Source organism: Geotrypetes seraphini, chromosome 2, assembly GCF_902459505.1.
Source record: "Geotrypetes seraphini chromosome 2, aGeoSer1.1, whole genome shotgun sequence".
NCBI classification, from domain to species: domain Eukaryota; kingdom Metazoa; phylum Chordata; class Amphibia; order Gymnophiona; family Dermophiidae; genus Geotrypetes; species Geotrypetes seraphini.
The window spans coordinates 504,853,185-504,997,363 of NC_047085.1; the positions used below are offsets into that span (position 1 = coordinate 504,853,185).

Genomic DNA, 144,179 nt, shown 5'->3' on the forward strand with positions numbered 1-144,179 from the left:
GGCTCCTTAGAATTAGAAAGACACCAGGAGGCAAATCTAGTCCATTTTTGGGAGTAGCATTGACGAGTAGCAGGCTTCCTGGAAGCCTCCAAGACATCCCTCACCGCTTGGGAAAACTGGTGAGGAGTTACGTCGAGAGGAACCAAGCTGTCAGGTGGAGAGACTGCAGGTTGGGATGAAGTAGAGATCCCTGATGCTGAATAAGCAGTGAAGGAAATACTTGAAGAAGGAACGGCTCCCTGCTGCTGAGTTGAAGTAGAAGGGAGAACCAAAGTTGCCTGGGCCACCGAGGAGCTATCAGAATCATGGTGGCATGGTCGGACTTCAGCTTGACCAGTCTTTTGAGAGGAAAGGGAGGAAACGCATACAGAAAGCGATTCCCCCAATCCAGCAGAAAAGCATCTGCCTCGAGACGATGAGGAGTGTAGATCCTGGAGCAGAATTGAGGCAGCTTGAAGTTGTGGGGGGCCGCAAAGAGGTCGATCTGAGGCGTCCCCCACTGTGCAAATATCTGATGAAGGGGCTTGGAATGGAGTGTCCATTCGTGAGGCTGGAGAAGACGACTTAGGTTGACTGTCCTTCCCCTGAATGTAGACAGCTGTGAGGAAGGCATTGTGTCGAACCGCCCAATCCCAGACTCTGAGAGCTTCCTGGCAGAGGGAGGCTGAGCCCGTGCCCCCCTGCTTGTTGACATAATACATGGCGACCTGATTGTGCGAATGAGGACCACCATGTCGTGAAGCAGATGTTGAAAAGCTTGAAGAGCATTGAAGATGGCTCTGAGCTCCAGAAGATTGATTTGATTGAGTCGGTCCGCACTGGTCCAGATTCCCCGAGTGCGAAGACCATCCAGATGACCATCCAGATGAGCAGGTCGAAGAATCGGTGGTGAGGACCTTCTGGTGGGGAGGAGTGTGAAACAGCAAACCTCTGGATAGATTCGAAGAGGTCATCCACCAAAACAGAGACTGCCGAAGAGCAGGAGTGACTGTGATGTGTCGAGTCAACGGGTCCGACACCTGAGACCATTGAGAAGCCAGGGTCCACTGAGGAATCCTGAGATGAAGTCTGGCAAAAGGCGTCACATTAACTGTCGAGGCCATGTGGCCCAGAAGAACCATCATGTGTCTCGCTGAGATGGACTGGCGAGAAGACACCGACTGGCAGAGGTGAAGAAGAGCATCCAGGCGCTGAGGAGGCAGGAATGCTCTGAGCTGAATGGTGTCCAGAACTGCCCCGATGAAGGGGAGAGACTGGGTAGGCTGTAGATGAGATTTGGGGAAGTTGATCTCGAAGCCCAAACTCTGCAGGAACCGAATCGTGGACAGGGTCGCCGAGATGACCCCCGGAGCCGAGGGGGCCTTGATGAGCCAGTCGTCGAGGTAGGGGAATACCTGAAGACCTTGGTTCCGGAGTGCAGTGGCCACTACCACCAGACACTTCGTGAAGACTCTGGGAGACGAGGACAGGCCGAATGGAAGCACCCGATTCTGCAGATGTAGATGTCCCACCCGAAATCTGAGGAACTTGCTAGAGGCCGGATGAATGGGAATGTGAGTGTAGGCCTCCTTGAGATCTAGAGAGCATAACCAGTCGTTCTGCTCGAGGAGGGGATAGAGAGAAGCTAGGGTCAGCATGCAAAATCTCTCTTTGACTAAGAACTTGTTGAGGACCCTGAGGTCCAGAATGGGTCGCAGGTCGCCCGTCTTCTTCGGGACAAGGAAGTACCGGGAGTAAAACCCCCGGTTGTGCTGGTCCATAGGGACCGGCTCGACGGCACGAAGCCGGAGCAAAGCTTGAGCTTCCTGAAGAAGAAGGGCGGTCTGAGTCAAGTTTGAAGGATACTCTCTTGGAGGGTGGTCCGGGGGGACCCGATGAAATTGCAGAGAGTACCCTTCCTTGATGATGGTAAGGACCCAGAGGTCGGTGGTAATAGCCGTCCATCGATGGAAAAAATGATGGAGACGACCCCCAATGGGAAAAACAGGGGATGGCAGAACAAGGTCGGTTATGCTCCCTAAGAGAGAGTCAAAAAGGCTGAGTAGCCTTAGGGACATTAGACGGTTGAGGCTTCTGCGGAGCCTTTTGCGGAGGCTGTCGTTTTGCAGGCTGCCTGGCAGCTGGAACTTGCCTCGGAGTGTAACGCCTCTGATAGATCAAGGGCGTTCTGGCAGGTCGAGACTGTTGAGGCTTAGGCTTAGGCCAAAGAATAGACTAAAAGGACTTCTCATGGTCAGAGAGCTTCTTCGTCACAGTCTCGATAGACTCGTCAAATAAATCCGCTCCCGCACAAGGAAAATTGGCCAGCCTGTCCTGGAGGTTAGGATCCATGTCAATGGTGCGAAGCCAGGCCAGACGACTCATGGCCATGGAGCAGGCAGCAGCTCGAGCCGAGAGCTCGAAGGCGTCATAAGACGACTGCATCAGTTGAAGGCGTAGCTGGGACAGTGAAGCAACAACTTCTTCAAATTCGAAGCGAGCCTGAGATTCAATGTAAGGAGTGAACTTCCGAAGCACAGGCAGGAAGAACTCCAAATAAGAAGCAAAATGGAACGTATAATTAAGAACTCTGGAAGCCATCATCGAGTTCTGGTATATCCACCTGCCAAACTTGTCCATGGTCCTGCCCTCGCGCCCCGGAGGCACCGAGGCATACACCTGGACGGATGAGACCGCTTGAGGGACGATTCGACCAGCAAGGATTGGTGAGAAAGTTGAGGGCCCTCGAACCCCTTGTGATGGACCGTGCGGTATCGGGCATCTAACTTGCCCGGGACCGCAGGAATGGAGTATGGGGTCTCAAAACATCTCATAAACGTTTGGTCGAGAAGTTTGTGGAGAGGTAGGCGAAGAGACTCCGCAGGAGGATGCGGCAAATGCATAGTGTCGAGGTATTCCTTGGAGTACCGCAAACCGGTGTCCAAAATAATGTCTAGGTCATCCGCCATTTGTCGGAGGAAGGAGGAAAAAGACAATTGGTCCGCCAGCACCGGCCTCTGAGAAGGACTGGACGAAGTCGAGGCCTCGGGATCCAACGAGACCTGGGAGCGACAAGGAGAATAAGAGGTGGATGGTTCCTCATACTCCGGTCCCTGTGGAGGAGACATGTCCGAAAAGAGTACCCCAAACGTGGCTGCTTCTTCTGCGGGGAAACCTCTGAGTACCTTGAGGAGTGCTTATCTCAGAAAGACTATGGGCTAGATTTACTAAGGGCATGGATCCGATCCGATCTGTGTCCAGGGGGCCAATTCACGAATCGTCCTCATGCAAATGAGGGCGATCGGAATCACGCCTCCAACCACCTGCCAGGATTGCTCTATAGCGATCCCAAGGACAGTAGGGGCTGCAGGAGATCAGGACAGGCGGGAGATCAGGGCTGAAAGCAGGAATTTGGGACAGAGAGCAGGGCAGCAGAAGACAGGGCAGTTGGAAAGGACCTGAGTGATTGTTCCTCAGCAGTCGCTTGTTTGTGATCGGTCAGCCCAGTTGGTGTTGCAGGGTTTTTGTTTGTGAATCATTTGAATGCCATCATTTGAATGCCGTTCTCCCTCATTTGCATGTGCAGATCAGAGGGTGATAGGGGGTTAGTGAATCAACTCAAGAAGTAGTCAGGTGACCACTGTAAGCATATCATTGAAAAAAAAATTTGAGATGCCTGTTGGCACCAGTTTAAAGTTACATGGTTTAAAAAACAAGTTAAGTTCAAAACAACAATCTTCTCATTCCTTGTCCTAAAAAAAAAAAAAAAGAAGAGGGATGAGCATAGTAAGGGCTCCAGCAGCCTCATCCTGCCACAGCAGCAGGCCAGCACATGGAAGGGGCCTGAGATCAGATCAGGCAGAAAGCCACTTGCCCTTCCACCCCCTCAGCTAGGGAGGCACCAAGGGTGGCTGACTCATCTTGCTTCTCCATGGAGAAAGTGAAGTTACTTATCTATAACGGAGGTTCTTCAGGACAGCAGAATCAGTCATCCACACTATCCCGCTCTCCTCCCCATACGGATGCTGCTGCTAAGCACCGCAGAGGGAGGCTACAACTATCTTCCTCTGAGCTCTGGGAGAGCGAATCCGCTTTCAGGGCACATCGGACGACATCACCAAGGGTGGCTGACTGATCCTGTTGTACCGGAGAACCTCTGTTACAGGTAAGTAACTTCACTTGCCTACGAGAGTTCTCCAGAGAAGGGATTGATTCACTACCCCAAGGTTCAGGATTAGAATGGTGTTGTACAAGAAATTGAAAATACTTGTTAAGTCATAGGTATACAATACAGCAGGGACAATGTATCAAAAGAGTCAGAAAAGAAACTGGGCTGTAATAAAGAGACTGACTCAAGTAAATTAAACCACCAAACGAGAGGGAACCGCTATACAGTAACTCAGCTCAGAGACATAAAACTCTGAAGAGGGGGATGTTACCCCCTCTTGGGGCAAGTTTATCATCCAATCATAGCATAATTATTGATAAAAGCGGATCCTACTCAAAGGTGTGAGGTCAATTGGTAACTGTATATATAACGCTTGATAGTAATGCTTTCAAAAAAGATTCAAAAAAAATCTTTTTTGAAAGCATTACTATCAAGCGTTATATATACAGTTACCAATTGACCTCACACCTTTGAGTAGGATCCGCTTTTATCAATAATTATGCTATGATTGGATGATATACTCTTGCCCCAAGAGGGGGTAACATCCCCCTCTTCAGAGTTTTATGTCTCTGAGCTGAGTTACTGTATAGCGGTTCCCTCTCGTTTGGTGGTTAAGTCATAGGTATAAGCACATATACGTAATTTGTGTGCACTTTCAATTTTTAGGTGCCCAAACTGAATGCATGTCCTGCCTAATACACTTGAACTGGCCATGCCTACCATCCTACCCACCAAATAAACATAATAATGTAACTCATACCCCGATATTGTCTTCTCTCCAGCTGATCTCCCTCCAATCAGAAACACATGTAAGTTCAAAGTTGTTTTTCTATAACAGCAAAGATTATTCCAAAATACTGTTAGTATTGATACTAGGAGTTATGTACATTAAAAATGCTAATTAAAAGAAGAACCTGCCTTCTGCTGAAGTTGTCTCACATCACCCTTCTCGGCCAGTCTGGCTTTCTGAACCCCCCTTCAATTGATTCCCCTTCTGAAACTTCCCTCCAGTGAAAAAAGAGGATTTACACAGGAGAAATGTTTTCTTTCAACCCTGGCAAGCAATGATGATAAGAGTGGGGGGGGGGGGGGGGCTCTTAACGGCCACAAAAAGAAAAGACAGAATTAGAAAGTGAATTTGCAGCAAAAACACGCAGGTCGACCGACTCTTTAAATCTGTCTCTGCATCTCGGGGGAGACAGGAGGAAGAGCCTCAGGGGTTACAGAGTCGAACTTTCTGCCCCAGAGCTCAATGAAATCGAGGCTGATTCCTTCTGCTTCTGCCCCCAACACAACGAACGTTACCGGGCACGACTTATAACCAACTGCCAGGAGGAACGCGCGCGAGCTTCTCTTCTTCCCCCAGTAACATTCTGACCAATAAAAAAACCCAGAAAGCTGAAACTCCTCCTCCTCTCCGCCCCATCAGCGCGTGCGGGTGGAGCCTCACAACTCCTCTTCCCGCCCAGGGAATATTCCGAGCTACGAAGAGCCAGAAAGAGACGAAACTCCTCCTCCAATCCGCCCCATCAGCGCGTGCAGGTGGAGCCTCACGACTCCTCTTCCCGCCCCAGGGAATATTCCGAGCAACGAAGAGCCAGAAAGAGACGAAACTCCTCCTCTCCGCCCCATCAGCGCGCGCGGGTGGAGCCTCACAACTCTTCTTCCCGCCCAGGGAATATTCCGAGCAACGAAGAGCCGAAACTCCTCCTCCATCGATTCTAGTGGGTGGGATCTCCGCTTTCCCGCCCCACGGCCATTCCGACCAATCAGCGGTACAAGAGACAAAGACGCCGAGAAAGGCCCGTTGTGTCCTTCAGCAGGCTCAGCCCTCCGCCCCCCTTTGTGATGTCATCATAAAGCTGAATGCGATTGTCTTTCTGCCTTTAATTTTTTTGTAGATTCATTACAAACCTCCGGCCCAAATCTCAGCTTTTCACATCCAGAGACAGAGAGAGCCCTTCAGTCCTTCACACAGCCTTAAAAAAACCCCCAGAGGAAAATGCCCGCGGGAGCTTCTACTCAGGTAGGAAATCCTCCCCTCCCCCCACCTTCCTGCTCCTCTCTGCCAAGTTCTGACCCAGAACACTGCAGAGTCAGGAGCCCAATTTGGGGACCTTCTTGAGTGGAGAGAGAGAGAGAAATTACGATTCCAGAAAGAGAGATTTTGGGGCTCGTTTTCAAAGCATTTAGGTGTCTATGTGCTTTGAAAACGAGTCCCTCTGTGGCCTAGTTTCAACGGAGGGGGGGGGGGGGAGGGTGCTGGTGCTGGAAAATTCTCTGCCTAACCACGAAGAGAATGAAGTGGATATAATTCAATCAGTGATCTGAAACAGTGTCGAAACATAGAATTTTGTTTCTACAAATTGGTACTTAAAGAAATGTGATAACACTAGTTTTTTTAGCCCCTTACATTAACGGGTACTAGAATAGATGTGTAGGCTTAGGCTCTTCTTTTCTTTCTTTCTCTTCCCCTCCCCCCGTCCAGCAGCAGCCCTTCTTCCTTCCTTTTACCTCTCCTCTGTCCAGCAGCACCCCTTCCATGCTCCCCCTGTCCAGCAGTAGCCCTTTTACCTCCCCCCCTGTCCAGCAGCACCCCTTCCATGCTCCCCCTGTCCAGCAGTAGCCCTTTTACCTCCCCCCCTGTCCAGCAGCACCCCTTCCATGCTCCCCCTGTCCAGCAGTAGCCCTTCTCCCTTCATTTTACCTCCCCTCTGTCCAGCAGCACCCCTTCCATGCTCCCCCTGTCCAGCAGTAGCCCTTCTCCCTTCCTTTTACCTCCCCTCTGTCCAGCAGCACCCCTTCCATGCTCCCCCTGTCCAGCAGTAGCCCTTCTCCCTTCATTTTACTTTTCCTCTGTCCAGCAGTAGCCCTTCCCTGCTCCCCCTGTCCAGCAGTAGCCCTTCTCCCTTCCTTTTATTTACCCATATTCAAGCTCCCATGTCCCCTTTTACCTTCCCTATTTCTGTCTGGTGCTGGGGATTCGGGCTCTGAGGGAGTTGACTTGTGCATCAGGTGCCAATGCACTCTGGTGCGGGGCCTCTGCCGGCCCGCAGGGAGCTGGTTTGCCCACACTGCGCCTGTGGAGCTCTGTATCCTGGGTTGTCGGGTAGGTGTTCGGGCCACGGGAGGAGTGGGTTGTGTGTGGGAGCTGACAGGATGGCGCCATGGCCTTTGACCACCTCCAGATACTCCCCCGCATGCGCAAGTGCTTTGGTGGGCCTTTGGGGGGTGGGGCAGGGACTCATGCAGTCGGCAGCATGATGCAGTATCACTGAGGGAGGGCGATGGGGAAACCGCCGCAGGCAGAGTTCAACTCTACTGCGGCGACATGGATCACAACGCACGGCCGCATGGAGTTTCAACTGCTCCTGCGCACTAAGGGTTTTATTATAGCAGATTCTTTTCAGCTACAGTGGCAAAATAAGGCTCAAAAACTTTCAACTCTTAACTCCCACTCACTGCTGCCAGATACTTATACCCACTGTATTATTTCGTCTACCATAATTTCTCCAACCCTATTACATAAGAACATACGCAATGCCTCTGCTGGGTCAGACTTGAGGTCCATCGTGCCCAGCAGCCCGCTCACGCAGCGGCCCCAACAGGTCCAGGACCTGTGCAGTGATCCTCTATTTATACCCTTCTATCCCCCTCTCCAGCAGGAAATTGTCCAATCCTTTCTTAAACCCCAATACCGTACTCTGACCTATTACGTCCTCTGGAAGCGCATTCCAGGTGTCTACCACACGCTGGGCAAAGAAGAACTTCCTAGCATTTGTTTTGAATCTGTCCCCTTTCAGTTTTTCCGAATGCCCTGTTACACTTATGTAAACAAGGAAAAAGTGTTATTTACTTATTACAATAACCCTGACATGTCATGTCTGTCAACTCTTCTGAGTAGTTGGTTGGTTGGGCTGAGAACTTTTCAGCACCCCCTCATAATTGCTATATTGTAATCTTGGCTGGGTACTGAGAGTTATATATATCCTGAAAACTGTTCCCTGCCCCACTGACCTGCAGCACTGGGAAGGTCTCCTGAAATATAACCCTGCTTTGGGACTGTATATTATGTGTTTGTGAATTATATTTACCCTTGATGAGCCCCTTCACTGGGAAGCCTCCTATTGGTGATGCAGAAGGTACTGAGAGGAAGATTCTCTAATATCGCCAGTAAAATCTGACGGGCCGCTCCCTATCTTGGCCGTAAAAGTAACAATTTCATAAAGACAAGTGATTCTTGAAAAACCACGCATGCCAATGAGGTTCGCAGAGGGTCGCTGAAGTTACATGAGATGAGTCGCTGGTGATAGCGATCAGCACATGTGCAGAATAGATTACGGAAAGAGGCATAAATGTGTGCATGTGCTGGGAAAAAGCTATGCCGTAGGAACACATGTGTGTGCCTTAATTGAACACAATATATGCACACGTCATAGGCACGTGTCACATGTGGCTGTAGCCATTAGACGCATAAGACATGCTTTTAATGCACGTGCTCAAGAAGCGTGCTTTTGAGATCTTTTTTTTCCCCCTAAAACTACTGAGGGGAGTGTGGCACAGTGATGAGAGCTACAGCCTCTGCACCCTGAGGTTGTGGGTTCAAATCCCATACTGCTCCTTGTGACCCTGGGCAAGACACTTAATCCCTCATTGCCCCAGGTACATTAGATTGTGAGCAGTGGCGTAATAAGGGAGGGGGGCAGTCCGCCCTGGACGCCCTCATGGTGAGGGCACAGAAATCCATCCTCCTCTCCACCCCTACTGCCACACATGCGTGTCGCTTGCCTTCTCCCGTACCTCCGTAAAGTTCCTGGCACTAGCAGCAACCTCCCTGCTGCTGTCATGCCAGCATCAGCTTTTCCTCTGATGTCACTTCCTGGACCCACACCTAGGAAATTACATCAGAGGAAGAGCCAACGTTGGCACCACAGCAGCTTGAGGGTTGCTGATCACGCCAGGAGTGTTACAGAGGTTCAGGGGAAGGAGCGTGTGGAGGTGGGGGGCAGAGAAGAGGGTGGTGGAGGGGCGACCCCCGCCAAGGGCACTTCTCACCCTCAGCTACTCCACTGATTGTGAGCCCACCGGGACAGATAGGGAAAAATGCTTGACTACCTGGATGTAAACCTCTTAGGCTATAAGTGATATAAAAGGCATATCCCATTCAGGAAAATTAGGGACATCCATCATCTTCAGGATCACCGAATTGTGGAACAGCTTTACTGCCCCGCTTCGGAGTCTAACCTCCCTCCAACTCTTCCGAAAACATTTGAGAACTTGGCTTTACTCTAAAATATAATTGACCTCTCCCTATTCGATATACTAAGTCCCTCTAAACTTTCTCTTTACTAAGTCTTTCTACTTTCATTGGAGTTCCTTCTATATCAATTCTTGTAAACCGTGTCGAGCTCTACTTCTGTGGAGATGATGTGGTATACAAACTTAAGGTTTAGTTTAGTTTAGTTTAAATACTATATGTGGATGGTGTACTTTTAAAAAAAAAATTATGATGAGCCACAGCCAGAAATACTTTATCCAGTATCAGCACCCCTGGACTAGCCGGTAATTTTTTGTTGGCAAAAGCCAGCGCCGCACTTGGAGAATCATCCAGAGTGCTTGTTTAAATATTGATGAACTCATTTTACTACCATTTTAATATTCATGACCTTATTATAATACACTTGCATGGCAGAGTCAGTGTTGCACCCTGGATCATTCTCCCTCTTTTTCCCCTCCCCACTCCTGCACAGCATTTCTTCCTCTTTCCATGTGCAACATGTCTCCCTCTCTCTCACTGTTCATCATCTCCCTTTCTCTGATTCCCTCCCTTGCTGCAAAGGGAGCGGGGAAAGAAAAAGAGAGAGGGATCCAGGGTGCATCTCTTCCATCCCCTCTATTGCCACATCCAACATTTCTTCCTCTCTCATCCCCTGGACCATGTACAGCATCTTTTGCCCCTGCCTACCAGCCCCATGCCCAACATTTCTCTTTCTATCACCCCTTCACCAGCACCATGCCATATCTCTCCCTCCATTCCCAACATTCCTCCCTTTTGCATCCCTTTCAGTTTGTTCACTGTTCTCTCTCCACCAACATTTCTCCCTCATCTTTCTCTTCCCCATGCATCTGTATTCAATCCTCTCCCTGCTTATGCCCAACAATTCTCGTCTTTCTTCTATTCCCTGTGTGCACCATCTCTCTCTCTCACTCACACACCCATGCCCAACAATTCTCCCTTTCTATTCCCACCCCCATCTCAGCATCTTTCCCTCCATCCTATGTCCCAGGTTTGTGTCCCCTCCCTCTCTCCCTTCTCTGTCCCAAGTTTTTGTTTATTAAGATTTGATATACCGCTTCTGCATATTACTGACCTAAGCAGTTTACAATGCAACAATTGATTAAAGAAAGGAATTCCATTGAAGATAGGAAAGATAGGGATAAGATAGTATATCCTAACAAGCATTCAATGAGGATGAAAACAAAGATTAAAATAAAAATACTAGTTAATTATGCCCCCTCCCTTCCTTCTGTGTCCCAAAATGTACCCTCTCCCTTCCTTTTGTGTCCTCCTCTCTCCCATTTGTGTCCCAAGTTTGTGCCCCCTCCTCTCCTTCCAGCCTTTGTCCCATGTTTGTGCCCCCCCCCCGTGTCCCAACCTGCTGCCTCCTTTATCCCAAGTTCATTCCTCCTCTCTCTCCCTTCCTTCCTTGGCCCAACATGCATGCGTGCTTGCTCCCTCCCTTCCTTCCTCTATCCTGTGGCCCAATTACTTCCGTGTCTCCTTCCAATGAAACTACTGGAGCTGTCCAGGTCAGCCGCCTCCTTCCTGCCTTCCAGCCAAATTTCTTGGCAGGGCCGCGGGCTGCAGTTCCTGCACATGGCTAACCCAGAAGCCTTCCCTCTGAGGTCAGCTCTGACGTTGGAGGGAAGGCTTCCAGGGCGATGTGCTGGGAGCGCTGCACGCTGATTTGTGGAGGGGTCAAGTGTGGCTAGATGACAGGAAAAGGAGTTTCACTATTGAGGTAACATTCAAGCCCCTTGAGGTGTCTCCATCCCCATGGGATCCCTGTGACCCTGGGAAGGAGACCCAGCCAGTTCCATGGGATTCCTGTCTCAGTTCCCATGCAGCTCTTTAGTTGGAGTCTGCCAGGAAGCTCAGAAAAGACCACGGTGAGCCGTTTTGAAAATTGGCCTGTTAAAAATAGCCATTAAACTATTGTTAAAGACATGGTAAGTGTGAGAATCTGCTCCTGAGTGTGTTTCTGGTTTGTTTCAGATGCGGGTGACATTTGAGGACATCACTGTCTCTTTCTCTCAGGAGGAGTGGGAGTATTTGGATCAAGGGCAGAAAGAGCTTTACAGGGAGGTGATGAAGGAGAATTATGAGATCCTGATCTCACTGGGTAAGGGAGATTTTTAAGTTTTTATTAGGAGTATTGGAATTTTATTATAGAGATTATTGTATATGGTGCAGTTTGGTGAGAAAGTGAATGAGTGCTGCAGGGATTGCTTTATATCCTCTCAGCAGTGCATGCACTGGAGTTGATGAGAATGGGGTTCAGTTGAATTGGAGGTAATGAGCACCAGGGGCTGAGAAGACTCGGTGCATAAGGGTCAATTCAAGAAAGTTCGCCTGAGGTTATGTGCCAAAATTTCATGTGCTAAGTGCAGAATGGTGTGGTAGCCGTGTTAGCCACTTTTAAAGGTAATATATAGAAATAATTACTGCTACTATTTATCATATCTATAGTGCTGAAAGATGCACACAGTGCTGTACATTCAACATGTAAAAAGGGGAAAGCCGATAGTCGACCAAGAGTCGGTGGTTCGGGAAATGGCCCAGAGGATACCATGCAGGAAGATTGCGGGGAAGACTTGCCGGATCATAGGCAAGATAGAAATCCTGACGGATTGAAAGGGACACAAGAAGGGAAGGAAATACAAGAAAGTAACAAGCCGTAAACTCAAGTGTATGTACATGAACACAAGGAGCCTAAGGAGTAAGTTGGGGGAATTGGAAGCTATGGCACAAAAAGATAACCTTGACATCATTGGCATCATGGAAACATGGTGGAACGAGGAAAACATCTGGGACACTGTGCTTACCGGGATACAAGCTATACCGCAGAGAGAGAGTAGGACAAAAAAGTGGGGGTATTGCCCTATACGTCAAAGAGGGAATCGAGTCTACCAGAGAGAACACGCCGGAAATGAAAAATAAGATACAGTCTCTATGGGCCAAAATTCCAAGAACAAATGGAACGGAAACGAAGATCAGTATCTACTACCCCCAGGGCAGTCCAAAGAAACTGATGGAGAAATGACGGACGAAATTAAACACAACTGCAAGGGAGGCAACGCAGTTATGGGCGACTTCAATTATCCGGGGATAGACTAGAACCTAGGTACCTCTGGCTGCAGTAGGGAGATCAAGTTCCTGGATGCTGTAGGTGATTGCTTCCTGGAACAACTTGTCAAGGAAAATACGAGAGGAAATGCAATTCTGGATTTAGTTCTAAATGGACTACAAGGACCGGCACAAGGTGTAGAAGTAGAAGAGATGCTGGGAAGCAGTGATCACAATATGATCCTCTTTGACCTGGACACAGGGGCAAAACGATCCAGAACGAAGGCCATGGCACTGAACTTCCAAAAAGGGAATTACGAAGGGATGAGACCCATGGTGGGGAAGATTAAGAAGAAGATAAGCACTGTGAAAATGCTAGAGCAAGCATGGTCCCTTTTTGAGGACACAGTCACCGAGGTGCAAAATTTATATATACCGCATATCAACAAGGGATCCAAGAGGAAAAAGAACAAGGAACTGGCATGGCTCACTGTAGCAGTGAAGGAAGCGATCAGAGACAAGAAGATTTAGTTTAAGAAATGGAAAAGGTCAAAAAAGGACAAAAACTGGAAAAAACACAAACGACATCAAAGCAGGTGCCATAAGGCGGTAAGAGGGGCCAAAAGAAACTACAAGGAAAAAATAGACAAGGAGGCAAAAAACCAAGCCGTTCTTTCTATATATCAAGGGGAAACGACCCGCGAAGGATGAAGTGGGGCCATTGATGACCATGGAATAAAGGGAGTACTAAAGGAGAACAAAGCCATTGCCGACAAACTGAACACATTTTTTGCGTCTGTGTTTACCGAAGAGGATATATACAACATACCAGAAGCCAACAGGCTATATGCAGAAAATGAAGACTGGTAACTGACAGGGTTGACAGTCAGTCTAGAAGAGGTATGCAGGCAGATTGATAGGCTTAAAAACGATAAATCCCAGGACAGCATCCATCCAAGGGTAATCAAGGAACTGAAAGGGGTTATAGCTGAACTGCTCCAACTAATAGCCAATCTGTCGATCAAATCAGGAAGGATTCTGGAAGACTGGAAAGTCTATCTTCAAGAAAGGTTCGAGGGGAGATCCAGGAAACTACAGACCAGTGAGTCTGACCTCGGTACCGGGAAAGATGGTAGAGGTGCTGATAAAGGACCGCATCATTGATCACCTTGACGATCACAGTCTGATGAGGACCAGCCAGCATGGCTTCAGCAAAGGAAGATCTTGCTTGACGAACTTACTACACTCCGAGGGAGTAAACAGGCAGATAGACAAGGGTGACCCAGTCTCTCCAGTACACAGCTTCAACCAAACAGTAATTGGCCTTAGCCAACTCCTTAAGAACATAAGAATAGCCTTACTGGGTTAGACCAGTGGTCCATCAAGCCCAGTAGCCTATTCTTACAGTAGCCAATCCAGGTCACTAGTACCTGGTCAAAACCCAAAGAGTAGCAACATTCCATGCTACTGATCCAGGGCAAGCAGAGGCTTCCCCCATGTCTTAATAACAGGCTAAGGACTTTTCCTCAAGGAATTTGTCCAAACCTTTTCTTAAAACCAGCTACACTATCTGCTTTTAATGCCCGAACCTCCAATATGTACAGCAGGCTTCTCACCCAGCCACTCTCTCTCTCTTTCTGGAGGTTTCTTCTCTGAGACCTTTCTTTCTCTGGAGCCTCTTTCCCATGGGGACCTCTCTGAATGAATTCCAAACTGGGTATATGAATCTCTTCCTGCCTGGGTTCCACCCCATGACTCAGCAAGGTAGCCTGTTCATGTAGTTTAGCGCCACCTGCTGGATGAAGGTTAAGCTCTGAGCTATAGAACTCGGTGCATCCTGGACCCTGTAGTTTACCCACTAATGGGCCTGCTGCCCATTGACAATAATATCACTTGTGAGGGAGAATCCCTGTCTCCCTCACAGCAGATATTCTTGTAAATGCGCTTAATCGTAGGTACTATTCAATAAGATAGTGCCTAAGAGGTAAAGGCAGAAGTTTGAGGGAGTGCACACATAGGCAGTCATACGTATATGTTTGAACATTTAGGCATAAGCATTAACACCTGCTACTGATATCGATTAAGTGGTCCCACCTAAATGTAGACTTACGCTAGTTTTCTAGAATGTATTTGACGCACAAAGTTGTCATTATAGAATACCAGCTTAGCACTCACATTTTTGACACCCTTTATACAAGAGGAGTATCAGAAGCACAATAGCACTTATGCACTATATGCACTTTTGCAAGATTTGCACGATTTGCACATATTTATTGAAGCAATGAAGAAAATATAATCATGGAGCCATAGCTGTCATTCCTCAGCATCCAATTTGATTGAGATAAGTAGGATTTTTTTCTTTTTTCTTTTCTTTTTTAGTTTGTTAAACATTTATATATATATATGAGAAAATATATGTATATATATATGTAGAAATGGATGAGAGGATTTTGTTATGATCAATATACAGGACTTATAAGCGCGATGATGGTCCTGGAACATTCTTGCCATGGTCTCCATGCAGGAAATACAAGACTTATGAATTTTAATATTAAAATATTAAAATATTTATTGGGGAATAAAATAAAATATATTTATATAAAAAACATATTTATTAACAAACAAGTGATAAGAAAGCTGGTAATTTGATTTTTTGAAACCCTTTATACAAGGTCATACTTTTGGGCTGCATAAACTCAAGAGAATGGTACAGTTTAGGAGGTGAAGAACTTGTGCACAACAAAAGAGCGAGACTTGGCTATGATTGTATGTGATGATCTTAAGGTGGCCAAACAGGTTGAAAAGGGATAGTGAAAGCTAGAAGGATGCTAGGAAGAGGTATGGCCAGTAGGAAAAAGGAAGTATTGATGCCCCTATATAAAACTCTGGTGAGACCTCATTTAGAATATTGTGTATGATTCTGGAGACCTTACCATCAAAAAGATATAAACAGGATAGAGTTGGTCTAGAGGAAGATTTTTAAAATGGTGCATGGTCTTCGTCATAAGGCGTATGGGGATAGGCTTAAAGATCTCAATCTGTATACTTTCTTGGAAAGGGGAGATATGATAGATGTTTAAATACCTATGTGATGTAAATGTGCACGAGTCTCTCTCATTTGAAAGGAAACTGGAATGAGAGGGCATAGGATGAAGTTAAGAGGTGATAGGCTCCTGAGTAATCTAAGGAAATACTTTTTTACAGAAAGGGTGGTAGATGCGTGGAACAGTCTCCCAGTAGAGGTAGTGGAGACAGAGATTGTCTGAATTCAAGAAGATGTAGGATCTCTTAGAGAGAGGAAGAGACAATGGTTACTGCGGATGGGCCATTTGGCCTTTATCTGCCATCATGTTTCTATGTTTCCTTTAACTCTACCTATTACCATTTTCAAGGAATATCTCATCATCTCACAAACTTGCACTGGGTGGAAATAAATGCTTCAAAAATGCTTTGCAAAGAGGAGACTGACCACTTCTGAAGCTACTTATGGAAAATCCTGGCAATAGCTATGAAAGCAAATGTGTTATTTTAATTATTCCGCCTTTACTTAATCAATTCAAGGTTGGATTACATTACCAGAGGTTGGGTCAGTTACCGAGAAAGTTAGTGCACAGTTTGACATGGACATTCAATAGAGTTGCTAGTACAGATGGCTCAGTATAGTCTTAGTTAGAAGTTCAAGTAGGTTATCATTGGTGCATTGTTATGTCGCAGGATTTGCATTAGACCACTGTTCTTCAACCGCCGGTCCGCAGGAATTTCTGCCAGTCCGCACAGGGCCGGCAAGATTAAAGTGACCATAGGTCCGTTTCAGATCTCCTGTCCCGTTGTCCCCACACACAGCTTTGGGACAGCGGGACAGGTGATCATTTCCTGTCCCTCCCTCCTTCCTTTCCCCGGGTCCCCTTCTCTTACCGCCCTGCCACTGCTGCTAAAGCCGACAGGAAGTTTTCTTTCCGACGTCTTGGGCCAGCCAATCGCTGCCTGGCAGGCCCAGAATGTCCTCTCCAATGTCAGAATTGAAGTCGGAAAGAAGACCTCCTGTCGGCTTTAGCAACAGCAGCAGCAGGGCGGTAAGAGCAGGGTAAAGGAAGGAGGGAGGGTTTTTGTTGTTTTTTTTTGCGGGGCAGGGAGGGAAGGAGATAGGCAGGCAAGCAGGCTGGCTTTGGCCAGGGAGGGAGGGAGAGAGGTAGACAGGCTGGCTTGGGGGGGGGTAGGACAAAGTGTGGAAGGCAGTGAGAGGGACATAGGAAGGAGGCACTGGGGGCACTAAAGACATGGGAAGGAGGCGATGGGGGCATTAAGGCTGGGAAACCACATAAATAAAGCCAGGCAAACCTACAACACATTCTGAAAATCAATTAAAACTGTTCTATTTGACAAATTCCTTGCTTAATGAGATCACCTCTCTCAGGTTTTTGTTTTTTTTGGTGGTTTTTTTCTTCACCTTATAACCCCATTGTATTATGTAACATCTTTCTTCTCTCATGTATTCTTTCACCATGTTTCTCCAATTCATGATGTAACTTCCTTCTTCTTGCATTTTGTAATTTGCTGATTGTCCAGCCTTCTTTCTATGTGAACCGCCTAGAAGTCAGTTTGACTATTGGCGGTATAGAAAAATAAAGTTGTTATTATTATAAGGACATGGGAAGGAGGCACTGGGGGCACTAAAGACATGGGAAGGAAAGAGGGAGGGAATAGAAAGGGACAATTCTTGGGCCTGAGTGCAGAAAGAAAGAAACAAAAGAAAGGATACACAGACAGAAGGAAACGCAACCAGAGACTCATGAAATCACCAGACAGCAAAGATAGGAAAAATGATTTTATTTTCAATTTAGTGATCAAAATGTGTCAGTTTTGAGAATTTATATCTGCTGTCTATATTTTGCACTATATTTGTCTATTTTTCTATAGTTACTGAGGTGACCGAGCTCACGGAGATGGGGCGGAAACGGGGTTTTTTAATTTTAGTCCTAGTAGTTTGCCGGTCCACAAAATAATTCTTTTATTTCTGCCGGTCCACGGATGTAAAAGGGTTGAAAAACACTGCATTAGACAGTCTAGAAATGCGTTTTACAGTTACTATTTCAGTTACTGCAGGGTTGGCTCACTGTCTTGGTACAGAAATGCTGTTAAAATTTTTCTGAACCTGATATATAGTGGTCATAAGATCATAGTATAAGTGGTAGTTAATTCCAGCATTTTGCTAATTGATATTGGATGGGTAAGGTAATTTGCCTGGTAGACTTTATATTTTTGCATGCTGAGAATTTTAAGTGGGAAATGATTTCTGGTGGAATATCTGTTGGAGGTGCCCTGGAGTTGAATGGCATTGCCTGTCAGGATCTTAAAGTCAGTGATACCTAATTTCTTATAGCAGGACTGTGTAGGTGTTTCAATTTCCATAGGCCGAGCCTTACCGGGTCAGACCAATGGTCCATCAAGCCCAGCAGCCCGTTCTCACGGTGGCCAATCCAGGTCCCTAGTACCTGGACAAAACCCAAGGAGTAGCAACATTCCATGCTACCGATCCAGGGCAAGCAGTGGTTTCCTCCATGTCTTTCTCAGTGACAGTCTATGAACTTTTCCTCCAGGAAATTGTCCAAACCTTTTTTAAAACCAGCTAAGCTATCCATTCTTACCATAACCTCTGGCAATGCGTTCCAGAGCTTAACTATTCTCCGAGTGAAAAATATTTCCTCCTATTGGAAAGTATTTCCCTGTAACTTCGAGTGTCCCCTAGTCTTTTTGTAATTTTTGACGGAGGGAAAAATCGATCCACTTGTACCCATTTTACTCCACTCAGGATTTTGTAAACTTCAATTATATCTCCCCTCGGCCGTCTCTTTTCCAAGCTGAAGAGCCCTAACCTTTTTAGTCTTTCCTTATACGAGAGAAGTTCTATCCCCTTGGTTGCTCTTTGAACCTTTTCTAGTGCTGCTATATCTTTCTTGAGATAAGGAGACCAGAATTGAATGCAATAATCCAGATGAGGTCACACCAAGGAGAGATACAGGGGCATTATAATATTAGTCTTGTTAACCATCCCTTTTTTAATAATTTCTAGCATCATATTTGCTTTTTTGGCTGCCGCCACACATTAGGCAGAAGGTTTCATCATATTGTCTATGATGACACCCAGATCCTTTTCTTGGGCGCTAATCCCTAAGGTGGACCCTAGCATCCAGTAACTGTGATTTGAGTTATTCTTCCCAATGTGCATCACTTTGCATTTGTCCACATTAAATGTCATCTGCCAGTTGGATGCCCAGTCTACCAATTTCCTAAGGTCTGCCTGCAATTTTTCACAACCTGCATGCGTTTTAACAACTTTGAACAGTTTAGTGTCATCTGCAAATTTAATCATCTCATTCGTCATTCCAATTTCCAGATCATTTATTTATTTTTTTTTGTATACTCATTTTTATTGAGCAAAAAGTTTACAGCACATCAAACATTACAGAAACATTATCAAGCACAAAAATAAGAAGAGGTACAAATAGTACAGGCAGTACAAGTATAACAGAAAGATCAAATGCCGTAGTCTGATAAAAGCATAACCTGAAGTTCAGAGCATAGCATTCCAGACTCTAGAAATCCAGCACAATACGAATGGGAATGCAAAAAGGTCAACAGTAGCACAAAGTGCAAACATGAGAAAAGGCGATGGTACTATAAACCAAAATGCTCAAGGGTTATATGATATGATAGGAGGGAGGTTCAAAGATCCCCATGTTTAACCCCAACATCCCCTCATTCACACATACACTCACACAACATACATACACACACGAGCATTCAGAGAGCAGAATAAAGACAATGTACGAGGCAATGAAAAAGAGTATCAGAATAGGAGAATACGAAGAAGAAGAGGAAGAAGAGTAATAATATGAGAAAGTAGTACGAAGAAGAAGAATAAGGATGATAATAATAAGTGGAACAGAGGTGTGAGAGTAGGCGGAAAAAAAAGGAAAATAAAAAGAGGTAAGGCAGTAAAGAAACAGTAGCCAATCAGACATGTATCAGCATAGTACAAGTGGAGCAGAAGCAGAGCCAGGCATGCGAAGATGAAGGAAAAGATACAAGACGGTCGTCACCATCAATCCTGACAAGACGACAGAAATCGGTCCCACAGAGCACTATATTCTTTCCAGTGATCCTGAGCACGAGAAGAATAAGTTTGAAGCTCATAATGACCCAGGACCTTCATGCGAGCCAGCCAGATCGGGTAAGTAGGGGCCTCAAGAGACGCCCAATGTTGTAGAATAAGCTGCTTTCCCAGCATGATCGCATGAAGGACGAATTTCTGAGAAGAGGTGGTGAGCTGCTGTTGAGACAAGTCCTGTACATCACCCAACAGCAAGGCAGACGGGTTCCAAATCAAGGTACAACAAAGAGTAGTGTCAAGACTAGCTCAGACGGAGTCCCAGAAGGAGAGAGTAGAACAGAGAAAGAAAGAATGTAGATAGGTTCCCGGAGAGAGATGGCATTTAACACAAAGATCATCCGGCCAAAGCTTCATGACAAAACCTTTGTGTCTAGATAGATAGGCACGATGTAATATCTTAAATTGGATCTCCCGCAGCAAAACATTTTTGAGAAAAAGGTATATATTTTGAAAGAAAGTCTGCAAATCCTGAAGAGAAACCATCAAGCCCAAATCCCGGGACCAATCATCCACTACAGATTGAAGGCAGCGCTCCCCCTGAAAATCCCGACCCTCCTTATACCAGGTAGCAATCCTGTTCTTGTGAGGAGGTGTAAGTAAAGCCTTCTCATCGATGGCACCACAAGACCAGGAGTTCGAAGGGACAGCAGAGAGGGAGAAAAAATAATGCTTGATTTGAATATAAAGGTAAGCCTGTGTGGTGGGGAGCCTCCAATGGGTGCACATGAGGGAAAAAGAAGGAAATCTACCGCCCCCCATATGCAACAAATCAAGTATGGTGGAATCTCGTTCAAGGCGATCTCTCAAGCCCGGCAGACCCCGAATTCCGGGTACAAACCCCGGGTTACCCAATAAAGACAAAAAAGGGGACGGATGAGGCACCTTATGTTGTAGACGTCGCCACCACGTCCACGCTTTGCGAAAGGCGAGGAGGAAATCCAAGGTGGGGTAGCGTAAAGAGACCGACGAACCTGGACTCCCATGGATAAACGACACAAAAGATATAGGGGAGCAGCAAGAAGCCAAAAGACCCGGCGGGGAATATTTACGGTGTGACGTCAAATGTTCATGAATCCACCGGAATAGGGATGCCACATTATAGAGACGGATGTCTGGTAGGCCAAGTCCCCCCTGCTCCTTGCTCCGGGTTAGTTTAGGGAAACCTATACGAGCCCGCCTATCCTGCCAGATAAACCTACGAATAATGAAGTTATAGTGACGTTCATCCTCCCGGCTAACCCAAAAGGGTACAGTTTGAAGAGCGTATAGAAGTTTAGGAAAGAGAACCATCTTAACCAGGGCTACCCGGCCCATCAGGGATAAGGGAAGGGAGCGCCACCGATGACAAAGAGACTTGATCTGTCCAATAGTTGCCGAGATATTAGATTCATAGAGAGTACTCGGGTTTTTATATAAAAGAATCCCCAAATATTTCAACTTCCCGGGCGCAATGCCAACCCCCAGGTGTTCGAACCACTTATCACCCATCGGGTCATGGAGAAGGAGAGCTTCAATTTTATCATAGTTAATTTTCAATCCAGTAAAGGAACCAAAAGAATTAATAATACGCATCAGATGGGGAAGGTGAACGTCTGCATGGTTTATGTAAAGTAACATGTCATCTGCGAACATACTGATACGGAACTCAGATCCCCCCACACTCAGGCCCTGCAGAGTCATGTCCTGACGGATGCGGATAGCAAGGGGTTCAAGAGAAAGAAGGAAAAGCAGAGGTGACAGGGGGCAACCCTGCCAGGTGCCACGACCAAGAGAGAAAGGATCAGAAATCCCTCCATTAATCAAGAGCTGTGATTTAGGTGAAGAGTAGAGAGCAGATACCCAATGCACAAAGTCCCCAGAGATGCCATACTTTGCAAGCACCCAGAAAAGATGACGCCAGGAGACCATATCAAATGCCTTTTCTACGTCAAGGCTGGTGATCAAGGCCCTGTCCGAAGCTCGGGAGGGCATCTGTAGTACTGCGAGGACCTTTAGCAGGTTCATAGAAGCGTGCCTTCCAGGAACGAAACCTACCTGATCCTCATGGATCAGCTCCGGGAGCAGCACGTTTAGGCGCGACGCCAGGATTCCCGCCAGGAGCTTGACGTTCTGATTTAGAAGCGAAATCGGCCGATAAGAGCCCAACTGGTCCATAGGTCTCCCCGGCTTCGGCAAAATAATCACATGAGCGGTGTTATGCGTGTTTCCCGGAGGGGTGTCCGAGCGAAGGCCCATAAAATAGTCCTGGAGGGCGCATAAAGCGGAGGGTGGTAAAAGCTTATAGAACTCCGGTCCAAAACCATCCGGGCCCGGAGTTTTGGCTAATTTAAGACGTCGAATAGCAGTTTGCAATTCCTCCCCACTGATCGGCCGATTAAGAAGAAGATTTTGAGATTCCGAAATGCTAGGTATGCTCAAGTCAGAAAAGAAGGCATCCCGGGCCTGATCATCAGGAGGCTGCTCAGCGTAAAGCTGTTGGTAAAACTGCAGAAATTGTTTCGTGATCTCCTGCTGCTGAATATGCAATTTTCCGCCCGATCCTTTATTTGTGTGATAACATGACGAGTACGAGGGGGCCGGATCAGGTTTGCGAGTAACTTACCAGTTTTGTTGCCCCAAGCATGCAGTTTATATTTGTAAAAGTAAATATTGCGAGAAGCCCTTTGAGATAGAATGTCATTTATTTGATGTTTAACAACTTGAAGTCGGTCCTTCAGCTCCCGTGAGACTCGAGATATGAGAGCGCCGCAGATCTTGCAACTCAGCAGTCAATTTCAATAAGTCCCCATCTCTCTTTTTCTTAACAGCCGCGGAGTAAGCAAGCACGTGGCCTCTCATAACGGCTTTAGCGGCCTCCCAATACACAACCGAGCTGACATCTCCTGCACCATTAGTGGCGAGGAAGTCCTCCCATTTACGCTCTAAATAGGATTTGAAATTGGGGTCAGAATACAAATGAGGAGACATCCGCCAAATCCTGCCAGGAGAGGCAGAAGAAAACTGAAAAGTGGTTCCTAGAAGTGCATGACCAGTGGAGCGGCCATAACAGCCTTAGACAGCTTTGGAAATAGTCCAGCTGAAACGAGAATATAATCAATTCTGGTATATACATTGTGAGGGTGGGAGAAAAAGGAAAAATCACTATCATCCGGATTCAGGGTCCGCCAAGCATCCAACAATCCCAGTTCCTGAAGTAGGAAGGGAATACCCCTATCATAGTGGCCCTTAGTAGCAGATTTAGCAGGTTTGCGATCCACAAGGGGCTCCGCCACCATATTAAAATTGCCCCCTAGAATCATTTGATGAGAGGAATAAGGCGCTAAGAGTCCCACCAAAGTAGAGAAAAATTCATGAGAGTAAATGTTCGGGGCATAGATAGTACCCAACACTAAGGGACATCCCCACAGTTCTCCAATCAAAAATAAATATCTGCCCTCGGGGTCCTTAATCTCCTTATGAACAGTAAAGGGAAGTTTTTTATGGATCAAGATCGCCACCCCTCTCTTCCGGGAAGAATAGGCAGAGAAACCCACCTGTCCCACCCAGTCCCTTCGAAGTTTAAGATGCTCAGTGGGGGACATGTGAGTTTCTTGAAGGAGTGCTATGTCATAGCGTTTTTTTTTCAGATAGGTCAATATTTTTGTACGTTTCACCGGAGAATGGAACCCATCCACATTCAGAGAGTTAACAGAAAGACTAGCCATAGGAAAGGAAAGCAAGATCAGACAGCAGAAAAGAAACCCAATAATCGTCAAGTACCGGGTAGGGGGCGTCCCAGCCAATTCCCCCCAACTCAGTCCCTGCGAAATGTAGGCATCCGCCCAATAGCCACAGCAACCATACCAGAATCATTTCCTCGCACCTCTTCCGCCCATGAAAAACACAACCATCCAAACCACACTCATACAGGCCCATACTCACATCCCACCCCAATCCCCTAATTTCTCCCCTCCCTCCACCCCAGACTATGTAGTCTACCCCTATACAACATGACAGCATAGAAAAACATCAGCCCCAGGCCGCCTCAAAACAGCCAATGATCAACAAAAAATAATAAAACCCTGAATAAAAGCAGAGAAACACTGCAAACATTGCAACCAGGAACTTGTACAATGACATGCCTCAGCAAACGTTGTAAAAAAGGGAGGAGCAAACAGGGGTATGTCAGTATCCAGTAGAAACACATGGTGCATTGAATATCTATGAGTAGCATCAGGAACCAGAATAGAAAAGTAAATAACATATGAGTAACAATAGCAAGATAAATGGGTAATAATCAATAAGAGTGCCCCCCAAAGAGAGCACCCACTAAGCAGTAGACTCCAGGAACAACCAGAGTACGATATCGCTGCAGTCGCAGAAGAACAGCAAGGTGAAACAAGCAGAGATGAAGGAATATCCACTGGTATGTAGAATAGTAGTCATATCACCAGCAACCTTCAGACCATGGCCCCAATCCACAAGAAACCCCCTGTCGAGGCATGGAGCAGGTCCAGGCCACACATAGGCCTCTCGGATTCGTGAGCAGCAAGGAAATCAAGTTCAGTAGTTCTGTGCATACAGTCAATCAGCTACCCCGGGAGGCTCCCAGTCTGAAGGGAGCTTTTGAATGAAATGCTCCATGGCCTGTGGAATTTCCAGGAATATAACCCTGTTATTATGGAAGACCCTTGCACGTGCAGGATACTGAAGAGTGACTGATATTTCTTTTGTAAAGCTCATTACAAAAGGGAGCCATAGCTCTGCGCTGGTAGGAGACTTGAGGCGAGAAGTCTTGAAACAGAAGAACTTTCTGCCCTTCAAATTGCACAGCGGTCCCTCTGCGATACAGGGACAGAATTTTCTCCTTAACCGCAAAATTGAGAAAACCCGCGATGACTGGGCGCGGGCGTTGTTCGTCTTCCCTGCAGGTGCCCACCCAATGAGCTCTTTCTATCACTACCGGGGTCAGAGGCGGCTGGATGTCAAAAACTGTGGGCAACCACGCTTCCAGTCGGGAGCGGAGATCCACATCACGCACCAAGGCAGGGATCCCTATAAATCGCAGATTATTTCTGCGGCTGCGATTTTCTTGATCCTCCGCCCGATCTTTCAAAGTGGAGGCGGAAGTTTCCAGTGATCGCAGCCTTTCCTCAAAATTATCAGTGCGAGCCTCCTGCTGGGCTATACGGTCCTCCGCACGCTGCATTCTGTTGGATTGGGACTCCAGGCGCTCCCGCATTTCTTCCATAAACGATTGAATCTTGGTGAGTTTATCTTCCATCACAAGAGTGAGAGAACGGGTAAGCTCCTGCACCGCGGCTTCCTGGAGCGTGAACATGGGCACCTCGTGTTTCTCCGCCATTTTGGGCGCCGGCAAGGTGAGTTTGGCCTTCACTCTTCGCTGAGGTTTGATCGGCATGCCCCACAGAAACACTGCTGAGAAAGTGACCGTCGTTTACACCTAAGTGTAGGGGGGGATCCGATGTAAAGCTTCAAGTCGTATGTGCGAAAAAATCGGGTTTTTAGCAAGGATTTAGGACGAGGCAGCCCGGAGCTTAGGAGAGGCACGTCCGATCAGGTCTCCAGCATCACGTGACCCCCAGATCATTTATAAGTAAGTTAAATAGCACCAGTCCCAGTCCAGATCCTTGCGGCACTCCACTGTTTACTCTCCTCCATTGAGAAAAATGACCATTTAACCCTACCCTCTGTTTTTTTATTCGATAACCAATCCACAACTAAACTTTGCCACCTACCCCATGACACTTTAATTTTCTCAGGAGCCTCTCATGAGGACTTTATGAAAATCTAGGATAATAGCAAATTTAAAAAAGTACAGAGAAAGGATTCAAAAATTATAAAGGGGATGGGATGAGTTCCCTATTAGGAAAGACTAAAGCAGCTAGGACTCTTCAGCCTGGAGCAGAAACAGCTAAGGGAAGATATATAGCAGTAGAGGAAAGGCCCTGCCGGGGCTGGCCACAAGCTGTCTCTTTACCAGCACTTCCTCTGCTCACTGGCTGCTGCTACAGCATCGGGTGAGAGAGGAAGGTTGTCAGGACTGGCTCTGCTGCTCCAGGAATGGAGGGAGGGAGGGGTTTTGTCAGGACCAGCTCTACTGCTTTGGGAACAGAGGGAGATTGGTAGCTGCTGTGATGCTTCAGGAGCTGGAGGGAGGGAGATTGGTGGCTGCTGCTGATGCCTCTGGGGCTGGAGGGAGGGGAGGTTATTGAGTCAGGAGCACTACTTTGGATGTTGTTTGAGAAGCACGGGAGACAATATTTTTTTGCAAAACAGTTTTTTGATGGTTGGTTGAGTGTGCCGGTTATGTGAATACCAGTTAACTGAGATTCTACTGTATATAATATCATCTGTTTATATCCAGCAGATCATCAGATTTCACAAGAATGGAAGAAAGAAAAGAATCAAGGAGAAGATCCTGTAAAAATGGAACAAATGCAAACACAAGAAAATGTTGGTCAGAATATTTCCCAGGGAACCGAGAGGATTAACACAAAAAATTATAAGCAGGAATCGGAGGAACAGAGAGACCCTGCAGGAGGCTCAATAGATGGAGTCACTGAGTGTGAGAGAAATGACAGGGAGCTCAGTAACATCACTGAGAGCCAAAGACACCTAGGAGAGAGATCCTTCCAAATTAATAATAGTGACATAATGACTTCTAAATTCCACCCTGGCAAGATGAAAAGAAAAAACCACCAGAAAGAATTCACATGTATTGCATATAATAGCAGCAGCGACTTTATTTGTCCTAAATCTAATAAGAGCTTCCCCTTGTTTTCAGAACTCCAAATGCACAAAAGGAATCATAAAAATGAAAAACAATCTACATCTGCTGATTGTAAAAAAAGCTTCACTCAGCTGTCCATTTTAAGAATTAACCAACAGACCTACACAGCCGTCAAACCATTTAAATGTACAGAGTGTAATAAACGTTTCAGTCAGGTTTCAGGTCTAAAATTTCACCAAAATATTCACACAGGAGCCAAACCATATACATGTACTGAATGTAATAAAAGCTATGCTCGTGTTTCAAGTCTAAAATTGCATCAACGGACTCATACAGTAATCAAACCATTTACATGTACTGAGTGTAATAAAAGCTTCACTTTTCTTTCATATCTTAAAGTTCACCAGAGGAGCCACACAGGAGAGAAACCATATACATGCTCTGAGTGTAATAAAAGCTATGCTCGAGTTTCAGGTCTAAAATTGCATCAACAGAGCCACACCGTAATCAAACCATTTCCATGTACTGAGTGTAATAAAAGCTTCACTCGGCTTCAATATCTAAAATTTCATCAAAGAATTCACACAGGAGACAAATTATATAAATGTAGCGAGTGTACTAAAAGCTTCATTTGGATTTCAGATCTAAAATCTCACCAACAGACTCACACCACAGAGAAACCATTTACATGTACTGAATGTAATAAAAGCTTCACTCGGGTATCAGGTCTAAAAATTCACCAAAGTATTCACACAGGAGACAAACCATATACATGCACTGAGTGTAATAAAAGTTTCACTTTTCTTTCATATCTAAAAATTCACCAGAGGAGCCACACAGGAGAGAAACCATATACATGCACTGAGTGTAATAAAAGCTTCACTGTTCTTTCAAATCTAAAAATTCACCAGAGGAGCCACACAGGAGAGAAACCATTTACATGTATTGAGTGTAATAAAAGCTACAGTTGGGCTTCAAGTCTAAAATTGCATCAACAGACCCATGTAGTAGTCAAAACATTTACATGTACTGAATGTAATAAAAGCTTCACTCGACCTTCCCATCTAAAAAGACACAAAATGATCCACATAGGGTACAAACCATTTACATGTACTGAGTGTGATAAAAGCTTCACTCAGCTTTCAGATCTAAAAAGGCACAAAATGAACCACACAGGGAGCAAACCATTTACATGCACTGAATGTAATAAAAACTTCACTCGGCTTTCACATCTAAAAGGACACAAAATGATCCACATGGGGTACAAACCATTTACATGTACTGAGTGTAATAAAAGCTTCATTGAGTTTTCACGTCTAAAAAGACACAAAATGATCCACACAGGAGACAACAAAAAGGATACCTCAAAACTCCACTAAAAAGAAAGAGGGACCACAACAAGAGTCAAAAAGTGGAATTGATGAGTTGAAACGGCCAAGTTTATTACAAAGCATAAACCAGTCAATAATAAGTCAATAGAAGCGGTCAATAAAGGTAAAGCCAGGTAACAAAATACACGTCTATTTTGGTGTATGAAATAAGTTCAAAGGATGTACAACCAGGTTTACAGATAAGCTGACCACCTCTTTTGTAAAAAAAAGTTTCCAAATTTTTATTAAAATTTGATATACCACCTATAAAAAGACTATGGGGCTCATAATAATAAAAAAAAAGTCTAAAAAGTGGCCTAAATGGCTACTTGGACGACCAAAAAGCCTGATCGTCCAAGTATCCATAATCAAAGCTGGTTTTAGACATATCTAAAACCAGCTTAGGCCTTTCCCCTGCCTCTAAACACATAGAGTGAAAAGAGGCAGGGAAAGGGCGGGGGGTGGGCAGGAGGTGGGCTGACCTACACCTAGGCGCACAACAGGTATATCCAAATGTTTTGACAGGTTGCCTAGTCGGCATTTATACGTTTTGACTTAGACCAAGTCAAAACAGGTAGAAACATAGAGTATGATGGCAGATAAGGGCCGGCGGCCCAACAAGTCTGCCCACTCAAGAATCCTCAACAAATCTGCCCACTCTAGAATCCCCGCTCCCAGGAGAATCCATCTTTTAAGCATAACTCTGTAGAAATCCCATGTGTTTGTCCCATCGTCTCTTGATGTCGAGCACATTGCTGGCCTCAACCACTTGGCGTGGAAGACCATTCCATCGATCAATCACCCTTTCAGTGAAGAAGTATTTCCTGGTGTCACCATGAAATCTCCCCCCTTTAAGTTTTAGCGGATGCCCTCTTGTCGCCGTGGGACCTTTGAGAAAAAAAATTTCTTCTTCCACTTCAATGCGGCCCGTGATGTATTTGAATGTTTCTATCATGACCCCCTTTCTCTGCGCTCTTCGAGAGAATATAAGCGCAGCCTGTTCAGACGTTCCTCATAAGGGAGATCTTTAAGTCCTGAGACCATCTTAGTGGCCATTCTCTGGATTGATTCCATTCTCTTCACATCCTTATGATGATGTGGCTTCCAGAACTGGACACAGTACTCCAGGTGAGGTCTCACCATGGATCTGTACAATGGTAGTATGACTTCAGGCTTTTGGCTGATGAAGCTCCTTCTGATGCAACCCAGCATTTTTCTAGCTTTTGCTGAAGCTTTCTCCACTTGATTTGCAGCTTTCATATCGTCCCGGATGAGTACTCCCAAGTCCCTTTCCGCAGTAGTTTTTCACCATTCAAGGTGTATGTCCTGCATGGATTACTGTTTCCAAGATGCATTAATTTACATTTTTTGGCATTAAAGTTTAGTTGCCAAGTACTGGATCATTTTTCCAGCAGAAGCAGGTCCTGCTCCATAGTGTTGGGCCTGGTTGCGCTATCAGGTTCCTCTGCCCTGCCCACAACGTTGCACAGTTTAGCGTCGGCAGCAAATAATGTAATTTTGCCATGAAGTCCCTGAGTCAGATACCTTACAAAGATATTAAACAGTATTGGGCCCAAGACCGAGCCCTATGGCACTCCACTGGTCATTCTTGATGTTTTTGAGGGTATACCGTTTACCTTTACCCTATGAAGTCTGCCGCTAAGACAGTCTTTTACCCATGCTGTCAGTTTCTCCTAGTCCTAGCGTGTTCATCTTGTTCAATAACTTGCGGTGTGGGACACTGTCAAAAACCTTGCTGAAGTCTAAATATTCGATGTCCAGGGACTCGCCCTCATCCAGTTTTTTTTGTTACCCAGTCAAAGAAGCTTATCAGATTGGATTGACAAGACCTTCCCTTCGTAAAGCCATGCTGGTGGGGGTCCCTTAACCTCTCATTATCCAGAATCGCGTCCAATCTGTTTTTAATCAATGTTTCCATGAGTTTACTCACTATTGATGCGAGACTCACCGGCCTATAATTTTCAGCATCTGACCTGCATCCCTTTTTGTGGAGTGGGATAACGTTGGCAGTTTTCCAGTCCAGGGGCACTTTTCCCTTGCTTAGGGAAAGATTGAAGAGCTCGACTAACGGTTCTGCCAGGACCGTTAGCCGAGGGGCCTAAGGCTCCTGGGCCTATTCTGGTTGGCCCAGACACCTCAGGTCCCACCTGTGGGCAAGGTTTGAGCTGCCTGGGCCAATCCGGCCCCATTTCTGAGATGGCTGGCCTGCCAGACGGGCGGGCTTGGCGTCCGTCCGGCCAACGATTTCAAGGTGTGGGGATGGGGGGGGGTCAATCAGGGGTTTGTGGGGGGGTTGTGTCGAGGACAGAAGGACCTGGGATCCCGCCTGCCTGTATTTTAGTGGGGGGTGGGGGTTATAGGGTGTCCCCGGGCCAGGAGGGCTTGGGCTCCCTCCTGGCCCCATCGGACTCGGCGGGAGGGTTGGGGATCGCGGGGCAAGAGGGCTTGGGCTCCCTCTTCCTCGATGTCAGGGGGGGTTGGGGATCGAGGGACAAGAGGGCTTGGGCTCCCTCTTGCCCCAATGTTGTCAGGGGGGTTGCGGTTCGACAGGGCAGGAGGGCTTGGGCTCCCTCCTGCCTGGATCGTTGTAGAGGGGGGTGGATTCTGTAACTGGTGTTGTTTTTGACAGACACCGGTTACAGAATCCAGCTTTTAGGCGAAGGACTGGCTCCTCCTTTGCCTAAAAGCCCTTATTTTAGACATTTAGGGCTTAGGCTTTTTTTAGGTTGATTACATGGTATAAGTTTAGACATAGTGGTGGTCAGGGCGTTTAAACAGCTGAACGTATGATTTTTTTGATAATGGACATTTTCCCTGCTTCTACTTTCAACGTTTAAGGCCTTAGGCCAAAAGGGGACTTAGATGTTTTTTTGATTATGCCCCTCCACGCATTGTGTATTGTTAAAAACATTTTTAAAATATTTAAAAAAATAGATGATCACATTGACAAGGACATACACACATGGTCAGGAGATGCAGGAGAAGAAATACAGCATTCGATAGGAAAGCGAGACCTAAAAGGGAAACAGTGTTGGGTAGATGGTGATAAATGATGAGCAGGCACAGAGAAACCAATGTACCAAGCCAACTAGCAAATTGAAGAGAACAATAAACAGAAATGGGAAACCCGTTATTCCTAATGGTATGACAGTCGAGCTGACCACTTGGACAGTGATAGTTATGTTCATGTTAATAGCAGGCATGGTAAATCCAATGTCTGTCTCTTCTACTCATGCGCTGCAAGCGAGCAGCGGGATCTTGTTGAGTCCCGAGAACAGAACAGCATCCCTGCAGCCCGGAAGGAGTTGATTGGAAGGAGAGCAGCAGTGAAAAAGTTTGGGAGAAATTCAGATTTCTTTCTCACTGTCCGGGAATCTCTCCCCGAAAGAATTTTCTCCCCCTACCCCCCCCCAACAAAGTTTGTCAGCGATATGTGTCTATTCCAAAGAACTGGTATCCAGCTGACACTGGGAGTGGGGCATGTGGAGGGAAAGATCCTTCTGATAGTTCTACAGGAGCGAAAATTAAGAAACCTGCCGTTGTAACTTTAGAAGTACTTGGGAGGCCATACAAGATCTAAATTCCTCTTTTTAGAAAAAAAGTGGATAGAATGGAAGGTGAATTGAAAAGTGTTTCTGAAAAAATTGCGTCTCGGTCCCGAAACTCAGTTCAACAGTTGGAGAAAGTAACATCGTTGGAACTAAAGGCTGAGGAGGTACCAAACCTGGGAGTGGCATTTGTTCTTATGTAATTTTAACCTGATTAAGCGGTTTAAAACATTTTTTATGAAACTTGGTCAAAGATAAGATCTTAACGGAAGATCGAGTATCTGGAAAACCAGTTAAGGAGGAATAACTTGTGTTTAAAAAAAAAATTTTCCAGTCCTCATTGATATCGTCAGTGGATTTGGTAAGACGTTATTTTAAAGAGGTCCTTAAAATACTGGATGAAGTCCTTCCTCCAATTAAAAAAGCTTAATATGTTTCCAGGAAAGAAATGGGAGAGGCTGGGGCCTCTGAAAAATCAGATCCAATAGTGAACTTAACTGACTTTCTTGACTCATCTCTTGAAATAGTGACCCAAAGACTGACTGTAATTGTAACATTTGCTTTGGAACTGGATCGCAATAATGTTTTGCGCCTATATTTCTGTAATATTAATCAGCAGTTTTTGGGATCATGTATTTGGATTTTTCCTGAGGCGCCAGTCATTCCTGGCCTGTAGACCAAGAGTGAACACTTTGGGAGTCAATTTTGTATTGAAATTTCCTTGTATTTGTGTTGTTCTTTTTGAGGGTACTTATAGTTTCGTTATCAACTGTTTTATGCTTTGTAATAAACTTGGTTGTTCTACCTCATCATCTCCACTTTTTGGCTCTTTTGTTGTGGCTCCACACAGGATACAAACCATTTAAATTGCACCGAGTGTTTATAAAAGCTTCACTCAGTTTTCAACTCTACAAAGACACCAAAGGATTCATATAGGTCATAAACCGTTTACACGTACCGAGTGTAATAAAAGCTTCAATCTAAAAATTCACCAAAAGATTCACATTATAAAATAAGACACTGGCTATGAATCAACTCCTCCTTCCTGCACTGTCCTGTAGTTTTAATATTGTAGACTGGCTCCTGCCTAGGCTGCCTCAAATCCCAAAATTGCTGCCGTGAGACTGACGCTAAAAGTTGCAGCAGCCATTTTGACTGGAAACAGAGGCTGGGCAGCAGCGAGTGCGGACTGATCCTGCCTCAACTTGCCACTAGACCACCAGCAAGGTAAGGTAAACACAGGAGCAGCAGTAGGCTATAGATGGGCTTGCGGGAACTTCTGGTGTAAGTGGAGGCCCAGAAAAAAAGTTTCCGTTTCAGTTGAAAATATTCTGGTTTCAACTAAAAGCGACAGTGCAAGGCCAAATGTAGATTTTGGCATCAAAATTCAGTTGGTCTGTATTATAGGACCTCAGCATCAAATTTAGCTATGACGATCCTGAAGGTGACAGTCATTTATAGCCTAAGTCAGGATTTCACCAATGAATATGCAGGAGATTTATGCGCATGCACTGCTTTCAATGCATATTCATTGGGGAAATCCTGAAAACCCGACTGGATTGCGGCCCTCAAGGAGGGACTTTGACACCCCTACGGCGTTGGGGGTTTGGTGGGTTGTAACCCCCCCCCTCCATTTTACTGAAAACTTAACTTTTTCCCTAAAAACAGGGAAAAAGTGAAGTTTTAAGTAAAATGTGGGGTTACAACCCCCCAAACCCCCCACAACGCAGCACAATCTGTATTAAGTAAAGTGGGGGGGTTCCCCCCAAGCCCCCCCCTGTCGGATCCCTAAAAACAGTAATTTTCTTCAGCGTGCGCCTCCGCGCTGCGCTCAATTGTCTGCTCGCACCTTTGTCCCGGTGCGCTTTTGACCTGACACCCAAAAATCAATTGGTCAGGCAGTCACTATGCAAATCTCTGCACACTTTAAACTCTCTTTCTGATTGGAAGAGTTGGAACCAAACAGACATTCACTATCACAAGGCAGTTAGATGAAACACGTTCTCAGCGACGAGAGACAAAAGACAGATGGAATATGTGGCACAGTGGTTAGAGCTACAGCCTCAGCACCCCCCAAACCCCCCGTCGGAGCCCCTAAAAACAGTAATTTTCTTTGGCGCGCGCCTCCGTCTTGCGCTCAATTGTCGGCGTGCGCCTTTGTCTTCCGCGTTGTTGTCTATGAACCTATCTGCATTCGGTCAGGGCTTGGTTGAGTGATAACTGATACAAAAAAAATGATCGCTCTGAATTAATGCTCTTTCAGTTTAAGACTCTTTTTAACCTGTTTTCAACCTCTGCTTTTTTTGTTTGTTTGTTTCTTTATTGGGATTTATGAAGAGATTCATCCAAGGCAATATACAGCAGGTACAATTTAACATAAAACTTATACAATAAATGAGGTAAACTTGAAAACAGCAAATTTAAGTCTAATAATAGGACTACCATGAAACAGTATTTAAAAAATATATTTAATTTAATGCAGAGTTTATATACCAATAAATCATCACACTGGCTTCGAAGTGGTTTACAAGAAAACAAGTGAAAACTAAACTTTATACAATAGCTAAAAATCTAATCAAGTACTTTAAGTAATTTCTCTCTCTGTCCCAGTGGGCTTACAATCTAACTGCAGAGGGAAGAGGGGATATGATTCAAACGTTCAAATACTTAAAGGGTATTAACGTAGAACAAAATCTTTTCCAGAGAAAGGAAAATGGTAAAACCAGAGGACATAATTTAAGGTTGAGGGGTGGTAGATTCAAGAGCAATGCAAGGAAATTCTTCTTTTCGGAGAGGGTAGTGGATGCCTGGAATGCGCTCCTGAGAGAGGTGGTGGAGAGGAAAACAGTGATGGAGTTCAAAGAAGCGTGGGATGAACACAGAGGATCTAGAATCAGAAAATAATAGTAAATATTGAACTAAGGCCAGTACTGGGCAGACTTGCACGGTCTGTATCTGTATATGGCCATTTGGTGGAGGATGGGCTGGGGAGGGCTTCAATGGCTGGGAGGGTGTAGATGGGCTGGAGTAGGTTTTGATGGAGATTTCGGCAGTGGGAACCCAAGCACAGTACCAGGTAGACCTTTGGATTCTTGCCCAGAAATAGCTAAGAAGAAAAAAAATTTAAATTGAATCAGGTTGGGCAGACTGGATGGACCATTCGGGTCTTTAGCTGCCGTCATCTACTATGTTACTATGAAAAGGAATGAACAAACAATTATCATCATATGTAATGGACATAGATGAAGGAAGGAAGAGGGAAAATAATTTAATATAAACATAACAGGAGAGAAAAACTCCCAAGAAGCAAAGTTACTGAACAGATAGGTATTTAACAAATAGATATGTTTTAAGTAGCTTTCTAAAGGTGAGGTAATTAAGTTGTGTTTTTAATGGTGCTGAAAGGTCATTCCAGGTTCTGGTAGCTGCAGAAGTGAAGAAGGTATTGAATATTCATTTGTATTTCACTCCCTTAGATGAAGGGACAATCAGTTGTAGAGTGGGGGTAATCCTCGATGAGGTGAAGTGGAAAGTGGAGAACATATTGACTTATCCTAGGACAAGTAGGCAGTATATTCTCACGTGTGGGATCTCCCTAGCTGAGATGAAAATGGGTTGGAGGGAAGTTGGTTGTCATGTAGAGCAGTGTTTTTCAACCTTTTTTACAGCTATGGACCGGCAGAAATAAAAGAATTATTCTGTGGTCCGGCATCGGCCCATGGACCGGCGGTTGAAGAACATGGGGCTAAGTCGTGGGCCAGACTCCGCCCATTTCTACCCAATCTCCACCCCAGACCCCGCCCCCTTAATAGTACTAATTGCACCTTGCACGTCCCGTGCCTCATCTGGAAGCCTTCCCTCTGACGTTGCAATGTCAATGAAGGCTTCCGGTTCAGGCGCAGGACGCGCGTAGGAGCCACTGCCCGTGGCTTTGTGCACTGAATCGGTTAGGAAGAGGGAGCTGGCTCGAAGATAACGCCGCATCGATCGCACCGTGTTCCGGTGGTTGAAGAACACTGTCTTGGGTCTGATGTACGTGCTGGCCCTGTGGACCGGCAGGAAATTTCTGTGGACCGATGGTTGAAGAACACTGATGTAGAGAATAAATTCTGTAGGACTGTTTGTCTGAACCGACTCTCCCTTCTGGAATGATTCTCCAAACAGTAGTGGGATATGAAGGTATGAATTGGGGACCATGTGGCTGCTTTACAGATGTCAATAGGAGTGTATCATAGGTGAGCTACTTAAGTTGCCATTGCTCTAACACAGGGGTCTCAAAGTCCCTCCTTGAGGGCCACAATCCAGTCGGGTTTTCAGGATTTCCCCAATGAATATGCATGAGATCTGTGTGCATGCACTGCTTTCATTGCATATTCATTGGGGAAATCCTGAAAACCTGACTGGATTGCGGCCCTCAAGGAGGGACTTTGAGACCCCTGCTCTAACATTATGTGCCGTGATATGACCTTGCAGCAGCCCAGCCCGAGCACAGGAGAAAGAGATACAGACCGCCAGCCATGTGGAAATGCTGCTCTTAGTAACGGGAGTTCCTAGTTTGTTAGGATCAAATGACAAAAACAATTGAGTGGAATTTCTATGAGCTTCTGTCGAATAAGCAATAGAACGTTTAAAGTCCAGTGCGTGGCGTGCTGCTTCCCCAGGATGAGCGTGTGATCCTGGAAAGAAGACAGTTAAAACTATAGACTGTGAGATGGTGCTCTGGCTAACATGGCAGAGGATAGTGTCCCAGGGAAGCCAGGTGTTGGTATACTAAAGGCCTAGGCTAATGTGGATCTTTTTGCATACAGTTACATGCATTTCCACTACTTTCCAGGTATACTAGATCAGTGATATTCAACCCAGTCCTCGGGGACCACCTGGCCAGTCGGGTTTTCAGGATATCCACAAGGAATATGGATGAAAGAGATTTTGAAAACCCGACTGGCCAGGTGGTCCCCAAGGACTGGGTTGAATATCACTGTACTAGATAGAAAAATGCCCATCGGGACAGTTAGGGAAAACACCTGAATGAAGTAAGTGGCTTATGCAACAACTGCCCTGAGACAATAAGAAGGATATTGTTAAAAGGACCAGGGAGACAATTTTTTATTCATTTAATTTTCTATACTGTTCTCCCAGGGGAGTTCAGAATGGTTTACATGAATTTATTCAGGTACTCGAGAGCATTTTTCCCTATCTGTCCCGGAAGGCTCACAATCTATCTGGGGCAACGAGGGGGGGGGGATTAAGTGACGGGTCACAAGGAGCAGTGTGGGTTTGAACCCACAACCTCAGGCTGGTTAAGCAGGATTTAGGAAAGGCTGAACGCATTCAAAATTTGCTCTTTAGATGTAAAGAATTAAAAAGACTTTTTTCTTTGTTCTCTGGCTATGTGGGTTCCTCTTCCTCCCCCCCTTTTTTTTCTTGTAGTATTGAATATTTTCCTGTCTTTAACTTTCTCTAAAGTCTTTTATGTTCAAATATGTTTTATTAAATTTCCAACAAAGTACTTGAAAAATATACAGAAATATACATCAAAATCTCCCACATGTGCCCAAACCATTCCCTCCCCCCAACCCCCCTCCCCCCCACCTGTAGTGAAATAAAGTCCAGTAACATTTCAGGAAGCATGTGATCATCTTCACATGTTCAATAATCTACTTCGAGCATGGGGAGTAAGGTCCATCCAGAAACGTTCCCAAGTCTGACGGAAGCGGCAGCCCGGACCACGGTCCAGATCCCCAACCTGTCGCCTCTCCGTGTATGATCATCAAGGATCTCCATTGAGTATAAGAGGGCGGGTCCCGGGACAACCGGTTAGTCAATATAGCTTTTTTCCCCATCAGCAACACTCTGGTCACAAAGGCTGTCAACCCTTTAGGTTTTGGCGACGCTATGGGCTGGAGTAGGTTTTGATAGAGACTTCGGCAGTTGGAACCCAAGCATAGTACCGGGTAGAGCTTTGGATTCTTGCCCAGAAATAGCTAAGAAGAAAAAATTTAAAAAATTGAATCAGGTTGGGCAGACTGGATGGACCATTCGGGTCTTTATCTGCCGTCATCTACTATGTTTCTCTAAAGTCTTTTAATAATAATTATTGAATCTATGAAATATAAAGTGAATGTTGATTGGAGCTCCAATAATGAATGGTGTATGAAAATATGTGTGTGTATGAGTGATATTCAAATACAATTATGTTATAGAGAATATATGGGTTGCTGTTTTAACCTGGTGTAATGGAAAAAATCACTTAGGAAGGGCCTCCACCTTTGTTGATCTTTTCGGTTGCCCCTTGGACTGTAGCCATGGAAGTTATCTATTTCAGTATCTTTCTTTCTGTTCCTGAGGGCTGGTTACTGGCACCTCTTTTTGTTTTAACTTTACATAAAAATGCATTAAGAAAACTTTGAAACCCGTGTAGCTTGGCTAGGTGACCTCTTAACCCTGGCTTCTTGAGACCTGAATCTTTTCTATTACATTTTGGAGAAAATAGTGAAAGAAGGGAAAAGGTATTTTAAAAGCTAGATATTAAAATATAAATCTTTCCTAATTTAAGAATATTTTTTTCTGTTCTCAAACTTTTTTTCTCTCTCTCTTTAGAAAAGATTGCCCTGAGGCAGAAGTGTAAGTTGCTGGAAAAACCTGTTAGCTTAGTTATCTTATCTTTAGTAAACCATGGAAAGAATGTTCAATTCACCACTACTTTAAGGGCATATATTATCATATGATTTTATATAGTTTCCAATACATTTTTGTTCTTTATAAGGTGTTTAAGAGTTTGTTATTTTCTTTACAGAAATGCACCTTCTATAAATTCTTAATTTTCTTTATAATGTATTATGTTTCAAAAGTCAAGAATGTCTTTGTCTAGATCAGTGGTCTCAAACACACGGCCCGGGGGCCACATGCGGCCCGCCAGGTACTATTTTGAGGCCCTCAGTATGTCTATCATAATCACAAAAGTAAAATAAAAGAGTTTCTTGATCATATGTCTCTTTAGCTATAAATGACAATATTAATTTTAAGACTTAGCCAAAAGGAAAGATTTATAAACTATAAAGAGTTTTACCTCATGCAAACTTGTCAATTCTTTAATAACACATGAACTATTTTTTCAGAGGCCCTCCAAGTACCTACAAATCCAAAACGTGGCCCTGCAAAGGGTTTGAGTTGGAGACCACTGGTCTAGATCATGTGTAAGAAGAAGTTCTGCCTTCTGTATGTTTTATATGGAAATGTTCTGACTAAGCATTGGAGAGATAACGTACCCCAACAGAGGGTGTCCAACTTTTGGCACTTTGAGAAATCCTCCACAAAGATAAGGATTAAAGCAGGGGTGTCCAACCTGCGGCCCAGTGAAGTATTTTGTGCAGCCCCGGTCAAGGACGATGCAGTGTTTTCCTCTGCTGCCCCCTGGTGTTTACCGTCTTGCCGGCTCCCTCCTCTGTCTTGCTGCAGAGTTTGCACGTTTGCACAGCCCCAGAAACATTTTTTTCGACCAATGTGGCCCAGGGAAGCCAAATGGTTGGACACCCCTGGATTAAAGTCTTGTTGTGAGAATTTTTTCCTTCTACAAATATAAAATATTATTTGTGGAGTTTAATTATGGAAATAACTGCAGTTATTATTAATTGGCTTTTTTCATAGAGATTGAATTAAAAAAATAATTTTAATTGAAAATGTACAAATTTGTGCAAGTTATTAATTTGGCGCAGCCATGTTGGGTGGGGACGCTATATCACATGGTCAACTGGTTCAGGTGAAATTCTGATACAACCTTCAGCAGGAACGTAGGATGAGTCCAGAGAACAAGAGACAAAGGAAACCAATATGGTTTTCCAAACTACAGTAGTGGCGGAAAAAATAAAGGCAAAAGAGTTGGCGTTTCTGAAATATTAAAAAACCCCAAGAAGAGGAGTATCGAAAGAAGCCAAGAGAGAGATACGTCTGGCAAAAGCGCAGGCAGAAGAGCAAATGGCTAAAAATGTAAAAAAGGGAGACAAAAATTTTTGCAGATATATTAGTGAAAGGAGGAAGATGAAAAATGGAATTGTTAAACTAAAAGATGCTAGGAACTGACAGGTGGAGAGTGACGAGGAAAAAGTAAATGTGCTAAACAAATACTTCTGTTCTGTGTTCATGGAAGAAAATCCCGGAGAAGGACTGTGATTGTCTGGCAAAGTTATATAAGAAAATGGAGTAGATGCTGCGATGTTCACAAAGGAAAGTGTTTATGAACAACCTTTTTTTTTTTTTTAATCTTTATTGATTTTACAATCTTCAATAGTGCAATACATAAATATATCATATACAATAAATCAATACAAGCACATTTAACTTTCAAATATACATAACCAACCAATTTCTCCCACCCACCTAATGAAATTTAATAAAACACAGAAACATAGATTTCCCCAATAACCTTACCCTATTAGCCATATCCTTCCATCCTCCCAGAGAAAGGAAAATGGTAAAACCAGAGGACATAATTTGAGGCTGAGGGGTAGTAAACTCAAGAGCAATGTAAGGAAATGCTTCTTCATGGAGGATGGTGGATGCCTGGAATGTGCTCCTGAGAGAGGTGGTGGAGAGGAAAACGGTGACGGAGTTCAAAAAAGCGTGGGATGAACACAGAGGATCTAGAATCAGAAAATAGTAAATATTGAAGAATTAAGGCCAGTACTGGGCAGACTTGCACGGTCTGTGTCTGAATATGGCTGTTTGGTTGAAGATGGGCTTCAATGGCTGGGATGGTGCAGATGGGCTGGAGTGGGCTTTGACAGAGACTTCAGTAGTTGGAACCTAAGCACGGTACCGGGCAGAGCTTTGGATTCTTGCCCAGAAATAGCTAAGAAGAATATAAAATTTAAATTGAATCAGGTTGGGCAGACTGGATGGGCCATTCAGGTCTTTATCTGCCATTATCTACTGTTACTCTGTCGTGGTAGAAGGTTGTATATGGTGGATCCGATACTAGTGCCTGGCGTTCACTGACACAACGTGCAGAAGAGATGCAGATTAGGAATACCACTTTCCAAGTGAGATATTTAAGAGATGAAAATGCCAGTGGTTCAAAAGGGGCTTTCATAAGGGTTGAAAGTATAAGATTAAGATCCCAAGCAACTGGTGAAGGTTTGATTGGTGGTTTAGTATGAAAGAGGTCCTTCATGAAGCTAGAGAGCAAAGGATGGACAGATAATGGTTTTTTATCCAGAGGAATATAAAAAGCACTTATAGCACTGAGATGTACTCTGACTGAAGTAGTTTTAACACCAGTGTTGGAAAGGTGTAGGTCTGTAGGAGATAGTCCAGGACATGTGTCTGGATGCAATGAGCGCTGATCACACCAGAGTATAAAATGAATCAATTTGAAGCGGTAACAACACTGCATGGAAGGTTTTCTAGAACAGTGCTATGTTGGGTTTTTTTAAAGCAGGGGGGAGGGGGTGACAAATGAGAAAGTCATACCTGGATATTGCTAATAAATATATTAAATTATCCCTTACCCAGTGTGATCAGAATCTGATAATTCTCCTTCATCACCTCCCTGTAGAGCTCCTTCTGCTCTTCATCTAAATACTCCCACTCTTCCTGGGAGAAAGAGACAGCGATGTTCTCAAATTTCACCTGCCTTTGAAATGCAAACCAGAATTACACTCAGCATCTCTGCATCACATCCATCAGGAGCTCTGGCATCTCTGGTGCTCAATGTGGCAGGGGGAAGTCTGCTGAGGTATATATTTCATAATTACATAACACCAGTGGTGGAGCCGTGAGGGATCTTCAGGGTCCTAGCCCCCATCACTTTGTGAGCCCTTTCCAAAATTGTGACATCTGTGAAATAGCTAATGAGGATGCCTGAGCAGCAAAAATGTGAGTGACATGTTTTAAGTTGGCAACACCGGCACTCCCACGCTTTTTGTAGTTATAACAACCACACTCAAAGCAGTGTGCAAGCAGGTACTTCAAGCATTTTCTCTATCTGTACTGGTGGGCTCACAATTTATCTAATGTACCTGGGGCAGTGGAGGATTAAATGACTTGCCCATGGTCAGGGTTTGAACCCACAACTTCAAGAGTGCTGAGGTTGTAGCTTTAACCATTATACCACACTCTCCTCCGTGGGAACATGGAGGCAGCTCAGTCAACAGCGTATTTTAGCTGGCAGGGGTAAAAATCCCACCAACAAAGTGGAGGAGTGGCCTAGTGGTTAGAGCTGCTTCTGCACCCTGAGGTTGTGGGTTTGATCTCAGCGCCATTCCTTGTGACCCTGAGCAGTCACTTAACCCTCCTTTAGCCCAGGCACCATAGTTAGATTGTGAGCCTGCTGGGACAAAAGAGGGAAAGTACCTAATAACTCTTCAACGTAAACCGCTCTTAGGATATAAGAGATTATTAATAAATAAAGGTAGGATTTAACACCAACGAAATCCAAAAAAACTCTGTGGAGTGACGATGTTCCTAAATGGACTTTATTTGAAAGTATCAAAGTTCCAAAGGTACACTAAAATCATCCACATAAAAGTAAATCATCCACATAAAAGCCTTAAAGGACCTAGTCCGCTAGGTGGATGATTTTAGTGTACCTTTGGAACTTTGATACTTTCAAATAAAGTCCATTTAGGAACATCATCACTCCACAGAGTTTTTTGGGGGGTTTTCTCTGGATTTTCTTCTTTGTGGATATTTTGGGGTCAATTCCTTTTGTTTTAGGATTTAACACCAACACCTGGAGGTGCGGGGGAGAGAGATGAGAAGAAATATATGGACCCTTGGGACCTCTCCAAAAATGGACTTTTGCCTACACTCTTGCATAACACCTAGTCCTAGAGTAGGGTTGTATTTCAGGAGACCATCCAGTGCTGGGGTTCCACATGGTAGTGAGAGAGAGGTATGTGTGTATATAATTCACAGAACCTAGGACACCAAAATCTTCCTTTGTGGGAATCCAGATCTCCCTGCCTCCCCTCAATAGAGTCCATCAAGTGCTTTTCCTCAGGTTCCTGACTCTGCAAAGCGACTGCACCGTTTGCATAACATACAAGAGTCAGGGGGAATCTCCCACCTAAGCAGCAGCTGCCCCGGGCATTTCACTCCGTGCTTCTGTTTGCAGGATTAAGAAATTACTTGGGGGGGTGGTTTTTTTTTGGGCTATGGGGCGGAGCCGAGAATTTGTCCCTTACAACGTCAGTAGGAAGAGGAAATGAACGAAAGCTCCGCCTCTTTCTACGCGCAGACTGATGATGTCATAACAGGAATGGGCGTACCTTCATGCTGAGTGACGCGCCCTTTTTTAGTGCCGATTGGTCAGAACGGCCCCTCGGCAGGACAAGAAGCTGAAGGTTCCGCCCCCTTAGCCCTGTGAAGCTCCGCTTTCCCCCTTTGTGATGTCATCGGTTTATACCCAATTAGGAGGCGGAGTCTTTTCCTCTTTGTTCCTTTGTTTTGCAAAGTACTGTCAACAGAGAAGCCTTCAGTCTGAAATTTCATGTTGAATCCTGCAAACAGCCCAAGCAGAGAGGAAAATGCCTGTAGGAGCTTCTGCTAAGGTAGGAAACTCCCCCCAACTCTACTATTACTATTAATTCTATAGCGGCGCCATCAGACGTACGCAGCGCTGTACAGAGCCACAAAGAAGAAGAAAACAGTCCCTGCTCTAAAGAGCTTACAGACTAAACAGCCAAGACAGATAGGATGTCATGGATACAGGAGTAAGGTTATGGATTGAAGGCTATATCAAAAAGGTGGGTTTTCAGTCTGCTTTTCAACAAGGGAAGGGGCTTGGTGGGTTCATAGACATAATCGCGGAAGACAAAGGCGCGCGCCGACAACTGAGCGCAAGACGGAGGCGCGCGCTGAAGAAAATTACTGTTATTAGGGGCTCCGACGGGGGGTTTTGTTGGGGGGCCCCCCCCCCACTTTACTTAATACAGATCGCGGCGGCGTTGGGGGGGGTTTGGGGGGTTGTAACCCCCCACATTTTACTGGAAACTTAACTTTTTCCCGAAAAACAGGGAAAAAGTGAAGTTTTCAGTAAAATGTGGGGGGTTACAACCCCCCAAACCTCCCCCCAACGCCCCCATAACGCGGCACGATCTGTATTAAGTAAAGGGGGGTTCCCCCCCACCCATGCCCACCCCCCCGTCGGAGCCCCTAAAACAGTAATTTTCTTCAGCGCGCGCCTCCGCACTGCACTCAATTGTCTGCGCACGCCTTTGTCCCGGCGCACTTTTGACCTGACACCGGCTTGGCGGACAAACTCCCTGTGCTCTCTGCAAACACGGCTGTAGCTTCTTACCTGGCTCTTATTGGTGGAATGAGGCATTATGACATCACAAGCTCAGCTCTGCTTCCCAAAGACAAACAGGATGTCACGGATACAGTTAAGAGGAATGGTTAATCAGCTGGCTGGGTTGGAGGGCAGAGGGGAGTACAGGACAATCGAGCCATTGTGACATCACTGATGAGGTTGGTTCTTATTGGTGGAATGAGGCATTGTGACATCACAATCTCAGTTCTGCTTCCCAAAGACAAACAGGATGTCACGGATACAGTTAAGGGGAACGGTTAATCAGCTGGCTGGATTGGAGGGCAGAGAGGGGTACAGGACAATCGAGCCATTGTGACATCACTGATGAGGTTGGCTCTTATTGGTGGAATGAGGCATTATGACATCACAAGCTCAACTCTGCTTCCCAAAGACAAACAGGATGTCACGGATACAGTTAAGAGGAACGGTTAATCAGCTGGCTGGGTTAGAGGGCAGAGGAGTAGGGTTAAGGATTGAAAGCTATATCAAAAAGGTGGGTTTTCAGTCTGCTTTTAAACAAGGGAAGAAGCTTGACGGACAAACTTGAGTAATTTATTCCAGGCATAGGGGGCAGCTAGATGAAAGGTCCAAAGTCTGGAATTGGCAGTGGAGGAGAAGGAACCTTCTTTCCTGTAAAGAAGCACAAGAATCCTGACGCTCTCAGGCGTGTGAGCGTCTACAGAGACTTGTCTGCAAACAGCCCAAAGGTATGTAGAGGCAATGACACAGACACTAAAGGTACTGGTGCCACAAGGTCAAACATTTGTCAGAAGGGGTTGCAGATGCATAAGTGTTAATGCCGGTTGCACTCAGGTAGGTGGATTTTCTGCTCCACCTCGTTTATGCTATGTTGTATTTATTAATTACTATATATACCCAAATATAAACTCTGAGCCTGAATATAAACTGAGGTGACCCTATTTTCCCCCCAAAAAGGAGGGGGGAAAAAGGTTGACACAACTATAAACCGAGATTAGAAATTTGGGTATAGTCTCAGAAAAACCTTGTCTCTTTTTTTATGCTTAAGTTTCAAGTTTATTTAAGTTTGATATACCATTTTAATTAAATATAGATAAAAAGGGGAAAAGACAACATAAATTACAACATATAACCCAGCTTTAAATCTCATAGACATCTTTAAAAAGAAAGGTTTTAAGGCTGGATTTGTGTAAGCCATTAAATAAATGCCCCCCCCAGACAATCCTACTGGTGCTTTCCATAGTCTTCAGAGGCTCCCCACAGACATCTCATTCATGAGGGCAGGATAACAGAGGTTTTCACTAGAGAATTACACGGGGGACAGATTTTTCGCCGTCCCCGCCAGAACTCATTTTCGCGGGGACGGGGAAATTGAGTACCTGTGGGAACGGGAACAAATTTGTCCCCCGTGTCTTTCTCTAGTTTGCACCTGGGTAGGGATGAAGGCTGTTCTCCAAAGGGTAACTCATCCGTTGGCAAACCTTGCCTTTGGCAGGAACCTTTGCTGACAGTGCATTGTTTGATGGAAAGTTGGCACCTGCCTCCAACAGTTTCATAGTCCAGAATGCCAACGTCAGACCTACTGTACTTTTCTTCCCCTGCAGGTGCCTTAGCAGAACCAATCTGTTTGCAGTACGGTAACAGCAGCCGGTGAAACTGAGCAGTGTAATAATAATAATAATTTATTCTTGTATACCGCCAAAGCCATAATAGTTTGAGGTGGTTTACATAAGAATTGCTGCTGCTAGGTCAGACCTGTGGTCCATCGTGCCCAGCAGTCTGCTCCCGCGGCGGCCCTTAGGTCAAAGACCAGTGCCCTAACTGAGACCAGTCCTACTGCGTATGTTCCGGTTCAGCAGGAACTTGTCTTGAATCCCTGAAGGGTGTTTTCCCCTATAACAGCCTCCGGAAGAGCGTTCCAGTTTTCCACCACTCTCTGGGTGAAGAAGAACTTCCTTACGTTTGTACGGAATCTATCCCCTTTTAACTTTAGAGAGTGCCCTTTCGTTCTCTCTACCTTGGAGAGGGTGAACAACCTGTCTTTATCTACTTTATTCCCCTCTCAATTCTCATGGCTTTGGAGGGGGACCCCTGCTTCCCAGAAAGGTGCCACGGGGGCCCTCAGTGTGAATTTACCTATTGCATAGCTTGAAAATACTGAACAAAATATAAATTAGTACAAAGACTCCCTGTATACTGGACAATCAATGAAAAAATACAATGCAATACAAATCATCAGAAATACGTACAAGATAAAAAGATTTAAAACAGTGAATCAGGTTACAAATTGATCAAACAACTGTGTTTTTACTAATTTTCTAAAAGTAAAATGAGATGGAGCACCCATAATAATATTACCCAACCAGTCATTCAGTTTACCTGCGCGAAATGCAAGAGTTCTATCCAGAAATCTTTTAAAGTATCAAAGAAGAGAGACTTATTTTTTTAAACAAATCCTTCTGTCACCCCCTTCTCCAGCGTTTCTTTCCCTGGGATTGCACAGGCAAACAGCAGCTTACAGGTTTGTGCTCAAGAAAGCTTCTGCCACTATGCTGAATAAGGATGTGACAGCCGGCTGGTGGACGCTGATCTAGTACAGGGATGCCTTGAGCGTCTGTGCATGTTCGAGGCCTGCCGGCTTTGGCTTTCTCCAAGATTCTCAGAGGGAATGGGAGCCGGCAAGCAATGAGTATCCATTGTCAGCGTTCGCAGCTTTATTGAGCACAAAATGGTAAGCTGCTGACTGGGAAGGGGTGGGGTGGGAGCTGTGTATGCAGGATAGTGGGTTGAGTGCAAGAGAAAGACGAGGACAGCTGCACCAATGGACAGGTGGTGGCTTGAATATAAACCGAGATCCTGTTTTTTGGGCCATTTTGGTGGGGCCCAAAAATCTCAGTTTATATTCGAGTATATACGGTATCTTTTTTTGCTTGCAGAGCAGATCAGTTTATATGTTTAGGGAGATCCTTGCACCCCTCCTTGTTGTTTCTCCTCAGGTAGAGGTTATCGCCTGCTTTGGTACATAACTGATGAGAGGGGGCAGTGCTCGGTGAATCAGGGAGGTGGAGCCAAAAAAGGTAGATGATGCCTTCTGCATTCCTTGAAGATGCATCAACCCACTGGTGAGGCCTCATGTGCTTCTTTACAGGAAAGAAGATTTATCGGGTAAGAACCTAATCTTCCCTTCTTCCTCTTGTAGCCCATAATTCCAGCCAATACCAACAGAGGGAGGCGGGAGCAGTAACTGGGATACAGAAACCCTTCTTTCTGTCTTCCTTTGCTTCCCTGCAGCATGGAGATTTCAGCTTCAAATTTAATAAAGAATATTATAAAAATATTGGGTGTACTCTAGCACCCACAGCACCGGCGCCTATGATTAGCACTGGGGTGAGGGAGGGAACAGGAAAAAGTCTGGGAGTTCCTGGGGGAGAGGGATCCTGGTGATTTTTTTTCCCATGATGCAGTGTCAGGAGAAGAAATCCAGCTGAATCCTAATACATTCTGAGCAATGTGTTTCTGGTTTGTATTTCAGATGCAGGTGACTTTTGAGGACATCGCTGTCTCTTTCTCTCAGGAGGAGTGGAGGTATTTAGACGAAGGACAGAAGGAGCTTTACAGGGAGGTGATGATGGAGAATTATGAGACCCTGATCTTTCTAGGTAAGGATTGCGTTATCTGCATTTTTAGCAGACAGTCAAAATATCAATGGGGAAAAAATTAATCACTATTTGTGATTGAGGGTGTACCAAACTTGTTGAATATCGAGAATAATGGTCACTCCTCTAAAAAGATTAACAACCTTGTGCACATAAGTATTAGACTTCTCATATATATAATTCAAAGGCTGAATATGCTCAGAGACATAGAGGCAAAAACAAGGGGTATTTACCCCAAGAATATCGCCTCACCACCCAATCATCGCATGTGCTTAAAGTGCCTTCAAACACCTTTGAGTGCTGTATATCACAGTCTAATCGTATTCAAAAAATGTTCAATTAGAATGACAAGACACATAGCTTTGTCAGAGGTTCCGACAGGCTAAACCTGTTTCGCTCCTGCGACAGGGAACCAAAAAGAGATTTTAATCATAGAAACATAGAAATAGACGGCAGATAAGGGCCACGGCCCATCTAGTCTGCCCACCCTAATGACCCTCCCCTACCTTTGCTTAGTGAATAGAACCCACGTGTCGATCCCATTTGGCCTTAAAATCAGGCACGCTGCTGGCCTCAATCACCTGCAGTGGAAGACTATTCCAACGATCAACCACCCTTTCAGTGAAAAAGAATTTCCTGGTGTCACCTCGTAGTTTCCCGCCTCTGATTTTCCACGGATGCCCTCTTGTTGCCGTGGGTCCCTTGAAAAAGAAGATATCTTCTTCCGCTTCGATGCGGCCCGTGAGATACTTGAACGTCTCGATCATGTCCCCCCTCTCTCTGCGCTCCTCGAGCGAGTATAGCTGCAGTTTGTCCAACCGTTCTTCGTACGGGAGATCTTTGAGTCCCGAGACCATCCGGGTGGCCATTCTCTGAACCGACTCCAATCTCAGCACATCTTTGCGATAATGTGGCCTCCAGAATTGCACCCAGTATTCCAGGTGGGGCCTCACCATGGATCTATACAAAGGCATAATGACTTCCGGCTGGCGAAACCCCTGCGTATGCAACCTAGGATCTGTCTTGCCTTGGATGAGGCCTGCTCCACCTGACTGGCAGCCTTCATGTCCTCACTGACGATCACCCCCAAGTCTCGTTCTGCTACCGTTCTTGTTAGGATCTCGCCATTAAGGGTATAAGTCTTGTATGGATTATGGTTGCCTAGGTGCATGACTTTGCATTTTTTGGCATTGAAGCTAAGTTGCCAGGTCCTAGACCAGCGCTCCAGTAGGATTATAAAGATGGTATAGTCTCTGCTAGAATTCAAAACAGCTTCATAAGCATACATTTTCTTCAAACTAAGTGTTTTGTCATTCTAATTGAACATGTGCACAAGATTGGTAATCTTTTTAAGAGGAGTGACCTTTATTCTTGATTTTCATCAAACACGGCATCTACTTTTTTTAAAAAGTAATACGAGACCTTTTTTCTATACCACCTCCACTCCAGATATTTTCAACTTTTCTCTCTGTCTTAAGAAGTTTCCAAGTTTATTTAAAACTTGATAAAATCACTTTTTCACAAATGTAAAACGATGTACAATAGTAAAAAACATTAAAAGAAAAAGGGGAGACAGACAATTTTGGGACATTACTGACTTACTGAAATGGAGAGGGAGTTTCCGAGGAAGAATTACAATCGGTATAGGAAAGAGAAAGGAAAAAACATAGGTGGTAGTACGCCTTGGTAAGAGTTGGTGTCCTACTAGTGCAGAGGTGAATTATTCAAAGGCGTCCCTAAATAGGTCACTTTTTAATTTCGCTTGAAACTTGTCGAGGGTTTTTTCCTCCCTTACCTGGGCCAGGAATGGGTTCCAAATTTGAGGGGTTGTAACAGAAAAAGGCGTTTTGGGCCTGGTGTCGATTGTTCTCAAGGATGGACTAGTTTTGAAGGTTTTTGTCCTCGGATCGTAGAGTACGAAACGGAATGTAAGGGATCATTACTCTATCTAGGAATGGTGGGACGTTGAATTGTTGGACGTGAAATGTGATTAGCGGCAGTTGATATGTAATTCTGTGATTGATAGGGAGCCAATGTGTGTTCCTTAGTAATGGTGTGATATGATCAAAACATAAGAACATAAGCCGTGCCTCTGCTGGGTCAGACCTGAGGTCCATCATGCCCAGCAGTCCTCTCACGCGGTGGCCCATCAGGTCCAGGACCTGTATACTAGCCCTCTATCTATACCCTTCTATCCCCTTTTCCTTCAGAAAATTGTCCAATCCCTTCTTGAAATCCAATACCGTCCGCTCATGTATAAGGGCAACAGTTCTAACATAGAAGTAGTGAAAATCAGCATTTCATAAGAACATAAGAAGAGCCATACTGGGTCAGACCAATGGTCCAACAAGCCAATAGTCCGTTCTTACGGTGGCCAATCCAGGTCCCTAGTACCTGGCCAAAACCCAAGGAAAAGCAACATTGCAGCATCTCAAAGAATAGTAAGATTCCAGAGCCCCGTAAATGCGTGATATTGCATCAAATGCAAAAATATGTATTCTTTGAACCTAGTCAACTTATAGCCGTCTTGTCAATGGCTCCCCTGAAAAAAGGAGGAGAGATACGAGTACTCTTTGATTATATGACCTACTAGATCAGCCTATACAATCCTTAATCTTATAGATTGCTATTTTGTAATTTCTTATTATATTTTTCGCCGATTCTACATCTTGGATTGATGAGGACTTGAGTTAAAGTTAAGCTACATATGTATGCTTATGGATATGTTTATGGATATTTGTGTTATGATAATCTGCTTTGTTTTGTATTAGATTGTAATCCGCATTATATTTTATTTTCTGCCTAACTTTACCTTTCTGTACAAGTTTATACTTGTTCTATTAATTGAAAAATGATAAATAAATAAAAAAAGATTCCGGAGCCCCAATGAGAGCAACGTTCCAGAGCGTCCTCTTTTACCGTAAGCTTAAGTGTTTTGCACTAAAATTTTCTAAGTCCTCGGTATGAGATTATAGAAAAACTGCTCTCCTGTTCTTATTACAGGAACAGACTCTTCAGCCATCGCCCCTGAGATTATATCCCGCATTGAACGAGGAGAAGAGTTGTACATTAAGGATGAGCCGGGATTTGAGGAAAGAGAAACTGGGGAAGGCAGCTGCTCAGGTGAGGGACTAGGGTAAAACTGCAGAGATGGATTGAGCAGCTGCTCTGGACATCTCTTTACTCACTCACATAGTTTCTTGTACTGGTAACCGGAGAATGACACGGGAACATATTTTTCCCCGTCTCTGCGGGAACTTGGTTTCCCATCCCCACGAGTTTTGTCACTGTCACTGTCCCTGCCCCATTCCTATAAGCCCTGCCTTAACCGCACAAGCCTCGAACGATTATGATTTTAAAGCGTTTGAGGCTTGTGCAGACGAGGACGGAGCTTAGGCATTGGTGGAATGAGGCATTATGACATCACAATCTGAGCTCTAGAATGTTGCTACTTATGATTTTAAAGGGTTTGAGGCTTGTGCAGATGAGGACAGAGCTTGCAGGAATGGGGTAGGGACAGGAAAAGAACTTGCCGGGACGGGAAAATGAGTTTCCTCAGGGGCAGGGAAAAATTTGCCCCCATGTCATTCTCTACTGGTAACAGATACCACAGGACAGTGCTTCTCACTGGTGCGTCACTGGAAATCTCCAAAATGCTGCAGCCCTCACTCCATACTCTTCCGTTTCTCCCTTCCCGCGGCAGGAGGAGAGCAGCACTTCACTTCCTCAAATGTAAACTGGGATTTGTGGGCCACAAAATTGGCCCAAAAATGGGGGACCCGGTTTATATTCGGGCCAGCGCCCCTGTCCCAGAATTATTGCAGGCCGCCACCAGGCTCTGCGCCCCGTCCTCCCTCTCTGCCCTGTTCTCCTACCTCCTCTGCCGATCCCTGGTGGTCCAGAGGTGCAGCGGGCAGGAGCGAGCTTTCCGAGCTCCTGCCCCGTTGCTAACCCGGTCAGTGGTGGCTGCCGCGAGATCCAGTTTCTTCTGCCGCTGAGCATCTATGAGCAAGAGCGGCTTACGAGAATTCACAGGAGCCAGTCAATAAGCCACTCAGCGCTGAGCAGTACCAAAGCGCGCTCCTGCTCGTTGCCGCTCAGTGGCAGAAGAAACCAGATCTTGCGGCAGCCGCCACCAACTGGGTTAGCAGCGGGGCAGGAGCACAGAAAGCTCGCTTCTGCTCGCTGCACCTCTGGACCACCAGGGATCGGCTGAGGTAGGAGAATAGGGGGGACAGGGTGAAGAGCCTGACAGGGGTTCAGAGGGAAAGGGGCTGGCTGCAGCGCCAGGGAGGGACGGAGGGAGATGGCTAGCTGCAGTGCCTGACAGGGGAGAGAGGGAAGTGGGCTGGCTGCAGTGCTGGTAAACGCACCGAAGCCCATTTGGTGCATTTACCACGGCTTTGTAAAAGGGGCCCAAAGCTTTTCATAAGAGAGAGGGCTTGGGAGCCTGGCCAGAAAATGGTTTATTCGGTCTCTCCAACCAAAAGGGACTTCCGCTGCCCTTGTGTCTTGGTGCGGGTATAATTGCCAAAATTTAGATTTTTAAAAAGTATGGGGCTCATAATCGAAACTGAACTATGTCTGAAAACCTGTCCAAGTCGGTACTTGGACGATCTAAAAGACAGGCCCCTGAATCCCCAGAACTGAACGGGGCGTTTTTGGAAGAGTGGTTAGGGCGGTATGTGGGCCGACCTAGACTTAGTCATCCTGCAGGGATAATCGAAGGTTTGACAAGACTGCCTAAGCGAAACTTATACGTTGTGAGTTAGAAGATGTAAAGACACGTATAAGTGTTCAAAAGGTATCCAAAGTGACCAGATAACAACTGCAGGGACAAAGTACCCCCCCCCCCTGTGTTCACTGACCCTGTACCCGCCCCCAAAGTTCAGAATAAAAACGTACATGCACCTGGCATAGGAAAGCCTATTAGAGCTGCACAGAGGTGGCTTAAGTAGTCTGGGGGAGGACCCAAAACCATAAGCCACTCTAACCACTACATCAATGGTGAAAATGTGAGTCCAAACCCCTCCCCCAAACCCTACTCTACTGCCATATAGGTGTCACCTGCAGCCATAAGGGCTGCTGGGGTTGTTGACAGGTGGGTATAGTGTGTTTTGGGGGGGCTCACCATAACCTATAAGGGAGTTCCAGTGAGATGTTTATGTGGCACCCTTTTTGTGAAGTTCACAGCAGTGCCCTGTAAGGTGCCCCACTACTCTTTTGCCATGTTTGGGTGGCCAGTCCATCACAATGTTGGTCCCTCCCACATCCAAATAGTGTTGTTCTGGGAGCATTTGGACAAATTTTTGGGTTGAAAATGTGGTATAAAGATAGACGTAGTGGCAGTCTGGGTGATCAAATGCCTGGACGTATAAATAGACAATTTTCGTTAAAAAAAAAAAATTATTTTGGACGCACTTTTTAAGAATGGACATTTTGCCGCTGCCGACTTTAGGCGACTAGCGCCCTACATCCAAATGAGACTTAGACGTTTCTTTTGATTATGCCCCTCTATTTGTATATTTCAGTACGACCCAAATCACACCCACATGATGTTCTAAATACATTTACAAAGAGCAGAGCACAATTTACCAGGGTTGAAAACATTTTTGCACTGCGTCCTCTTCATGGACATAGCAGAAAAGCAACAAGAAGAAATAGAAACGGAGAAACCTGATGGCAGGTAAAGGACAAATGGCCCATCCAGTCTGCCCATCCGCAGCATCCACTATCTCCTCCTCTCCCTATTGGCTAAGGCTCTTAACATTTGCATCTCCTCTTCCTATAGGCTAAGCCTCTTTTCACCTGCATTGTGAGGTCATAGAGCTTTATGGCTATAGAAACATCGAAACATGATGGCAGATAAAGGCCAAATGGCCCATCCAGCCTGCCCATCCGCAGCATCCACTATCTCCTCCTCTCCCACGCTTTCTTGAATTCAGACACAGTCTTTGTCTCTACCACATCTATTCCACACATCTACCACCCTTTCTGGGGGCGAAAAAAGTATTTCTTTAGATTACACATGAGCCTATCACCTCTTAAACTTCATCCTATGCCCTCTCAATGTGAAGCTTCCTTTTAAATGAAAGAGACTCCACTCATGTGTATTTATGCCACATAGATATTTAAACGTCTATCATATCTTCCCTCTCTCCCACCCCTCCTCCAAAATATACATATTGAGATCTTTAAGTCTGTCCCTATACGCCTTATGATGAAGACCACGCACCATTTTAGTAGCCTTCCTCTGGACTGACTCCATCCTGTTTCTATCTTTTTGGAGGTGCGGTCTCTAAATGAGATCTCGCCAGTCTTAAACAGAGGGCTTCAGCCCCTGGTGCAACCTCATTTAGAATATTGTGTACAATTCTGGAGACCGCACCTTCAAAAAGATATTAAAAGGATGGAGTCGGTCCAGAGGAAGGCTACTGAAATATATGGTGACTCGTATTACAGAATTTGCTATAACTGTCATAAAATAATGCACAATGTTTATTTTGTTATTAGAAAACAATCCCAGAAGCAAAAATCAAGAAATACATCACTGTGAGGTCACTGAAAATGCCAAGAGGAACAAGATGTCGGAAGGAGATGAGGAGCATACTTCTTTCGGTTCGAATGAGGGGAGAAAGCGCAAGAAGCAATGGGTGTCAGAAAAGAAGCAAAGAAATGTAACAGGAGCCTCCGCTCTGTATGGGCAAAGAGCCAGTATATCTATAGGGGTAGAACGGAGGAACCAAACTGAAGAAAGATGTTTATGCAATGTGTGTGAGATATTTGTTAAATATCCTGTGATACTGAAATCACAACAGAGGTCCGACCCTGAGAAGAAACTTTTTGCGTGTACAGAGTGCAGGAAAATCTTCACTGATAAGGGAGAACTACAGGGACAAAAATTATGCACAAAAAGAGCTATTTCAGGTTGTGAGTGTGGGAAAGGTGACAGTAAGAAAGAAGAACTAGTTGAACATCAAAAAATCAGTGAAGAAAGAAGAGTTCAGCCAAGTGCAGAATATAGAAAAAAATATATAATTAGGAAACAACAAACAATTGAAGCTAAATCTAAAAAATACTTTATGGGAAAAATAAAGCATACAAAATACCAGAAACCCCAAAAGCAAGATAGACAGTTTGCATGTACTAAGTGCAGTAAAAGCTTCCTCCAACAAAAGGCACTCCTGGCTCATGAAGCCATTCACACAGGCATGAAACCATTTACATGTACAGAGTGTGGTAAAGGCTTCCCCTTAAAAATGACGCTGCGGGTTCACAAAGCAATTCACACAGGTGTGAGACCATTTACGTGTACTGAGTGTGGTAAAAGCTTCCTCCGAAAGATGACCCTGCAGATTCACGAAGCAATTCACACGGGAGTGAGACCATTTCCATGCACTGAGTGTAATAAAAGCTTTATCCAAAAAAGTAGACTCAAGGCTCACCAGGCAATTCACACAGGAGTAAAATCTTTTTTGTGTACTGAATGTGGTAAAAGCTTCAGTCAAAAGCAACAACTCACAAGACATCAGAGAATCCACAATGGCATAGATTCATTTACATGTGGTGAGTGTGGTAAAAATTTTACTCAAAAGGCAAAACTCCAGGATCATCAGACAATTCATACAGGAGTGAAAGCATTTGCATGTGCTGAATGTGGCAAATGTTTTGCTCGTAAGTGCGGACTCCGGGAACACCAAGCAACTCACATAGTTGTGAAACCATTTATATGTACTGAATGTGGTAAAAGATTTGCCCTAAAGAAGACACTCAAGCATCACCAGGCAACTCACACAGGAGTGAAGCCATTTAAATGTACTGAGTGTGGTAAAAAATTTGCTCAAAAGAAGACACTCGAGCATCACAAGGCAAGTCACATGGGATTGAAACCATTTAAATGTACTGAGTGTGGCAAAAGATTTGGCCAAAAGAAGACACTCGAGTATCACCAGGCAATTCACACAGGAGTAAAACCATTTACTTGTACTGAGTGTGGTAAGAGCTTCACCCGAAAGAGAGCGCTCCATGAACATCAAGCAATTCACAAAGAAATAAAATTGAAACCTTTTACATGTACTGAATGTGGTAAAAGCTTTACCCGCAAGAGGACACTGCAAGCTCATAAAGTAATTCACACAGGGCTAAAACAATTTATATGTACTGAATGTGGTAAGAGCTTCCTCCGAAAGAAGACACTGCAGGTTCACGAAGCAACTCACACAGGGGTGAAACCTTTTACATGGACTGAGTGTGGGAAAAGCTTCACCCAAAAGCAAGCACCTCAGGAACAGCAAGCAACTCACACAGATGTGAGACCATTTACATGTACCAAGTGTGGTAAAAGCTTCCTTCGAAAGAAGACACTACATGTTCATGAAACAATTCACACAGGAGTGAAACCATTTATATGCACTGAGTGTGGTAAAAGTTTCCTTCAAAAGAATGCATTGCAGGTTCATGAAAAAATCCACACAGGAGTGAGACCATATTCATGTACTGAGTGTAATAAAAGCTTTACTCAAAAATATAGACTCAGAGATCACCAGGCAATTCACACAGGAGTGAAAGCTTTTATGTGTACTGAATGTGATAAAAGCTTTATTCAGAAGCAACAACTCACACTACATCAGAGAATCCACAATGGCATAAATTCATTTACATGTGGCGAGTGTGGTAAAAGCTTTACCCAAAAGGGAAAACTCCAGGATCATCAGACGATTCACACAGGAGTGAAAGCATTTACGTGTGCTGAATGTGGTAAACGCTTTGCTCGAAAGTGTGGACTCCAGGAGCACCAAGCAACTCACATAGTAGTGAAACAATTTACATGTACTGAGTGTGGTAAAAGATTTGCCCGAAAGAAGACACTCAAGCATCACCAGGCAACTCACATGGGAGTGAAACCATTTAAATGTACTGAGTGTGGTAAAAGCTTCCTCCAAAAGAGAAGACTGAAGGTTCACGAAGCAATTCACACAGGGGTAAAGCCATTTACATGCACTCAGTGTGGTAAAAGTTTTGCCCGAAAGGATACACTTCAGGCTCACGAAGCAATTCATACAAACCCATTTTCATGTCTTGAGTGTGATAAAAGTTTTGCTCGAAAGAGGACACTCCAGGTTCACCAGGCAACTCATAAAGAAGAAAATGAAACCATTTCATGTATTGATGTGATAAAGCTTCACCCAAAAGAGGATAGTCAAGGATCATCAAACAATTCACACAGGAGTGAAAGCATTTACATGTGCTGAATGCGGTAAAAACTTTGCCAGATAGAGCGCACCAAGCAACTCACCATAAAGATGCGAAAGTTGAGCCATTTACGTGTAGTAAGATCTCCAAAAGAAATATTTCACAATTCATCAGAGAATCCACACAGGAGTAAAACCATTTGCATGTACTGAGAGTGGTAAACACTTAATTCAGACACAACATCTCAGCCTTCATCAAAGAATCTACACCAGTGTAATGTGATAAAATGTTTAATCAGAAGAAAAAAACTTTGGGTCCTTTTATCAAGGCGCAGTAGGAGTTAAACGTGAAGAATACCGCGCATTAAACCGTCTGCTGCGCTAGTCGCTAAAGCCATTGACCAGGCGTTCGTTTTTTTAATGAAATGTCCGTGCTAACCCCGCTAGCGCGCGGCTTGTTATGTTGAATCAATTTTTATTATCAAATAACAGATGACAAACCAACAAACAAAAAAACCCATAGTAACAAAAGAGAACAATCAGATACATAATATCAAATCCAACAATCCCACCCACACCACCCCCACCCCAAACCCCCTAGTCCAAATCTGACGCATATAACCCACTGCCAAAGATAAAGAGTTAACTCCAACACCGAAAAAGAGAGAAGAAAGAGAGAAAAGGAAAGAAAAGAAAAAGGAGGGAAAAGGAAGAATAAGAAAGAATACCTGGTGCCCCCTCAAGGATGAAAACAAGCCCGGGCCTCAGAAAGAATTACAATGAATTCAGAATGTCACTTCGAGCCCGTGGTGATAATGAAAAAAGGTAAGAATCCCAGATCCGAATGAATTGGCGCTTTCTATGAAAGCTAAAAGACACATCCTTCCGTTCCAGCAGCAGCAGAGCATGCAAACGATTCCTCCAAGCCCAAAAGGAGGGCAAAGTATCTCCAATCCAAACAGATAGAATCACCTTCTTCCCCAAAACACCCACCCGTCTCATAAACTGCCGCTGTCCCGAATCAGATAAACAGAAGGCCTCATACTTATCCAGCAAGGGAAGCATAGAACCTAAAACACGCTCCACATAAGATAAAACCTGCCTCCAAAAACGTTTGATTTTCACACAGGACCAAAAGGCATGGATAAACGAATGGGGTTGCTGGAGACACTTAGGGCACAAAGGAGAATCCGTAAAACCTGAATAATATAACTGACTTTTCGTAAAATAGCCCCGATGAAGTACCCTAAATTGACATTCCCGGAGATCTGCATTAACAGACACTCCCGGTATTCTTGTAATCAAGGAAGGGAGATCCAAAGCGTCCTGAGCTATCCCCAGATCTTGACACCAACAAGCATGTAATACGGCACGATCAGTCAGTCCCAGCAAACGCCGGAAATCCTTATAAAGACCAGAAACCGTAAACCCAGCCTCCAAATATGGATCCAGAAGTGCCGCAAATCTGTCCTCAATAGGAAATGCCAGAGCGGCTCGGGGGAGAGATCGAATATAATGATGAAGTTGCCGAAACACAAGAAAGTCACCCACAGAAAAAACACCAGACTGGACCAGAGCATCCCAAGACATTAAAGAACCATCAGCCTGGAGAACATGGGCAAGTAACGTAAAATCCCGGGACGCCAGTTTACAAAAACTAGCATTCTCCATGCCGGGGCTGAATTGCAGATTCCCCTGAATAGGTAAGTATCTAGTAATCGAGGGAGTACCATTCCAGGAGTCCAACACATAAGACCAGATGATGCGTAGAGAGTGTAACAACAAACTTCCCCGAAGTGGCACCGGTAAGGCAGAACGAGGTGTCTGCACCAAGGACAGAATATGCCAAGGGGCAAAAAATTCCTTCTCATAGGATTTTGGAGTAAAATCCTGGCGGTCCGAAAGCCACTCCCCCAGATAACGCATCAAACAGGCAGCATTGTATAACCGAAAGTGTGGTAACCCCAGTCCCCCACCTTCCCACGCACCAAACAGGTAACGCAATGCCACCCGTGGACGTCGTCCCCCCCAACAGAATCGAGAAAGCATAGAATGTAATTTAGTAATATCCCGTTTCAAAAGCCATAACGGGAGTAACTGCAAAGTATAAAGCCATTTAGGAAAAAGAACCATATTAAACAAATGGATCCTGCCCGACAAGGACAGAGGAAGAGGAGCCTACCGAGCAAAACACTCAGCTGAAGAACATAACAAGGAATCAATGTTGACGCGATATAACGCTGAAGTACAAGGCGTCAACAAGATCCCCAAATAACGAAACAAAGAGGAAGCCCATTGAAGAGGAAAGGGCCCAGGCCAAGAGTCCCGTAAAGGCGAGGACGTGGGCAACGCTAGAGATTTGTCAAGATTAAGCTTAAAACCAGAATAATCTCCATATTCTTGAAAAGTGGCCATCAGATTGGAAAGAGATACTATGGGATCTGAGATATGGACCAGGAGATCGTCCGCAAAAGCCGAGATCTTAAATTCGGAAGAACCAATTCGAATACCCGAAATAGCTCTATTAAGCTGAATATCACGGATCAAAGGATCCAACGACAGAGCAATGGGGAAAGGGGACAGCCCTGACGCGTGCCACGACATATGGGGAATGAGGGAGAACAAAGTCCATTGGCCCAAACAAAGGCTGTAGGTGAATGATAAAGCACCCGAACCGCATCCTGAAAAAACCCTTTACGCCATACCGAGTTAAAATCTGAAATAAAAAGTTCCAAGAGACCCGATCGAAGGCCTTTTCAGCATCAAAGCTGACCAAAAGGGAAGGTAGATGGGTCCTCTCCACAAATTCCAAAGAAGCCAATATGGATCTAATGTTTTTCACACTAGTGCGCCCCTGCACAAATCCCACCTGAGGGGAAGCAATCAAATCAGGGAGAACACAAGCCAATCGATTAGCCAAAACCTTGGCGAACAATTTGGCCTCCACATTCAACAGTGAAATAGGGCGGTAAGAAGAAGAAAGGGCAGCATCCTTATGGGGCTTCAATAGCACAACTATTTGAGCAGAAGTGAGAGAATCCGGAAAGGCACCCCGCTGAATAGCAGCTGTGAAGGTATCAGCTAAGACAGGTGCTATTGTAGGGTGTAGAAGTTTATAGAATTCCATCCGGAAACCATCCGGTCCGGGGGCCTTCAGCAAAGACCCATTCTGTATGACGCCTGACACCTCCTCAGCCGTAATAGGGGCATTAAGGGTAGCTACCGCCCGATCAGATAAACACGGAAGGGTAATGCCGTCCAAATATACAGTGCCCTCCATTAAATCAGATTGTTGTGAATAAAGCTTCCTATAATAGTCATAGAACACTGCGTTGATCTCATCCGTCCTGACCATGTCCCCCCCAGCCGAGCGGAGTTGCAAGATATGAGTACGACCCGCAGATCGACGGACCACCCTTGCCAAAAGTGTCCCACGTTGGTTCCCATGTCGGAAAAATTGATACTTATAATAAGCAAGTGACTTGACTGTTCTAGCATGCAACAGTTCCTGAAGTTCACACTGAGCGGCTAAAAGCTGAGAACGCAAAGAGGAAGCGTGAGACTGACTATAAAGCCGACGGAGGTCACCGACCCTATGTTCCAATTGCAAAATCTCCCTATCCCGAGCACGACGTTGATGACTAGAATATGCCATGATCTCACCGCGGAGCACCGCTTTCGCAGCCTCCCAGAAGAGAGTAGAATCATCCCGATGTTCAATATTATGGAGTTGATAGTCAGACCATTTCCGAAGCAGAAACTCCTGAAACTTCGGGTCCTTATACAAACGGAGCGGAAATCGCCAACGGAAGGAACCCGGGGAAGAGACATCCAAATGCAAGGTTAACAAAAGCATGGTATGATCAGAGACATCAAAGGAGCCAATTGTGGCCGATTCAATCTGAGAAAACAAAGAGCTAGAGGTCAGCCAGTAATCAATCCGGGATAAAGAAGCATGAGCCCTAGAAATGTGAGTATAATCACGCTCACCTGGGTGAAGCGTCCGCCAAACGTCAATAACATCTAAGGATGAGCAAAGTAAAGAAATACCCCTAGTAGGTCGCATCCGATCCTGAGGAGCAGGAAGTGACTTATCCAACAAGGGGTCATGAACACAATTGAAATCCCCTTCCACAAGTAATGGAATATCAGAATGTTGACCAAGAAGACGAATAAGTGAGGAGAAAAATCGAGATTCATAGTTGTTAGGAGCATAAACATTACAAAGAATCAGGGGCTGACGATGAAGGAGCACCTTAACAATGATATACCTACCCCCAGGATCCGCCCACTGCTGTTGGATGACAAAGGGTAACCCCTTCCGAATCAAAATCAGAACCCCCGCCTTACGGTCGGTCACCGGTGCTCCCAAATGATGACCAACCCACCAAGTCTGAAGTTTAGCATGCTCTGCCACTGACAGATGCGTCTTCTGCAAGAAGACTAAATCAGCCTTCTGACGGTTCAAGGCTCTTAAAATTTTATGTCGTTTAATAGGCGAAGTGACACCATTTATATTCCAGGAAATACATCTAAGAGGCTTCATGAGAAAATGCGCGCGGCTTGTTAAAAGGACCCCTTAGAAGTCATCAAATAATCCATTCCAGACTAAGACATGTTTTTATTGTATTAAAGCTTCCTTCAAGTAAAATTTTATATCCAGTGTATAAAAGCTTAGAAGCCACTAGCAAATCCACACAGGAGTAAAATACAGTGGTACCTCGGTTTACGAGTGCACCGGTTTGCGAGTGTTTTGCAAGACGAGCAAAACACTCAGCAAACTTTTGTCTTGTAAACCGAGCACTGCCCCGAAAAATGAGCACTCAGCAATGGTGGCCCAGGGGCGAGTACTTGTCTGCGGGTGCTGCACAGTGATTCCAAAGTGGTGCCTTCCTTGCCTCGGGGTCCCCAAGCGGTTGCCCTCCTGCTTTGGCGATGCCTCTGCCGTCCGTCAGCGCTCTCCCGGCTCCCATCTAACCGGCCGCCATCCTGAATGAGCATGCGCGACTTCACCTCTCTCCTCTCCTAAGTCAGACGCTGCCCCGACAACTCGCTCACCACGTACAAGCACGCAAGATGTCCTTATATGTGGTGAGTGTGTTTGTCAGGGGAGCGGCTGACTTAGGAGAGGAGAGAGAAGTCGCGCGCATGCTCATTCAGGATGGCGGCCGGTTTAGATGGGAGCCGGGAGAGCGCTGACGGACGGCAGAGGCATCGCCAAAGCAGGAGGGCAGCCCCATGCTTATACTCTGTATAAGTGGTCGACAAAACTGTTCTAACAAAAGTAGGAAGGAGCTTTAGTATAGTGTGAATACCCTCAAGTAAAACTGAAACAGAAAGACTTTGGGGGGGAAAGTTTTACAAAAACGCAATCAAAATGCCAAATGGCTTCCCAGCACATGAGAGAAGTTGGACAAGGCAAATTTAAATGATTAGGCACCTTAGATGAACCTTCAGCCTTGCGGCCACTGTCCCTACGATTTTGATAAGAATATAAGAAAGGCCATGCTGAGTCAGACCAAGGTATCTTTAGTCCAGAATTCTGTCTCGGACAGTGACCAATGTGGTCAGAAGTAGAGAATGACACGGGGAAAAAATCTGTCCCCGTCACCGCCCCGTCACCGGCCCACCATCCTCTGCACCGCCCCGTCACCGCCGTTCCCTTCACCGCCCCGTCACCGTCACCGCCATCCCTTTCACCGCCCCGTCACCGCCACTGCCATCCCATTCACCGCCCCGTCACCGTCCCCGCTGCATCCATATAAGCCTTAGTACTGTAATATTTAGCTTATTCCTTTCTTATAAATCAAAGTTCCTGCTGCTGAACTAGAGAAAGAGATGTTCAGCTGGCAGGGCTTTGTTTATAAATTTTTATCAACACAACTAATATACTATTTTATCCTAAAGCAAAAAATAAATAAATAAATATAATTTTTTTTTCTACCTTTGTTGTCTGGTTTCTGCTTTCCACATCTTCTCATTGAATTCCTTCCATCCACTGTGTGTCTTCTCTCTGCGTCTTCCATTTGCTGTTACTGTGCCTCTCCCTTAACCCCCCCCCCCCAATTGGTCTAGCACCCATCTTCTTCCCTCCGCTCCCGCATAGTCTGGCATCTGTCTTCTTCCCACTCTGTCTTCCACATTTCCCTTGGGGGTCTGTTCCTCTCCACCCTCCTTCAATGTCTGTTCTATTCCTTTCCACCACCACCCTTCCCTCCCTCCTTTACCATCTGTTCCTTTCTACTACCCTTCAGCTCCTCTCGCGTGGCCTATCTACCTTCCTTCCTCTTATTTTCATGGCACGTTACAATGTAATTTGTGCAAGCCACTGGAGCCTGCGAGTTCGGTCCCTGTCCCATCCCCACAAACCATCTCGCTTCTGTGCTCCTATTTTCTCCATTTCTAATATCTCCCCTATGTATCTGTCATTGCCCCCCCTGTGTCCATATACCATCCCCTTTATGTCTCTGTCCCTATGCCCCATGCACATAATTTCCCCTCTTTCTGTTACCTTCCTGTGTCCAGATTTCCCCTATCTTCCTCTTCCATACCAGTGTGTCTCTTCTTTTCAACCCCATCTAGCTTTTTTCCCTCTTTCTTCCCCCCCCCTGCTTCTAGCATCTGGCTCACCTGCCAGTCCTTCCCTTTCTTTCCTGCTGTGGGTTTTTCTTTCCGACTTCATCCCCTTTCCCTTTCACTCCCTCCTTCCAATTTGAGCCGGGAACACTAGCGATCGCACGGTCCCCGCAGCTCACACCCGCCTGCCCAATCGATTCTAGTGTTTAGCCAGCTCTCTCCCTTCTCCTCACCTTAGTTTGTAGATTTTCTTTTTCGGCGACCCGCACGCTATCAGAGAGCCGCGCACGCGCGGCTGCTCAGTGTTCAATCTTCTGCTCTGCTGCAACTTCCTGTTTCCGGTTGCGTCAGAGCAGAAGATTGAACACTGAGCAGCCGCGCGTGCGGGTCGCCGAAAAAGAAAATCTACAAACTAAGGTGAGGAGAAGGGAGAGAGCTGGCTAAACACTAGAATCGATTGGGCAGGCGGGTGTGAGCTGCGGGGACCGCGCGATCCTTCATGCCTCACTGCGGGGACAAGACCATTCACCGCCCCGCGGGCGGTGAATGGCCTTGTCCCCGTCGCCGCAGCGACTGCTAGTTTTCTTCCCCGTTTTCGGCGGGTGACCCACGGCTAAAATGCGGTGGCCGCGGGTAAACCGCCACCGTGTCATTCTCTAGTCAGAAGCATCAGCTCTCACAAAGTAAATCCTTTTATAGTTCAGTGTTCGGGTCCAAACTAAAGGCCCACTTTTTTTTGAAACTGCTTTCAACACTTAACTCCCACTCACTGCTGTCAGATGCCTAGACCCACTAATCTCCCCTACCCTGTCTAAATTAGATTGTAAGCTCTTCTGAGCAGGGACTGTCTATTGTATGTTAAAATGTACAGCGCTATGTACGCCTTTTCAGCGCCTAATCAATAGCAGTAGTAGAGTTCCCCCAAGTCTTTCTAGCAAATAATTGTTTATGAGCTGCTTAGAACTAAAACTCCTTTTATTTTTTTCTGATTATTGCTTGCAGGGGTATTACCTGCCCATACCTCTGTATGTGAATAAGGCCTACGTTAACCTAACTGGGGGTCTATGACCCGAACTGTGATTGCATCAGAACCTCCTGTCACGGATTCCTCATACATTGCTCGATGGACTTTGCCAAAGACATGTCCTTTGTGTATCGTTTTTTTGTGCGATGGTGAGGCCTGGGACTTTCCGTAATCTAGTTTTGCGACCTCTGTCTTTGGTCAGCAAAATTGTATGCACACTGGTCTAAACCTGTCTGATATCATTATCCATCCTGGCCTGTGTCCTGTCCATCAGCATCTCAACCATTGCCCACAACCTCTTCACTTATACATCTATACTTGATTAGTCCTAAGGGGGTTAATGTGAGCAACTCATCCCATCGGAAAACCATTTTACGTGTGATTTGGGACCAGATTCGGTAAACGGGGCTCAAAAATCAGTGCCGGAAAAGAATCGGGCACTCAGTGTGTTCTATAAAGGTGGCTCTGGGCTGAGTGCCCTTTAGAGAATAGCTGTAGTGAAGGTTCCCACACTCAACTTTGGGGAGCTAAGGGGAACCGAGGCTGGATGAAAGAGGAAAGAGAAGAAAGACTCACTCTGAGAGAAAGAGAGCATATGCCAGATCAGGGGTGTCCAACCTGCAGCCCGAGGGCCACATGCGGCCCCTTGAAGTATTTTGTGCGGCCCCAGTCGAGGGCGATGCAGTGTTTCCTACGCTGCCCCTGGGTGTTTACCGTCTTGCCGGCTCCCTCCTCTGGCCCCAGAAACATTTTTTTGGCCAGTGCGGCCCAGGGAAGCCAAAAGGTTGGACCCCCCCTGTGCTAGATGGAAGGGTGAGAGGAGGACAAGAGAGAAGGAAAGGGAGATGCTGGTCCTGGGGCAGGGTGAACAAGAGGGAAGGCGGAATAAGGAGGGTTAGGGACATGGGGAAGGGGGGATAGGGATACAGAGAGATGCTGCTGGGCAGGGCAAGAATAGGGATGCAGAAAGGGGAGATACTTAACATGGCAGGAAGACAGGGGTCGAGACACAGAGGGGAGTTATTTATTTTAAACATTTCTGTACCGTTTATAACTAAATGGTTCTCAAACTTACATACATAATTTAAAAGCAAAATTACATTACATTAGTGACTTCTATTCCGCCTGTACCTTGCAGTTCTAAGCGGATTACATTAGAAGATGGCTGGACATTTCCAGGAAGTTACAATTTAGGGTTAGTTATATAGTAGAGGCCTTGAGGAGTAATTGAGGATAGATAGAAATAAGAGGATTGAATTTCGGGAAGTTGCAGTTTAGGGGCTGGTTACATGATTGAGTTATTGAGGAGAAATTACAAGAGTGGTAGGAAGACAACAGGGAGATTGCACGGAAGGGTGAGGAGAACTCTATAGATTAAGAGTGTTAAGAGAACTCTAGATTTTTTTGAATAGCAGAGTTTTGAGTTCTTTTCGAAATGATTTAAAGTCACTTGTCGCTGTCAGCAGGTTGGAAATAGATGGGTCCAATTTTGCTGCCTGCGTCGCTGGGAGACCGTCATACATCATGACATACAAATAATCCTAAAAAAAAAAATCATGTTAAATAATCTTAAATCATGTTAAAACCCTAATGAGACCTTTAGGGATGTGCTTCAGAAGGGGGTCCTGGTGTCTTTTGAAACCTTCAGAATTAGCGCTGCCTTGCCCGAAGGAGATTTTCTGGCCTATTCTCAGATACGTCATTTTCTTCACTCTCAGAAGTGGGATCGGGAGACTATTCAGTCGCTCGATCCCTTGGCTCACTTGTGGGTCACCCTTAGGAACCTTCCTCAACCGATTTCTGTTCTTTACCAGTATATTCGGGGCTCCTTTTCCTTTCCGGCTCTCTACCAACGGGCTTGGGAGGTAGATCTGGGTTGTACCTTCTCGGTTGAGGAGTGGGCGCTGATCACTACAGAAGTGGGCAAGGCATCCTCTTGTGCACTTATTAAGGAAAATGCTTATAAAGTGGTCGTTCGGTGGTACTACACGCTGGAGCGACTACATCGAATGTTCCCTGGTGCTTCGGTATTGTGTTGGAGATGTGGGTTGGCTTCGGGGACTTTTTTGCATATTTGGTGGGACTGCCCTATCCTACAGCCTTACTGGAGGAAGGTCGTGGGATGTTTATCACAACTGTTACAAATTTTATTGCCATTTTCTCCACAGGGATGTTTGTTGGGCCTTTATAATGTGTGTTTATATGCCTGGCAAACCAAACTTAGACGCTGGGGTTTGGCGGCAGCCAAGTGCTTGATTGCTGCTCATTGGAAGCAGGAATTGGCACCTACTCAATTAGATTGGACTTTAAAGCTTAAATTTATTTATCACATGGAACTGTCTATTGCAAAGCGTCATGGTTACTATTATACTTACACACGGACTTGGACACGAATCCTTGAAAGAATCGAATCTTTGTTTTAAGCTTCTTTCTGGGGGGGGGTATTGTGGATGGGGGGACTCTCCTGTAGAACCAACAGGGAGTCCCTCTTTGCTAGAGGTAGGGCTGGGTGGTGGGGGGGACATAGTGGAGTTTGGGTTACTGCTTTATATTGGGGGATTGTTGGTATGGTTGGGAGCCCTTTCTGATGATTGTATTGGGGGGGGGAGCATTATGAGACTTATAGATCTCTTGTTGTGGTTTTGTATGCTTGTTTGCAACTCTGTTGTCTCTGCTATGCAATTTCTGGTGTGTATAATTTTATACCCAAAATCTTTTAATAAACATTTATTGATAAAACCCTAATGAGGATGATCGTGAACAGTTCATCAGCTTTGCCAAAAAAGGCAATTATTAACTAGAAAAAAAAGCATCTACAAATAGCCGGGTCTTGAGTAATTTCCGGAACATGCCTTTTACACGGCAGTTTCGTATTTGGCCCACAAGGGAGTTCCATTTTTTTGACTCCTGCACGGCAGAAAGTCATTTTGCCAGTCTCAACAAGCCTTGGGTTCACATTCGTCTTCAGTAAAGCGAAATTTTCCGAACGTAATGATCTGTTTGGTGTATAACTGGACATGTTAGTCTGAAACATCCAAGAACTGATGGCAGATCATGACTGTTTTATATTGTATTCTGAAGGCGACTGGAAGCCAATGCAATTGCTTTAGATATGGCGAAATATGATCAGATTTGGACAGTCCTATAATCACGGACAGAGAAGAAATTCCAGATGGACCAGGAGGCTCTGGCAATAAAGTTCAGAGACTGGGCCCAACACGATTAGAAAAATGAAATGACCAGAGAACCAGGTAGAAATAGGAACTGTATTTTCTATTTATTGATTCGACTATGTTAGTTTTTGTAACATACATACCGTATATGCCAGAACTGGGGTTGTTTTCCCTTGAGAAAAGGAGACTACGAGGGGATATGATCGAAACATTCAAAATACTGAAAGGAATCGACAAAATAGAGCAGGAAAAAAACGTTATTTACTATGTCCAATGTGGCACGGACAAGAGGACATGGGCTGAAGCTAAGGGGGGACAAGTTCAAGACAAATATCAGGAAGTTCTGCTTCACGCAACGAGTGGTGGACACCTGGAATGCTCTCCCAGAAGAGGTAATTGCGGAATCCACCATTTTAGGATTTAAGGGTAAGTTAGATGTACATCTCCCTATGAGTGGCATGAAGTGACATGGGTAGGGGTAGGCTAGATGCACTTCTCTTTACGAGAAGCTTGGAGCGATATAGGGACCAAACTATGCCAGGGTACACTTGGCGGGGCCTCCGCGTGTGCGGATCGCCGGACTTGATGGACCTAGGGTCTGTTCCGGAGATGGCGCTTCTTATGTTCTTATGGTGTTACACCTGCCTGATGCCCGTGAAAAAAACCTCCCTCAGATTTCAATCTCTCTCTTTCTGTCTTTTTTTTTTTTTAATTTATTTGAAAAAATCTCCAGTGTAGCGACAGTAAATCTCCAGCTTTGGGATGGACCACCCTTGGCGTCTCTGCAATTCATTAATAGACGCAGTGTTCCATAAAAGTTGGTCAGAAAGCTGGTAGCATCTATTTTCATTCTTTTGGAGGGGGGAGGGCACTAGACTACTAGGGAAACCGACCCTTCGATACCACCTCAGACCTGGTGGTAAATTTCTCATGTGCTCCCATTAGAACATCCTGTGGCCTTTTCTGCCTTGCTGCAGAATACATAAGAAGTTGCCACCACTGGGTCAGACCAGAGGTCCATCACGCCCAGCGGTCCGCTTCCGCGGCGGCCCATCAGGTCTGTGACCTGTGCAGTGGTTCCTGACCATTTCTGTAACCTACCTCTACATCTATCTGTAACCTTCCATCCCCTCATCCTTTAGGAACCTATCTAAACCTTCCTTGAACCCTTGTACTGTGCTCTGGCCTATCACAACCTCCAGAAGCGCGTTCCATGCGTCCACCACCCTCTGGGTAAAAAAGAACTTCCTCGCGTTTGTTCTAAACCTTCCCCTTTCAATTTCTCCGAGTGACCCCTTGTACTTGTGGTTCCCCCACAGTCTGAAGAATCTGTCCCTGTCCACCTTCTCTATGCCTTCTCTATGCACACCCCCGAAACGGAGTCCCGTTGGACGAAGTTGACATCTGCTGGCTGTTTTCCACACGGAGAAGCTAAGAACTTCCAGTTTGTTGTTTGCTCTGTTGGATATGGACGCTTGATTTTCCTGTTTGGCCCCCTGGATAAGGGGTAGAGACAATTACATGTAATGGTACAGTGTGTTTTTTTTATATATTTATATATTTTTTCACACTTAGCACTTTTGGGGTGCACTTTATTTATTTACTAATCAGCATGGAGAGAGCCCGGGGATGTTTCAGTTAACACTCTTTTGGGTGTAAGCCAGTGACAGCTTTTCCTCTGGGAGTCTCCAGTTGGTGGCTGTGTGACTGAGGGCTCTCCCATTCACACAAAAAATTATTACTAGTACTAGTAGGTTTACTATTCATGTTCTTGTCTCTCTCTCTTATCTAAGTGTTATTCTTGGGGTTTAGGAGGTTTTGTGCTTTTTCTGTGATTTTTTACCTCCTTTTCTTTTTCGGGTTTTGTTATTGTTCCTCAGGATTTTGAAGCATCTCTGTTACAACTATGATTAGTTCCTGAGAGAGTCGGTGCATCCAGCATTCCAGCACTGAATGACAACCAGTTTTGTGTAGTATCCTATACTAGTTCCTGAGAGAGGCTACGTATCCAAACAAAAACTGCAGACAATGTACACGATGCAGGCAAAAATTTATTGTACCAAAGTTAAAATGCAGTAATAAAAAACCTTTTTACCAACCAAGAGACCCAACACAGTCCGTGTTTCGGACAACATTCCTTCGTCAGGGGTCCATGGTAAATAAGGTATACAATGTACCGCAAAAAATGAAGGTAACAACAAATACCTGTGTATTACACCAAGAGCCGCTGCCAAAAACCAAATCACTCAAAAGCAGAAAATGAAAAAAAGTTTTGGTGGTTTTTCTGCAGATTCGGTTGGATTTCTTTTTTTGTTGCTGTTTAGAGGCTACGTATCCAGCATTCCAGCTCTAAGTAACAAGCAGTAGTGTAGCATCTCAGTTACAACTAAGATTAGTTCCTGTTTTACAACTTGGGATCTAGCTAGCCACTGGGACCTGGGCTAGCCACTTTTGGAAACAGGATACTGGGCTTGATGGAGCTTCAATCTGTCCCAGAATGGCAACGCTTATGTTTTAATGTGAGCCGAGTATAGGATAATGAAGCCATTGTGACATCACTGATGAGGCTGGCCCTTAGGCATTGGTGGAATGAGGCTTTATGACATCACAATCTCAGCTCTGGAATGTTGCAACTCTTTGGGTTTCTGTCAGGTACTTGGGACCTGGGTTGGCCACTGTTGGAAACAGGATATTGGGCTTGATGGACCTTCAATCTGTCCCAGTATGGCAACTCGTATGTTCTTATGTGAGCTATGTATAAGACAGTCAAGCCATTGTGACATCACTGATGAGACTGGCTCTTAGGCATTGGTGGAATAAGGCTTTATGACATCACAATCTTAGCTCTGGAATGTTGCTACTCCTTCACCGTGAGAACGGGCTACTGAGCTTGATGGACCAGTAAGGCTGTTCTATCTCGGTTTCTTATCTGGGCTTCAAAAGCTCAAAAATATCTAGGCATCCTTATCCATGAAGACCGCTTGCATATTTTAGAAATAAATACAACCAGAATTTAAAATATAATAACCCAAACTAAATGGTCCTCCATGTATCTAACCTGGTGGGGAAGAATCTCTTCAATTAAAATGACTCTTGCACCCCAAATCAATTATATTCTATCAATGCTACCAGCACTTGCACAAAATCATTTTATCAATGGATTAATAACAAAATTTCTACCTTTATATGGAATAATAAAAAAATTTCCATTAAAATCTTTTGTTTGCCTCCTTCTTTTAAATAGAAAGAAAGCTTCTGAAATATATAGGAAACTGCAGGAATATTCTATTAATCATAATTCCTTAATTGAAATCTCCTGGTCGTCTGAATTTAATCTGGATGCTAATACTATTGACTGGTCTGGGGTGCAGGCTGCCCGTCCTACTAGGTCTGCTTCACTTTGTCAGTCCATGGTTTTCATTGTACATAGATCTTACTGGATGCCAATTAAACTTGCCAGAATTACATCTTCAAATTTATGCTGGTCTTGTCAAAGTGAACCTGGTACGATTTTTCCTCTCTTAATGTACAAATTTACTGGAACTTAATATGGCGTAGAATTATAACAGTATTGAAAATTGACAATTCCATCTCTTTCATAAGAACATAAGAAGAGCCCAGGAACCCGTTCTCATGGTGGCCAAACTAGGTCCCTAGTACCTGGCCAAAACCCAAGGAGTAGCAACATTCCAGCACCTCAGAGAATAGCAAGATCCCGGAACCCCAATGAGAGCAACATTCCAGAGCTGAGATTGTGATGTCATAATGCCTCATTCCACCAATGCCTAAGAGCCAGCCTCAGCAGTGATGTTACAATGGCTTGATTGTCCTATACTTGGCTCACGTAAGAACATATGGCGGTGCGCGTAAAGTTTAATTTTGCCTGCTTCTGCTTTAAAGCACTACATGGACTTGCCCCTAAATACATAACTGACCTTTTCTTCTTCTCAGCCAACAGACACAAGAGAAGCTCACATTCCAACTTCGTTTCCCCCCAGTCCGAGGTTGTAAACTGAAAAAACACCAAGAACATCTTCTCTCGCACCAAACAGCATCATGGGGTAAAGACCTAGAACAATTGCTTTTGCCCACTACTTATGGGGAATTTAGGAAACGTCTAAAAACACACCTGTTCCTAAAGTATCTAGACAACTGATTCTCTCTTCTCTCTCCCCTCTATAGCGATTAACTTGTTCTATTGATCACTCTCTCCTCAACAATTAATTTCTTGTCCTATTAATTCTCTTTCTTCCTCCCCTCTTAAAGTCAATTTCAATTTGTTACCTTTGCTTAATCTTCTGTAAACCGCATAGAACTTCAAGGTATTGCGGTATATAAGCTGTTATTATTATTATTATAAGAATAGCCTTATTGGGTCAGACCAATGGTCCGTCAAGCCCAGTAGCCCGTTCTCACGGTGGCCAATCCAGGTCACTAGTACCTGGCCAAAACCCAAGGAGTAGCAACATTCCGTGCTACCGAGCAGAATGTTGGGCATTATCAAAAAAGGTATCACTCCCAGAACGAAGGAAGTTATCCTGCCACTGTATCGAGCAATGGTGCGCCCACATCTGGAATACTGCGTCCAATACTGGTCGCCATACCTCAAGAAGGACATGGCAATACTCGAGAGGGTCCAGAGGAGAGCAACGAGGATGATAAAGGGTATGGAGAACCTTTCATATGCCGAACGGTTAGACAGGCTGGGGCTCTTTACCCTGGAAAAGCGGAGACTGAGAGGGGACATGATACAGACGTATAAAATCATGAAGGGCATAGAGAAGGTGGAGAGGGGCAGATTCTTTAGACCAGTGATTCCCAACCCTGTCCTGGAGGAACACCAGGCCAATCGGGTTTTCAGGCTAGCCGTAATGAATATGCATGAGAGAGATTTGCATATGATGGAAGTGATAGGCATGCAGATTTGCTTCATGCATATTCATTAGGGCTAGCCTGAAAACCCAATTGGCCTGGTGTTCCTCCAGGACAGGGTTGGGAATCACTGCTTTAGACTAGCAGGGACAACTAAAACAAGAGGTCATTCAGAAAAACTGAGAGGAGACAGATTCATAACAAATGCAAGGAAGTTCTTCTTCACTCAATGGTGAGGTGATAAGACAGAGTACAATTCTGGGGTTCAAAAAGGGACTGGATGACTTCCTGGAAGCGAAGGGGATAACAAGGTACAGATAGAGGTTTACCTTACAGGACATTGAGCGAATAGGTTATGGACATTTTAGGTTGGGTAGGGAACACTTTCAGGTCATGGACCTAGAGGGCCGCCGCAGGAGTGGACTGCCGGGCACGATGGACCCCTGGTCTGACCCGGCAGAGGCAATGCTTATGTTCTTATGATCCAGGGCAAGCAGTGGCTTCCCCCATGTCTTAACCTGTGTTCTTCAAATCCTAAGATTTTCATTCCCGCTAATCAAAAGAAACTTTAACATCCTTTTCGCTGCTGCCGCTCATCTTATAATTTGTAATTGGAAGGATAACATGAAACTCAACTTTAGGGAATGGTGGAGCTCTGTGTGTTCTAGACGTAAATCTGAAAGTCTTATCGCTACAAAATCTTGTACAATAGCTCACTTGTCAAACTTGGGCACCACTAGATAAATATTGTAACCGTTTATCAGCTTGACTATATATTTCAGTATACATTACTTTAGACTTGTAAAATTGTTAAATATAGCTTTGTTTATATTTTTATGCACTTTTCTTATTAAATTTTTAAATACAATCATTTTTTTTAAACGTCCAAAATAAATGGGGGTATGAATCGCCCTGAATTTTTTTTTTCTTCTAACATTTACCCCTCCCCCCCTTTTTACAAAACTGTAGTGCAGTTTTCAGTGCCAGCCGCAATGGTAATAGCTCAGACCCTCGTAGGAATTCTGAGCATCGGAGCTGTTACCGTCACAGACGGCACTAAAAAAAACGCACTACGATTTTGTAAAGGGAGGGGGGGGTTAATCTCACTTGCCAAACATGGCGCCCATGGGCTACAAATGGAAACAATACCTAATGATACTCCTGCCTGGCGAGAAATTGAATCCCAAATTTGCTTCCCCATTCCTTTATCTGTTTTGGGCACTCTGCATCTCCCTAAACACCTCAAGAAATTCAGTCAGCTTCAAGCAACACAACACGTACTATACCAGTGGTCTCAAACTCGCGGCCCGGGGGCCACATGCGGCCCGCCAGGTACTATTTTGAGGCCCTCGCTATGCTACCATTGTTCTGGAACATTGCCTGCCTCACTGCTGTAACCTCACACAAGTGCTTTCCTGCATCTGTACGGTTCATAGTCTTAAGCGCACGAGACAAATGTGCGCCGACAATTCAGCGCAAGACTTCAGTGCGCCGCAGGAAAACCTTCTTTTAAAGGGCTCCGACGGGGGGTGTAGGTAGGGAACCCCCCCCCACTTTACTTAACGGGGATCGCGCTGGTGTTGGGGGGGGCTTTAGGGCTACATTATACTGAAAACTTAACTTTTTCCCTATTTTTTAGGGGAAAAGTTGTTTTCAGTATAATGTGGGGGTTTACACCCTCTACACTCCCCCAACACGGCAGCGCGAGGCAGCGTGATCCCTATTAAGTAGAGTGGGGGGATTCCCCCCCACACCCCTCCCGTCGGAGCCCTTTAAAAGAAGGTTTTCCTGTGGCACGCTGAAGTCTTGCGCTGAATTGTCGGCGCGCATTTGTCTCGCATTTGCATATAATGGAAGTGACAGGTATGCAAATCTCTCTCATGCACATTCATTAGGGATATCTTGAAAACCTGACTGGCTGGGGGTCCCCCAGGACAGGTTTGGGAACCACTGCGCTGGACGGTCAAGTAAATGCTCCAACGCTCATTCAAGTTCCTGTGAACGTCAGAGCATTTACCTCACCAGCCCACCATAAGAAGCTCTACCATAGTTGAGTAAAAGCCAGCATATATTATTTTCTCTGGTTTAATCATCATGCAAATAGATCTCATGCATATTCATTGGGGAAATCCTGAAAACCCAACTGGCATACGGCTCTCAAGGACCGGAGTTCCCTACCCCTGCTCTATTTGATTTCCATTAATTAACAGCATTCTGTTCCTTGGCTACTTTATACTAACTTGTATGTTCAAACTTCAATTAAAAAAAAAAGAAAGGTGGTATATAAAATCCTATTCCCTTTTCCTTTACAGAGAGCTTCCTTTTGCAGTTCATAAGATTTAACATGTATAGCAGGGCTGACCGAGTCCGGTCCTCGAGATCTACTGGCAGGCCAGGTTTTCAGGATATCCACAATGAATATGCATGAGAGAGATTTGACTGCACTGTCTTCTTGGTATGCAGATCTCTCTCTCTCTCATGCATATTTATTGTGGATATCCTGAAAACCTGGCCTGCCAGTAGATCTCGAGGACCGGACTTGGGCAGCCCCGATGTATAGGCTTTCTATTTTTAATCAAGTCTGTGGCACCAATAGTACAGGGTGATGGGAAGCCTAGGCCAGAGGTTCCTAACACGCAGTATGCATACCATATAATCCAGCTACCTGTGAACAACCAGCGACAGAGAGTCATTTCTTCATGGATTACGCCCTGCATACATTTTTCCTACACGATAGCTCATTTTAGACCCCCCCCTGGTTCAATTGGGGCATGTAACTTTTGAGCTACAGCGACTTCACTAGCCAATCTAAAGTCCATCCCAATCCAGAATATTTTTAAAGCAGCTACCTGGTCTCCTGTGCATACTTTCACCAAGCACTACTGCTTAGAGCAGTGGTGAAGGGATGCAGTTCTGAAACAGGGCAAGGTCAGCACACTGATTTGAGGCCTTGTGTAAGGATCTGAGCTCCTGTGAAAGAATTATGAGCCCCTGTGAGAGAATTATGAATTATTCCCATTCCCTCATTAAGCAAGGGAAAATAGCACCTTGTGACAGAATGATGTGGCATTCCCCCCTCCCTTCTTGTCACAAGTCCCCTGTCACATATTAACCCTTATCTTAATCTAGCAGTCCTTATTTGGAAAGGACATCAGCTGACAAGCATTGCATTGCATTGCATAGGTGCAAAGACTCAGGTTCTGTCCACGTGTTAATCAGGCCCTTGTCTAACTGCTGAGTTGGAGGATGATCACAAGGTAAAAGCACGAGGTAAAGGGAGGGTGATCATGAGGTAAAAGCATGTACCTTTCTTTGTATCCACCAATGTAAAAGCATGTACCTTTGTACCTACCAATCATTAGGTATGTAAATGAGGGAGTTACTATGATGTCATTAGCTTAGAAGCATAATAAAAGGGATTCAGAGCTAGCCCCTGGCAACACCTCCATCCCGACTTTTAAGACTGTGTGTGTGTTTCCTGTGTGACATCCCTACACAGTGGTATCAAACCTGTGGCCCGGGGGCCACATGCAGCCCGCCAGGTACTATTATGAGGCCTTCAGTATGTTTATCATAATCAAAAAAAGTAAAATAAAACAGTTTCTTGAACATATGTCTCTTTAGCTATAAATTACAATATTATTATTAAAACTTAGCCAAAAGGAAAGATTTATAAACTATGAAGAGTTTTACCTCATGCAAAATTGTCATTTCTTTAATAAGACATTAACTATTTTTTTTTCTGAGGCCCTCCAAGTACCTACAAATCCCAAATGTGGCCCTGCAAAGGGTTTGAGTTGGAGACCACTGGTTTAAACCAAAGTTTAGCTCAAGATGTTCGCTTTAGCCAATCAGTTTTACGTAACCTCTTTGCAATATAGACTCTTTCCACCTCCCATATGCTTTTTCAGCTTGGGACTCGCCCTCAAGTGTGGCTTTGTATCCCCTGCCAGTCTCCGGAGAAAGCAAAGTTGCTTACCTGTAACGGATGTTCTCCGTAGACAGCAGGGGAATGCAGCCACACTTACCCTTCGTCTCCTCTTCTATTGCTAGAGATGAAACTGACAGGAGGAGGGGAGGGGGCTCAAGGACTAGGGCTCCCGCACATGCTCAGTAAGCTTACAGCTTACTATAGCTAGGGGAGGGCACTGACACACAGGCTCAGTCAGACTTCAAAACAAGTGTGGCTGCATTCCCCTGCTGTCTACGGAGAATACCTGTTACAGGTAAGCAACTTTGCTTTCTAGAATACTGATGAAATCGCTGAGAGTCTTGAAAATTAGCTCAATCTGACCGTCCAAGAGCTTGTGGTCTGCTGTCAGGCAAAGCTGTAGGTTGATGATCTGCCACACTGACCATACGATTGTCTAATCTAGTGTTCTTCAACCGCCAGTCCGCCAGAAATTTTTTGCTGGTCCGCAGGGCCGACACATGCATCGGGCCTCAGACAGTGCTCTTCAGCCGCCGGTCCACGGTGCGATCGATGCAGCATTTTCTTTGGGCCAGCTCCCTCTTCCTTAGTGCTGCAGTGCACAAAGCCGTGGGCAGAGTTTTCTACGCGCGTCCTGCGCCTGAACCGGAAGCCTTCTCTCTGATGTGGCAATGGCAGAGGGAAGGAAGGCTTCCAGATGAGGCGCGAGGAGCTGCTGCCCACAGATTTGTGCTCTGCAGCACTGAGGAAGAGAGAGCTGGCCCAAAGATAACACCGGGGGCGGCATAAAACAGCCAGGCGGGAGCAGGCCAGAAGTGAAGGCACAGCATGGAGGGAGGGAGACAACAATGGTAGGGGGAATGATTTTATTTTTGAATTTAGTGATTAATTTACATCTGCTGTCTGTTCAAGAAGAAATTTCTTTTCCTCTGGGGGTTGTACTGCAAGCAGAGTCTTGCATTGTAGGGTTTGTTTGTATATATTAGTACTTTTAGTTTTTGGTCCCATATATGATGGGGTTATCTGTGTTCTGGTAGGAATGAATATTGAGAAGCATACAGTGTGCTTTGTGTAGTTTAATTTTGTGGTTAACCATTATATGTTGTTAATACGATTATATTGTGCGTGTATATATGAAAAATGAATGGAAAAAATGGTGTTACAATTAGTACTTTTATGGAGGCGGGGTCTGGGGCGGAAATTGTGTGGCGATGGGAGGGGTCTGGCCCACAACTTAGCCCAGTGTTCTTCAACTGCCGGTTCACAAAATAATTATTTTACTTCCGCTGGTCCATAGGTGTCACTGGTTTAATTAAAAGGGAGCCTGCTTAGCGTTGCTTTAGAAGCCGGATCTCCAACCCATTCCCTGATCCAGAGCATTCTATGGGCGGAGACGGAATAAGCAGAAACCTTGCTCATGGCTCTAATTACATCATAGAGAGCATCTGCTACATAGTCGACCCCCGCCATTACCAACTGGGGGTAAACGTCGTCATCCGCTGAGGGAGTCCGACACAATCTGGTCTGGCAAGCTCGTGCCACGAACGAGGCCGCCGCAGCTGCCTTGATTCCCAAGGCCAAGGCTTCGAGCTGTCATTGTACGACATCTACCCTGCGATCATATCCATCCTTTAAAATGACACCTCCCTCACTGCACTCCATTTAATAATAACCCTTAAATCCAATCGATCTTCTAAATATACCATTAATAATAATAACTTTATTTTAATACTAGTCTTTAAGCCCGTTACATTAACGGGTGCTAGAATAGATGTGTGTGTGTCCGTCTTTCTTTTTTTCTCTCTCTCCTTGGCTGCTGTCTGTCTGTCTTTCTGTCTCTCTTTCCTCGGATGTCCACCACCACCCCTTCCCTGCTCCCCCTGTCCAGCAGCAGGCCTTCTCCCTTCCTTTTACCTCCCCCCTGTCCAGCAGCACCCCTTCCCTGCTCCCCCTGTCCAGCATCTGATAGCCTGGGCAGCCTCGGGGCTTTTGCTAGGCAGGCCCACCTCGCATTATCGAAGTGGGCCGGCCTAGCAAATGCCCTGCGGCTGCAAGATGAAACTGCGGATGCTGGTTTGCTGGTCCGGGGATGAGAAGAGGCGGAGCGGCAGCGCAGGAAGTCAGCCGGCATCGGAGATTGGGGCAGAAGGCAGACAGTGCGCATGTGCGGCACAGAAGCACATATCACGGCGGCAGGGATCACGGCATCGTAAGTGCGCATGCGCTCTTAGGGTTTTATTATAGAGGATACCGCAATACCACAAACAGTTCAGAGCGGTTTACAAAAAAAAAAAAAAAAAAAGAGACTGCATACAAACAGCAATGTTACAGAAAACAATTCAAAGATACTTCGACAAATATGAAATTCTATAAATTTATCAAAAAGATAGGTTTTTACTGTTTTTCTAAAAGTTTGGTAAGAAAATGCATTTGAGATAAACTCACTTAGGCATTTATTCCATTTGCCTGCTTGAAATGATAATGTCTTATCTAGGAACCTCTTATAGATACAACCTTTCGGAGATGAAAAGGAGAACAGATGGGCACTACGTGTACGACTGGTAATACCAGTAAAATCAAAATGGTAGCAGAGATAGATTGGAGCTGAAGCTGCGAAAGTTTGGAAATAGAGACAAGTACACTTATGTTTAAATGATTTTTATTATTCCAGCAGTAAGAAGCAAATACAAACAGTAGTACCATTCAGGAAAGAACATTTTCAACAATATAATCAGTTCCCCTCCCATCCCCCCACCCCTCCCCTCCCCAAGAATCCATGGCCAGTCCAACAGCTGAGAGTGGGAATAAAATCTTAAAGATTCAAAAGTCTACTGTGAGCACGCGGTGTGAGGTCCTGCCAGAAGTGTGAGACAAGCACACTTAAAAATAACCATGGCTTCCACAAGTAGCCAATGTCATTTTTTATAATAGGGGCTAACGTGATCAGGCTGAAAATAAGACCTCAGAGGCGCTACCGCGTGTATTTACACTTCACACACAGCATTTACATACCATGATCGTCACTGGTCTTATTTAGTTTTCCTCTTCATCTCACTTTGAATGTTCTTATTTAATTTAGTATATTTAATCAAAAGTTTATAATAGAAACATGATGGCAGATAAAGGCCAAATGGCCCATCCAGTCTGCCCATCCACAGTAACCATTATCTCTTTCTCTCTCTCAGAGATCCCAGGCCCTTTTGAATTCAGACACAGTCTCCGTTTCCTCCACCTCTTCTGGGAGACTGTTCCATGCATCTACCACCCTTTCTGTAAAAAAAATATTTCTTCAGATTACTCCGGAGCCTATCACCTCTTAAATTCATCCTATGCCCTCTCATTGCAGAGTTTTCTTTCAAATGAAAGATACTCAATCATATTTATATTATGTAGATATTTAAACGTCTCTGTATCTCCTCTCTCCCGCCTTTCATCCAAAGTATAGAGGGGCATCAATACCTCCTTTTTCCTACTGGCCATACCTCTCCCTATGCAACCTAGCATCTTTCTAGCTTTCAACGTCACCTTTTCAACCTGTTTGGCCACCTTAAGATCATCACATGCAATCACACCCAAGTCCCGCTCTTCCGTCGTGCACATAAGTTCTTCACCCCCTAAACTGTACCATTCCCTCAGGTTTTTGCAGCCCAATTGCATGACCTTGCATTTCTTAACATTAAATTTTAGCTGCCAAATTTCAGACCATTCGTCAAGCTTTGACGAGAAGGAATGGGACTGTTGGGAAACAGCGGTCACAATATGATCAAATTCGAAGTTGAAGTAGGAATACCGAAGGGAAAGAGAACCATAGCGACAACTTTTAACTTCAAGAAAGGAAACTACGAAGCAATGAGAGTAATGGTAAGGAAGAAACTTAGGAACACCTCAAAGAAATGATAGACTGTAGAGCAAGCCTGGTCTTTATTCAAGAACACGGTGATCGAGGCGCAAAATCTGCATATGCCAAGATTCAGAAAAGGCTGCAAAAAGAATCGAACAAAAGACCCGGCGTGGATAACCAAAGAAGTGAAGAAAGCGATTGGTGATAAGAAGAATTCATTCAGGAAATGGAAAAAGGGCAAAACAGGAGAACTGGAAAGAGCACAGGAAGTATCAAAAAGAATGTCACCGGGTGGTCAGAAAAGCCAAAAAGGAATATGAAGAAAGGCTAGCCAAGGAAACACGAAATTTCAAACCTTTCTTCAGATATGTTAAAGGGAAGCAGTCAGCTAGGGAGGAGGTGGGACCGCTGGATGACGGAGACAGGAAGGGAGTAGTGAAGGAGGAGAAAGAAGTGGCAGAAAGACTAAACATGTTCTTTTCATCTGGATTTACAAAAGAGGACACATCCAACATACCTGAGCAAATCTTCAAAGTAGACCAAACAGATAAATTAACATTCATGGATGTAAGCCTTGAAGACATATGCAGGCAGTTAGAAAAATTAAAAACTGACAAATTGCTGGGTCCGGACGGAATCCACCCAAGGGTTCTGAAAGAACTAAAGGAGGAAATAGCGGAACTACTACAGCAAGTTTGCAATCTATCCCTGAAAACAGGAGTGATCCCGGAGGATTGGAAGATAGCCAATGTTACGCCCATCTTTAAAAAGGGATCAAGAGGTGACCCGGGGAACTACAGACCGGTGAGTCTGACCTTGGTTCCGGGGAAAATGGCGGAAGCGCTGATAAAAGATAGCATTGATGAGCATGTCGAAAGAAATAAACTTCTAAACACAAGCCAACATGGCTTCTGCAAGGGGAGATTGTGCCTAACGAACTTACTGCACTTCGTCGAAGGAATTAACAAACGGATGGACAAAGGGGACTCCATATACATTGTATATTTAGATTTCCAAAAAGCCTTTGACAAGGTACCCCATGAACGCCTACTTTGGAAACCGAAGAACCATGGGGTGGAAGGAGACATACATAGATGGATCAGGAATTGGTTGACAGGTAGGAAGCAGAGAGTAGGAGTAAAGGGCCACTACTTGGACTGGAGGAGGGTCACGAGTGGTGCTCGGACCGCTGCTATTCAATATATTTATAAATGATATAGAAACAGGGATGAAATGTGAAATAACATTTGCAGATGACACCAAACTATTTAGTGGTGCTCGGACTAAAGAGGACTGCGAAGAATTACAAAGGGACCTGAACAAACTGGGGTTAGTGGGCGACGAGATGGCAGATGAAGTTCAATGTAGAGAAATGTAAAGTATTGCATGTAGGAAGCAGAAACCCGAGATACAGCTATACGATGGGAGGGATGTTATTGAGTGAGAGTACCCAAGAAAGGGACTTGGGGGTAATTGTGGACAAAACAATGAAGCCGACGGCACAGTGTGCAGCGGCCGCTAAGAGAGCGAATAGAATGCTAGGTATAATCAGGAAGGGTATTACAACCAGAACAAAAATTATCTTGCCGTTGTATTGGGCGATGGTGCATCCGCATCTGGAGTACTGTGTCCAATATTGGTCACCGTACCTTAAGAAGGATATGGCCCTTATCTGCCGTCATCTTCTATGTCATCTTCATCTTCTATGAGAGGGTTCAGAGGAGAGCAACACGTTTGATAAAGGGTATGGAAAAACTGGAGAAACTGGGGCTCTTTTCCCTAGAGAAGAGGAGAATTAGAGGGGATATGATAGAGTCTTACAAGATCATGAAGGGCATAGAGAAAGTAGAGAGGGACAGATTCTTCAAACTTTCGAAAACTACAAGAACGAGAGGGCATTCGGAAAAGTTTGAAAGGGGACAGATTCAAAACCAATGCTAGGAAGTTTTTCTTCACCCAACGGGTGGTGGACACCTGGAATGCACTTCCAGAGGGCGTGATAGGACAGAGTACAGTATTAGGGTTTAAGAAGGGATTGGACAATTTTCTGAAGAAAAAGGGATAGAGGGGTATAGATAGAAGACTACTACACAGGTCCTGGGCCTGATGGGCCGCCGTGCAAGCGGACTGCTGGGCCCGATGGACCTCTGGTCTGACCCAGCAGAAGCACTTCTTATGTTCTTATTCACACCATCCAGCATGTCTACTCTATTGCAGATTTTCGTATCATCCGCAAAGAGGCCAATCTTACCCAACAACCCTTCAGCAATATCGTTTATAAAAATGTTAAAAAGAACAGGCCCATGAACAGAACCTTGAGGCACACCACTGGTAACATCCCTTTCCTCAGAGCGATCTCCATTGATCACCACCCTCTGTCGCCTTCCACTCAGCCAGTCCCTGACCCATCCCGAGGGCATTCAGTTTATTTATCTATGTGCAGGTACAGCTAGGGGGTATGTTTCGCCTGAGCTTTTCCAAGGAAAGTCCCCTAGAGAAACATAAAATTATAAGTTTCTATAATCTTAGTTAAAAGCAGCGTGATAGAAGAATAACTAGTTATTATAAAGATAACAGATAAAGCAGATAGATGTTGGGCGTGATTTTGAACATGTCAATGAAGATCAGATTAGAAAGTTAGGTACAGTTTACAGTTTATTTAAAATTTGATAGAAACGCTTAAGAAAGTTTTTTAAGCGCTAAGCGCTGTACAATTTAAAACAAGGGTACAAAAAGTTTACATAAATGTACATTAATACAAATAAGATTTTCCTTAAATGCGAAGACTTACTTAACATTCAACAGACGACGACTAACCGGTACAAATGGAACGGAGGGGCAGAACTACAATATTGTAAAGAAAAAGTTCACATAAAAGGGGAAAACGAGAGGAGGGGGGACGAGCCTGAATGAGAGTAAAATGTGAAGGCGGCAGAAAAATAGGATGGAACAACTTAGGCCCCCCTTTTGCAAAAGGCACGCTAAGCGTTTTAGCGCAGACTTAGCGTGCGCTAACCGCTAACGCGTCCATACGATAACATGCCCGTGTTAGCATTTTGCACGTTTATAAAAGAGGGGGTTAGTGTGCAGGCTTCATATAACAAAAGAAAGTAGATTTAGGCTTCAAATGCGTCCTTAAAGAATAAGGTTTTAAGAGACGCCTTAAATTTGACTAATATAGATTCCTCTCCGTAGGGAGTGTATTCCAAAGTGACTGAAAAAAAATCTCATGACGCCTTGTACCTATCATTTTTAAAGAAGGAACTATTTATTTATTTTATTCAATTTTCTATACCGTTCTCCCAGGGGAGTTCAGAACGGTTTACATGAATTTATTCAGGTACTCAAGTATTTTTCCCCGTCTGTCCCAGTGGGATCACAATCTAGCTAATATACCTGGGGCAATGGGGGGGGGGATTAAGTGACTTGCCCAGAGTCACAAGGAGCAGCGTGGGTTTGAACCCACAACACCAGGGTGCTAAGGCTATAGCGCTAAAGTGAGCCAAGTCTAGGACAATCAAGCCATTGTGACATCACTGATGAGGTTGGCTCTTATTGGTGGAATGAGGCATTATGATGTCACAATACCAGCTCTAGTTGTCAGAGGCTAAAGCTTTTCACGCTATTTATTTATTCAATTTTCTATACTGTTCTCCCAGGGGAGTTCAGAACGGTTTACATTCATTTATTCAGGTACTCAAGTATTTTTCCATGTCTGTCTCGGCGGGCTCACAATCTATCTAATGTACCTGAGGAAATGGGGGGATTAAGTGACTTGCCCAGGGTCACAAGGAGCAGCGGGGGTTTGAACCCACAACACTAAAAAGGTATAGAAAAGTGAGGCTATAATGGAAACAACCACAACGCAGCAATCCTCACTCCTGATTGGTGTAGCCCAACTTTACTACGGGAAGAGGCGGTCAGAGCAGACCGCGAGTGATTTTCTTCACCCGCCAACGCTCCAGCTGCCCTCTCCTGCCTTTTGACAGGCGAAAAACCACATTTGTGGTTTTTTGAAATTCGTGGGGGTTCCTGGAACTGAACCCCCGCAAATTTCAGGGGAGTACTGCAGTGGCGTAGTAAGGTTAGGATGCACCCGGGGCGATGGCACCTCTCCACATCCTCCTCTCCGTGCTCCCCCCCGCTCCTTCCCACCCCACACTCATGCTCTCCCTTCCACGCCCCCCATACCTCTAACTCACCAGTGTGAGTGGCTTCTCCTACATGCTCCTCGCACCAGTGTTGGATTTCCCTCTGACATCACTTCCTGGCCCCGTGACCTGGAAGTGATCCAGAGAGGAACCAGGCTAGTGCAACAGGCAGAAAAGTCTCGCGCTAGCGAATATCTACAGGTATGGGGTGGGGAAGGGATGGATCGAGCGTGGTATGGCAGGGCGGAGAGGTGCCTCCACCCCCACCGACAGGACACCCAGGGCGGTCCACACCCTCCGCCCACCTTTTACTATACCACCGATTTCAAATACCCCACCCCACAAACAACCCACTCTGCACAATGCCCAATTACGCAAGGTAATGACCACAGACCAATTTTAAAAGGAAATTCTGAATTCTGCATCGAGCAATATGTGGCAATGTGTCCCAAAAGGGCTTCCAAGTCTGTTGAAATAATAGTCCTATAGAAGAAGACAGATATTTAATACTCTGCCTTTCTATTGTCAAGCGCGCCATCATGTGTGTGGGCCCAGGTACTCCATGAAGGTGCATCAAAAATCCACCAGGTAAGCAAAATCACTTTTTCCCCCTCCCAATTGTCACCACTTTAGAAAACATTATAATCCTCTAGAGATGGGGCTGCATCCTACCGGGAGCCCCAAACAGGAGAACAGGGGACTCCACCAAACCACAATTCCAGTGTTTCCGCATAAAAGTCCAGAAGGCCTCGACTTTGGAGTAGAGAGTTGCACAGGGACAGAAATCCCACCCGTCCCCGCCAAGATCCTCTCCGTTCCCACCCGTCCCTGTCAGGATGCTCTCCGTCTCCACCCATCCCCGCAAGGAATTACCTCCATCCCCGCCCATCCCCATAAAAAGCAGCAATTACTTCTAACAGGATCATCAATTCCACAGTTTCTTTTGTGTTTGCGCTGCTGTTTTCCTTGTGGAATCTCTTTGGTGGAACCCTTTTTTTGTTTTCTGTTCAGGTAATTAACTTATAAACCCCATCTTTTACTAAGGCTGACGTGTCCATTATATTATATGGATGAACCCTGCTTCCAAAGCCTTCCATCCCCGTGGGAGTCCCGTGGGCCAGAGGGGGATCCCCGTGGGAGTCCCGTGGGTTAGAGTGGGATTCCCGCGGGACCCGCAGGATTCCCGCGATCCCCGTTCCCATGAAGACCTCTACTTTGGAGCAATGCCAAAACATATGGCCCAAAGTTGTCTGAGCAGCTCGACACTTTGGACAAGAATCATGTTGCCTGTAAGAAGCTAGATAGGCCTGTCATGGTGATATCAAAAATTTGTACTGCATTTCCCACAATAACGTTTCATCCGGGATTGTGCAATAAGCTACACAGGAGCGCAATAAAGTCTCAGAGATATCAATTTGCAAATCTTCAGACCAGATCTCCGTCAGCACCTGATAAAATACCGAGGGTGCTGCCTTCCGAATGGCACTGTGATGATGTTGAAGAGGAACCTTTACACAATGATCCAAGAGTAAAAACAGGCATGATGAACGTACTTGTACCTCTTCTGTCACATGTTCCTTCGGTAAAGAGTGCGGTTAATGGTGTAGCAGCTGCTAAGCCAAAAGATCCTTACTACTAAGGCAAAACTCCTGTTGTAAGTCCACAAATGATTTAACCGTCCCCTCTGTTGTCAAAACACGGCAAAGGTAGTGGACGCCCCTATTCCCCCAGTTCAAAAAATAGTCCACGCTTGGCATAAAGTCCGGGCTCTTCCGGATCGAAAGAGAAGGAGTTATGCAGGGCGATAACTTTAGAGTAGATTTAAGTCCATCTCCAGGTATTACGTAAAGGATGCACTAACAGGCTTTGGTACAGTGGTTAGAGCTACCGTCTCGGCACCCTGAGGTTGTGGGTTCGAAGCCCGCACTGCTCCTCGAGACCCTGGCCAAGTCACTTAATCCCCCCATTGCCCCAGGTACATTAGATAGTGTGGGAGCTCTCCGGGACAGTTAGGGAAAAATGCTTGAGTACCCGAATGATTTGTAATCCACATAGAATTGTAGGATACGAGGAATATAAATTACCGTATTTTCACATAGATAACGCGCACCCGTGTAAAATGCGCACACGGGTATAGCGCGCAAAAAACACAAATTTATGTACAGAAATTTTTATATACCGCGCACACCCGTATACCGCGCATGCTGCCAGACTCTCCTTTCGCCCGCCCCGACTCTCCTCTGGAGACCCTGACTCTCTTTTCGCCCGCCCCGACTCTCCTTTCCCCCTTGATGTCCTGTCCCTACCCTGAAAGCCTGATGCCCCCCCCCCGACGTCCGATTCACCCCCCCGCAGGACCGCTCGCACCCCCACCCCGAAGGACCGCTCGCACGCACCCGCACCCCCACCCTGAAGGACCGCTCGCACCCCCACCCCGAAGGAGCGCTCGCACCCCCACAGCCTCCCCCCCTCCCCCATGGAGAAGCTGTCTACCTTGTTTCCGGATGCCAGCGAGCCCAGCTGTTTCCTCTGCCGGCGGTCCCGCCCCTTCTCTGAGCCCTGCTGCGCTGCTTTTTCTTCCTGTGGTCCCGCCCTTTCTCTGACGTCAGAGAAAGGGTGGGACCGCCTGAAGAGGAAACAGCGCAGCACAGGGCTCTGAGAAGGGGCAGGACCACCGGCAGAGGAAGCAGCTGGGCTGGCATCCGGAAACAAGGTAGACAGCTTCTCCATGGGGGAGGGGGGGAGGCTGTGGGGGTGCGAACGGTCCTTCGGGGTGGGAGTGCGAGTGCTCCTTCCGGGTGATGAATCGGGCATCGGGGGGGGGGGGAACTATGTAAAAAAATTTTGTATAACGCACAAGGGTATGCGCGGTATGTAAAAACCACGTATAACAAACGGGTTATATGCGAGAAAATACGGTATTTGGTTTTTAAAATCACTCTAAAATGTAATAAGTTTCAAGTTTTTATTAGTGTTTGATGAATCGCTTATTTAATTTCCTAAGCAATTAATAAAAAAAGGGTAGTGAATACAATAAAATAATTTCACACTTACAGAATAAGACTAACATGAATCGTGGGGATTAGGGGGGAAAAGTTACAATTCCTTGTTAGAGTTGAAAAACAATAGGGAAGTAAACGAGAGGGAGGGTAAAAAATTCAAAGATGTTAAAAGAAAAAAAAGAAAAAAAGCTTATGATTTCAGGTCAGTGAGTGATAAGCTGAATGCATCTTTAAAAAGATAGGTTTTTAGGATTTTTTTAAAGGATGAGAGATCTTTTTCATCTCTGATGTACTGTGGTATAGAGTTCCACAGTTGAGAGGCCATGACCGAAAACATATCCTGTCTTCTGGTGCCTATAATTTTCAGGGATGGAACCCGTTAGAAGGTTATGAGAAATTGAACGGAGGGACCGGGATGCGTTATAAGGAGTAAGCATTCTGGTTATGAATTGGGGTTCATTGTAGATTAAGGATTTAAAAACTAGAAGTAATATTTTAAAAGTGACGCGATGGCTTATAGGGAGCCAATGGGAATCAATCATCAAGGGCATGACGTGGTCATATTTTTTTAGCATTGTAGATCAGTTTAACCGCCATGTTTTGGATTAACGAGGAGTGTATTTGCGTTTCTACAGCAGTGAGAGAAAACCTAGTGGAATTACGATACCAGCCATTAATGTGTCTCACCTGGCTAGCTAACATCAGATGCTTAACATTCAAGAGTCCCAACCCCCACCCTCTTATCCCTGGGCAACATCACTTGAAAGATGGTGAGCCTAGGGTTTTTTTTTTTTGCCACACCACCAGAATTTCTGAATCGGTTTAATGTAAATGCGCTGCGTCCTTCCTTCAAAAAACACACAGGTAACATCTGAAATTTCTACGACCATCCTGGAACTATCATCGCGTTATATAAATGAACTCGAGGAACAGGGGAGCGATTGCCACAATCGTGGGAGAGTGTGGCGCAGCGGTTAAAGCTACAGCCTCAGCACCCTGGGGTTGTGGGTTCAAACCCACGCTGCTCCTTGTGACCCTGGCCAAGTCACTTAATCCCCCCATTGCCCCAGGTACGATAGATAGATTGTGATCCCGCTGGGACAGACAGAGAAAAATGCTTGAGTACCTGAATAAATTCATGTAAACCGTTCTGAGCTCTCCTGGGAGAACAGTATAGAAAAATGAATGAATAAATAAATAAATTCCAATTTAAGCTGAGTATCCCGTATTAAGGGTATCTGGGGAAATTTATAGTTTCACTTTATAATTTATAAGCCTAAAAATGTAATTAAAAATAAAAAAAAGTGGATGGCAACAGAAGCAAATTTAGGGTGGGGACAACGTTAAAATTCAGAGATATTGTTGGGCTGGAAGGTTAGAGGGTGGTGGGGAAGGGGTGATGGGTTATTTCAGTTGTTCGTTGGATCATTTGGGTTCTTGCGGCTAGGCTAGGAAGGGCTAACTGGACAAACTGCGGCTCTACACTCTTGAGGAGCGTAGAGAAAGGGGAGACATGATTGAGACATTTAAGTACATCACAGGTCGTGTCGAGGCGGAAAGCGATATATTCTTCCCCAGGGGACCCTCGGTCACAAGGGGGGCACCCGCTCAAACTCAGAGGAGGGAAATTTAATGGTGACACTAGGAAGTATTTCTTCACAGAAAGGGTAGTAGATCACTGGAACAAACTTCCGGTGCAGGTGGTCAAGGCCACCAGCGTGCTCGACTTTAAAAATAAATGGGACATCCACGTGGGATCCCTACGGGGGTCGAGCTAAAGAACTGGGTATTAGCACTCAGACTTGATGGGGTGGGTCAGAAGAGTGGGCAGACTTGATGGGCTGTAGCCCTTTCCTGCCGTCATCTTTCTATGTTTCTATGCCTTTTCAGGCGCTTTTGTAAGAGAGACGAGGAGGGAATGTTTGCAAAGAGGGAAGGGAGACGGGGCTTTTGTTCACCCTTGTTCTGTGTTATTACTTTCCGTTTGCGATTTAGAAAATGACAGCTTTGCAGAATATTCTTCCTTTTTATTCTTAGTAAAAAGATTTAAATACAAAATCCTCCCTGTTGGAGGCTTGTGCAGAGGGGGGACAGAATTGCTAGGGAAGGGAGGGGGAAGGGGGACTGAGCTGGAGGGGCTGGGCCAGGACAAGTTTTGTCCCCATTTCATTTTCTACTCCTGCCTAGTTTATGGGGGTCTTTTAACTAAGGCGCACTAAATGCTAACGCGTCCAGAAACTATAATGGGCGCATTAGCATTTAGCATGTGCTAAATCGTCTAGCACGCCTTCGTAAAAGGAACCCCCCCATGTCTCCAGTCAAAATGGCTGCTGCAACATTCTTTCTCAGTTTCGTGAGATTGCTGCCGGAGGCATTTTGGGATTGGAGCCAATCTATAATACCAAAGCTAAATTACAGTGCAGGAAGGCCAAGTCGATTAATAGCGAAAGTATCGTATTCTGTGATGTGAATCTTTTTGTGAACTTTTAGAGATGAAAGCCGAACAAATCTTTTGTTACACTCAGTACACATAAAGGGTTTCTCACCTGTGTGGACCATTTTGTGTCTTTTTAGATGTGAAGGCTGAGTGAAACCCTTATTACATTCAGTACATGTAAATGGTTTGTCTCCTGTGTGGATTATTTTGTGTCTTTCTAGATGTGAAAGCCGAGTAAAGCTTTTATTACACTCCATACATGTAAATGGTTTGTCTCCTGTGTGGATCATTGTGTGTCTTTTCAGACGTGAAAGCTCAAGGAAGCTTTTATTACATTCAATACATGTAAAGGGTTTGTATCCTGTATGGATCAGTTTGTGACATTTTAGACGTGAATGCTGAACAAAACTTTTATTACATTCAGTACATGTAAAGGGTTTGTATCCTGTGTGGATCATTTTGTGATATTTTAGATTTGAAAGCTGAGAAAAGCTTTTATTACACTCAGTACATTTAAATAGTTTGTGATCCATGTGAATCCTTTGATGAATTTTTAGTCTTGAAGGCTGGGTGAAGCTTTTATTACACTCACTACAGGTATATGGTTTATCTCCTGTGTGAATCCTTCGCTGAAATTTTAGATTTGAAAACTGGGTGAAGCTTTTACTACACCCAGTAAGTGGAAATTGTTTGTCTCCCATGTGTCTCTTTTGGTGACGTTTTAGATTTGCAAGACAAGTGAAGATTTTATTACACTGAGTACATATAAATGGGTTGTATTCTTTGTGGATCACTGTGTGACTTTTTAGATGTGAAAACCGAGTAAAGCTTTTATTACACACAGTACATATAAATGATTTGTCTCCTGCGTGGATCGTTTTGTGTCTTTTTAGATGTGAAAGCTGAGTGAAGCTCTTATTACACTCAGTGCATATAAATGTGTTGCATTCTTTGTGGATCTTTGTGTGACTTTTTAGATGTGAAAATCGAGTGAAGCTTTTACTACACTCAGAACATGTAAATGGTTTGTCTCCTGTGTGGATCGTTTTATGTCTTTTTAAATGCGAAAGTTGAGTGAAACTTTTATTACACTCATTACATGGAAATGGTTTGTCTCCTGTGTGGTTCATTATGTGACTTTTTAGATATGAAAATCGAGTGAAGCTTTTATTACACTCATTACATGTAAATGGTTTCTCTCCTGTGTGGATCATTTTGTGTCTTTTTAGATGTGCAAGCTGAGTGAAGCTTTTATTACACTCAGTGCATGGAAATGGTCTGTCTCCTGTGTGGATCATTGTGTGAATTTTTAGATGTGAAAACCGAGTGAAGCTTTTATTACATTCGATACATGTAAATGGTTTGTCTCCTGTGTGGATCATTCTGTGCGTTTTTAGATGTGAATGCTGAGTGAAGCTCTTATTACATTCGAAACATGTAAATGGTTTGTATCCTGTGTGGATCACTGTGTGACTTTTTAGATGTGAAAACTGAGTGAAGCTCTTATTCCATTCGATACTTGTAAATGGTTTGTCTCCTGTGTGGATCATTTTGTGTCTTTTTAGATGTGAAAGCCGAGTGAAACTTTTATTACAATCAGTCGATGTAAATGGTTTCCCATTGTTGTGATTTTTTGTATGCTTTTGGAGTTCTGAAAACAAGGGGAAGCTCTTATTGTATTTAGGACGAATAAAACCGATGCTCTTATTGTAAACAATACTTGTAGATTCTTTCCCTTTCTTCTCATCATAGTGGAATTCAGAAGTCACTTTATCACTATTATTAATTTGGAAGGGTCTCTCTGCTAGGTACATCTGGTCTTCAGGGATGTTACTGAGCTCCCCATCATTTCTCTCACACTTAGTGACTCCGTCCATTGAGTCTCCTGCAGGGTCTCTCTCTTTCTTTGATTCTTGCTTACACCCCTTTATGTTAATCCTCTCGGTTCTCTGGGAAATATTCTCACAGCCATTTTTTGATTGTCTTTGGATTTGTTCTATTTCTATAGGATCCTCTCCTTGAGTCTTTTCTCTCTTCCTTTCGTTTGTGATCAGATGACCTGTTAGATATAAAACAGAAAGTATTAATCATGTGTTAGAACAGTGTCTCGCAAACGTTCCGGCCGGCGGCACACTAAATCCAGTGGCCTGGACGGAAGGCACCCGGAAGTGCGCGGAGGCCCATCTGGTCGCAACCCGCTTCCGTGGAAGGATTCAGGAGAGGAGGAGAGTCTTCTGCGCCTCGAGAGGCACGTTCGGAAGGCAGTCAGCCGGAGTGGACGACTCTCCTCCTCGCCAGTGTGTCGCGGCACACCTGAAATCTCAGGTGTGCCACAGTTTGTGGCAGAAGGCCGTGGGGGTATTAGATGTATGAAATGAGAAGCGCCGATGATTTTACGCCGGTCTGTTTCCTATTTGCTACCATTTCTTGAGGTGTTTTCCATACATGCTCTGCAAGTTTGTGAACTGACGAGATGTTCTTTGGAAATTCACTGAGTAGACAAAAGAGCTTTGAAAAATGATCTGCTTTGGGTATTTTATCATGTTTTTATGTTTATGGTTTTATTAAAGCTTGTTATACCGCTTGAGCATACGACAGGTCTAAGTGGCTTACAATACAAATTTGATTTAAGAAGCACTCCAATAATAATAAGAAGAAGGACCTCAAAGAATACAAATAAAGATAACAACACATTTGTCTTGAAAAAGACACCATCTATCCTATTAAAAAAAAAAACCAACCTACTAAGTCTAGAATTAAAACCTACTAAATCTGGAATCAAATCGACAGTAATCGTCTTCACCCAGAGAGTGGTGGAGAGCTGGAACGCTCTTCCGGAGTCTGTTGTAGGGGAAAACACCCTCCAGGGTTTCAAGACTAAGCTGGACAGGTTCCTGCTAAACTGGGACGTACGCAGGTGAGGCTGGACTCATTTAGAGCACTGGTCTTTGACCTGATGGCCGCCATGTGAGCAGACTGCCGGGCAGGATGGACCACTGGTCTGACCCAGCAGCGGCAATTCTTATGTTCTTAAATTACCGTATTTGCTGGCGTATAGGATGCACATTTCTCCCCTCCAAATACACTTAAAATTTGGGGTGCGTCTTATGTGCTGATAATCAAAATTATGAGCAGAAATTTGAGTCAGCTTCTGATTTATACCATGTTTCCCCGAAAATAAGCCCTAGCATGATTTTCAGGGTAGGTCTTAATATAAGCCCTACCCACGAAAATAAGCCCTAGTCGCCGGCAGCAGCGCTTCCCTGTGCACTCCCCCTCCCCCGACGACCCTTCCATCTCTCCCGCCGACCGCGAGACCGAAATACTGTACCTTGTAACAAACGGCAGCATCGCAGCAATGTAGACAGGCTGCTTCACAGCCTTTTCCTGCCCGGGCGTTCCTCTGCCACATTACTGACGATGTCATCAGCAACGCGGCACACGCGCCCGGGCAGGAGAAGGCTGCAAAGCAGCCTGTCTACATTGCTGCAAGGGTTCTGCTGCACAAGGGGATGGGTGAGAGGGAAGGAAAGATTCTGCACATGTGTGGGGGAGAGAAAGGAAATAGGAAGAATTGGGGTGGAGGAGAGGAAGGGAGAGATGATCATTGTACATGAAAAAAAAAAGAACACCTACCCCCAAAATAAGACCTAGTGCCTTTTTTGGGCCCAAAATTAATATAAGACAGTGTCTTATTTTGGGTGGAAATACGGTATTAATATACCGCGCTTAATGCAGGCCTCTGCCGAGCCGCCAGGCTCTGCAATCTGTCCGTCCTACCTCCTCTGCCGCTGGAATCCCTGGTGGGCCCGAGGTGCAGTGGGCAGGTCCGAGCTTTCTGCGAAAATTCACGGGAGACATTCAGGAAGCTGCTCAGCACTGAGCAGCAGCGCCGAAGCGTGCCCCTGCTCGGTACTGCTCAGCAGCTGAAGAAGCCAGAACTCGGGGCAGCCACATCAGCCACCGCCCGCCCGGGTGAGCAGCGGGGCAGGAGTGCAGAAAGCTCGCTCCTGCCCGCTGCACCTCTGGACCACCGGGGATTCCAGTGGCAGAGGAGGTAGGACGGACAGGGTGGAAAGCCTGGGAGGGAAGGGGGCTGTGAGCAGTGCCTGGCAGGAAGGGGGGCTGGGTGCAGAACCTGACAGAGGAGGGGGCACTGTACACATGTGTATTTTTTTTCTTAAAAATGTTTATAAAAAAGGGGGTGCATCCTATACACCGGCAAATACAGTATATCTGAATGTCCTCTAACCACCACAATCCCTGGAGTCATATCCTCTCAATAAATATGAGTAGTTTCTGATAAGGATATATCATTCCCAAATGCCTCACAAAAATAGAAGGTTTTTATTCTTGACTTAAATGCCTGTATGATTATTTCTAATCTAATATCTTGTACCTGTTCATATAAAGAAGAGCCAGGTTTAGAAAGTAAGATTACTTCATCTCAGCAGTTTTACTCCACTCCCTCTTGTTACTGCACTCACCCGAGCAGCTGCTTTCCCCCATTTCTCTTTCCTCTGCTCTCGGTTCATCCTTGATGTTCAGCTCTTCCCCTCGTTCAACGTGGGATATAATCTCAGGGGTGACAGTCAGGGTGCCCGTTCCTGAGGTAAAAAAACTGCATGAGGTTTCCCAGAACTATTTTGGTTCCAGTTCCCTCAAATTCAAAAAAACTTACCACATTTTTCACTCCATAAGACGCACTATCCCTCCCCCCCCAAAAAAAAAAAAAAAAAAGTGTGTGGAAATGTCTGTGCATCTTATGGAGCGAATATAACAATTTTTTTTACACATACCACCATCCTGTCCCCGCATATCAAGCCGCCAATCACGAATGTTCTCAAACCTACACTCTCACAGTTTGGGCTATGTCACCGGAAGACCGCCCAGTGTTCTCTGCAGCAGCCTGACTGGTTCCCACTCCAGTCACCTGACCCGCTGCTCTCACAACCTTTCTGGAAGAGCGTGGCCGTGATTGGCTGTTGGAAACAGAGACCGGATGCGCATGGAGTGCGCTGTGTGATGAGTCGGCTGCGTGTGCGCGCTCATGGTTGTACCACTGTGCTGGAGGGGGAGGGTTCAACACAGAGATAGAAGGTGGGGACACAAAAACGGGGCTAGGTCAGTTCAGTGATGGGGCGAAGGTGGTGTAGTAAGGAGATAGGATGCGTCTGTTGTGTAGAGGACGTAACAAGGAATAGGATAGCACAAGTAGAAAATGGTGATGGGGGGATTCAGGAAGGCAGTGGGGTAATGGAGTTGAAAGTTCAGGTTTAAGATGGGATGAAAGAGAAGATTAGTACAACTGCAAAGAAGATAGGATGGTGAAAGGAGGAGATGGGGAGAGGGTACAGGGCAGGGCGGTGGGACAGAGTACAGAGCCTGGCAGGGAGGGGGAGCAGGGTGCAGACCCTGGCAGGGAGTGAGGGAGCCTGAGTGCAGAGCCTAGTATATTTTATTAAATAAATTAGTACACAATTTGGTTCAAAAAATTTTTTTTCTTGGTTTTCCTCCTCTAAACCTAGGTGCGTCTTATAGTGCGAAAAATACGGTATACCAAGTTGGTTTTGTTTTTTTCCCAAGTTTTATTAAAATTTTGATATACAGTACTGCCTAAAAATTGTCAAAGCGGTTAACATCAATCATATTTGAAACATTTTAAAATCTAAGGCAGGGGTGTCCAACCTTTTGGCTTCACTGGGCCGCATTGGTCGAAAAAAAATGTTTCCGGGGCTGCACAAACATGCAAACTCTGCAGCAAGACAGAGGAGGGAGCCGGCAAGACGGTAAACACCAGGGGGCAGCAGAGGAAAACACTGCATCGCCCTCGACCGGGGCCGCACAAAATACTTCACTGGGCCGCAGGTTGGACACCCCTGATAAGGGGAACATACTTGAGACTAAGCACTAACAGGATTTAAAGAAACAGCCAGGGAAGAGGGGAGAAGTACAATATATAATAGGAGCAAAGAACATAAGGACAGGGGAGGAGGCTCTTCTTCGGCCATTTTATTCCTTGGGTGGAATTACATGTTGTAGGTGGCTGTAAATAGGAAAGTTTCTAAGTTTATTTTAAATCTGTCGGTATGGGTCTCTTCACGTAAATGCAGGGGTAATGAGTTCCAGGGAACAGGTGCTGTAACTGAAAATATTTTTTTCCTGATGGAATCATAGAAAGTACAAGTCGTAGTGAAGGGATATTTAGGAGATTTTGATTACCGGAATGAAGGATTCTTGGAGAGCGAATGATTCCTGGAGAGCAACAGGGGATGGGAAGTCTGTCAATGAAAGATGGAGTGTATGTGGTTTTAGTTTTAAATGTAAGTAGTAGACTTCCAGTATAAAGAATTTCACCATTTCTGTTGGATAAATATGAGGACTTCCGCCTTCCCTTCCGAGATCAACGTCGATTTATATGTAAAGTGGGAGTTTTGATCATCCTCTCAGTTTGGGTCAGGGGAGACTTCCCTTCGTATTGGCATTGGAGAAATAAATAGCATGCTCTGATGCTACTTGAGCGGTGAGTGGCCAAACGGAGCCCCAAGCAGTAAAAAACGTTTCCTTCAGATCTGGGATCCCTATATCCGGTCATTATCTCCCCGAGCCTGTAGTGACATTTTTAATTCCTTGTGATAATATTGACTTAGAAATTGGCAGAATGACATGAGACATCGGTCGTGGTATGGGTTGGTTTTTTTTGTTAGCCCTACAGTTGGTTCGTGCACTGGGAGGAGGGGGAATTCTCGTGAGGTGGCATATCAGTTGTATAAGGTTGTTATTCTGTTTTTATATTTTTATTATGAAAAATCAATAAAAACCATTTAAACATAAAAGAATTTCACTTTCTTTGATGAAAAGAAATACTCAAACCCTCAATTCATGAGGAACAGTTTTAAGACCATAAGAATAGCCTTACTGGGTCAGACCAATGGTCCATCAAGCCCAGTAGCTTGTTCTCACGGTGACCAATCCCGGTCCCTAGTACCTGGACAAAACCTGAGGAGTAGCAACATATTCCATGCTACTGATCCAGGGCAAAAAAGATATGCAGGGGTAACTCATTCAAATCAAAATTACTGTCAAGTGACTGAAGAGGTCAGTAGAACAAAAATAAAGTCACTGCTAGTTCATCAATACACTTAAGAAACTTATTTTTTATTTAGAACTCTGCTCAGAGACATGAAGGCTGAAACCTTGGCCTCACCTACCAATCATTGCAGTGTTCAAAAAGGATTTTTAATTTAAAGTACCTTTTAATCTGGTAGTGAAGTCACATGCAATTAAAAAGCTAGATCTCTCAAAAAGACGTTTCTTGTCTGAGACATTAGAGAAGAAACGTCTTTTTGAGAGATCTAGCTTTTTAATTGCATGTGACTTCACTACCAGATTAAAAGGTACTTTAAATTAAAAATCCTTTTTGAACACTGCAATGATTGGTAGGTGAGGCCAAGTTTTCAGCCTTCATGTCTCTGAGCAGAGTTCTAAATAAAAAATAAGTTTCTTAAGTGTATTGATGAACTAGCAGTGACTTTATTTTTGTTCTACTGATCCAGGGCAAGCAGTGGCTTCTCCCATGCCTTTCTCAATAACAGATTATGGATTTTTCCTCTAGGAAATTGTCCAAACCTTTCTTAAAACCAGTTACGCTATCCGCTCTTACCACATCCTCTGGCAACGCGTTCCAGACCTTAACTATTCTCTGAGTGAAAAAAAATTCCTCCAATTGGTTTTAAAAGTATTTCCCTGTAACTTCCCCTAGTCTTTGTAATTTTTGACGGAACGAAAAATTGATCCACTTGTACCCGTTCTACTCCACTCAGGATTTTGTAGACTTCAATCATACCTCCCCTCAGCCTTCTCTTTTCCAAACTGAAGAGCCCTAACCATTTAAGTCTTTCCTCATACGAGAGGAGTTCTGCAAATCTCATAAAAGTCGCATAAACCCTCTTTACTCATCTTTTAGCTCTAATTACCTTCTCTAAATAATGCAGTTGGCTACTGAAGTGTTATTATGATCTATTGTATGTGTTGTTTTAAGTTTGTGGATGTTTTTATTTTGTGGATGTCTATATTGTACACCGCCTTGAATTTGTAGGACATGTGCACAATAAATCACCCTTAAGACAACCTTTGTGCTCATGTGTCCGGAAGGCTTCTCCTGATTACAGACAAGTTCTGAACGTTTTAAATTTACATCTCATGTGTTTACCTCGTTGCCTTAGAATGTATTCTAAATAATCTTCTGGTAGAAGCTGTACGCTCAGAGGGGCATAATCGAAAGGGACGTCTAAATCCGTTTACATCCATCTCACAAGTCGTCCAAAGTAAAAAAGAGCTTAAGACACTTTTCGAAAGATACGTCCAACTTTTTTTCCGTTTCGAAAATCATCTAATTATACGTCCTGCCGATCTGATCGTCCAAGCCACTAAATCGTCCATCTTTATACCACATTTTCGTCCAACTTTCCGTCCAAGTCCAAAATGCCTAGAACAAGCCCTGTTGGACGTGGGAGGGGTCTGCAAAGTGATGGTCTGCACACCCGGACATGCCACCTAAATAGTGGGATACCTTACAGGGCACTGATGTGAACTTCACAAAAAGGATGCCATATATAGCTCCCTTATATATTACAGTGAGCCCCAAAACCACCTCCAGAATTCCCTAGACCCACTTATCTACCATCCCAATAGCCCTTATGGCTGCAGTAACCACCCATATGCCAGTCAAAAAGGGTTTTGGGGGTGTATAGGGGAGTGCACATGTTTAAGTATCAATGCAGTGATGACAGGGGCTTATGAGCATGGGTCTTCCTCTCTATGGGTCCCTAACCCACACCCAAGATGACTTAAACTGCCTCTGTGCTGGACGACTAGGCTTTCCTATGCCAGGCGGCCAGGTGATGATGGTCTGGAGGCTAAATGTTAAAGTTGTGATTCAAATTTTTATTGGGGGGGTCGGTGATCACTGAGGTAGTGTGGGGGGGTCTGTATTATATGTTTTCAGTGCTTATCTGGTGAGTTTAGCAAGGTTTTTGTGACTTAGACCATGTTTTACATGGTCTAAGTCACAACGTCCAAGTTCCATCGATCCTGGGCTGTATAACTGGTTATACATGCTGTACAACTAAGTCTAAGCCGGCCCACGTCCCGCCCAACTCCCGCCCTCGACACTCCTCCCGAAACGCCCCGTTTAGCTTTGGTCGTTCAGCGGTACTATGAAGGCCTAGGTCGTTTAGAAATACGTCCAAAACCCATTTTTAGTATCGGCACTTGGACGTATTTGAGAAATGTTCATCCAAGTGCCTACTTAGGCCGGTTTTTGGACGTTTTTCTCTTTCGATTATGAGCTCCTCAATGTGCAGCTCTACCACATGGCTTTCTGCATCAGCCCCTCACGGCTAGACGCATTAAAGTCTCCGATCGTCACTAAACCAGTTTGACTAGTTTAGCAACTGATCGAATTTGCCAACCCGATGCTCAAAATGGCTCACTGCATGGTCTTCCAAGCAGTCACACGTTCTCCAATTCTGGCATGCAAATGAGGTCATTAATATTAAAACCAGCTGTTCGATCAATGGCCTTACACTGCTTAACATTTATTGGATCGGTACTACCTACCCAAAAAATAGGTCTAGTAACTGTGTTGCCAACAGGTCTGCCTGTTTTTTTCATTTTCTTTTCCTATTAGCACAGATGTACACATAAAAAAATATGCCATGCTAGCAAGACCCCCCTGGAACCAAAAATAGAAACAGGAAGGATGCCCACTCCTTCCTGCTGCAACCTCTCCCCCTCCCTCCCCAAACCAACTTTACCAAACATTGGCAGGAAGGATGCCCACTCCCTTCTGCTACCGGATGCACCCCATCTCCCGAACTGCCCCCAGTATGAGGAGATGCCCAGTCCCTCCTTCTTGATGCATCCCAAGATACAGAGGGAGGAGCCTAAGGGCCTGATTGTCTCAGACACCTGGGAAGTTCAGGGGCGTGGGGGGTGATTCAGGGGTATGGAGGGTGGTTCAGGGGGCATCCCCTCCTACTGACTTTTATTAAAGTGGGGAAGGGGAGGGGTGGGGTCAATTCAGGGTGGAGTCAGTTCAGTGGGGTGGGGGTTGCGGCTGCAGCAGGAGGGAGAGGGCATCCCTCCCAATTTTTATAGAAGTGCGGAGGGAGCAGTTCGTCTGGCATAAGAGGGGGTTGTGGCAGCAGGAGGGAGTGGGCATCCCTCGCCTCTATTTTGGTACCGGGGGTTGTCACAGGTGGGGGGGGGGAAAATCATCATCAGGGAAGAGGCAGCTCACATTTTTAAAAAATGGGGCAGATATTGTGTGTGTGTAACATTCACACGACATCTGTACCATTTAAAAAAAATAAAAAAAATAAAAAATTCCCCGGACCAGCTGAGTGGCAGGAGGCTGCTTTGGGGCTTTATCTGCCACTCAGCTGTTTGGGCTTCCCCAAAACGGCTCTACACATGTGTCAAAGTCACTCTCACAGCAATTGATCGGATGGGATTATGACGAACCTCCGTGCAAATCATTTGCATGGAAACTTGTTGGCACATCGGTCGTTGTTCCATAATCGGCCCACGGTTACCGTGTTTTGTGCATCTAGCCCTCAGTCCCTAATCCCCCTGGTCCACATTATCTCCCAATCAGCTAAACCCTAGTCTCACTTCTGCCCATTAACTCCAACATGTGCACTGCTGAGAGGATATCAAGTGATCATTCATTCACTTTCTCACCAAATCCTATGAGACAATTGTACTCCAATTATCTTTATAATGCCTTGATATTGCTAATAAATAAATAACTTTATCCCTTACCCAGCGAGGTCAGAATCTGATAATTCTCCTTCATCACCTCCCTGTAAAGCGCCTTCTGCCCTTCATTTAAATATTCCCACTCCTCCTGGGAGAAAGAGACAGCGATGTCCTCAAATTTCACCAACATCTGAAACACAAACCAGAAACATATTCATCGCCAGACCACCCATTGCTGGGACTCAGGTAGGGAGATTTTTGATCTATATAATTCATAGCCATATAACACACAATCCTAGAGCAGGGTTATATTTTAGGAGTCTCCCAAGACTGGGGCTCAGCAGAGTGAAGGATTTCTGTATGTATATCATTTGCAGTCAGCAATTCACAACCCCAAAGCAAGATAATTGCAACGAGAAAACAGTTGCACACAGAGCCAGGGGCATCATCAAATCTCCCTTTTTGGTACTCCTGATCTATTATATAAACAAGGAAAGAAAAAAACCCGAGAGGAAAAACTATATATCATAAGGATTTACAACACTAATCAATCACAAGAGAATCCACTATTCAAATATAATTATATCATTTGATTCAAACAATAATTTAATAAATTAATAGTATCATAATGTAAAGCAGTAACAGTAAGAATAAAATAGAACAGCTCAGAGGAAGGAACAGAAAAATTTCATAACATTTCACAGCACTTGCAAATCTACTTTCAGACAATCATAAATAACTAAGTAAATAGTCACCTAGCGTAAAAAAACAATCAAGGTGACTATTTATTTATTAATTAGTTATTTATGATTGTCTGAAAGTAGATTTGCAAACGCTGTGAAATGTTATGAGATTTTTCTGTTCCTTCCTCTGAGCTGTTCTATTTTATTCTTACTCCTGATCTATTCTCATTTCCCTCAGGAGGTTCCTTTTTCTCAATCCCAGGTGACTACTAAGCATTAACCGTATCTCTTTCTTTTCCTGTTTTCCCATTCCTCTCTCTGCATACCAATGTACTCCATTTCCTCCGGTTTTACCTATCCCCTCTCGGCATGCTCTTGTAATTGAAATTGGTTACTAATGTACTTGACAATATTTCTCTGTATCATCGCTGTATATGTAAACCGATCTGAACTGTTTGTGGTATTGCGGTATACAAAAATAAAGTTATTATTATTATTAATTAGTTATTTTTTATTGTCTGAAAGTAGATTTGCAAACGCTGTGAAATGTTATGAGATTTTTTTAAATAAATTCTTTATTCATTTTTTAAAACATATACAGTAAGTGACATACAGAGTAAATTATTCATTATATAATATAGACATCTTAGGGATATTTGGAGCATTGAGATTAAGCAGTATATTTCTGCATCTCGATGGCCACATATTTGGTCTTGGAGGATGAGGTGTACGGCGTCAGCATCTATGAAACAAACTTGGTTCTTTTTGTTACATCGTTCTTTTTGGACCCCAGTTAGGTTGAATAAATTAGATAATTCTAAATCTAATAGATGCTGGCACTGTCACCTAGACATAGGAACATTAGACCATCTATTGTTTTACTGCCCTAGAATTTTGATTTTTTGGAAATCAGTTTGGGGAAAATTTAATATTTTAAATTCAGAGATTCCTTTAACTTATGAAATAATAATTTGTGGTACTATTTTGCATATTAAAGATCCCTTCGATAAATATAAAAGACGTCTCTTTTTAATTATGACAAGTACAGCTATACAATTGATTACACGAAACTGGGATCGTCTCAACTTTACATTCTGGTGGGCAAGCTTAGGTCTAATATATAAATATGAGAAAATGAATGCTGCTATATTAGGGAATAATGACAATTTTAAATTAATTTGGGGCCCATTGACGTCCTTTGTAGAATCTCTATAGTTATGGATTGTTATTAGATAATATGCACATCCAGGGAGGGAGGGAGGGATGGGAGGTAAATAAGGTAGGAAAAATGGTTGGGAAAGTGTTGATGGGGGGAGGGGAGGGTATTAATAAGCTTGAATATTTGAAACATTTTAAGTTATGTTATGAGATTTTTCTGTTCCTTCCTCTGAGCTGTTCTATTTTATTCTTACTCTTACTCCTGATCTATTCTCATTCCCCTCAGGAGGTTCCCTTTTCTCAATCCCAGGTGTCTGCTATTTGTACCGACTCTGCACTAATCCAAGTTAGACAGCTGAAGCAGGGTTTGTAATAAGAGGGCAGCAAGTTAAGACAAATCTCCTACCTGAGCAGAAGCTCCCGTAGGCATTTTCCTCTACGTTTGCAGGATTCCAAATATATGGGGGGGGGGGGCTTTTTCTCTGGCTGCCGAGAGCAAAAAAAAAAAAAAAAAGGCAGAAGCTGAGATTTATGGCAGATGCACGGAAGAAAGACAATGCTTCTCTGCCAGGTCTCAGGTTGATGGCATCACAAAGGAGGGGGCGGAGCTTCACTCGGAGGGCCGCGACCGCTTAGAGACCGCAGTCTTGGTCTGGGTTCTGCCCCTTTTTACTGCCGATTGGTCAGAATGGCCCTGGAGCTGAGAGGAGCACTAATGGAAGGAGGGAGGGGGAGGAGGAGTTTCAGCTCTTTCTGATACTCATTGGTCAGAATGTCTAGGGCGGTGAGAGGAGCGCTGACTGGGTGGGAGAGGGAGGAGGAGGAGTTTCATCGCTTTCTGATACTCATTGGTCAGAATGTTTCTGAGGCGGTGAGAGGAGCGCTGACAGAGTGGGAGAGGGATACTCATTGGTTAGAATGCCTCTGGGGCAAGGAGCACTGATGGGGTGGGAGGGGTAGAAGGAGGAGTTTCAGCTCATTCTGATACTCATGGGCGGGGAGAGGAGCACTAATGGAGGAGGGAGGAGGAGTTTCAGCTCTTTCTGATACTGATTGGTTAGAATGTCTCGGGCGGGGAGAAGAGCACTGATGGGGTGGGAGGGGGAGAAGGAGGAGCTTCAGCTCTTTCTGATACTCATTGGTCAGAATGTCTCTGGGGCGGGGAGAGGAGCACTGATGGAGTGGGAGGGGGAAGGGGGAGTTTCATCTCCTGATACTCATTGGTCAGAATGTCTCTGGGGCAGGGAGAGGAGCACTGACTGGGTGGGAGAGGGAGGAGGAGGAGTTTCATCGCTTTCTGATACTCATTGGCCAGAATGTCTCTGGGGGGAGGAGAGGAGGAGTTTGAGCGCCTTTTTCTGTCTGCACTGTCACTTGAGGGAGAGCTTTAGGAATTGGTTGGTCAGTTTCCTTCTGGTGTTGTAATAAACAAGTGACACCCCCTTCCCCGAAGAATGCATCTGCTGAGGGGCCATCTGATTAACCGTTCACCTTAACTATCCATGACGTCCTGTTTGTCTGTCTTGTATGTTTAGATTATAACCTCTTTCGAGCAGGGACTGTTTCTTCTTTGTGACTCTGTACAGCGCTGCGTACATCTGGTAACACTATAGAAATAATTCATAGTAGTAGTGTGAAGAGTTTCAGTCTTTGGGAAGCAGAGCTGAGTCTGTGATGTCATAATGCCTCCTTCCACCAATAAGAGTCAACCTCATCAGTGATGTCACAATGGCTGGATTGTCCTGTATTCCCCTCTGCCCTCCAACCCAGCCAGCTGATTAACCGTTCCCCTTAACTGTATCCATGACATCCTGTTTGTCTTGTATGTTTAGATTATAACCTCTTTTGAGCAGGGACTGTCTTCTTTGTGACTGTAGAGCACTGCGTGCGTCTGGTAGCATTATCTAATATAATAAAACCCTAAGCGCACATGCACACTTACCTGCATGCTTCCGTTTTCCATGTGCTGTAGGTCTCCGGCAGGTAGGAGTGTGCATGCGCGCTTAGGGTTCTGTTTTCCGTGCTGTTGTTCGGTCTGGCCTGCTCCCTGCTCACTTTGCCGTATTGTATTTTTAAGTTGAAAGTCGCGGCGGTGGCTTCTCTCATGATCCACGTCTGTGTCGGACTTCCGACGCAGGTGGGGATCATGAGAGGAGACGCCGCCGCGTCTTTCAACTAAAAAATACAATACGGCAAAGCACCCAGGGAGCAGGGCAGACCGAAGCTTCAAAAATCCCAAAGGTGCTCCGTTTTGAAGATGTGGCTCTAATTGAACTGCCAGTTGGCCGGCTCCCTTGCCAGAGTTATTTTTCAGTTTACAGGTGCCGCCGCGGCTCCTCTCACGAGCCGCACCTGCATCAGAGAAGACTTCTGATGCAGGCGGGGATCGTTAGAGGAGCCGCCGCGGCACCTTTAAATTGAAAAATAACTCCCGCAAGGGAGTCGGCCATACTGCAGGAAGAGTAGGGGGGATGGAGAAATCCTGCTGCTGCACAGGGAAATGGAGGGGGAGGGAATGCTGCAGCAGCTGCACAGGGAAGTGGGGATGGAAAAAAATGCTGCTGCACAGGGAAATGGAGGGGAAGGAAATGCTGCTTCGGTTTCTGCACAGGGAAGTGGGGGGAGGGAAAAAATGCAGCTACACAGGGAAATGGAGGGGGAGGGAATGCTGCTTCGGCTTCTGCACAGGGAAGGGGGGAGGGAAAAAAATGCTGCTGCACAGGGAAATGGAGGGAGAGGGAATGTTGCGGCTGCTGCACAGGGAAGTAGGGAGGGAAACAGAAAGAAAGGAAGAAAGGTAGGGAGAGAGACAGACAGACAAAGGGGGCCAGGGAGTGAGACAGACAGAAAGAAAGACAGGGGGAGGGAGAGAGACAGAAAGAAAACGACAGGGGTAGGGAGAGAGACAGAAAGAAAGACAGACATATATTCTAGCACCCATTAATATAACAGGCTTAAAGACTAGTAGACATAATAAATAGTAGTAGTAGAGTTCTCAGCGAGTCGAGTGTTTGGGTGTAGAGAGAGTTTCAGTGGGTGAGGTTGGAGGACCGTGACCTGAGCAGAGGAAGAAGAAGTGAATAAGATGGAAGTGAGGAACAGAAGCAAGTACTGAGGGACACTCGTGGAAGTGCTGGCAGCTTGTGGGTTAGAGTCTCAGTGGATTTGCTAGCAGTGGAGTGTTTCAACTTGGCGAGAAGATAGTGTGGTTCCAGCTGAGGAGTGAGGATGAGATCCAGAGTGGCTCAGTAAGAATTAAAGTAAAGGATTGTTGCCAGGAGGTGACAGAGACAGGACTATGTGGACCCCAATTTCTGAGAGAAAACCAAAGAGTGGGTGACCCTGCCTATAGCAGAGCCCTGTTCCAGCTTGACGGAAAGACAGCATAGTCCTGGGCTGAGGGAAGAAGGTGGGACCAGCGGCGTAGTGGGGGCAAGTGACACCCCTCTCTCACCCTCTTCCCTCCCCACCCTGCTGTGGGCGCGCCCCTTCCCTCTCCTCTCACTGTAGCTTTTTATCTTCAGCACGAACAGCCACAAAGAAGCTGCTCGCATCAGTTTCGGCGATCTTTAATGTCACGTGCTAGGCTCGGGTCCCAGAAGTGACGTCAGAGCGCCGAAGCGGAAGACCACACCCGGAGTGGACCGCCCTCCCCTTTACCACGCCACTGGGTGGGGCCCAGAGTGAATCACAATGAGTACAGATGGATTTGTGAGAAGAGACTGGGGACACAATGAGGAAATGTCTTTAAATTGGGACGGTGACTAAAGATTTGGATTCAAGAAATGTGTAAATAGTGTTGGACGTTTGGAACTGCAAATAAAATATGCAAGTAAAGCTCATCAGGCTCAGCTTGATTTATTCCAGTTAAGTAAAAAACCCAGGGAAAGATTGTAATCCTTCAGCCTATAGGAGTAAGTCCAGCCACAGCCTATGCCCAACTTGAAATCAGACTTTCTTTTTGTATGGCCTGGTTGTGAGTACCTGTCCTGAAGAACTAGCTGGTGCTGACTACTACTAATCATTTCTATAGTGCTACTAGACATACGCAGCGCTGTACAGAAGAGACAGTCCCTGCTCAGAAGAGCTTACAATCTAGTCAAGACAGACAAAACTGGATAAGAAGGTGCATCAATACACTGTGCTCAGGTGGGGGGAATGATAAGACAGATGGTGCTTAAACGGTGAGTTGGAGTTCAGAATTGAAAGCACCTTCAAAGAAGTGGGCTTTGAGTCTGGATTTGAATACCGCCAGAGACGGAGCTTGAAGTATTGAGTCAGGCAGTTTGTTCCAGTCATATGGTACAGCAAGGTAGAAGGGATGGAGTATGGAGTTGGTTGTGGAGGAGGATACAGAGAAGAGAGACTTATCCGATGAGGAGAGTGCCCTGGGGGGTTGAGGGACTATATTTCTGTTGAACTCTGCTCCCTGGTCCAGCATTTCTCTCTTCCTTCCCTCCCATTATACAGCATCCTCCCTCCCTTCTATCCTGTATCATTCTCCCTCTTTTTCCCCAACCCACTCCTGCACAGCATTTCTTCCTCTCTCCTCCACCCCCATATGCAATATTTTCCATTTTTCTCTCACTGTCCACCATCTCTCTTTGTCTCATTCTCTCCTTTGCTGCAAAATTAGTAGGGAAAGAAAGAAGGATCCAGGGTGCATCTCTCCCACCTCCTCTACTGCCACACCCAATATTTATCCTTCTACCACCCCTATCCAGCACCATGCCACATCTTACATTCCCGCCACCACCATGTCCAATATTCTTCCCTCTTGCATCCCTTTCAATGTCTCACTGTTCCCTCTCCACCACCATATCCAACATTTCTCCCTTTCATCTTTCTCTTCCACATGCATCTCTCCCTCCCTATGTTCAACAGTTCTCCAGATAGCCCCAAATTCATGTCTAATCCTGAGGAAAATGCCCAGAGGCGCTTCTGCACAACTGGCAGATTTTCGCTCAACCTTATTCTCTTGCTGCAAACACTGCTGCAGGTTCATTAACATTGGACATAGCAGATTCGGGCCCCCAAACGGACCTGGGACCGAGAAAAAAAAATAATCAATTTGGGACCCTCCTGAGGGGAATGAGGAAGATCGAGGCCCGGACTCTACAAGCAGCACCGTTGTTGGTGGCCACCACTGTGGCTGATGTTAAAAACCACGCTACGCTTTTTTAAAAGGGGGGGTTATTTGTTTAAAAAGTATATATATATTCCACAGAATCCTAAGTTGTAGGTGAATCACAAATCAACATAATTTATTTAAAAAAAACAACACTGACAATACAATTTAAAAATTAAATAAGCGCTCTAAAAAAACCCCCAATCAACATCAAACATAATAAGGTCAGGCAATTCAGACCCTAAAAAGGTCAGCTTAACTATTTGTTGCTTGGACTGTTCATTTCACAAAGGCCTCTTTTACTAAGCCTTACTATAAGTTTCTTCCGTGGCCCGGAGCACTAAATGCTCCGATGCTCATAGGAATTCTATGAGCATCAGAGCATTTAGGGGCTGATTCTACAGACAACATCCCGATTGTAGGCAACTGTAGGTGTCCTACCGCCATCTCACCAGCCAATCGGGTTGGCAATTTTATTTTATTTTTTTATGTACATGGCCTATATGGTGTCTGTCTTATGCCTACAGAGATGCATAAGGACACTTAAAGACACCCAAGGCCAGCATGGGTGTGGTTTCCACCAGAAGTGGCCTTAAACATCCATAAGCGTCCCTATGCGTGTCCATAGGTGCGAGACAGACGCCTTACATATAGGCTTATAAAATGTTGGCCTACATTTACGGCGTCTCTACCCAATCTCTACCCCAGACACTGCCCCCATAATAGTACTAATTGCATCTTGCACGTCCCGTGCCTCATCTGGAAGCTTTCCCTCTGACGTTGCAAGGTCAGAGAGAAGGCTTCCGGTTCAGGCGCAGGACATGCTTAAGAGCCACTACCCGTGGCTTTGTGCACTGAATCAGTGAGGAAGAGGGAGCTGGCTCGAAGATAACGCCGCATCGATCGCACCGTGGACCGGCGGTTGAAGAACACTGTTTTGGGCCTGATGCACGTGCTGGCCCTGTGGACCGGCAGGAAATTTCTGTGGACCGGCACTGGTCCATGGACCGGTGGTTGAAGAACACTGCTCTAAAAAGAGGACATGTCTGGGTAAAGCCAGACATATGGTAACCCTAGTCCCAGGAGTAGAATAGTGATCAGTGCAGTGGACCGTAGAGTAAGGGACCCAAGTCCATATCCCATCCTCACTAGTTCACTTGTGGTTGGAAATTGTGAACCTTCTAAAACCCACAAAATATCAACTGTATTTATAGATAGGAGACCCCTGAGGGCTTTTGCAATGGTGTACAATTATGTACATTAGGTTTCTAGGTATTAGTGGAAGGCTGATAATACCGACAAAATAAAGGTGGAATTTGTACCTGGGTCCCTTTATGTGAAGTTCATTGCACTCACCAATAGGCTGCTCTGCTGGGATGTCTGTGTGGCCATTTTACTGGGAATGGTGCCGTACTGCCAATAGCATAGCAAGGGAAATTGGCACTTGGGGTGGTGGTGCCCAGTGTTGCTGCACTGCACAGTGACCAGGAAGTGATGTCAGAAGGGAGCTGAGGCCATTGCTCATGCCGGCGAACATTTTGAGGTGTGCGGGAGGCAGAGAGGAGAAAAGGTGGAAGCGCCAGCACCCCCTGCGAAGATGTTGCCTGGGACAGTCCACCCCCCTACCCCCCCTTTCTACGCCACTGTATCCAGCTACCCCATGGATTATTTTTGTACATTTTTCTCTAGGACTTTTTTTTTAATGGTACCTAAAGAAATACATAGAGGAAAATAATGATTTTTGAAACAAACAAACAAAAAAATTGACCTAGAAAGTCTGTTCAGAATCAGAATTTAACATACAAAAGAAGAGGGATTCAGAGTACAAACCACAAAGGGACACATAAAAAAAGCACAAATGGCCTTCAAGTTCCAAGTAATTCTACTTTAATGTTGGACCCGACGACACAGGCCATGTTTCAGCTTCTCCGCCTGTGTCATGGGTCACAAAGTCTTGTAGTTCAATACAAAAGATCAAATTGCTGAAGTCACAATGAAAAAAACTTTGCCCAAACAAGTGAAAAAGAAACACGCTCAGTCTGACGTATACATTCTGCAGAATTAATGTAAACGTTGGAAACTGCCAGTCTACACTTCCAAAACTGTTTGACTCAACTAATATCACAATTGTAAAATCTATCTTCATTTACAGCTTTCTTGATTATAGGTAGACAAGTTACAAATCTGTAATTTTTTTGGAATATGTATACTTGGATCTCCCTTTGAAAGAAGAAGAGCTTTGCCTGTTATTAGTCATTGTGGTGTTAATTCTGGCTGTCTGATCAACTGAATTTTGCAATCTCTCAGATCTTGATGAAGCAATGTTAATTATTTGTTTGAGCCAAAAGTTAGTCACTTGATCTGGACCTGGCCTCTCTCAGTTTGGGGCTCCTTTTAACCTATTTTCACACTCTTTTGTTGTTACATCCAGCCAGTTCATAATTTTGATGTTTGCCTGTTCCAGATTCTTCTGGGAGGTAGCCACTCTGTTTCTATTTCGTTCAACAGGGGCCTTGTATAAGCTTCTCCAAAATGTTTCAATGTCAGCTTTATTTGGTGGTATTTGTACTTTACTTAACCTCTTTCCCAGTTCCCTGTAGAAGTGTTTGGGGTTCTCTATGAACAATTTATTTTGAGATCTCTCTTCTCTTCAGATCTTTGCAGTTTTTGCACTTCTGCTGCTAATTTTAATTAATTATTGGATCATAGAAAAGTAAGTTGGTTTTTTTCTGTTAATGCAGTTCGTATCTCAATTTCATGTTTTGGATTTATCTTTACTAAGGCTGCACATTAATCACGATTAACACCGTGATTAATGTGATATTAATCTTGATTAAAAATATTAATCACAGTTAATCAAATTAACTCACCTTGCTTTCACATCCCAGAGCAGCTGCCATTGCTTCTCCTGTATCCTGCAGCTGCTTCCAATTGGCTGTCTGTTAGTCCATGAAGCACCTCCCTGATTGTCCAGTATCACAATAAGGAAAGCTCCTATAGGGGAGAGTGCTGAATAGCAGTGTGTACTCTCTCTTAGAGCAGAGGGTTAACTTTGGATCCATGGTTTCAGGGGGTACGAGAGGGTCAGATAAAAATTAACATTTATATTCACTATACAACCCAGTACTGTTGATTTTTCTCACGTGAACTGTGGTAGTAGAAAACTAGAAAGGTTAAGGCTCCTTAGCTTGGAAAAGAGATGGCTGAGGCAAAATCCTGAGTAGTGTAGAATGGGTACAAGTGAATTGATATTTTTACTGCATCAAAATTTACGAAGACTAGGGGACACTCAAAGTTACTTTTAAAATCAATAGGAGGAAAGATTTTTTCACGCAAATAGTTAAGCTCTGAAATGCATTGCCAGACGTTGTGGTAAGAGTGGATAGCGTAACTGGTTTTAAGAAGGGTTTGGATTGCAGCTCTTGATGGGGGTCCAGGATGCTGCTTTCAGGCAATTTGGGAACACTTTTGGATGGACCTTGTCCCTCACGCCCGCAGTAGACTTTTGAATGTCTAATTTGGAGTTGTGATTGTTTGAATGCTCATGCTTTGAGTTTGTAGGGTGGGTTGGAAGGGTGGGAGGGGGGATAGTTGGGGATTATAATGTGCAGATATATAAGAAAACTGTTTTATTTTGTTCCTTTGTATGCGTGCACTTTGCTATTTAATAAATATATTTCAACATAAGAAGGGTTTGGACAATTTCCTGAAGGAAAAGTCCATAGTCTATTATTGAGAAAGATATGGGGGAAGCTACTGCTTGCCCTGGATTGATAGCATGGAATATTGCATGGAATATTTGGGTTTTTGCCAGGTACTAGTGACCTGGATTGGCCACCGTGAGAACAGGCTAGTGGGTTTGATGGACTGTTGGTCTGACCCAGTAAGATCATCCAGGTACTAACTTAGGCCACTTTTTTGTACTTTTTTTTTTGGGGGGGGGAGTTATTATGAGCCCCTGAGGGTGGGAGTGTTTTCCTGTGTTGGTCCTGAGGCATAGAACAAGCTTCTGCAGTATAAACAACAAGGGGATCTAATTAAATTTTTAAAAAACTGCTAAAGCGTCATCTTTTCTGTGTGATGAAGTACAGTTGAAGGTGCAATGCTGGATTGGCGCACTGCGCCTGATTCTTTGGGTCTTGCTGTATAGGACATTATTAGTATTTTATTGTGCAATTTATTTTGGTGTTTGCATGTTTAAATTTATTATGTGTGTCGCCGTACATGAAGAAGGACACGGTACTACTCGAGAAGGTCCAGAGAAGAGCGACTAAAATGGTTAAGGGGCTGGAGGAGTTGCTGTACAGCGAGAGATTAGAGAAACTGGGCCTCTTCTCCCTTGAAACAAGGGAATAGACTTTGTAGATAAAGACAGGTTGTTCACCCTCTCCAAGGTAGAGAGAACAAGAAGGCACTCTCTAAAGTTAAAAGGGGATAGATTCTGTACAAACATAAGGAAGTTCTTCTTCACCCAGAGAGTGGTAGAAAACTGGAATGCTCTTCCGGAGGCTGTTATAGGGTAAAACACCCTCCAGGGATTCAAGACTAAGCTAGATAGATTCCGTACAAACGTAAGGAAGTTCTTCTTCACCCAGAGAGTAGTAGAAAACTAGAACGCTCTTCCGGAGGCTGTTATAGGGTAAAACACCCTCCAGGGATTCAAGACAAAGTTAGACGAGTTCCTGCAAAACCAGAACGTACGCAGGTAAGGCTAGACTCAGGGCACTGGTCTTTGACCTAAGGGCCGCCATGCGGACGGACTGCTGGGCACGATGGACCACTGGTCTGACCCAGCAGTGGCAATTCTTATGTTCTTATTCCATTTCTTTTTCCACAAAAGCCTTCCATTGTGAAGATCTAATCTAATTCTTAGTCTTATATACCAAATCATCTCCTAAAAACAGGAGCTCGATTCGGTTTGCATAATTAGATCACAAAGAAAGATCCATTAACATTCATTGGAGCCATAGCCTAAAAAGCGATGATACATAGTGGGTTTTAAGGTTTTGCGAAAGATCTGAAGAGGATATCTTTCGTCTTATGGGACCTTCGTCCACCAGAGGGCATCCGCTGAAAATCAGGGGAGGGAAATTTCATGGGGACTCCAGAAAGTATTTCTTCACTGAGAGGGTGGTCGATCATTGGAATGAACTCCCACGGCAGGTGATTGAGGCCAACAGCGTATCAGATTTCAAAAATAAATGGGATATTCATGTGGGATCTCTAATGAGGTAAGGGCAGGAGGTTGGTGAGCAAACTCATGGGGGAAGGGTCACTGGAGTGGGCAGACTTGATGGGCTTTGGCCCTTTTCTGCCGTCATTTTTCTATGTTTCTATGTTTCTAATTTGAGGAGGTCGTCCATTCCATATCGCAGTTAGTAAGTATGGAAAGGAGTGTGAAATTTTACTAATGGACCTAATTCCTCTTAATGATGGAAAAGAGAGCTTATACATATGAGTTGTTCTTGTGCCCGAAGATCTCATGATGTTTAGAGATAAAAGCATCAAAGAACAAATAGTCCATGTAAAATTGTAAAGACTATACAGGCACATTTAAATTGAACTCTCAATTGAAACGAAAGCCAATGTAATTTCCTCAACAGAAGTGACACATGATCAAATTTTTTTTCTTTCCAAAAATCAGTCTGGCTACAGCATTTTGAATCAATTACAGCTGTTTCTTGTTTTCTTTGCTTAATCCCACATAAATGGAGTTATAGTAATCCAGCTGTGCCAAGATAATGATTTGAATCGATACTGCAAAATGATGGCACACTTTTCTCAGCATCCGAAGACGAAAGAAACATTTTTTGGTAAGATTATTTACCTGGCATTGAAAAGAGAGAGAAGAATCCAAAACACTCAATACCCTAAGAAGAGAATTCTATATGCAAAATATCACGGAATTAAGGATAACTGAAGATGGCAAATTGCCAATTTCTGGGCCAAACCATAATAATTTTGTCTTTATTGTGTTAAGCTTCATACGAACCTGAAGCGACCACGATTACAATTTAAATATATAAGATAAGAGTACAAGGGCTAGATTCACTAAGCAAACCGATTGATTTGTGACCTGATTCACTAACCTCGTGGCCGATCCAATTCTGAGCCACGCATGCAAATGAGGGTAAATGGCATGCAAAGCAGGAAGGACACGATTCACTAAACTTTTCCAGGAACACCAACTGGGCTGGCTGATCCAAAAAGAAGCGACTGGTGGGGACCAGTCGCTCAGGTCCTTTCCGACTGCCCTGCTCTCTGCTGTCATGCTTTCTGCCCCGAATCTTCTCTTGCCGCCCTGCTCAGCCCCGACTCTCCAGCTCTGCTCAGCCCTGATTCGCCTGCCCTTCCCCGCAGTGTGAGCCCGTGGTTTTAACCTGCGGTTATAAAGCGGGTTAAAACCACAGGCTCGTGAAGTATAAAAGCTCTGTCGGGCACGAAGGGCCAGAGCATGCGCAGGCCATCCAGTCAAGGAAGATGGTCTGTACATGTTCAAGGATCGCTCTCCAGCGATCCGTGCAGTTGCTGGGGGGCGTGCCAACGATCACCTCCATTTGCATGCTGGCCTTTAGTGAATTTGTTGGCCTGCCTTCAGTCACCAATGGGCACGGAAAGGAAGATTAGTGAATCTAGGCCTAAGAGTTTATATTAGCTGTAAAGTTGCTCAAATTAGGATTAACTTCTAATAGGATGAAGATATTGTCATCATAAGTGAACATTGTCTCAATGGAACTTGTAGGAATGCCACAAAGGAAACACACACACACAGTCTTAGAGTTGGGAGGAGGTGCTGCCAGGGACTAGCTCCAAGTTCCTTTTTACTATGCTTCTAAGTTAATGACATCATAGTAACTCCCTCGTTTACACATCTCATGATTGGTGGGTACAAAGGTACATGCTTTTACATTGGTGGATACAAAGAAAGATACATGCTTATACATCGTGATCACCCTCCCTTTATCTCGTGATCATCCTCCAACTCAAAACTTAGACAAGGGCCTGATTAACACGTGGACAGCACCTGAGTCTTTGCATGTCCTCAGTGCCTGTCAGCTGATACCCTTTCCAACTAAGGACTGCTTGATTAAGATAAGGGTTAATATGTGACAGGGGAGAATGCCTCCGCATTCTGTCACAAAGTGCTAACATTTTCCTTCCTTAATGAGGCGGTCTGTGCTGCTCATAAACGAGCACTGTGTAGCAGAGGACTGTGGAGTCTCTATTTTTAATTCCTGGAGGGAATTCCGTGATCACCTCCAAAAGCGCTGAAGGCTTAAACAGAATGCACACAGTCGGGTCCTCTCCGAGACCAAGGGCCTCCACCAGATCCAGATCCAGCACCCCTCCTAGAGATGAAGCACCATTTCCTGCTACAGAGGACCCTGCCTGGAAGAGTAAAGGCATTGAAATAAAGCCCTCTTCGTCCCAGTCTTCCCCAAACTGGAACTCCACATCTTGCGCATGGCACTGTTGCTGGGGAACTGTGCTCTTCAGGAGGGGGAGAACCCCGGTGCCAGCAAGTCTGCGATCTCTGAGGGAACCTGACTCTAAACCCAGAACCATCCCCCCCCAAAAAAATTTTTTATTTTAAAACCCCTGTTATTCACTGTGCCATGCTGTGTACTGGGAGCTGCAAATGCTTACAGGGAGAACTTCTGCCTCAACAAGCCTGGAATCTGGACTGCTTGTTTCTTTGGACTGCCTCTTGAGTCCAACGAACCGGCCAGAGACCTCAACCCCCACCAGACCTCGCTAACACAGATGGGGAGGGGAAGGAAAACAGTCAACCCCAATCCTGGAAAAACTGCCACAGAGCCATTTAGCCTGTGCTCAAGCCTACTGCAGACGAACCTGAGGTGAGCTTTGCTTCCAAGGGATCAGTCACTGAGCCCCCCAAACTTTTATTGCAGGTAGTCCAAGTGGAAAGTCTCTTCTACAACATGCATGAAATGTCAAAGTCAAGAGACGTATATACATTGTGTTAAAATATACGAATATTGGAAATAATTATGGACGCATCTGTAAAAAAATATTGGGAAAATTCCCAGGATGAAAGAGTTAAGTATTTTGGACATTGATGACGTTCTCAGATTGGACACTAATAAACAATGTTATACATATGTTGCTATGTGTGGGATTCCCTAACTTCTAGAATGAGAAGTATATTGTTAAATATTTTAATGGTTGAAGGTGTCAGTGTGACTCGAAAAGAAGATGATTTCAGGGACTGTTTCTTTCTACAGAAAGATCTTTGATGGATGAAATAAAACCAGCTATATTGATTTCAAGCGGGAAGGAGGAGGGAGAAGAGAGAAATTTTATAGAAAATAATGTACTGTTTGTTGAAATATACACCTTATGTTGTAAAAGAACTAATATCCCCGAAATGTTTGTATGGCTAGTGGTAATATTTAATAAATATGATATTCAATATGCTCGTAGATAAGAAGGTGAGTGTGTTTGATGCAGGGACAGTTTGAGAGGGGGGAAGAATAACAATGTTGTCGTGTTAATTTCTGTGTTGACCAGAAAACTGTTAGAAGGTCCAACTATCAGTGACTCATGTTAATGTTCACTTTGTGTGATATTTTCACATAATATGGATCTAAATATCCAAGTATCTTGTGCCTGCTCAGATAAAGACAAGGGCAGTTTGGAAATTAAAGTTACAATTCCACGTTCTGCCTTAGCAGTTTTATCCCAGATCCTCTTATTATTGCGCTCACCTGAGCGACTGCTTTACCCAGTTTCTCTTTCCTCTGATCCCATCTCATCCCTGATATATGGCTCTTCCCTTTGTTCAATGTGGGATATAATGTCAGGGATGATGGTAGGACAGCCTGTTCCTGAGGAAAGAAAAGAAAGATTAGGTTCTTATCTCAACAATCTTCTTTCTTATAAAGAGGCACCTCAGTCTGGAACTGGTGGGTAGTCACCCTCAATCTGCAAGCTTCTTTGCAGAAGGCATCGACTGTTTTCTTAGGCTCTACCTCTCTCCTCAGTGGCATGTGCTGTAGTCCCTCAGTTTGTACCAAAGCATTCAAATACCACTGTAACGAAGAATACACAGAAGGGACAGGGTACAGAAAATCTCCCTGATTAATAAATTCTGTTCTATAAGAAATTTTAATAAAACCCATTAACTTAAACTTGAATCACAAAAACAAGTTGGATCAAACAAGCCCTCTACCTGAGTGCAACCTACATTAAATTATGGATTTCATAAGAACTCTGGTCAGCCTATGAACAAGGCAGACATCTATTTACTCTGAAACCCTGCTTAATAGGTAAATGCAAGCATCTGTTAAAGACATACCTACCTGAGGCACTTAGTCCTCTATCAGTCAGCACACTTCTAACACCAAGCAGGCGACAGTGAAACACTGACAGAACGGGCTTCCAGAGTGAAGTGCCTCTTTACAAGAAAGAAGATTATCGAGGTAAAACCTAAATTGTGCTTTCTAGTGCAAGAGGCACATCAGTATGGAACTACTGGGACATACCTAAGCAGTCCTCAGAGTCCAGGGCGGGACAGATGAACTTGCTGCCAACACTGAGGACCCAAAAAGCTGTATCCAGGTGCGCCGCTACATTAATTCTGAAAAATTTGTAAAAGTACGAAGGGTGGACCATGTTGCCACCATACAAATCTTTCTGGGCAGAACAGCCCGGGTCTCTACCCATGAGGCAGCCACACCCCTATTGAAGTGCACCTCCAAAGAAATTGTGGATTGTTTTCTACATCCAATGTATGCTGGAGAAACAGCCATGCTAATCCATCTTCAGATGGAAGTCAGCCTCCCTTACCAGCTAGAATTTGTCAAGATTAAAAAATGATTGGAAAGATTAAACTCATTCGTCACCTCGAGATATCGAAGAAGAATTCTCCTAACATCGAGCAACTTCAATATTTTGTCTTCTTTCATGGAACTATAGGACTGAATGTGGGTAGATGGACCTCTTGATTAATGTGGAAGGCCAAGACTATTTATGGTCAGAAGGAAGGTACCATATGCAGCGATACCCCAATCTCAGCAAACCTGAGGAATGGCTCCCTACAGGACAAGGCCTGCAACTCAAAGACCCTTCTTGATGTGGTTATAACCCCTAAAAATATCATCTTCACTGTAAGAACCATAAGCGATGCTCCCTGTAAGGGCCCATATGAACTTGACAGAGGGCTATGAGAACCAGATTCCATGTCAGAAAATGCCATCTCACCAGCAGACAAAGCCACAGCACCTCTCTTAGAAACCTGGAAACATCCGGGTGAGAAGCTAAAGGGACCTTATCTTTTCGTGATCGAAAACACAATAGACCCGCGAGCTGCACTTTGAGAGAAGAGACCGCTAGGCCTTTTTCTAGGCTATCCTGGAGAAAATTCAGGACTGCCGTCACCAATTCCTGCAAGAGCGTTCCACTCTTCTACTCTCGCATCATCCTCAAAATATTTTCCAAGCCTTTGCATAGGTGACAACCATTGCTCATTTCTTGGACCCGAGTAGGGTCGCAATGTCCACCTCTGACTAGCCCCTGCGCTCTAAGGCTGCGTGCTTTAGAGCTATGCCGTAAGCCTAAAGTGTTCTGGATCCTCCAGAACAATTAGGCTCTGAGAGAGACGAGTTGGATGAAGAGGTGGCTTGAGGCTTTTGTCCCTCTTCAACTGCGCTAGATTCGCATATCATGGCCACTGCGGCTAGTCGAGCGACCAGGATTACAAGACCCTGGTAATTCATTATTCTTTGAACGACCCGATCTATCATAGGCCAATAAAGGAAAACAATACAGCAGACCAACTCAAGCCAGCTCTGAACCAGCTTGTCCATGCCAGAGCTTCTGGGCTTATATCTTCAGCAAGGTTTTATTGTTGGCCGCCGTCACCATCAGTTCAAATGTCAGACATCCTCATCAATGCCCAATGCTATCTAACAGTTTTTATAACAAAAACCATTCCCCGGGGTCTGCTGGCTCAAATTGTCAGTCTGACCGCTGTCCAAGCTCTATCAGCCACACGTGGTGGGAGTGAAGATAAATCTCTACCCACCGAAACAAGTCAGCTCTCATTCTTAAGGAAGCGCTCTTGGTGCCTCCCTGCCTGTTGACATAGGCCACTGCTGTGGCATTATACGAAAAGACCCCGACATCTGTCATCCAGGGAGGTCTCCAAACTCTGGAGCGTCAGATGAATGGTCAGTTCCTGCTGGTTGATCGACCACTTCCTCTGCAAGAGCGGCCATCACCCCTGAACTGGATGTCTCTTGCAATGGCTCCCCAAGCCAAAAGGGCTGGCATCTATCAACAGAGTTACCCAACTGGAAAGTGACTGTGGCTTGAGCCACTAGTGCAGACTGCATCTCGCCTCTGCTGTCCAGGCCAACAGCCTGCTGAGAAGATCCTTGTGAGGAGACCACCAGAACAACAACCTGTCCCAGAGTGGGCATAGATGGGCTTTCATCCAAGGGACCTCCCCTATGGATACAACAATCAATCCCAGCACCTGTAGATAATGCTAAGTTGTAGAAGTCGGCATTGTCAAGAGCTCCAAAATCTGATGCCGCAACTTCTGTCTGCATGATTCTGGAAATCTGCGTCCCTTTGTGCTATCATGTCCACAGAATTAACCTGAATCCTTCAGGGAAAATTGTTGGTCTAACACAGTGTATCGTAAACTGTGTGCCACGGCATACCAGTGTGCCTCTTGAGATTTCAGGTGTGCCGCGACACACTAGCGAGGAGGAGAGTCATCCATGCCGGCTGACAGCTGGCACAGATGACTCTCCTCCTCTCTCTGTACCTCTGCTCCTCCCAGATCCCTCCACTGAAGCGGCCAGATGGGCAATTACATCATGCGCATAGCGCGTCAACGACCGCGCACTTCTGGGTGCCTTCTGGCCGGGGTACTGCATTTAGTGTGCCGCCGGCCGGAAAATTTGCGACACACTGGTCTAACATGGTAACCTCCTCCCAGGGTCAGCGGTGACCACTTAGATGCATTTTACTAGCGACACAAAATCTCCCCCACCCAATCCAAGCAGGGTTTTACTAACCAGCTCTGAAAACTTCAGCGACCCCTGACCCATGGAGGGACCAAACGGAGCTAAGCCCACGGCTCCCACGGCACGCGGTACATGGATGCCTCTCAGGCGACCATCCAGCACATTCCTGGCATGATACAGGGGTCAAACCACCTGAGGAGTTCATTATAATCAATTTAAACCAAAAATCGAGGTGTTTTGAGGCATTACATTACATTGGTGTTTTCTGTCCCGCCAATACTTTTCAGTTCTAGGCGATTTACAACAAGAAATTAGCCTGGGCATTCCCAGGGAGATTACAAGGTTGATAGCTATACTATACATCAGGAACTGGGAAGGGTCGATACGGTTTAGTTAGATCATTTGACAAATTTCTTGAATAAGAACATAAGAACATAAGAACTGCCATCTCCGGATCAGACCCATGGTCCATCGAGTCCGGCGATCCGCACACGCGGAGGCCCAGTCAGGTATACACCTGATGTAGTTTTAGTCACCCATATCCCTCTATGCCTCTCATAAGGAGATGTGCATTTAATTTGCCTTTGAATCCCAGCACAGTGGATTCCTTAATAACCTCCTTTGGGAGAGCATTCCAGGCGTCTACCACTCGCTGCGTAAAACAGAACTTCCTGACATTTGTCCTGGACTTGTCCCCCCTTAGCTTCAAACCATGTCCTCTTGTCCGTGTCGCGTTGGACAATGTAAATAATTTATTTTCCTGCTCTATTTTATCGATGCCTTTCAGTTCTTTCCTGAATGTTTTGTAGTTGGGCGTCTTGGTCAGCAGATTTGAGAGGTGGCGATCTATTTTCGCTGCTCTGGTGGCTAGTAGATTGTCATATATTTTTATGCTTTGCATGCCTTTGATTTGGCTAGGTTGCCTCTTCCTAGCCGAAACCTGGCTAACTTCTGACTCAGACCCTAGCATTACTGAATTCTGCCCAAACGGATACAAACTAAAGCTAGTATGTGTAGAAAAGAGAAGAGGAGGAGGTCTAGCAATCATTGCAAAAAACAACTTCAACATTAAAGTCCTAGCCTTGCACTCTCACAGGAACTCTGAACTGCCTTCTCTGCTATGTCACACCAGGAAAATGGAACACCTCTAAACAAGAACTCGAATAATTTATCCTCCAGCATTCCCTCTCCTCCACACATAACCTGATCCTAGGAGACATCAATCTCCACTTAGAAGACCACACCTCCAAACAAGTAGCGGACATTCTTTCATACCTCAACACCCTATCTTACCAGATACTCAATCCCAAACCCACGCATGAAAAAGGCCATCAACTTGATATAGCCGCTTACACTTCCCCCAACCTTAACACACAAAACATCCACTTCACCAACGGCTCATGGCATCCCACCTTATGGTCTGACCATTACAAGTACACCTTCACAATTAACTGGGTACAGAATAACAACAAACCCACGCCACACACAACAAGCTTCAAGTCCAGAAAGAAAATCGATCCTACCACATTCTGGGACACAGTAGACCCAGAAATAGACCTAAACAATCCCAAAGGATTCATAAACACCTGGCGCTCCACAAGTGAATCCGCTTTAAACAAACTAGCACCACTAAAAACAAAAAATAAAATATGCAGATCATCAGACAAATGGTTTGACGCCGAACTCCTACACCTAAAAAGACAATGCAGACAATTAGAAAGGACATGGAAAAAAAACAGAAACAAGACCACACCAAAACAGAATGGAGACACCAAATCAAACAATACAAAATCAAACTGAAGGAAAAAAGAACAGACTACTACTCCAGACTCATTGGCACCGATAAACCGGACACAAAAAAACTTTTCAACCTTGTCAGAAATCTCACTGATACCAAACCCCACCTCGCCACCCTAGGAAACCAAACTCCAACAGCCTCCCAACTAGCGGACCATTTCAAACACAAAATCATCACAATCAGATCCACATTTAACAACTCTCGAAACATCTTAGAAGAGATACTAACAAAACCCACAAAAGACGAAGCCACCTCAGCAGATAGGATCTGGACCGACTTTCCAACGACACAATGGTCAGACCTAGACCGGCTGTATAAAACATACAGCAAATCTTCATGTGATTTGAACAATTGTCCTCCTTATCTACTAGCTACAGCGTCCACTAAATTCACAGCTGGTCTCACGCTATGGCTGCAAACCACCCTAAGGGAAGGTCAGTTCCCCCCGGAACTTGGCAAAATCATAATTACTCCCATACTAAAAGACCCCAAAGGCCCAATAGACTGCCCAACAAATTATAGACCAATCGCTTCTATACCTCTATACGTCAAACTCATAGAGGGTCTAGTAGCACAATATCTCGCCAATTACCTAGAAGACCACCACATCCTACACCCTACTCAATCCGGATTCAGAACCAATCACAGTATTGAAACACTTCTGGTTTCCCTACTAGACATAGCCCGTCAGCACCTCAGCAAAGGAAATAAGTTACTAATCATCCAACTCGATCTTTCAGCAGCATTCGACTTAGTTGACCATTCCATACTACTCCAGATACTAGATGCCATAGGAATATCAGGTAATGTTCTCAACTGGTTCCAAGGATTCCTCAAAACAAGATCATACAGAGTCAAGTCAAATGATCTTCTATCCGACTCATGGTCAAACCCCTGCGGAGTTCCACAAGGATCCCCTCTATCACCCATACTTTTCAACCTCTTCATAGCATCCCTAGGCACGGCCATAGACGCCCTAAACATTACATCCTTCAGCTATGCGGATGATATAACCATCCTCCTCCCCTTCGACATCCAAGACCCCACCTCCAACGGACGCCTGAAAACAACATTGGAAACTGTAGAAAAATGGATGACGAACCACAAGTTAAAACTGAATGCAGAGAATACCAAATTCCTACTACTAGAGAAGGAACAAAAACCATCCCTAACAGAACTAGATGTAAACACAATCAAATATCCAATACAGAATACTCTCAAAATTCTGGGAACACACCTAGACAGAGGCTGCACAATGCAAACACAAATACACAATACCATAAAAAAAGCATTCTTCACCATGCGAAACCTAAGAAAAATAAGAAAATTCTTTTCCAAAGAACACTTCAAGATCATTGTACAATCCCTCATACTCAGCTCCTTAGATTACTGCAACAGCCTCTACCTACCTTGCCCAAATACTATGATAAAACAACTACAGACCGTTCAGAACACAGCTATCAGACTCATCTACTCGCTCAGCAAATTCGACCACGTCACACCCGCCTATGTAGACTCTCACTGGCTTCCGATAAAAGCAAGAACTCAATTCAAACTCTACTGCTTACTTTTCAAAGTAACCCATGGTATGGCCCCCAATTACCTGAACAACCGTCTTTGCCGCTACCGACTACCCAGATCAAGAAGAACTCAGAATATTTTCACCTTCCCCCCTCATAATGGTACCCGACGTAAGAAACTTTACGACAGCCTTCTAGCAACTCAGGCTGCGAAAATTGACCCCACCATCACCAAACTGATGATCAAAACAACAGACATCAAGGTGTTTCGGAAAGAAATCAAAACATTTATTTTAAAAAAACACGTCCTTACTTAATATTCCCCTCCCCAATCGCACATGCACTCTCCCCAGCAAATAACACACTAGTCATCCCCTTGAACCTCATTTACGAAAAATATCCAAACTCCTAAATAAGCATCTCCCTTAGGTATCCATTTAACCTTCTCCTAAATAAGCATCTCCCTTAGGTATCCACTTAACTGATTCCTTCAAAGTTAGGTATCTTTCTTCAGTTGCCTATATTGTTTTCCCCACTGAACCTTGTAACTACTTGAACCCTGTCAAGTTATTCTATCGATAAATCCAGATATCTTATACTTGTATTTCTATACCACAACATGTAATTTACTTAAATCGTTGTAATGCAATTCTCTCGGTAATGTCCTGATCTCTTTTAACTGTAATCCGCTTAGAACCGCAAGGCACAGGCGGAATAGAAATCACAAATGTAATGTAATGTAAAGTGTGCTTGGGTTTTCCTTGGTCTGGATGTGTTTTTCCTGATTAGGCAGTTGTTCAAATAGCTTGGTCCATTTCCATTTCGGGCTTTGAATAGGGTACAGTAGGTGTTGTATGTGTGCTTGTACTGTGAGCCAGTGTGAGTCTTGGAAAGCTGAAGTAATATGGTCGTATTTTTTCAGTGAGTACTGTATTTTTTGCAATATAAAGACGCACCTTAGATTTAGAGGAGGAAAACACGCACACACGCACGCCCCGCCCTGACATCACTCCCCAGCCGCACACTTCTGCTGGCACCACAACGGGAGGTCAGCATGCTGTAACTGTGCGTACGCCCTGCCGAAAATGTAGACTTGTTCTGGGGAGAGGGGGTTAATTACATTCGCTCCATAAGACGCACAGACATTTCCACCCACTTTTGGGGGAAAAAAGTGCATCTTATGGAGCGAAAAAATACGGTATATTAGTCTTAGGGCAGTTTGTCATTGTTTTAGCATGTTGGCCGTGCAAGACAGGTAAAGTATGTGACAGTAGTCGATGAGTCCTAGGATTAGCATTTGTACTTAACGGTATTGCGGTATATCTAATCTAATCTAATCTAATCCTTAGGTTTGTATACCGCATCATCTCCACGTTCGTAGAGCTCGACGTGGTTTACAGTAGGAGAAATAGGAAGGAACTACAACAGAGGGTTAGAGGAAGAAGTGTGAAGAAAATTTAGAGGACTTGGGATGCCAAGATATAAGAGTTTCCTTGATTCCTAAGTTGGAGGGAGACTTACATTTTTTGAGAAAAGCCAGGTTTTCAGATGTTTGCGGAAAACTTGGAGAGAGCTCAAGTTCCGAAGAGGGGATGTAAGGTTGTTCCAGAGCTCAGTGATTTTGAAGTGGAGGGAGGTCCCTAGCTTTCCTGTGTGGGAAATGCCTTTTAGCGAGGGGAAGGATAGTTTTAATTTGTGGGAGGATCTGGTGGTATTAGGGTATATAAACTGTTATTATTATTGTTATTGTTATTACTATGAGTTTGAATTGTTCGTTGTTGAAGTATTTTCGGATTTGTCTTAAGTTGTGCATGGTTGTGAATGTCTTCTGAACTGCTTTGCTGATTTGATGTTGCTTGGTGCAGCCTTTGTCTATCATTATTCCCAGCAGTTTTAGGTTGATGGAGTTTATTTCTAGGTTATGGTTCGGGTTTTGTTTCTTTTTAGAAGTAAGAATTTGGTTTTGTCTTGGTTCAGTTTTAATTTGTGGTCTCTCATCCATTTTGACACTGTTTCTAGTGCAATGTGTAGTTTGTTTGTTGTGTTGGGGGTGGTTTGGTCGAAAGGCAGGAGGATGGTGGTAGCTATATGAGGTTAAGCATGTGTCAAGTGTGGCTATGTAACGGTTGAAAAGGCTTTCAAAATAAAATTGGGAAAACCAAGATGGCCACTGTGGGTGCTTTCTGGTGCTAAAAACTGACCCTTGGGAACAAAACTAATTTTAAAAAAATCATTAAAATAGGATTTTAAAGGAAGGGGGAAACAGGGGGCTGCTTTTGGAGGGGGCGCGGGGAGTTAGGGACTTACATCCATGTGTGGTGGGTCTGTGGGTCTCTCTCTCCTTTTTGGGAGGCTTCATTTGGGTTATTTTTTGATATTTTGGGTAGGACTATATCTCCCTCAGTGGCTGTGGCCTTTCTGCACCACTATGACAACTCCTGGGATGAGGGTGATGTGACCGTCTCTAAGACTGCTGCACGGTTGGTGGTGGCTCAGGCCTGGAAATCTCCACTTACCCCGAACTAGAAGATGATAATCCTTAGGTTACCTGATTGGTACTGTTTGTATCGCTTTACTGCTTTGAGACATTGTTATGCCCATGGCTGGCCAGGGCATGGCAAGTGGTTAATTTGGCTATTAAGTGTGAATCTTCATGTCTGCCTGCCTTTCTATGCCGTGAGAGAAAGTTGTTTATCATATCTCTTGTAATGTTTTGTATTTCACTGAGAAGGGCCGAAGAAGGTTTCCCATGGTACAGTAATTAGGGGCCTGAGCAGCACATTCCATCTGTGAGAATTAGGAGATAAGACAGACACCTGGGGTTCAGTAACAGCAGTTCTGTGTGTGAGAATTAAGTACTCTCTGTGCCCGATAAAGGCCAGGAGACACAGACTGGATTTTGGAATCTAGCTACGACCCTGGAAGTACCATGAGACTGGGTCTCTTCCTTTGATTGATTAGATTCTCCGGTCAGTATTGGAAGAGGGCATGCCAGACATGGTCAAGTGTATATAGATATTCTCTGTCTATTTCTTTGTATATTATCTGATATCTGCGTGCTATTCTTTGTATATTATCTGATATCTGTCTGCATTGCTTGGTATTATCTGATGTATTATCTGATGTTTATGCAATAAAGTATCATATTCTGCTGACGCTCTGGTGGAGGTGACTTCTACATACCCATGCAAGAGAAATATGGGGCAATACAGACATTATAGTTCGGGGAAGTTTCGTCGACTGTGGCAGTTATTTGGTAGGTGGGTCAACACTAACTCTTAGATGATTTGGTGTGAGGGTTGCCAGCAGAGTGGGGGGGGGAGGTTTTTCTCCAGATTTGGAGGCTTTTGTGCTGCAAAAGTTCCTAGTAGCCCTGGCATAGCAAGACAGACTCTGGGAGTAAAAGTCTAGCTAGCAGGACAACCCTTTCACAGGGCACCTGCCTAGCCATCCTGCACTAACCATTTTGGAGGCTCACTCACAGTCCTGTGTGGAGCTTGAGCACAGGCTGAGTGGCCCCATGTTGATCCTGAGGGCTTTAGGCGGTGCCGGCTGCATTTCCCTCCCCCTGCTTTTAGGTTCAAACAATTTTTATTGATGTAAACAACAGCAAATACGATATTAGGGCACCCCAGGGTGCACTGTACAACAATGATGCATCATATACTTAAATATAACAAGCAAGTACAGAAGAGTAACAGCAACCAAACTCCCCCCCCCTGCAAGTACAGAAGAAGAGTAACAGCAACCAAACTCCCCCCCCCCCTGCAAGTACAGAAGAAGAGTAACAGCAACCAAACTCTCCCCCCCTACTCTACATAGGGCGAGCGAGGACAATGAGGGCGGAAAGGCACTCCAAGGCCCTGGACTCTTATGAGCCCTGAAGAGGCCACACCACCCCCTCCCCCCACTTATCCTATCCGTGACTAAGTGCCAGAACCTTTCAATACCCATCCATCTCCCCTCCCCCTGCTTTTAATAAAAATATTTATAATGTGAAGTGCTCAGACATTACATTAGTTTCTTTTATTCTGCCAATACCTTGTGGTTCTAGGCGGATTACAAAAGGAACAGATTCTGGTAATTTCCAGAAGATTACAGGGAAGCTATTGGTTGTAACATTTGGAGTCTGGTGATGGAGTGAGGATATTGGTTGTATCAGGAGTTTGTCTTGGACATTTCTTGAACAGCCTCAGATCACCAACCCAAGTGCTCACTTTTTAATATAAAAAGCATAGGTTGCCTTAGGGACCATCATTGCACTTCCATGGTCCCTCTTGTTAAGATATAACAAAATCCAACACCCATTTGTTTTTCAAATGCTTAAACCATCAATTATCTTTGCTGTCTTCTGATTTGGTGGTTAGTTTTTGACATCCCGATGCTTATATTTTCTAATTTCATAAACTTGAAATATGTCCCAACTAGCTGATCCCTCAACTAGAGTTTTGCTCAAAAGGGTACGGTAATTTATGTCAAATAAAAACATTATGGTGTGTCCTCATTCACCCGATCTGACACCATGTGACTTCTGGCTTTTCCCAAGTCAAAATGATGAAGAAAGGTAAATATTTTGAATCAATTCAGGATAGGGAGGAGCCACGATAACGCAACTCAAGACACGAAAGAATGGTACGATAAGTGTGTTTGAAAGCCTGGGGGAGTATTATTTTTTGGAGGGGGGTGGATTAATGGCAATGTGTCTTTTATAGTCATTTTTTTTTTTTAAATCACAACTTGTATGTTCATGTTACCATTCTGGTTGAGAGAAACTCCCCAGCCCCTATAAGTCCTATTTCTCAGTCTAAATTAGACTGTAAGGCCCCCAACCGTGAGATGTTCTGTCTATCCAAATTAGATAGTAAGCTCTTAGTACATTACATTACATTAGGGATTTCTATTCCGCCATTACCTTGCGGTTCAAGGCGGCTTACAAAAGATTTATAAACGGGGGTTACATTGGGAGAACGATTGATTTACTAGAGTGGTAAAGGGTGGATCTTTTGACATTTCTCGGGTTGTTAAGAAGTAATAGTTCTGAACAGGGACCGTCTATTACAGTGGTCTCAAACATGCGGCCCGGGGGCCACATGCGGGCCGACAGGTATTATTTTGAGGCCCTCAGTATGTTTATCATAATCACAAAAGTAAAATAAAAGAGTTTCTTTGATAAGTCTCTTTAGCTATAAATGACAATATTACTATTAAGACTTAGCTAAAAGGAAAGATTGATAAACTATAAAGAGCTTTACCTCATGCAAAATTGTCATTTCTTTAATAAGATATTAACTATTTTTTTCTGAGGCCCTCCGAGTACCTACAATTCCAAAATGTGGCCCTGCAAAGGGTTTGAGTTTGAGACCACTGGTCTATTACATGTTGAATATACGTGTACAGCGCTGCGTACGCCTTTCAGCGCTCTAGAAATGATAAATATTCCTTCTACAGCACCATTTACAGCCCAGTATTTTTTATTATTTTTTTTAATCTTTATTTTTATTGAATTTTCAAAATAAACACAAGATAACCTTGCTTAAGAAAAACAGCTGTAAAAATACAAAATTAATTCAATTCTCAAGGAAAACAAATTAAACCTTCTTAGACCACAATCAATCCTTGGAGAGTTCCTGGAAAATGGGAAAAGAAACAATCATCATAACATAACAACCCAGCCTTTCCCAGCATAAGCAGGTGAGGCAGGAGGCAGCTCAAATTCCTCTTCTTCCTGCCCCCCAAGAACATTCAGACCAATGAGAGCCAGAGAGAGACTAAACTCCTCCCATCAGGGTTAAGGGGTGGAAGAACCCCGCGCCCTCGCGGCCATTCTGACCAATCAGCTCTTGCGAGAAGCAAAGCCTGCCGCCCCTCAGCGCTCAGGTGAAGCTCCGCCTCCCTTTTGTGACGCAATCGGTCTGCGTCCAGCAGGGAGACGAAGGTGTTGCTTCCTTCCTTCTCTCCTGCAGGTTGACCAGCGATCTCCAGCTTCTGCCATCAGCGCTGCAGGGAACACATCTTGGTCTCCTCCCTCGCAGCCAGGAAAAAAAAAGAAGCTCCAGTTCGTTTCTAAGCCTACAGGGATTTCTGCTCAGGTAAGGCGATGGTCCCCGCCATCTTGTTACAAACACTGCTAAAGCTTTTTAACCCGGACCCCTGTGGCAGGGGGATGGTACTCTGGGATCTTCTTGAGGGGGAGGGGAGAGATCAGGGGCCCCTCAAAGGGAGATTTTGTGCTCCAGGTAGAGAATGACACGGTGAAAAAATTGGTCCCCGTCACCGCCCCGTCCCCGTCTCACCATCCTCTGCACCGCCCCGTCACCGCCATTCCCTTCACCGCCCCGTCACCGCCACTGCCACCCCATTCACCGCCCCGTCACCGCCACTGCAACCCCATTCACCGCCCCGTCACCGTCACCGCTGCATATATAAAAGCCTCAAACGGGTACGATTTTAAATACTTTTCTTTATTTACGTATAAAGGAAACATTCTTTAAAACTTTAAAACTTAGTTAAATATTAGTTAATAACTATACAAAAACAAACACGACATGTACTTTTAATGCTTACAATGTTAGGGTACCCATCCCCTCCTGCCTACCCCAACAGCCCCCCCCCCCCGACGATCGCAGCAGGAGGATATCCAACCCCTCCTGCCAGCTCCCCAACAGCCCCCCTATGATCACTGGTAGGAGGGTGCCCAACCCCTCCTGCCGGCCCCCCCAACGGCCCCCTATATCGCCAATAGGAGGGTACCCAACCCCTCCTGCTGGACCCCCCCCCAACGAACCCTCCCACCCCGGAACCCCCTTAGTCTTACTTTCCAAGTTGGACCGGACGGCTCCTCACACGTATGGCCAGCAGGCTTGCCTCCGTCCAAATGAGGCGGGCCCGCCCCTACCCTGCCCAACCCACAGGATCCTAGGGCCTGATTGGTCTAGGCACCTAAAGCCACTCCCGCTATAGGAGGGGCCTTAGGTGCTTGGGCCAATCAGGCCCTAGGATCCTGTGGGTTAGGCAGGGGAGGGGAGGGGCGGGCCCGCCTCATTTGGACGGAGGCAGGCCTGCTGGCCAGACAAGCGAGGAGCTGTCCGGTACAACTTGGAAAGTAAGACTAAGGGTGGTGTTTCGGGATGGCGGGGTTTGTTGGGGGAGGGTCCGGCAGGAGGGGTTGGGCACCCTCCTACCAGTGATCATAGGGGGGCTGTTGGGGAGCTGGCAGGAGGGGTTGGATATCCTGCTGCGATCGTCGGGAGGGCCGTTGGGGGGGTTGGGGTAGGCAGGAGGGGATGGGTACCCTCCTGCCGCGATCGTTGGGGAGGGCTGGTTCTGTCGGCATGAAGGGCTGAGCACCTTCCTGCCGGCGATTGTCGGGGGGGGGGGCGGGTTCTATTGGCAGGAAGGGTTGATCTGACAAATGAGGAGCCAGTATATTGGGGGGCGGAGTCAATGCGGCAACGTGCAGGTGAAACACAGGTAAATAGCGGTTCCTAGAAGGGGGGACATTGGCCTGCGGGGACAAATCTATTCACCGTTTTTGCGGGCGGTGAAAGGATTTGTCCCCGCGTCTGCGACGATTTGCTAATGAGGTCACCATAACCCGCAGCCAAACCGCAGCCACGCAGCGGTTCGCTGCGGGGATCGCTCCCCGTGTCATTCTCTAGCTCCAGGTTCTTTGGGTAACTGGCTTCTGGTTGCTATAATCCAGTTCTGGGACTGCAAATTGATTTACTCGCAAAGATCTCTCCCCACCTCCCTGGATCCACCATCTTTCTCGACCCTCTCCACCCCCACCCAAGCATCTATCTGCCTCTTCATCCTCTGTTCCCCAAAGCCTCCCCCGTGAGAGCATCTCTCCCCCACAAAGTGCTTCTCTCTCTCTCTCCAGTCAACCCCCTTCCCCCACAGGTATTTTTCTGTCTTTCTCTCTTCAGGTAACCCCCGTCCCCCCCACAGCTGTCCCCCCTCTCTCCAGCCACCCCCTCCCTCACAGGTGCTTTTTCTTCTCTCTCTCCACAACCAACCCCCCCCCCACATCACTCTCTTTCTTTCTCTCCCCAGCCAACCCCCCCCCACATCACTCTCTTTCTTTCTCTCCCCAGCCAACCCCCCCACATCACTCTCTTTCTCTCCCCAGCCAACCCCCCCACATCACTCTCTTTCTCTCCCCAGCCAACCCCCCCACATCACTCTCGCTCTTTCTCTCCCCAGCCAACCCCCCCCCCCCCACATCACTCTCTTTCTCTCCAGCCAACCCCCTCCCCCACAGGTGATTCTCTGTCTATCTCTCAACTTAAAGGGCAGTCACTTCAGCAGCAGAAAACTTTTTTTTTAATTAAAAAACAAACTCATGTGCACAGCAAACGATAATAGCAACCCTTATCTATGTTCAAGGTGCAGCAAAGTTTCAAAATAAGAATGTGGTCCCACTAACAGTGGCAACATCAGAGAATCTTTGGACCAAACTCTTATAGAGCAGCGCTTTCTTCAGTGCTTAGTGACTTTCTAAAATATAACCCTGTTCTGGAACTGTCTCTATTTTTATATACATTACCAGTGTTCTCCCCAGAAATTTTTTCCAGCCGGGTGGCATGAAAAAGTAGCCGGGCGGGACGGGGAAATTTGGTGGTTAGAATAGGGTCATTAAATCCAGTATATATGACAGCCAGTGCTAATCATTTTTAACAACCCTGTCCCCTATATAAAAAAGTTATTTTTAGTAATAATCCATGAGTCACACTGCAGTGAGCACTAGAATACCAACACACGCATTGTAAAACTAAACAAGCCAGATCCTGCACAGTCAATTGATCCTGTACAGTTGATGCTAACAGAAAACCATTTCCTTTTCATACACGCAGAACACAGATACACCCTCGCCCAATATGGAATAATCACAAACTAAAAATAGAAATATGTAGACAAAAGTTAAACTGAACCGCCAAGAAACCAGACTCTGCATACAATGCAACACCACAGAAACAGTGACACTTGTCTCCTAATACTGTGCAAAATATAAAGAAAGTAGATGTAAATTTAAAAAAACTGATACATAGCAATCACCACTTTACAAATTAACAAATAACAAGAAATAAAAAAAATACCATTTTATTGGACTAATCCATTTTTCAATTGACTTTCAGAGGCCAGATCTTTCTTTGAGACAGTACAGTATACTGCTGTTATGGTATCCTGTCCCGATCTGAGGAAAGGAGTTTAGTAAAAAAAAAAAAAAATTACTTTATTTCCATTTCCTATTTATAAACTTTTATCAATACAGTTACAATACTACTTGATTCTACATAAAGAAACAAGAAAATTTCTTTCTACCTTTTGTCATTTCTGCTTTAATCTTCTTTTCGCTCTCTTCTTTCTATACAGCATTTGTCCTCTCCCTTCCATGCAATATCTGCCCTCTCTATTTGCCCCTTCCATCCAGCCTCTGCCCTCTCTCTCTCTCTCTGCCCCTTCCATCCACTGCCCACCCTCTTTTTCCATACAGCATCTTCCCTCTTTTTATGTCCCTTCAATAAACTGTATATCCTGTGCCCTTTCTCTCCTTTGTACATGATTCATTTCAGCTTCACCCCCTTTCCATTTTTATGTCTCCCCTATGCTCTGACATCTCTCCTTTCCTTCCTTCCTTCCCACTCCACACCATGGTATGGCATCTCTCTCTTCTCCTTCCATCTCCCCCTCCATTATCTGACATCTCCCTTTCTCTCCCTCCCTCCTTCCTTCCTTCCTTTCCTCTGGTCTGGCATCTGTCTCCTCCCCCCTCCCCAATGCCCTGACATCTCTCCCTCTCCTTCCATGGTCTGGTATCTCTTTTCCTTCCCCTCCCCCATGCTCTGGCATCTCTCTCCTTCCATCTCCCCCTCCATTATCTGGCATCTCCTCTCCTTCCTTTCTCTCCCTCCTTCCTTCCTTTCCCCTGGTCTGGCATCTGTCTCCTTCCCCTCCCAATGCCATGGCATCTCTCCCTCCCCATCCATGGTCTTGTATCTCCTTTCCCTCCCTCCCATGGTCTTGGCATCTCTCTTTCTTCTCCTAACACTTCCTGGTCTTCCTTTTCCCTCCTTCCCTCTCTCTCCTCAAGGGACACTAATGAAGCTTTAAAAACAACAAATGTAATACTGATGTAAAACAAAGAATGCCAATTAAAACATGGATTGAATTAAAACAAAAATGAATATAAATCTCAAATGCATAAAACAAACAGAATAAAGATATGTATAAATACCATAAAACATAATCAGAAAGACATGCATATGTGTTGGATACATCATGGATACATATATAAAAAGATATCAGAAAAGCATAAAGTACAGAAGGGGTAGGAGAGCTAGAAAAAGGTAACCTGGGTGCAACCAGGAGCAGAAGTGCAATGTCTTAAAAAACCAAAAGGAAATACAACACAATACAAGTAGCATAATACAGCATATGCAAGTAGAAATATATATATGTGGAGAAAGGCATCTATGGAAATGTGAGAGGAACCCAGATAGTGTGCCTTGATAAGGAATAAATGTCAAAGGGGAAAGCCAGTACCTTAAGGAGCAACTCAATGAACATTCTGAACAACGGAAATGCTGTGAAACAATAAAGCCGGAGAAATATACTAAAGCCATGCTGAACATGATATATTTCATACTAAAGCTAAAAAATAACCAGCGAATGAAAGTAAAAAGCAACCAATCAAAGAAACTCTTACTATGGAGTAGCAGGCAAATGCTCCAAGAGATGAAAATGAAAATAAAAACGCGCGCTTTTACAGAGGGGCTTAAGAAGGTTGGATGTGACCACATAAGGAGCCGCAGGACTAAACAGTTATAGGTGTAATATTAAGAAAATTGCTTATTTAATCAAAAATAATAGCAAATTTTAAGAAAAATGGAGCTTTATAATCAGTGATTTTGAGGGACCCCAGGATGGGCTTTAAAATTAAAAAAAAAAAATTATTTTCTGCTCAAGTACAATCAAATTCGCAGTTTTTCCAACTTTAGATTTTTCTGGACAACCTTTTGAAAGCAGACATGGAAGACTGGCTCAGCCTTCTGGACAGGACAATGTGGTGGTGACCCTTCTCTCACTCGCCTTTGTCCTTTTGTGGGAGGAAGGCCCAGCTGGGAAAAGGAGGAGCAGGAAGGGGAGTGGGGGCTCTGAAAATGACAAACTAAAGAAAAAGCAAATTCTGTAGTGACAGTAAAGGAGAAGTGAAAAGACTGCTTAGTTTGGCTCTTCTGAGCTGCCAAAAAAACCTCAACCCAGCTGAAATAACTACCAAGAAACAGCAGAGCTAAACTCAGCCTTTCTTGCAAAACTCAGATGTCTTGTACTAACAAGGATTTCCATAAGATGGCAATTCGTTAGTGCACTTTTTTAACGAATTATTATATTTATTGCAGTACAGCCACTCTGCTCACACGTTTATTTTGAAACTCGGCTGGTTATAAGTAATAAAAACCCCATATACACCCCTAACAACCCCACGGCACCTTGACACCTCACTCTGGCCACTTTCTACCCCCCCCACTCTCGCGCTTCCCATGCGCCTGCGTTGTAGAAGCGATCGAGCATGCCGGTCTCGCTGAAGTCCAGTTTGCTGAAGTGCAACAGCTCCGGGGCAGCTGCCTCCCGCAGGCACTGCTGCGCTGCCGCCTTGCACGTCTGCAGCCCTGCTGGGCTCACCTCATTGATTACATAGGCCACCATCGTCCTCCTGCTGCTACTGCCTGTGGCGCAACCGGCTCCTCCCTTAGCCCACCCCCACCCCTATTCTCTGCTTGGCAGGGGACCCCGCTGCAGACCTCGTGCCAGGAACTTCCCGCCTTGGGGAGCTGCAGGCTGCCACCGGCTAACTTTGAACCTCCGCTCCCCTCGCCCGGGGTGATGCTGCTGCCAGCGAATCCAGTGAGGGAGATGGGCTAGTTAGGGGGAGAAATGCCCGAACTGTGAAGACCCAAACGACCCTAAAGCACCGTACTGGCGGGCCCCCCTGACCATTTCTGAGTCCCGCAGCAAGCCGGCTTTCCTGTCTACGTGCAATCTAGCCTACCAAGAGAAGACAAGGTAGATCTGCGGCTGTCATCTTTCAAAGTAATGCAAGATGACAGCTGGGCACTCCCTTAAATTAGCCTGGTGGAGTGCCCGGCTAAAAGAGGCTAAGGAGAACACTACATTACATTGGGGATTTCTATTCTGTCATTACCTTGTGGTTCAAGGCGGATTACAAATGGATTGTCCGAAGATTAGAAGTATTTAGGGAGTAGTTTGTACATTTCTTTGAGTTGCTAAGGATTACATCTGAGTTGTCATGATGTTGGAGGTACTTATGTAGTAAGTTGCAGGTGATGCTTGGGACAACCCTGATTGTGTTAGTTCGGTTTTGTGGGTGGTTTTTTTTTTTAATAGAAGGGTTTTTATTTCTTTCTTGAAGGTTTTGTAGTCTGTGGTCGTGGTCAATAGGTTGTAGAGTTGTGGGTCAAGTGTTGCAGCTTGAGTGGCTAGGAGGTTGTCATACAGTTTTTTTTCTTTTGACGTTTTTGGTTGGAGGGTGCGTGGGTTCTCCTATGTCTGGTTGAGGTGGATTGAACTAGTCGATTGTTCCAATAGGCTGGGCTATCTCCATTTATTGCTTTAAATAGTAGGCAGTAAAATTTGAAGTGTATTCTCGCTTGTATTGGGAGCCAATGTGAGTCGTGGTATGCCTCTGTGACGTGGTCGAATTTCTTCAGATCAGTCTTAGGGCTGTGTTTTGTATTGTTTTATCATGGTTGCTGTGCACTGGAAGATCTCCTGATGGATGTAATGCAGAAGATGCTGAGGTTTCCAATTTGTATTTCAGATGGAGGTGACATTTGAGGAAATCGCTATCTCTTTCTCTGAGGAGGAGTGGCAGTGTTTAAATGAAGAGCAGAAGGAACTTTACAGGGAGGTAATGAAAGAGAATTATCAGACCCTGATCTCATTGGGTAAGGCGTAATTTTGCATTTTTTATTAGTAGTATTGGGACATCATTGTCAAACTAAGAAATTCCAAAGATTGTGCATAGGAGGGGGATGCATCTCTGGAGGCCCTTTACATAGGATGCAGCAAGCTTAAAAAGCTGCTTCTGTGTGAGGAGATATCTGTTTGTTTCCCCCCGTCTGCAGCTTTCTAAAATTACTGCTCCCCTGGTATATGGAGGGTCTTAAAGGTTTGTTTATTCAATTTTCTAAACCGTTCTCCCAGGGGAGTTCAGAACGTTTTACATGAATTTATTTAGGTATTAAGTCACAATTTCCTGTCTGTCCCGATGGGTTCACAGTCTGTCTAATGTACCTGGGGGAGCAGGTGACTTGCCCAGGGTCACAAGGAGCAACGTGGGCCTGCTCCCACAATCATGGTGCTGCATTCTCAGACATGGTATGGTAAAAGACGGTGTGGCAAACAGAGACAAAGAAGGCAGGAACATAGCTAACGAAGCCCGGGTGAGACAGAGCACTCGTATATCAAAGTAAATTTCCCCATAGGCAATAATGGAAACGCGGATGATTCGTTCCACAACCCAAAAGGTTTGCTATAAAGATGATGCCCGGGTGCTGCAGCCCCTTCAGCAGGGTGACTTCCTACGGGTGGCCAGCCGCTGGCCACCCTTGGGGTCCCCGTACAGTTGCCCCTCCCAATGGATGCGCTTCAGGGCGCTGCCACTGCAGTCTGCCCGCTCAGGCTCAGGTGCCGTTGCCGGGCTCTTGGCTCCCGAAGTAAGCCACCTGTTCCGGGCGTTGGTGGGCTGCTATATCGTTCTTTTAGACACGTGCTGTCCCAATACACGAGCGGGTATGCACGCATCACTTCTAAGCGTGTGCATGCTTATATGTGATGTGTGCGTACGCGCTTGTTTATCGGGATGGCACTTGTTTTGCGAGTTAAAATTTGCGGGAGTGTTTTGCTCGTCTTGCAAAACACTCGCAAACCGAGGTTTGACCGTATTTAAATGTCTGTATCATATCACCCCTGTCCCTTCTCTCCTCCAGAGTATACAAGTTGAGGTCTTCTAGTCTCTCTCCTTTTTTTTTTTATTAATTTTTTATTTTTCTAGCGTTTCAATTTTACAGTCACTTCAATATATCCTTGATAATGAAATTTCAGTAATACAAAAGAAGCAATTCAAGAAATATCACGTAAATTAAAATCTAGAACAGTCCACAATATAAGGACTAGGACCCAAGATACTTAGAGATAATCAGTGAGTAAATAAACAAAATTTTTCTCTGGAAGCTTCACTCACATCATTGTCTCGGCCCGCTCTCAGCATTCACTCTCAAATTGGAAAGCTACACAGTCATTTTAATCTCTTCTTGTACTTCTTTGGGCGCAAACCTCCTACAACTGAAATGAAAATGAATGAAAGAAATCTCATTACAATTAGTAGTACTATTGTGGGGGCGGGGTCAGCGGGCGGAGCTCACATCAGTCTGAGCGTGCTCAGTGTGTCTGCTTTATTCCAGACGTTCTGGATGAGATGAAGGAGGCCTGCGTGTTGTATAAGAGATGAGGAAGCTCACGCATATTGAAATTGAAATAATATATTGTACTATTTAGAGTTGAAGCTAGACTATAAAGATGAGTGAAGAGGGTTTAACAGAACTTTATTGAGATTTGCAGGGTCTAAAACAATAATAATAATTTATTTTTTTATATACCGCCATACCCAAAAGTTCTAGGCGGTTCACAACAAACACAATACATGTAATATGAGTGCATACATCAAATTAAAATCTTCTGAAAATACAGCAGAATAAGATGCTAACTATGTAAAGAAATAAAGACAATTTAAAAATTGGATAAAAAGTTAGGTTAAAAGAATAGATAACATTAATATTCCAGCCTGCTAAATAATTGTGTTTTTATCTGTTTTCTAAAATCAGTGTATTTTTTGAGTGCTTTTGTCCATTGGAGTTGGTGAAAGTCTTGATGCTGGACATTTTGTGCAAGTCTTGAATTTGAGGGCATTGAATGCAAGATAATTTTGAGAAATCTAATGGCAGTTTCCTTCTTCCAGGACCAGGCGCTCCTACCGTCATCCCTGCCATTATATCCCGCATTGAACGAGGGGAAGAGCCTAGATTGGAGAAAAAAAAAAGAGGAAAAAGTAGCTGCTCAGGTGAGTGCAGTAATAAGAAGGACTGGGGGGGTAAAGCTGTTGAGGTGTAACCTTAATTGCTAAACCTGGCTTATCTTTGAGCACGCATGGTAGAGATGGGTCTTTAGATGGGGGGGAGGCGATCCATTTTATGTGAAAATATCTTGAAGTCGCACAGAGTAAACATTTACATGAGTTGTTGGTAGTTTAACCATCTGTAACGCTCCCTTCAGGGCATGTCTGGGTCTCCGACCCAACCTGACTGGAGTCCCCTGAAGACAGTCTTCATTGGTCCCTCACTTATTTAGTGCTTGATGTCGCCACCTGGGAAAAGAAGTGTTAGCGGGTGCAATTACCCTCTTCTTCCTCCCCCCACCGCAAAATAACCCGCTCCCTAGAAAATTCCAGGAACAGAAACCTACAAGAGAAAGCCTGCAACTCAGAAACAGCAGAAGTAATTGCCACCAAAAAGATCGCTTTAAGAGTAAAGTCCTTCAATGTGCAGGCCCACAAAGGGTCGAAAAGTGGGCGCACCAACACGGACAAGACCAGATTAAGATCCCAACGAGGAACAGATGGTCTAACAGGAGGCTTGAGCAACTTGGTCGCCCGCAAGAAGTGAACGACATTAGGGATGGCAGTCAGACACTGATCCTGTAACAACCCTCGAAAGGCTGACAAGGCCGCAAGCTGAACCCGAAGATAAGACCATGCCAGATCCCTTTCCAGGCCATCCTGCAAGAACTCTAAGATGTTAGGCAGGGAAGCACAAAAAGAGACCACTCCACACGCAGCACACCACTCCTCAAATATACGCCAAGTCTCCGGGACCCCAACAGGGTTGAGATGACTATCTGAATACCCCGTCTTGCCTAGGTGTTTCAAGAGCCAAGCTGTAAGACAAAGGGGACCTTGATCGAACATGGGAATAGGACCCTGAGTAGGAAGGTCAGGCGAGAGAAGCAGAGGATCCGTTACCAGATGCTAGTGCTGCCCGATTCACGATTCGAATCGGTTCACCGATTCACTTTAGGTGAATCGATTCAAAACAAACAAACAAAAAATCGACTTCCCGATTCGGACCCTCGCCCCCTAAAGCAGGAGCAGCAGCGCTGCTCTTGCTGGCCGGCCGCTGCCGCATCTGCTTTAGAGGGCGAAGAAGGAGGGTCAGTCAGGAAGTACTGCTGTCGGCTTCCCCCCTGGCCTCCCCGAAGGATTGCGAATCCCTCCCCCAGGAAGGCCTCCATGTTCCCCCTGCACCGTTTACCTTATAGCTTCAGCTTGCAACGAAGATCGCAGTTACAGTGTTTTTGCAAAGTGCTTTAAGCTGTTTCCTCCACCGCAATCCTACCTCTGATGTCAGAGGAGGGGCGGGACCGTAGCAGAGGAAACAGCTCAAAGCACTTTGCAAAGACGCTGTAACTGTGATCTTCGCTGCAGGTTGAAACTATAAGGTAAACGGTGTGGAGAGGCCAGGGGAAACACGGAGGCCTTCCTGGGGGGGCGGTGCAGTCCTTCTGGGGGGGGGGTACAGGCTTTCAAAGGGGGGACAGGCCAGGGATGGTGGCACAGGCCTTCAGGGGGAACAAAGAGACCTTCAAGGGGGGACAGGCCAGGGATGGTGGCATAGGCCTTCAGTGGGGAGAGGCAGGCCTTCAGAGATGGGGGGACAGGCCTTCAGGGATGGGGGACAGGCTTTCAGGGGTGTGGTGCAGACCTTCAGGGGTGGAGTGTAGGCCTTCAGAAAGGAACAGACCTTCAGGGGAGGGGGGCCCTGGTGTAGAAGTACATGGAGGGAGGGAGGGAAGGGAGGTTCAAAGAGACGTGCATAAGCTGAACTTTGGGGGGGAAGAAATAATGGGTCTAAAAATAGAGGAGACAATGGGATTTAGGGAGGGAAGGAACAGAAAGGGAGAGAAGTTGGACACAAGGGATGGTGTGGAGGGTGGGGATAGAGATACTGGATAGGAGGGTAGTTGGGAAGAGAAAGGTAGAGATGGTGGACCCTGGAGTGGTGGGAAAGGAGAGAGAGATGAAGGATGATAGGGTAATTCAGAAAAGATGGATCTGTGGATGGAGACGAAAAAAAGGAAAGATACCAGACCTCCGGGGGAGGGAAGGGACAGAAGATACACGGTATTCTCCCTCCCTTCATTCCTCTTTCTTGGAACTCCTCTAATCCCAATTCTGCCAGATCCACCCAAAAACTGAAACTTTCCTTTCCCTCTCTAAAAGGCGTTTCACTTGTAGGAAAACTAGGTTCTTCCCTCCCTTTCAGAATCACTCAGTTCTGGAACAACCTTACCTCTCCACTTAGGAATCTGAGCTCCCTCCAACTCTTCCGTAAGCATCTGAAAACCTGGTTTTCTCAAAAATGTAACTCCTCCTCCCTCTCTGGTTATTCTAGTTCTCTAAATTTTCTCTTCATTTTGCCTCTTCTCTCCACTGGAGTTCCTTTCTATCCTAACTCTTGTTAACCGTGTCGAGCTTTACGAATGTAGAGATGATGCGGTATACAAACCTAAGGTTTAGATTAGATTAGATTAGATTATCACGGAGAAAGAAGAAAGAAGGAGACCCTAGCAAGCAAGTTATCAGAAGACAACCGGAGCCTGGGATCGATAAGATCTGAATAATGATCAGACAACAAAAGGTAGAAAAAAATAATTTTATTTTCTATTTTATGGTGTTAGACCATGAATGTGAGCTAGGATTTAAGAGAGAGAGGAAAAGTGTTTTTTGTTTGTTTATTTTGTTTACACCACAGCGCAAGTGTGGGTAAGAGAGGGCAAAGTGGGTGCACAGGCTATAAAAGGGGTGAAGAGGCTATAAAATAAACCTACCAGGATATTTGAAAAAATACATCCACTTGGGCAGGAAAATCGAATCAAATTTTTTTTTCCTGAATCGGGCAGCACTACTTTCCGACTCCTAACTCCTCTCTCCTTGGGTTCTGCATCCCCAACCCTATATGTCATATCTGTCTGTCCAAGTTAGATTGTAAGTTTTTCCAAGCAGGGACTGTCTATAAATGTCAAAATGTACAGCACTGCGTACACCTTTCAGCGTTATATAAGTGATAAATAGTAGTAGTAGATTTCTAAACGACACTTCTCCCTCCGTAATCGCGGTTTTGATTATTTGCGGTTTTTAGCTTGCTGGCTCCCCCCCCCAAATTACATCGGCTTGCATTGAGAAATTGCTGATTCCAAGCATTTACAGAGAAAATTGCTGATTCCCAGCACTTTCTTCACCATGTTTTGCCTCTCCTTCAGGAGCAGGCCAGGTTATTCTCGGTTTCACCATATTCACGGTGGGTTTTGATAGAAAATGGCAAATAACATATGAAAAAGTTATTCGCGGTTCTGTTAATCTCCTATCACAGCGAATACGGAGGGAGAAGTGTAATACTCAAAACACCTTTAGTTTTACTGTAGAGCCAAGAAGGAAGAGAGATATTTGCACAAAAGCTCTGGAAACCCATCTAAAGGGGCCGAATGGTTTTTTTTCTCTTGAAATTCTACTTACTTTGCTCTCGGTGTTTTGAAATATCCTAAGCTGATCTTCATGTGAAATGTTCAGTGAAGCCTGAGCTAGCCCATGACTTATTTCTAAACATCACAGATCCCATTTTGATCATTATGTGAGCCCTGAAAATTCTGGAGCCAGTATTCAGCGGGAGATAATTAGGTGTTCCCTGGATTTTCCGTAGCAGGTAACCAGATAACGCTGCTGAAAATCTATGGAGACCACTGCATCACTATCCCGTTAGTGCCAGGGTGGTCTATGCGCAGAGTAGGGAGTTATATGGAAACCTCAGATCTTCAGTGCCTGGATAGTTCACTGGACATGTTAAAACCTCATAAAAAGATAGTCCTAACTATGTCCAGTTAGCTGTTGGGGTATGCTACTGAATAATAACCACACCTTGCAGATAATACGTTTGGTCACGCATTTTGTGACTGCCCTGTGATCCAAAGGTTTTGGCAACGCTTAGTGCAGTACGTATCTACCTCAGTGGGCCGGACCCAACAGGGTTTCCCTCAGCAGCTGGTGTTAAATGTCCCCAAAGCCTACGGCTGTCTGGCCTGGGGCCAAGTAACTTTATATAGAAAACTGAGCTTGTTAGCCAGGAATACTATCCTGCAGCATTGGATGGTGGCGGACCCGCCAGCATTTTGGCACTGGCGTTAAGTGTCTATCAGCTAGTCACTTGGGAAGCTAGAAGGTCCCGGAAGCGGAAGATCCTCTTTCTGCAGATATGGGACCCTTATATACTAACAAAAGTAGAAAAAAAAACAACCCGATGGTTACCTATCAATTAAATATAATATATAGAACCACCAAAATAAACCAAAATGACACTGGAGATAATTATTTTGGTGGTTCTATATATATTATATTTACCCTTGTATACTGTACAGTCCTTGGTTCATAGATGAAAGCACGCCAGACAAACCCGCTATGACAAATGCGCGCAGGACATCAGGGGACATCAGCACGCCAGATTAAAAAGTAAGTTTAAAGCACTCCAAGGGGGATTGGGGGGGAACCCCCCAGTTTTAGAACAGTTGCCGCTGCCATTGGGGAGTTTGGGGGGCCCCCATTACAGAGGAAAGTGTAATTTTTCCCAGTGTTTTAGTGAAAAATTGCAGTTTCCTCTGTAAGTGGGGTGGGGGTTCTTCCCCCCCCCAACGGCAGCGGCAACTGTTCTTAAGTCCCCCCACACACCCCCTCTGAGCGCTTTAAACGTACCTTTTAATCCGGCGCACTCACGTGCTGCGTGCATTTGTCTTAGCGGGTTTGTCGGCACGCGATTGTCCGGCGTGCTTTAGTCCCATCACCACAGGCCTTACATCCAAAGGGTCGTAGTTTGTTGCTACATATTCTGGATTAAGTCCCTATGGGGATAAGCCTGAGTGGGAAGGGGGGGATTGGGGAGGCGGGATGTCTATGTTGTTCCGGGGGGAGGGGGGTATCCCCTTCATTTGTTCCTTTAAAATGTGATGACTTTGATTACGGTATTTTCTTTTCTCTGTGTAACATTTTCACCGTTGTTGACCATAAAAATTGTTTAAACGTAACCACACCTCGATAACTTCATGTGCACCACCCAGATATTAATTGGCAGTGTCTGAACCAGGCCTGGTTAAGATTATACAGGTCAGATTCAGCCCATGCTTTCCATAGTCTGTAATAGCACGATTAATGTGTTCGATTTGTATCCAGCAGATAATGAGGCTTCGCAAGAACAGAATCAAAAAGAATCTCCTGTAAAAATGGAACAGATCCCAAGAGAATCGGGAAATGTCTGCAAACATATTTTCCTAGGGACCAAGAGATCAACCATAAGGAATCATCAGCTGGATTCAGAGAAGGAGCAGAGAGACCCTGCAGGAGATTCGACGGATGGAGTGACAGAGTGTGAGAGAAGCGACAGGGAGCTCATTATCTTCCCTGAACGCCAGACATGCTTGAGAGGAGAAAGACCCTTCCAAAATAAAAACACTGATCAAAAGACTTCTATATTGCACCAGAAAGAGAAGAAACCTTTAATGTGTACTGAGTGTGATTACAGCTTCACTTCTTCATCTCTAAGAAATCATGAAAATATCAACAGGGGAAAGGAATCTTTTACCTGCATTGAGTGCAATAAATGGTTCAGTAGTTTATCAAATCTAACAAATCATCAAAGAATCCACACAATAGAGAAACCTTTCACATGTGCAGAATTTAATGAAAGCTTCAATTATTCATTAAATCTGAAAATTCATCAAAGGAATTGCACAGAAATGAAACCCTTTACATGTACTGAGTTTAATAAACATGTCGGTCATCTATCCCATCTGAAACGTCATCAAAGGATTCACACAAGAGAGAAGCCCTTTACATGTAGTGAATGCAATAAATGTTTCAGTCGTCTATCAAGACTGAACTGTCATCAAAGCATTCACACGGGAGAGAAACCCTTTGCTTGTACTGAGTGCAACAAAAGTTTCAGTTGTCTATCGAGCCTAAAAAGCCATCAAAGCATTCACAGAGGAGAGAAACCCTTTACATGTACTGAGTGTGATAAAAGTTTCAATCATGTATCAAATCTGAAACGTCATCAAAGTATTCACACGGGAGAGAAGCCTTATTCATGTCCTGAATGCAATAAAAGTTTCAGTCGTCTGTCAAGCCTTAAGAGTCATCAAAGCATTCACACAGGAGAGAAACCCTTTACATGTACTGAGTGCAATAAACATTTCAGTCATCTACCAAAACTGAAACGTCATCAGAGGATTCACACAAGAGAGAGGCTCTTTACATGTACCGAATGCAATAAAAATTTCAATAATCTATCAAGTCTGAAAAGTCATCAACTGGTTCACAGGGGAGAGAAGCCCTTTACATGTACTGAATGCAATAAAAATTTCAAGGATCTATCAAGTCTGAAATTTCATCAAAGGATGCACACAGGAGAAAAACCCTTTCCATGTACTGAGTGTAATGAATGTTTCAGTTATCTATCAGATCTGAAACGTC

At 44.9% G+C, this 144,179-nt stretch overlaps 4 protein-coding genes across 8 annotated transcripts in view; 3 read left to right on the plus strand and 1 right to left on the minus strand.

The window, feature by feature from the left end:
- Positions 1-5,720: 5,720 nt before the first annotated feature.
- Positions 5,721-28,091, plus strand: LOC117354572 (oocyte zinc finger protein XlCOF6-like). 2 transcript variants are annotated; one of them, XM_033932333.1, is made up of 3 exons: positions 5,721-6,173; positions 11,424-11,550; positions 26,036-28,091. In XM_033932333.1, exons 1-3 carry the CDS (start codon positions 6,150-6,152, stop codon positions 27,775-27,777), a joined length of 1,893 nt encoding a protein of 630 aa, XP_033788224.1. In that variant the 5' UTR covers positions 5,721-6,149; the 3' UTR covers positions 27,778-28,091. The 2 variants fall into 2 exon arrangements, with proteins under 2 accessions (XP_033788224.1, XP_033788223.1); XM_033932332.1 differs by having other exon boundaries at positions 5,726-6,173; positions 26,033-28,089.
- Positions 28,092-42,754: 14,663 nt separating this feature from the next.
- LOC117354550 (zinc finger protein 585A-like) lies at positions 42,755-61,379 on the plus strand. Of its 4 annotated transcripts, none has more exons than XM_033932264.1 (4): positions 42,755-42,886; positions 47,159-47,285; positions 50,286-50,405; positions 53,796-61,379. In XM_033932264.1, exons 1-4 carry the CDS (start codon positions 42,863-42,865, stop codon positions 56,531-56,533), a joined length of 3,009 nt encoding a protein of 1,002 aa, XP_033788155.1. In that variant the 5' UTR covers positions 42,755-42,862; the 3' UTR covers positions 56,534-61,379. The 4 variants fall into 4 exon arrangements, with proteins under 4 accessions (XP_033788155.1, XP_033788157.1, XP_033788156.1 ...); XM_033932265.1 differs by lacking the exon at positions 42,755-42,886 and adding an exon at positions 44,248-44,354; XM_033932266.1 differs by lacking the exon at positions 50,286-50,405.
- A 27,432-nt stretch (positions 61,380-88,811) lies between these two features.
- LOC117354561 (oocyte zinc finger protein XlCOF6-like) lies at positions 88,812-102,577 on the minus strand. Its single transcript, XM_033932303.1, has 4 exons — positions 102,492-102,577; positions 100,308-100,434; positions 93,968-94,087; positions 88,812-91,539 (listed from the first exon to the last, which is right to left on the minus strand). Exons 1-4 carry the CDS (start codon positions 102,513-102,515, stop codon positions 89,456-89,458), a joined length of 2,355 nt encoding a protein of 784 aa, XP_033788194.1. The 5' UTR covers positions 102,516-102,577; the 3' UTR covers positions 88,812-89,455.
- A 25,861-nt stretch (positions 102,578-128,438) lies between these two features.
- LOC117354565 (oocyte zinc finger protein XlCOF6-like) overlaps positions 128,439-144,179 on the plus strand; it is a 16,661-nt gene continuing 920 nt past the window's right edge. Inside the window, exons 1-4 of the mRNA XM_033932315.1 lie at positions 128,439-128,619; positions 135,372-135,498; positions 137,571-137,672; positions 142,884-144,179. The exon at positions 142,884-144,179 is cut by the window's right edge and continues 920 nt beyond it. Coding sequence (XP_033788206.1) covers positions 135,372-135,498; positions 137,571-137,672; positions 142,884-144,179 — 1,525 coding nt within the window. The 5' untranslated portion in view covers positions 128,439-128,619. The remainder of the gene's footprint in view (positions 128,620-135,371; positions 135,499-137,570; positions 137,673-142,883) is intronic.

What these genes read in the sequence shown, in the direction of transcription:
- LOC117354572 (XM_033932332.1), top strand. Translation starts at nt 6,150, where the DNA reads ATGCCCGCGGGAGCTTCTACTCAG. An exon ending in CCGCGGGAGCTTCTACTCAG is followed by an intron (nt 6,174 to 11,423) that starts GTAGGAAATCCT and finishes GGTTTGTTTCAG; the next exon opens with ATGCGGGTGACATTTGAGGA. An exon ending in TGAGATCCTGATCTCACTGG is followed by an intron (nt 11,551 to 26,032) that starts GTAAGGGAGATT and finishes GTTTATATCCAG; the next exon opens with CAGATCATCAGATTTCACAA.
- LOC117354561 (XM_033932303.1), bottom strand. Translation starts at nt 102,515, where the DNA reads ATGCCTACGGGAGCTTCTGCTCAG. An exon ending in TCAGATTCTGACCTCGCTGG is followed by an intron (nt 94,088 to 100,307) that starts GTAAGGGATAAA and finishes TTTTTACCTCAG; the next exon opens with GAACGGGCACCCTGACTGTC. An exon ending in GGGGGAAAGCAGCTGCTCGG is followed by an intron (nt 91,540 to 93,967) that starts GTGAGTGCAGTA and finishes TATATCTAACAG; the next exon opens with GTCATCTGATCACAAACGAA.
- LOC117354550 (XM_033932264.1), top strand. Translation starts at nt 42,863, where the DNA reads ATGCCTGTAGGAGCTTCTGCTAAG. An exon ending in CTGTAGGAGCTTCTGCTAAG is followed by an intron (nt 42,887 to 47,158) that starts GTAGGAAACTCC and finishes TTTGTATTTCAG; the next exon opens with ATGCAGGTGACTTTTGAGGA. An exon ending in TGAGACCCTGATCTTTCTAG is followed by an intron (nt 47,286 to 50,285) that starts GTAAGGATTGCG and finishes TTCTTATTACAG; the next exon opens with GAACAGACTCTTCAGCCATC.